Source organism: Protomyctophum bolini, assembly GCF_963924005.1.
Source record: "Protomyctophum bolini genome assembly, chromosome: 16".
Lineage (NCBI taxonomy): Eukaryota > Metazoa > Chordata > Actinopteri > Myctophiformes > Myctophidae > Protomyctophum > Protomyctophum bolini.
In genome coordinates this window covers 21,797,789-21,941,967 of record NC_137877.1, presented here as the reverse complement: position 1 = coordinate 21,941,967, position 144,179 = coordinate 21,797,789, and the positions used below count along the sequence as shown (strand labels likewise).

General features: G+C 42.7%; 1 protein-coding gene across 1 annotated transcript; it reads left to right on the top strand.

The window, feature by feature from the left end:
• Positions 1 to 57,932: 57,932 nt before the first annotated feature.
• Positions 57,933 to 111,967, top strand: LOC308330810 (glycophorin-C-like). Its single transcript, XM_080785868.1, has 6 exons — positions 57,933 to 58,151; positions 61,884 to 62,023; positions 91,875 to 91,907; positions 94,480 to 94,521; positions 96,690 to 96,906; positions 111,850 to 111,967. Exons 2-5 carry the CDS (start codon positions 61,930 to 61,932, stop codon positions 96,884 to 96,886), a joined length of 366 nt encoding a protein of 121 aa, XP_080641994.1. The 5' UTR covers positions 57,933 to 58,151; positions 61,884 to 61,929; the 3' UTR covers positions 96,887 to 96,906; positions 111,850 to 111,967.
• Positions 111,968 to 144,179: the final 32,212 nt, after the last annotated feature.

Below are 144,179 nucleotides of genomic sequence, written 5' to 3'. Positions count from 1 at the left end.
GGGATTTAAAAACCTGAAATTGAAAATTAGCCCATAGCATTCCTGGGCTTACGTTGGCTGAATGCAATCAGTCTATCTCTAAAGATTTATGGCCACTACTATTTGTCAAACCACTGTTCCATGTTCACCCCGGTCTATAATTTCATTCCATCTTTCATTAAGAATTATTGGGTTGTTTGCATATCTCCTATACTGTAGGTCCAGATATCTGCATGAGTCAACAACTTCTGCAGTGGATCATACTTTGGCAGTGGATCATAAAGGCAAATCCCTAACTTGTGGAACACATTGACTTTCGTCTCAACACTATATCATCCAAAGACATCAAAGTAGTTTGTTTGTTCTACTCACACAACTTCAAATAATGTTTTGCTTTTGAAAAACAGCTACGGTGTTAATAATCACACAAATTACGACATATCTACAGTCCACACACAGGCCTCCAAGGAAACTCCTAATGTGCATCTAAAGGCTGTGTAGAGAAGGCCCAGGGATTCAGTTCAGAACCAGTTCAGTTCAGAACCATGCAGTTTTTAGTCCATGAGTCAGATCTCCATGTTAATTATGAATTGAGTGGGCAAAACCATGCACATTGTTTATACGATTAATATATGATTGATAACCCTTCCACAGGAGTAGCTTTTTCATATTTATCACACATTTTGCAATTTTCACCTACAGGCCTGCACATGATAGGTGAATGGGCTAGGTAAAATGTAATTAATAGTTATCACCATGAAACTTCCCCAGTTGATTACTTACATGAAGACAATGATTTATTGTATTACACATTTTTTGAAATTGTACATTTAAATATGCAAATTATAGGCATTATGTAGGAAAATATGAAAAAGCTACTATACTGTGTAAGGGTTATTGACAATTTAATATAGATATGGTTATGCCCACTCAATTCATAATTGACATTCCAATTTTTGAGGTTCTGAACTGAACCGGTGCCCAACCGGTGGAAAAGGAGTCAAAGTGGAGTATGTGGACCCATGGGGGCCCTTGAGGGGCTTCCAGGGGGTCCTCAACCAAATGGGTTAATATAACATGAAAATCTGTTTAACCACTGATTGTGTAGCTTACATAGGCAATTTGAAAATAACATAATTGTAATAGCAGATTTACAAGCATTTGGGGGGACTTGATATGAACAGGTTTGAGAACCACTGGTGTAGGGGGCCGTTTTGCTCTTACTAGATCTTAACGTATGACGTAAGAGTGAAATGGATGCTGTGTGAATTATGGTCAAATGTACAGTAACAGCTCCATGATCCAGCACCACCAGAGAATATGCTAGAAGATGAAATTCAGATACAAAGTGGAACTTCTCAGACACATTTGTAATCCTGATGTAGGACCACTACCAGTTGACCTGTAGTAACTCTCATGGTCGGGGGGGTAGGACCAAGGGATTTGGGATTTGTTTATAAACATTTTGGTATTTGTTTATAAACATTTGTGATTTGTTTATAAACATTTGTGATTTGTTTATAAACATTTTGGGATTTGTTTATAAACATTTGGGATTTGTTTACAAACATTTGGGATTTGTTTATAAACATTTGGGATTTGTAAGTCTCATGGGGGGGGTAGGACCACTACCAGTTGGCCTGTAGTAAGTCTCATGGGGGGGGGGTAGGACCACTACCAGTTGGCCTGTAGTAAGTCTCATGGTCGGGGGGGTAGGACCAAGGGATTTGGGATTTGTTTATAAACATTTTGGTATTTGTTTATAAACATTTGTGATTTGTTTATAAACATTTGTGATTTGTTTATAAACATTTTGGGATTTGTTTATAAACATTTGGGATTTGTTTACAAACATTTGGGATTTGTTTATAAACATTTGGGATTTGTAAGTCTCATGGGGGGGGTAGGACCACTACTACTGGCCACATGAGGCCCCCACCTAGCTTCTTAATTTTGATCTCAAAGTGCACCAGATTGAAGCATTTTCATGGCAAATTTACAATTTTTATCCGGCGTGGCAAAGCAGGAGGGGGGGGGGGCTCTGTATAATATGTTGCCTAGGGCCTCAAAAGGCCTAGAACCGGCACTGTCCTGACTAACTGTAAAAGAAAAAGAAAATGTTTCTTCCACCCGCCAAAAAGTGTCTTTGATCTTCTTCACACAATTAAATACACTAACTACACTATAAAGAAATAAAGAGCATAGTGAAAATTGATGGAGAAAGAAAAAAAATCTCTCTTCAAGACAGTGTGACAACGCCTCCCTAAAAAAAGAGAATACATGTCATACTCTTGACATGGACCAACAAGGCAAAAGGCTTTTCTTTACATAATTATTATGCAATAATGAGAGAGATAGACTGCACAGTGTTCTTATTCAGTTGTTCAAACAATAGCAGCATCGCCCCTAAAGCTAGAAGCAAGATTGTCAATATGTCGGTGTGAGATTGTGTCAGAATTTAGACACAGCCACACCACACAGATGCTCGCCTATGACAATGAATGTTTGTTTTGTTTGTTTTGTTGCTTTCACACCCTAGTGGACTTTATGTTCTTTGTCCTCAAAAATGGACGTACTGTAATAGTGTGCTTTTTGAAACTGCAAAACATTGGGAGCTTGTACCAAACATGATTTCACTTGCTCTTTTACATGTATGATGTGTGACAATGAAGTCCTCAGACTTAATATTGCACACACGAGAATAGAGATGCTGTGGTTCATGTGGTTAAACTAACACTGAGGATTTTGCTGTTATTCTCTTATTCATTGGTAAAATTAAAATACTATACTCCACCAGTCTTTTGAAAACAGCAAAAGTGTATTAGTTGAGCGCTTTACTTTTTTCTTGGCCACAGCATTTTGTATAGCTATAGTAATAGTGTGATCTCATTTTTCAAATTTGCTAAATAGCTTCACAATTGTGAAAATGAAAAGAGTTATGTCAAGGACCCCGACAATTAATATGTACTTTGCTGTTTTGGCTTAACCTTTGAAGCTTCACTGATTGTAATGCATTTTATAAATTTCAAAGTGGGGCCTACAGACGCCACTTTGAGAAGCACTGTTTTAAAGCACTTAGCCCCATACCCTCAATTATGGCATTCAATTGGAAAATTGATTTTAGTCATAAAATAAATTATATTGAAATATTGTGTTGCATGAGTAGTTGGTTTATTTGTACTCTTACAGTTAACTTTACAACATTTACATTTACATTTCAATAGAGATCCAGTTGATGCAAGCATTTTTTTTATTATCATTTTAAGAAAATGCAGATTTTGTAATTAGCATTTATCACAAAGTTTTAAATGGGAGAGATAACTGAGGAGGGCCATGTGATGGTGCAGTGGTGGGAAGTGGATAAGTGCATGAACTCAAGTACAGTAGCCTAGTAGTACTACTGTAGTATAGGCTACTTGCTAAATGTTGAGGAGTATTTCCTTTTTTCTATACTTTTACTTCTACTCCACTACATCTCAGAGGCAATACAATTAAAACTTAATTAGTTATAGGCTACTTTGTGGATTTTGATTATTTACAAACCACTTCAGCCCTATTTAAACTTAGGCTATTTAAAAATAGAAGATCTACAACAGTTTTTTGTTTGTCTATGTCTATTTTATTATACTGTATGTGGAACATTTACATTGCCTGTTATTTTTTTCATTTTTATTTAACTGAATTACTTATTATCATTGTCTAATATGCTGAAATTGTAATACAAAAAATGCCTAATAAAAACAGTATTAAAAAATTTAAAAATAAATAGAAGATCTACAAGCTTGTATATCTGCTATTTTCAAAGATTACATTTTAAACATAATGATATTAAACTTGTGGAAAAACCAGGACATTCTGCATAATGAGTAGCCTACTTTTACTTTTTGTATTGAGTAGGCTACATTTTTATGTCAATATTTTTGTACTTTTACTCAAGTCAAAATGTATTTTATTACTAACAGAGTATTTTTTACATTGCAGTTATTAATACTTTTGCTTATAAGTAAATAATGTGAGTAGCCCACAGCTGGGAATGGAGATGGGTTGTTGCCCCAAGAATGGCACTACACACATGCAAAGTATTCCATTACACAGCTATAGATCACCATTACGTACGTAGGCTACAGCGCTGGTATGCTTGCCCACAATGCATGTGAATCGCCTCCTTTGTGTCACATGATATGGGTAAAAAAGAAATCGTCCTCAACAGCTGGCAAAAAAAGTCCATGATTGCAGCTACGTCATCTTCACGTCAACTTGTCAACAGTGAGTTCAGGCGTAGCATGAGGAGTCGAGGAGTAGGCCAAATAACTGGATAATATATACACGCAAAAGTGGAGCTAAAAGACAGGAAGAAGAACAGGAAAACAAGGGAACAATTGAGCATTATGCCCAAACCATACACATTTCTTTCGCCCTCATTCTTCTCGCTCACTACAACACCGGACTACGTTAGCAGCGATTGGGAGCCAGCCATTGCCACCACCATACCATGCAGTTGAATGAACAGGTACTACCATTTATTCTAAACAATATAATATTTTACAGTGCAATGTTCCATGCAGTGGCATAATAATGGACGATGTCCGTGGTGCTGAACTCTATCAATAGCATTTGCGTGATATGAAAGAAAAGCCCCGCACTTGCGGGCATGTGGTTTTGTTAGCATTACACTTTAGGCCAGGGGTCTTCAACGTTTTTCATGCCAATTATAACATTGTGTTGCAGATTTTTAAATGATATGGCTTTTTAGACTTGTTTGACAGCACTATGGTGTTTTATTCATGTCATAAATGTGTATTTTTGAACATAACTACTATTGATTGATTGAAATATTTATTAACATTTTGCAGAATTACAGTACATTTCAAGCACAACTCAATACAAAGACTGTTAACTGTGAGTGGACGACCCAATAAAGCATTACACTTGTTTACAAGGGGGTCCACCTTGTTCAATTCATCAAAACATTTAGAGACATACAAATAGACACTTCTATATAGCCAAAGAACAGAACAGAAATTCATCATAAAGGAGGTAAAAATCACACCCGTGTGAAGTGAGTGGTGCAACTCCGTGTGGGGGTTCCAGACCCACAGGAACGCACCCAGGGTGCCGGCCCGGTTTTTGCGAGCGGTAGAGAAATGACAATTACCATGTGGGTGTCCCCGGGGGTGGGGGGTTTCAGAGCCCCAGGAACGCGCCCAGGGGGCCGGGCCGGTTCCGGCGTGCCGCCCCGCGTCCGAAGCGGTTGAGAAATGACAGTTACCGTGTGCTGGTCCCTCTACTGTACCCTCTACTGTACTGTACTGTACTGTCACTGTACTGTTGTGAGCTTGTAGATATTTGCACACACGGACACAGATATTTATATTTGATATTTTGATATTTTAAAGTTCTCCTCAGAATAGATGGAAAAGTGGTTAATGAAAGACCCCACTTTAAGAACCATGGTAGGATGGGAGTGGATAGGGGCAATACTGTTCTGCCACACGGCCCGCTTTGACTTGTTCCTCTTATTACAATAATATGAATACAAATGAATAATCAAGTATTTTTTGCTAACTTGTGTAGTAAATGGGAGGCACAGTTATTTGTGTAATTCTCCCTACAACATGTGAAATACCTAATTATTTCATACATACACATGTACAATGTGCTACATATATTCATACTACTAGAATTTCGCCCCCCTTCGGGGGGCTCAATCCTAGTGTCGTTGCAGCGCAATATGGGAAGAAGGAAATTCCGGGAATTGACAGACTCCACTTCATGTTTCAGCTGTGGTTTTAAACTCAGTAGTGTGCCCTGCACACAGCGCACACTCGCAATTGCAGCTGGAGGGCGACGCGACACACACACACACACACACACACACACACACACACACACACACACACACACACACACACACACACACAGAGCGATGTGTGGATAAATCACTGAGATTTGGGAAATGTGTTCAGAAGTACAACGATTAAGCACGCACAGGCAAATGTCAGAAGCATCTGTTTCGGTTTCCAAACAGGAAGTTGTAAATGTGCTTATTAGACGGAGGCAGCGTGATGCTGGCATCTATTGTGATGCCAGCATCACCACATTTCACATAGAAATATAAGCACCCATTTACTCGCTTAGCGGAGACTGTGGGGTGGTAGAGGACATCTCCCCGGACGCGTGGGTATGTCCAGATAGTTGCCTCGCGGAGGCCTCTTTGTCCAGTGTCCATTCTGGGTCTGGAAACGGCACTTTTTTGAGTGTTGACCCCAATAGAAGGTCTGCTGGTCTGAATTTTACACCTCTCCCGCTTAGCGGAGACTGTGGGGTGGTAGAGGACATCTCCCCGGACGCGTGGGTATGTCCAGATAGTTGCCTCGCGGAGCCGTCTTTTGTCCAGTGTCCAGTCTGGGTCCGGAAACGGTAATTTATTTTGCATTGACCCCAGTAGAAGCTCTGCTGCTCTGAATTTTACACCTCTCTCGCTTAGCGGAGACTGTGGGGTGGTAGAGGACATCTCCCCGGACGCGTGGGTATGTCCAGATAGTTGCCTCGCGGAGGCCTCTTTGTCCAGTGTCCATTCTGGGTCTGGAAACGGCACTTTTTTGAGTGTTGACCCCAATAGAAGGTCTGCTGCTCTGAATTTTACACCTCTCCCGCTTAGCGGAGACTGTGGGGTGGTAGAGGACATCTCCCCGGACGCGTGGGTATGTCCAGATAGTTGCCTCGCGGAGGCCTCTTTGTCCAGTGTCCATTCTGGGTCCGGAAACGGTACATTTTTTTGCATTGACCCCAGTAGAAGCTCTGCTGCTGTGAATTTTACACCTCTCCCGCTTAGCGGAGACTGTGGGGTGGTAGAGGACATCTTCCCAAACGCGTGGGTATGTCCAGATAGTTGCCTGGCGGAGCCGTCTTTTGTCCAGTGTCCACTTTATAAAGTCCATGCACTCCAGTGAATAGCATTTATCCATTTAGATAACTTTTTTATGTTATTTAATTACTTATTTTTACACAGAAACATAATGTGTGTCTTTACAATAACTGTAATGTAATAATAATACTAATAATGTAATGTAAAAATTATTTAATTAACGAATTAAATAATCTTATTTTATTCTGAAAGCAACCGGATGTCTTAAATCTGCTAGCTGTCAGACCGGAAGTTCTAAATTTGCTCATAAGACGGAGCCTTAGACGGAGCCAACTCGCAGGCAGTGCGAGAGGCTGGTTACAGGATTCTATAGGTCAGCCGTTTTGGTGTGACACACACGGCTTCCACATTTAGCTTCATACTGGGTGAAAGTGTCCTTCCAAAAATTATTATTTCGCTCGAAATTCTTATTCACAATGACATCGAGTTGAGGTGTTTGTGTTTTAGGGTAATTGTTGCATAAGCGCTATTTCGCACTATTTCTCCCTCCCCTCCCCTGTGTCTGAAGCAGCTAGCATGGAAGCTATATGGATTATGGAAGCTTTCCCTCCGATTGCACACAACCATGCCGTTATCCACGCGTCCATCCGATTGCTTTTAATGTAAATGTCCCATCCACTGAGCAATAGCGATATAAGCGCCTTATTCATTCATTCGATTCATTTGGGTGTGGGGCTGTGCAGTGCTGTGGGCAGCCTTTCTGACGGAGGCTCGGAGCTGCTGCTGCTGACGCTGTTCGAGTCGCATGGAGCAGTATAGAGTAGGCGTGGCGCAGCATTAGAAGGGCGCAGCAAATGCACGACATTGAGGGGTAGAAACCATCCCGGTCGCGTGGTTCATCTAACGCGTGTGTCACTGTGAAGGACTGGCCCCAATAAGTGAACGTAGTTGGCGTAGTAGACGCCAACATGACGATTCTGACGTAGGCTGGTGATGTTGAGCAACAATGGCGTGGTTGACAAAAGTAATATTTATTCAGTAATTAAGACATTTCTTTCAATGAAATGTAGCCTATATGTATTCTGGGAGTGTGCCGAATTTATTTTGCATATAGAGATGTGTGGTGAAAGTGTGGTTGGGTCGGAGAAAGCTGTTGGATAAACGGCCATGTGCTTATGTACCCCTGTCTATTAGGGTAGCAGGATTATTATGATTATTATTATTAGTATTGTTATTGTGATTATTACATGGATTATTGTTGTGATGTGAGCTTGTGGCTGACTCACTATCTAGAAAATAAAAACATGGCACTTCATTTAAAATAGGTTACAGACCCCTGTTATATGCGCTTGTTTTGGGATTATTTTTAAAGACCTATTTACTTGTTTCTATGAGACATGGCAACGCCAACAGCGCAGCGAAAGGCATCCACGTCTTTCTCTTGTGAAATGCTGAGATTAGAAACGACCATAATTATTTCATTTCTCAACCTTAAAAAAAAAATAAAGACATCTCCATAATCCTTGGGAAGTGTGTGTAGCAAAAGTAGTCGGCTTTGTCATGGTTGAAAGTATTCATGCAACACTGACGCTGTAAGCTGTGTGATGCTAACGCGCTAACACCGTTAGCATGGTCTGTGTTGGTCAAAGGAAAAAGGATAGATATGAAACTACTGGCCAAAGTGTCATACAAAACACAACACCTAAAATCGGAATGTGATGGTGACCTATTGAGCACAAACAGACAATCATGATTTGCTTGCTGGACCTATAATTAATTTATGTGCATTACATTTCCACCTCGCACATATAAATCAAAAGCAAGATGGATGCTAACGCGCTAACACCGTTAGCATGTTCTGTGTTGGTCGGAAAAAGGATAGATATGAAACTACTGGCCCAAATAAATGTCATAGAAAACACAACACCTAAAATCGGAATGTGATGGTGACCTATTGAGCACAAACAGACAATCATGATTTGCTTGCTGGACCTATAATTAATTTATGTGCATTACATTTCAACCTCGCACATATAAATCAAGCCACAGTGCAGTCAGAGAGTAGTTCACAGGTCACACACAGGAGCAGTGAAAGGGGGAGGGGCCTTCGGATGGCAGTGTAGAGTAGGCACGACATTGAGGGGTAGAAACCATCCCGGTCGCGTGGTTGATCTAACGCGTGTGTCACTGTGAAGGACTGGCCTTATTAAGTGAACGTAGTTGGCGTAGTAGACGCCAACATGACGATTCTGACGTAGGCTGTTGAGGTTGAGCAAGAATAGCGTGTTTCAGAAAAGTAATATTTAAACAGTAAAGAAGACATTTTTGGCGAATGCAATGTAGTCTATGTCTTTTGTGGGAGTGTGCAGGTTTTATTTTGCATAGAGAGATGTGTGGTGGAAGTGTGGCTTGGTCGGAGATAGAGCACGAATGAACGGCCAGGTGCTCATGTACCCCTGTCTATTAGGGTAGCAGGATAAGCAGTGCCAGAGAAATGCCACTTGACTTCACCCCACTGGTAAAGAGGAACCGAGCACAGCTGTAATTACTAACTGAATTAGACTGAATTAATTATCCAATTAAAAACAATTACATGGTTGATTAACAAACCAGAGCCAGAGTCAAAGCCCTGTGGCTTAGTCAAAATGTTTCACTTTGTCAGAAGGTGGAGAAATAAAGTAATCTACAGAATGCAGCAGGACTGTCTCTGACCTAAACATTGACCTGCGCTGAACCCCTGAGATGTTTGAATGACCTTTATAAGTCTCCATGCATTCAATGCCATGGCGACCTATGACAACCTTACCCTGCTGAGAACAAAAAACAACATGCTTCACATGCTTTCATTGGTTAACTTGTAAGTACTACAAGCATTGGTGGAAAGAGACTAAGTACATTTACTCAAGTACTGTACTAAAACTACGATTTTTAGGTGCTTTATTCTTTACTTGAGTATTTGCTATACTTTTGGAGCTTTGTAATAATAATAATAATAATAATGGATTTTATTTATAATGCACTTTACATTCTTCGGAATCTGAAAGTGCTACAGTAGGCATTAGGCAAAAATATGAAACACTAGGTAAAATACAGAAAAAAATAACATTACACGATTATTAAAAGCACATAGTTTTGTACTTCTACTCCACTTTGTTCCACGGAATAATATTGTACTGTTTTACAGCTGATTCATACAAAAATACACATGAACAAACCACTCCGATAATTTATACTTTTGAGACTAACCAATCCACAACATCACAACGCTGTGAGTTTGTACTGTATCTTGTTTAATTTTTTTAGTTCATTGTATTCATTGCAAACAGACCACTAGGGGGCGAGCCCAACTTGTTTGCGATTGTTTTTGATAACGTTATAACCATACATAATACCATGCCGACATTTAAAAAACTTGACCCAAGGAGCTTTGCAAAGAAAGAAGTTTTGCAAGTGAAACCCCATGTGCAATGGCTGGGGGGGGGGGGGGGGGGGGGGGGGGCGCTTTATACCTCATTTAATTGATTTGTTTTCCTTTGCCTTACACCTGGGTAAATAGGATTCAAAGACAGCAGTTAGTTCCCTCAGAATCCAGCTTGTTATTTTGCAGCTAATATTCACTCTGAAAGGCAAATCAAAGCTAAAGCGGCTTAATCATTTCTCCACGCAGTGACCCCACGAGATGAAGTGATCCCAGACCACTTTGTATCACTTTAGGTTAATACCTGAGGCATGCTGTTAGATGGTGTTTCATGTGAGTCATGGACCAAACCTTTGAGCTTGGTTCAGAATACAGAATATGTGGTTTGATACCCCGGCACACTCTATATTGTCACTGTTGAGCAGAACCCTCTTATCTCCACATTTTATTTATTTATTTTTTGTAAATTAGCGCCCTACTTGATCATACTACAGCGGCATACAAAAGTAAAACAAATGGCAGATACGCAAGTGGTGCAAAGTGGTGTGTTTTGATCTTGTAGATCTGCTATTTTTGCTGTTTTTGAATTTGAAGCGTGAAAAGTCACAGTTTTGGACATGAGGTTTCCACCCGACAGAGACGAGTCACCCCCACTGTGTTTCTATATACTTTAACTGCTCCTAGTATTGATGATTTATTGTAATAGTATTGCATGCCTGTATATTTATAAATTTATATTTATAAAGTATCAATCAATCAAATTGCACATTGGCATTGACACCTGGCTTACCCTATACAGGGAGTGAGGAACACACTTGCACTTTCCCCAAATGTAAGCTATATTTGATTAGATTAGATTCAATTTATTGTCACTGTACAGAGTATACAAATACTTTGACACAGACTATGGCTGGGTTTCCCAAACGTATATGGTGTGAGACTTGTAGTGCTGCACATGCTCAGATGCCCTCTAGGCAGCACACAGAAGCGTGTGAGCATAGACATTCCGTACATAGATGTGCCACGCAATGTTAGGGCTCAGGCCCGAGGCCTGGTATGGTAGGCCTCAGGTCTACCATTCTGAAATTTAATTTAATAATATTTGGACTGCTGGACAGCTGACAGTAGGCTCTCTTTACTCTTAAAAAAACAATGCCACAACGCAACACATGTGAGTATAACATAACCGATGTTGGTTTAATATTTCCCAGAAAGCAAAGCTCATAATTATTTTCCCTTCGGGCCTGCCTGCAGGTAAAATGGCATTGTCAAAGGCGATGACTGTTGCCTGAGAATTTATTGTTGAACACTATCTTCTCTCTGGCTGTGCATGTTATGAAGACTCTGAGACGCCTGTGTGTAGTGTACTGTAGTTGTTGTTGTTGAACACTCTTCTCTCTGGCTATATGAAGACTCTGAGCCAATGTGTAGTGTGATGTAGTGAGAACACATCCATCGCACATCCAAGGACAAGAAAGATGCTTTTCATGCTGGGGAGAGAAGCTATTTGCGTGCAACACGCACGCACGTACGCACACACACACATGTCCTTTGAAAGAAGTCTAGGATTTTATTTCTTATTTCCCCATCCCCTTTTGGAGGGGATATATATATATATATATGCTTTTGAATAGCTCTTCTTTCTTCTTTCTTTCTTTTCTTGTTTGCACTAGTCCAGGAGAGACAGTACTGGACAATGCTGGAGGACTGTGAATGTTCTTCTAACTGTTGGCCTTCTTTTAACCCATTTAAACTGGGAAAGCATCTGTGTCATTTTTTAGGATGGGTCATTTTTTTATTGGTCCCCACTAATAATCATGATAAAATAGCACAATTTGTTGTGTCTCATATAGGAAGGCTGTGGGGCAGTTCAGAAACCCATCCACCAGTGACATCATCGATGGGGAATTATTATTAATTTCACTTTCAAAAACACTTTTGGTCATTTTTATCATCTACTCAGGCTGATGTGAACACCCCGACAGTGTTTAAGTTGTTCGAGTCAGTATTTAGATATTTTATATTCATTTTTGCTGCCCTGTCCCCTCTCTATACAAACCCAATATAACTTCAAAACGATATATAACTTCGAAAATACCCGTCCTTTTTTTAGTGTGGGTCTAGAAATTCCGGGGACCACCACACGGAGTTGCACCACTCAGTTCCAATGGGTGAGATGTTGATAATTATTCTAGAAAGGCTTCACCTCTAGGAGGAGGCAGCAGGATACAAAATAATAATTATCAAAAATAAACGAAAACAGTAGGCCTAAATGAAAAATACATGGCTCCCTCACATTTTAGAAGGAATTGTCCTTCTAAAATGTGAGGGAGCCATGTATTTTTCAGTCACCAAGAAAAAGCACTGGTATTTTCAATCTTTTATGGTAGAGTTTGAAGTTACAATGGGAAGGGGGCAGGGCAGCTAAAATGAATATCAAATAGTATCTAAATACTGACTCGACCAACTTAAAAGCTATATGTAGACGATAAAATTACAAACTGTTTATTTTTATGAAATATCCCTTTAATCATTTTAGTCACTTTAATCATTATTTCATACTTTTGCTACAAAACAAAACATAAAGTCAAATCTTTGCCTGGGAGGTCCCTGGAACAAACTATTTGAGATGGGAGTCTGCGGACAAAATCATATAATTTTGGGGGTCCTTGACACGAAAACGTGTGAAAACCACTGATATACTATATCGGTCTCAGGCCTCAAGTTGTTTTCCATCTACCTTTGCACACTGCACACTCATGCTTCCTTCTATGCATGAGGAGTCCAAGCTGCTTCTTTTCACCTGACAGGGCCCAACGTAGCGCGTGGAAGGAACACGTTATTCCAACCAGTTCCTTTCCCCTCCATCAGGCGCCCCTCAATTATGCCTTTTTGCATAATGCATTATAATGCCATCCATCTCAACCATCGCCACTATTTCTATTGTGTTGTGTAAAAATGCACATGCTGTTTTTGGGGGGGGGGGGCTCCATATGGCTGCAGCAGATGAGCTCTCTGCTACTGATTGTTAATACTAATGCCAATCACGACCATCCCTATAGATGCATACCCCAATCCGAAAAGCCTGCGATGAAACGGGAAATGCAGACTTTGAGAGTATTCTGTAGAGCACCCTTTCTCAAGAAAGGCTTTAGAGAGAATTCCATGCTGAATTGATTTGGTTGAATTGACATGCCAAATGTTTTTCTTCCACCAAACCACTCTTTAGGCCTCTATTTATAAGCTCCAGCGTGGCAGACAAAGAAAAACACCACTCTTTCCAGGCCTTATTTTCTACCCGGACTTAATTGGATAGATGTACAAAATATCTTGTAGCAATCAATGGCTACTGTATCTATTCCTATCCCCTGTAGTGCTTTTATTTCAGGCATAGGCATGGATGCACTCGGAAAGTGGGTGATTGCAAGCATGGTAGAGCGGAGGAAAATGGGGGATATTGAGTTCTCTGGACTTGCTGTGCAGTTTGACCTCCGTTTCTCCTGACCTTATTGTTGATTTGTTGACCGCTGTCTTTGGTGAGACAACAATGCATGTCCTTGATACCGGCATAGAGTATTGCATGGCATAGATTACTGTGGCTGTACAGCTCTTCAGGACATATACAGTACAACCACTCCATAACCAAACAAATAATCACATAGTGATATAATGTCAGGTGAAAGAAGTGCTGTCTCCGTTGTGTTCTCCCCCCCCATATTATTGTTTTATTAGTAACGTGTATGTTTTTGTGTCACAACCTCGCGTCCTATTATTGTAGTATTACGTGTATGTTTGTGTGTCATTGTCACAACCTCACGCATCGCGGCCATTGCTTACATTCATTTCCGACATTCTGTGCGAGGTTCATTGACTGTGTTTTGTTGTGGCTTTGCATTGGCTGCGCTGTTTCAGCCTGGCCGAGACCACACGAGAGACTAGATCAAATATGAGTGACTATCTTAAACGATACAGAGACACCTCCCTGCCGAGACAGTTTATTTCCTGCCTGGCTGGCTGACAGGCTGCCTTTAAGCGCGAAGGCCGCGACTCCTTGTTCTTTTTCGGTCTGGTCTATAATCAAGTTCCCATTGCCCAGAGGTAGCTTTGCCTTTGCTTGCCGTCCCATTAGCTACGTAGAAGCAGCCAATCTCGTCACCACATCAACTGATGACGAGGTCGTCTACATTTCAAGGGCTATCAGTCAGGTTTTTAACCTGACAAAAAGCAATTCAGATTTACAATGATTCTACCCACCCTCTTCGCTCTGAATTTGACTTGTTGACATCTGGCAGAAGACTTAAGCCCTAACCACACCAAAGAGTCAAGACTGTTTTAGCGTTGACGACTGTTTTAGCGTTGACCCTAGTGATTCAACACATCGAATTCAATGGATTGAGACTGTTTTAGCATTAACTCCTTGCAACCTTGCAAGGAGTTGCATGGTGACCCTTTGGTGTGGTTAGGGCTTTAGGCAAAATTAGCTAAAAAGTGTACAAAATGTGCCAACTGCTGTGGACATTTTAAATAAGAAAATGTTAAAATAGTTCCACCACCTAATCCCCACTGCCCATGATCATTGTTGCTGCGTCATGTGAATGCATTTTATATAGTGTTTTAATGCATCTGTGTATTTTATGTAATGTTTTATTGTTTACAATTTTCTATTTTATGTAAATTAAATGGACAAAGTTTTCTTTATCTTTATCCTACGCCGTAATCAAAATGATTATTACCGGTAAGACCTGAGGCCCATTCTACACATGTCGTTTCTGAAACACTGGTTCTCACATTTTTTTATGTCAAGCTAAAAAAAGCTAAAAAAAATATTTTTGGCCGCGGACCGCCATCTAAAATATTTTGTTCCAGGGAGTCCCAGAAGCAAAGATTTGAGTTTAAAAAAAGTTTGCTTCAGTATTTATATATATTCAAAGATTTTTCAACAAATGGCAGATCTACAAGCATAGCTCTGCTATGAGCTCTGCTATTTTTGAATAGCCATCCAATGAGCAATATTGGCTATAGCTAAATCTACAATGACACAGATGCTTTCCCTGTATTTCTGGGTTATATGGATCACCATTGGATAGGAATTCAGAGTTTCTCTATTAACTCGCATTGTGTTTCTTTTACACACTAGCTAATATTCCAAATAAACAATAGATGTATACATCAGGTTCTGGTATGCTGGTTGAGGCAGCAAAGAACAAAGTTTTCCTGATGGCGAAATCCGTTCAGCAATAAGACAACAACTGCGTCGTGGTGGCTCTACCAAACTCAAGGTAGCTGTTGTACAGCCTGAGACAATTACATGAAAAAAGCATGTACATTCTGTAATTGAAAATGCGTTATTACACGAACATCGAACCATTCCAAATAGAAGCTGTAGCAACATGAACCAATCTAAAGGCTGAGGTATCAGATTAGAACCATGACTAGAGGAGGTTGCATGGTGAAACCACCATGAAATTAGATTTCAGTCGGGCTGCTCCCTTGAAATTGACTGGCTTTTGACACCTAGGCTTGAGTCAGCGTCTCCTAGCTCTGTCCCTCAATTTAGTTTAGGTTTTTTGGTTGTCGGCCATTCACCTTATGCTGTGGTCCATGTCTTTTCTTGAGCCACTTAGACCCTGTGGGCCATTAACTTGAAAAGGTAAACTGAGATATATATAATGTCAGGAGTCTACATTGGACTTTCTTACTGTCAACCTTGTGATGCGAGGCGCTGCAGAATGTGTCAGCCTATAGCACGGTCGGTCTCCCGCTGGCATATGGAACTTGAAACTTGCCACTCTGGCATTAGAGTAACAGGCGTGTAGCTATGCATAGCTTATACCCTTTAAAATGTCACCGCGTTCACTGCCCTAGATCCTAGAAGACACAAACATCCTTCTCGTAACAGGCACAACGGTTGTTAAAAATAAATGCGTCTGTATATTGTCATGTTTTAGCCATGTGAAAATTCAAAATGTCAAATGTCGCTTCTCATTAACCGTTTGGAAAACAAAGGCGAGAGCAACATGATGTGCTGTACGAATACAAAATTGATTGATGAATCCATACAGGGCATCATTAAATCTCACACTAATTCAGCGTGGGCGCCACTTCAGCCAAGGTGAATTGGTTTTCCAATAACAATGGCCCCATGTTGGGTAGATTACAATGCAATGCTCCGTGCAGCATTCATTACAGTAGGTATGATAGCATGGCTCAATAAGGTGCATGACCTGCACAGTAAGTAATGAGCATTCTGTGCTCTATAAAAGCACTGTCCCCAGTGTAAATATACCATTGCTGTAGGCTACAAACCTTGTATCTACCATATTTAAACTTGTTGTCGAGTTCTCAGCCGCCACGACTGCTTTTGGCCATTTGGATTCCACGAGAAACCAGCATTTCTTCTATGGAAGACATAATTATGCTGCAATTTTCCGTTATTATTTTAAGATTAGAGCATTTGAAGTGGTCAGTAGGAAGTTGCGCTGAAAGGACGGCCAACGCAACACTTATGGATAAAGGCGCTAAATAAATGCACCATTTACCATTTACCATTGTCAGTTATTATCATTGTTTATGTAAACTGTAAAAAGTGTCCTGCATGTCCATATGGGATGGGCTTCTTCAGAAGCATGACACTTAAATGAAGAATCAATCAATCATGTATTAATTAATTTATTAAGTAGCCATGTACTAAGCATGTAATAGGCTTTGCCTCAGTGTTTAATCATCCTGTCGGGCGTTATTTCTCAACAACTGCCGCTGCGGCATATACTATCCCTCGCATATCCGCTGGAACACATGTTCTTTTGTTTTTCCATTTCCTGATAAGTAACTGTTGTGGACATACAAGGTTTCCCCCCCGACAGCGACAGATATCATGGTGAGACCATCCCATATATAGTACCAAGACGCATGGATGCCATTAAATAAGCATTGACCTCAGGACCTCACAGGAAAGGCGGTGAGCGGACGACCCTGTTGAGGCTATTGGAACCGGGGCTTTAACGGCGTTTTGAGAAACATTATACTTGGAAATGTTCTACTAAGCGGCATTATAATGATACTACCTTATAGCTCCAGTGGTATGTGTTTCACAGTAATTTATAATATATACTGTATGTTAATGTTATCCTATAGAAACCGGATCGTTATAGCCGTGAATATGAATTATGAGTGGAAATTGTGTTTTTTTCCAAAACTCTACACCACAGAGATCCTGGTGAAAGAAAATCAAATTGTTATTGATTTAATATCAGATATAATAATTTTAGAGTTGCTTAAATACATGAATGTAATTATACATGCAGTGAGCTTTGTCTCTGTTATTCCATGGTAATCAGGGCTATCGACAACAAGCTTACATTAATTGGCCGTGCACACCGGCGCCAACATATATAAACTTAAATCGCATATAGGCTATGCTGCCAAAATGCAAATCGGAAGCAACAGTATAGAGTTCTGCTTATGATGTCGGGCCCATTCATTTGCTACTTAATATCAAGCATGCTATCTGAGACTTGGCAAGCTAATGTGGTGGTGGGGGGGGTATAAACAAAGAGTAAACAAAATCAACCAATTTCATGCACTTTGGAACATTTCACACTGACTGCTTGATGTGCTTTTAGTCTCAGCGAGGATATCTAAAATTAATTTCGTAGACCTTCTACCACTTGTGTCTTGCGAGAAGGAGGGGGGGGTGGAACTTAAATTTTGATCCATATCGCTTCCCATTAGTGGCCTGCGATGCGGAAAAGTAATCGCGCTCGTAACGCATTCTGTTTTGTTTTGATAAAAGGCTCATTGTCTGCATCAGCTCTCCATTTCCCCCTGTATACTAGTGTTTTCATGTTCCATTTGGCGTTCCCCCGTTAAAAAAAAAAAGAGGTTTCACCTGTGGGGGGTGGGGTGGGGGGGGGGGGAGGGAGGGGGGGAGAGAGAGAGAGAGAGAGAGAGAGAGAGAGAGAGAGAATGCAGCACACGTAAATGAGGATGTCCTTCGCGAAAACAGGTTTCCAAATACTGAAACAAAAAAAAAAGTGTTGGATAAATGAAACGGTTTGATGGTGTCTGCCTGATTGCATGCCAGTGGTGAAGTATTCCATTTTTGAGGGGTGCTAGCCCCTCCTATGACCAGCTTTGTGTGTTTGTGTGTACCCCATAGCGATGATTTGATTGGCTATGTACATATTGAGGATGAAAAGTGACGACGAAAATTGAGGATGATTACTAGTCATTAGCCGGATTGGACTTGAGGATAAAAAGTGAGGACAGGAAAGTGATGCCGGAATGTGATGATGTATGATGATAAGAACACCCCTCACTTGTGATTATTTTCTTACGTAAGTAAAGGTAGCAAATAGCAATACCACAATATTAAGATTCTCTGTCAAAAGTACTGGCATCATTATACCAAATTGAAAGTACTACATTTCTTACATTTCTCAAAACTTTTAGAAGGATAGCAGATCTACAAGCTCGCAATTCAATGTTCAATTAAATTTTCAAGTGTAACAAATTTATACTTTTTTTTTGTTCTCCTTCTCTTATGAGTGTTGTAGCGCAATATGGGAAGAAGGAAATTGCGGGAGTTGACAGAAACGCTTCATGTTTCAGCTGTGTTTTTAAACCCATGCTGTATAGAGCCTCGCAGTCCCTCCCCCTTTCAGAACAACGAGTGGCCCAGGAAATGAATCTCAATGCATTTTGCCCATAGGCTTTTCTTAAAGTATTTATTTAAAGACGGTTACGCCGCGGACAAAGCCAACTCGGATCGTGACAAATCATGACAATGAACACAATATTTTGGGCCGATCAAATCATTAGAAAGAAGAAAATAAAGGCAGGAGACAACACTATTTGTTTTGTTTTTCTTCTTATAAATTATTTGATCGGCCCCCGTAAAATCTGAATCCCCCCCCCCTTTTCCCCTCACTGTATATGTTTATTTTCCCTTTTTGCTTCCTTTATGATTAATTCCTGTTCTGTTCTTTAACTATATAGAAGTGTCTATTTGTACGTCTCTAAATGTTTTGATGAATTGAACATGGTGGATGGACCCTCTTGTAAACAAGTGTACATCAATCAATCAAAACACACACAGGCTGGTGGTCTTGCGCAAGAATGTGTTATTTCATAGAAATGGGTATTGTACTGTAAATATGACTGTTGCATGGATTCAAAGTAGTGCGTGGTGCCTGGACAGGCATGCTGTTGGTGTTGTGCATGGTGAGATGTGTGCAAACGGTGTGGTTTGGTAGGAGAAGGCGGACAAAGGATGGGGTGTTGCGCTGGCTATTGGTGTGGCAGGATACCCAATGATCATTAGTTGGAAATAAGCCAGTGGCAAACTGGCAACACAATAATGCAAAACTCCCAAAGGACACCGCCACCACAGGGCCATAATATGTTGTGACAACCTATCTGACTGTTTTATACTTCACTGATGGTGTTGCACCCACTGTACATTTACAAAGCCCATCTTTATCTCAAGCTCAAAGCTCAAAACGTGTCATGGATGCAGCGTGATCATTATTTTTGGTCCACAAAACCGTTGTATGCATAAACTGGGCTCAAAGGAACATTTCACCCATTTTCAACCCATCTTCGTATAACTGGCCTCACTAATGCTCATTATAAGATGGCACAATTTGTGTCTACTCGCTCTGAGGAGGGCTGTGGACAGTTCAGACACTATCATCTATCACTGATATTATCGCTAGGCATGTTTGATCATTTCATCAAGATTTCAAACTTTATATTTGTATTAATGCAAGAACAATGTCTTGTATCAGAATGCTAACTTTCCAGAAAGAGAAATGCTGTAATTTATAGGCTAATGGCTTGCAATCCTCATCAATGATGGGATGATCATTAATAACAGGTTTCTGCTGTTATGTCCAAAGCCCTCCTCTGAGACAGTAGACTGAAATGGCACCATCTTATACTGAGGTTTATTGAATACCAATAATATGAAGATCAGGATGAAAATTAGTGAAGTAAGAGTTGTATTAATTTGTAATTAAGAATAATACATGTCAATAATTTTCACAAAATGCCAGACATTAAGATGACATGGAGACAATCAGATTTTGCTCTCGCATGCGTTTCAGTGTTGCCATGTCTGCTTATTATAAGTGACTTTTGGCTTGTTTTTTCTGTAAAGTTACTTGTAAATATTGGTAGTTTGTGGGTTGCATTTTGGGGTCTTGTTTCTAATCGGTAGTAGTTGCTTATTTGGGCTTCTTTCCTAATGTTTTAAAAAAATAACCTCACAGCGCATTAGTTAACTTGTCGGCTATTTTCAAATTGCCATTAGTTGCTTCTTTTGGGCTCATTTTCATAGACCTGGCTGCTTATTTACCTCGCAAAAAACCTGTCAACACTGGCAAACACCCAGTGCAACACATGAGGTCATCAGGGGGTGTTACCCTGTATGATCAGTGCATGTTGTGTTTGCTAGGTGTATGATAATGTCATTGATCTGATCCCTCACGGGGAACACCAAGCTATAGCAAACAACCTCTTCTCTCAACGCACACAGTCAGAGAAGGGTTCGCCATCGATCTTTACCAGCCAATCGGGAGGAGGACACGGCGAGAAACATCTTCCTCCCTTCAATGATTTTGCAGACACGGGGTCGAAGGAACACTCTCTACAGTTGATTTTACGACAATACGTGTGGAAAGCGATAAGAAAAGAGTTTCACCCCCAAGCCCCCAGGGAGGCTCTCCAATCTTGAAGCGCTCGGCCCTACTGGTCAGATTTTGGACTGCAGGCGGACCCGTGGATTTATGATGAGGAAACGTCATAACGCTAGAGTTTAACATTGAGCGCTCGTTTGCACTTCCACATTTTGGTGCCCAAATCGAAAAAATGCGGAAGTAGACCGAAGAACTTCCACTGAAATGAATAGCGGGGGGGGGGGGGGGGGGGGTACAACCTTTGTCAAGTAATAGGCTACATGAATCACACATCACAGTAAAATCGTCATGAATTGAATACATTTTTAGGCTATATTAATTTAACCCATTCCTTAAAGCAGTCATGTAGGCGGTCCCCAATGACTGCTGTGAGTGACACCATATTAATGAAATGTAGCCTGGCAAGGCAGTCATAATCAACGTTTATGGAGTGATTGATGACTGAATGCATTATAAACATATGGATGAAGGCTGGTGTGGGCTGGGTGGATGGTTATATCTCCGATCTCCCGGTGGCCCAAATAAATGGACAGCGTGAAGAATTGAAGATATGACCTGCACTGGGCACTACACAGGTCAGGTTTGAATTGGAGCATGTGGTTTCTATTAATGCAGGCTGTACATAACTCCAGGGTCCAGACTGCATTTAAGTTTGGAGACCTCACTGTCCATGAAAAGATTTAAACAGCGGTGGTGCTGCCCACCAGTCCCGACTGCATAAGCGCTCAGCCTAGGAGATCTGCAATGTATATATGTAAATGGGTGAATGATTAAGAACCTGGGGGGGTGTGTACACGGAAAATGTGTGGGTTCTCAAAATGCATTTTGTGCTCAAACATAAAGATTTAGTATAACACATTTGTGCAAGGTAATGAGCAGGATTATGTCTATACATGTATATGCTACCTTAGAATTGATGTAGACATAGTTGACATGAACATAATTACCTTGACATTAATTAACGTCAACGAGTAACAGCAAGACGCATGCACACGCACACACACCCGCCCTCTAGTCACATTTCTCTCCAAAAGCCCTTGAATATGATGGAATACGATTAAGGATTACTGTCATTATGGTAATCTCACACTTCATATCGCATGCATACCTGTAACTTTCATTAGCCCCCCAATGTTTATTTTATTTTATTGTTCCAGGTGCAACTAGGGGGCGAAATATAATAGGAGTGCATTTCCATTCATGACAAAATCTAAATACGATTATCCCTGGAATGATTGATTGCATAAATCTGATTGCATAAATCTGATCTCCCGCTGTGGTCCTGTGGTCATTCATCTCACATATATGCGCGCGCATTTGTTTTAACAGAGCCAGTAAAGCACTGTTTAAATGGCTGAATGATTAAGCATCTTACTTGTAAAATTGTAAATGGTTATTCAGTAGCTATTGTCTTTAATTGCACGATTTTAATTGCTTGCAATCCTACCAATTTCGTAGGACACATCGTTGATGTATGCCTTCAAATATATATATGTATTATGTATTAGTTTCATAGCTATAGATTTTTGGAGAGGAGTACATATGTTTAGATGCCTGTCAAATGGTCAGACAATGCTGTCTCGCTTGTCTACGACGAAAATGGGTGTAGACAAAGCCAACGACAGAAACCGACCAGACATGAGTTTTGGCTTGAGCGGCCAAATACATATCGTTTTGGGGCTCCTTGACATGGAAAATGGTATTGCTCCGGGTAGAATAGCCCTCCTCCGTCACCACTAGCGATTTCTAAATCCAGCTCCGTTGAGCCTCCATTATAACCCGATTTTCAAAGCGCCGTATCTCTAAAGGTTAGAGAGCTGTCCATGGTGAGCTGGCATGCACCCGACGATCGTAAATCATTTGTGATTTTTGTATCGCATCGCTGAGAAAATGTAGCTGGTTGTTCTGCTAGCTAAAGGCTGTGTAGCCCCCCACCTTCCTGTTTAACCCGGAAGGAGAACAAGCTCCATAGAGTGGGCCGGGCGGGCGGACGGGCGGCCCCTGGGGTAATGCTAACACTAGGGGCAGCAAAAGAGGGCGAGACAAGGCAGGTGAAATCCACATTTTTCAATTTTTCTATTTTGTGCCATTTTGCTTCCTAAACATGTTTTCTTTCAAACTAATGTAAAATAAACATTCAGAATACACATTTAGATGTTCATTTTAGTAGTTTATTTTGGCCAATGACAGCTCGTTTTTCAAACCACAGTCAGCTCGAGGTCCAGACCTTTCCAATTGTATATGGCATGATACGTTGTTGGCAAGTATATTGGATGAGATATTTTGTCTCAAAATAGTGGCTTAATTTTTTGGGGGGGGGGACATTTTCTCAACATGAGTTTTCCTCATACCTGGGACAAAGAATCTCCACTTCAGTTGCACTCACATACACCAAACGTTCCAGTCTTATTCATATCTATTTTCTGCAGGGATTTACAAAAGGGTTTGTTGATATATCATTCATAGCCTGATTTACATCACATTTTATCCCTAAAAACATGGCAAAAATAGTTTTTTTTTTAATGCCTGTTGTCAATACTTTCTTATTTATGGAGTGATAATTAGAGATATCTAAAATCCGTCTCTAATATGTCAACAAAATGAAACAATAATGTTGATCCTGGCTTTATCGGATCTTCAGATTCATCGCCCCGAAATGCATGCAAATTAGCGCCTAATGCCTAATTTGCATATTTAAACATATAATTTCAGAAAACATGTAATACAAAATGTCTTAGTCTTAATGTAAGTAATCAACTGGAGAAGTTTCATTGTGATAGCTATTACCGGTAGTTAACCTTTTTACCCTATTCAGCTATATTGTCTCACCTTAATGGGTTAATATTTACACTCTGACATCCTACCTATCATCCCCCCTGCATGGCCACCTGCTGTTTATACGTCACTTTCTGTTGCTCTGCCCTTTGCTCATCATCGACGCAACAGTTAACTTGAGGCCAGTTGGTGATGGTGTTGTTGTTGGCGAAGGATTGAATTGGATTAATACCTTAAGCAAGTTATGTAAGGCAGCATCTGTGGTGCTGCATGGATTGACACCAGCATTGGAGAATCACCCCAGGAGTGATTAAAGCGCTTTACATGTTGATTACATGGAAAACATGTTCATGTCAAGGATCCTCAAATTGATTATTTATTTGGCTGCAGATCCCCATCTGAGAAAACATTTGTGCCAGCGACCTTCATTGTGTGTGTGTGTGTGTGTGTGTGTGTGTGTGTGTGTGTGTGTATTGCATCACAATCATCTTCACCACTTCACCACCATCATGTATACGTTGGCTATTCAAAAATAGCACATATACAAGCTCATTGTTATTAAATATATTTTTTATCCCACGATTTTGTAACCCATTTTTTTTCACCCCTGTGTCAATCATCTAATGTGATCCTGGGCTCTACACATCCTCCGCCAACCTGGGGAGAGCAACGGACTTAACTCATGCTTCCTTCATGCTTTAGTGTCCAAGTTGCTCCTTTACACCTGACAGGGGGGAGTTTCCCTGGTTGGACATAGCGCGTGGAAGGAACACGTTATTCCAACCAGTTCCTTTCCCCTCCATCAGGCGCCCCGGCTGGCCAGGGTGAGGCAGTTTAGAGACCAGGATCACTGCATGTTTTTGTGAGGGTACCTACCCTAGCTCATATACAAGCTCATTGTGTCACTTCGTGCTGCGCTGCGAGCTTGTACATCTGCTATTCTTTTCATTTATTTTTGTCCCTGGCACAATAATTGTTTTTTAGATGGGGGCTATGTGGCCAAAAGAATACATAATCTATTTGGGGATTTGAGAAGCACTGAGATAATAGGGTTCATGATGCAGGGGGAAATGCACACAAACCACTGTGGTGGTACTCTGAGAGAGACTGAGGTTGCAGTGAATGTGGTGGTTGCTCTCTTGGCCATCAGGACACCTATACATCACAAATGACATGAAAATTCCGTGCTCTGCTGAGAGAGCAAAGCAATATTAATGCGGGCTCTTATGGTCATTGTACTGTGCAAAAACAATCAGACGCAGGCCATGGAGAAAGCTTAAGAACCGCTGAGATGAACTGAATGAAGGAATTTACTTGCCTGTTATTGTCTTCCATCTCTCTCTCTCTCTCTCTCTCCCTCCCCCCCCCCCCCCCCTCTCTCACAATGCTCATGTGTCCTACTACAGTACAGTACTTACTTTTTTCTGGACTTGTTTTCATTGATATACTGTAGTAGTTGCTTATTTTCTCTCGAAAAATCTGGCAACACTGACTGCGGACCAGCCAGCACAGGCAAAAACATAATTTCCATTTAGGCGATTAGCGCAGCACCTTGTTTTTTGCTGAAAAGGCCCCCTCCCCTCACAGAGGGTGTCTTCTACAAGGTCAGAGACGCGCAACAACAAAAAAGCACACTGGGAGAAGAGCAAACAACGCGGTGGTAATTGATTTAACCGCGGTTGTGTGAGATTCAGACATGGCTTACTGAGCTGCAGATTTATTACCTTATCTTTTTTTTGCGCTTCTCTGCTTATTAAAGTCAGCGGCCAACGAAAGGGGAGGAGGACGGATAAAAGAACCATCATAAAGGATGTTATGTTAATGGTCGTGGCATGGCAGCATGCTCATACAACCTTTGATTCTGTGAAAAAATACAAAAAGCTAAACAAGGGGTATGTAATGTATATATATATTTATTTATTTATGTATCATTTATTCACAGAATCAAAGGTTTTATGATCATGATTCATGGCTTGATTCTAGGCTTAAACTATTAATTTATATAAATATTTGTGTAAATCTATATGGGAAAAATGTATGGACGATTTTTCAGAGGATCCAAGGTATATGAAATCGAGGTAAGGTCACCGACGTCAATTTCGCTATCACGCAATTCCCCACGGCAGATTCGTCGCACCATGGGAGCCAAACTACACCCGGAAGTTTAGCAAAATGCACTGGAGTCAGTGAGAGCTCAGCCCAGTGACCAGCTCATGAACACTTTCTGAATGACTGAGATCTTTTGTAAAGTAATCGCTTCTGGAAAATAACAGAGCACATAACACATTATTGTCTGCTGTGTTGCTTTTCAATGTGTACACTGTAATTTTATAGAGGTGTGTGTGTGTATATAAAGAGCAAAAAGTATGTTTCTGAACGTGCCAAGTATCACGAGACTGTCCACCGTTTCCTGTCTAGCAGCCAAATCTCGCGATATTCCCGGAACAGAAACGATACCTGCTGCTGTTTAAATGATCAAATAAATGATGTACGGTGCACATCGAAAAACAAGTGATTAGAAAACAAACTGTGACATGTCTTCTTTAATATTCCTGAACCGATTATATGACACAGGTATCAATGGTTCATAAATACTGTTTGTTATGAGCTGGTCCAGCTTGCTCCATTCACTGCTTTGTATTTGTAACTTCCAGGGCAAGATTTGGCTCCCATGAAAGTGTCATGGCGCAGCACAGTCACATGACCATGACCTTTCCTTCTCTAAACTTCCTTGAGTGGAACCAGGAAACCACGCCCACTGCTATGCCCTGAAATCCTGATGTTCTTTCAACTGTTTTTCATTGACTATTTACGTGTGTGTGCACTCTCACGAGTTGGAGCCAACTTTACCCTGTGTTTATGTAACAAAACAAATGCTGTACCCTTTGTTTTGGTAGGCGGGGTGCCGCTTTGATGGTCCATGACAAACGGTGAAAACAACGAACTACAGCGAGAGAGGCCAACATGTTTCTGCAGGTAATCATCTCTATCGGGTGGAAACCCATTATGTCCAAAACTGTTAGTTTTCAGGATTCAAAGTCCAAAGCATCAAAAGTAGTAAAGCCACAAGCTTGAAATGAGTCGCTTTGCACCGCTTGTGACGCTGTAGTATGATCAGTGTTGGGGAAGTTACTTTTAAAAAGTACGGCATTATAGTTATCGTTACTTATCTAAAAAAGTAATTTGTTACTTTACTTTACATGAAATTATGAAAGTAACTACTTTACTTTACTTTACTTTAGAAAATAATAATATAAAAAACGGCCGAAACCGAATACCGAATATAGGATGATTCTGAGTACTTAAAGACACTTTTCAAGGAGAACATGAGAAAACAAATAAAAACAACTTTATTAGAGTAAGACTATGGAATAAAATAAATTAAAGTGGAATGAGATAGCAATATTCCAGATGTGGGTTTGAATTTATAGGTGGTGGCATGTCTCTGACTTTTGGGAAGTGCATCGTTTTGACAGGTCTGCCTGCTGTGGACAGTGAAACCCTGCCCATTAAACACGGGCAGACGCAACGATACAGTCTATCATTCATTGTTAAAGCTCCAAATGATATTCCCATTCGTCTTTGTGTCTGCCCGTGTAAACGCAGCAGCGAGTGTGAGGGGTTGGGGAACGGATGGAAATTACATAGTGAAACTAACGTTAGCTCCCATGCTAGCTAGTAGCTTCCCTCGTCAACAGAACACCACCACAGATCGGGTGGAAGCTGCTGATATCACGTTGCTTGTGCCCGTGGATGGGAAATAAGATTTAAAAGGCTATGGAAGCGTGGATGAAAGGCAAAGCACAGATGTTTGCAAAGTTTTGTCGGATCTGCCTGTGCATTCCGTCTGCTGCAGTGAGTGTGTGTTCTGTCAACTTCTGTGTTGTGACTTGTGAGTCTGTCACTGGCTGGCTGAATGCATAGTTAAAGAGCGTCATAAGCATGCGCCCTTCCTGCGCTGGAAGTAGCAGATCTACAAGTTATCTACCCGTCGCAATGCACAGCACGTTGGGCTTGTACATCTGTGTTTCTCCCGCAGTTTAGTTGAATTATATCGATTCACAACTTTATTTGCCCCCTTCACTTCAGCAGCACAGAGACGCCTGTATGATAGACTCACGGAGCTGCATGGCCAGACTTTTTTCACTGATCACATAAGTTGACATAACGCCATAACGCGGGTAACGCTCGCACAATAACTATAGCGCCGTTATGGAATGGGGAAATGTAAAGCGTTAGGTTACAAGTTACTGCAAATAGTAGTTACGTTATGTAACGTAACGCATGTAAAGGCGTTAGTCACAACACTGAGTATGATCACACAGGGCGTTGATTTATATATATATTTAAAAAAAAGTTAAAATATGGAGATAAGAGGTTTCTGCCCGACAACAATATAACATTAACATTCATGCTTTACTGTGTAGGTGTGAGCAAAATGGCACAGCGCAGTCAGCAGCATAGTGTGCTCGTACACACTTAACATGTAAACAAATTGCACATGTGCATTGTGTGTTCTGTACATAGACGTGCACATAGGAACACACAAGTGTGGACACACACACACACACACACACACACACACACACACACACACACAGATATGGTATGTAATGTACCACATATAGGACAGAAACAACTCCCCACACATACCTTCTGTTTGATTCACCCCACGGCAGAACAAACACGCACGCACAGCACCACACAAAGCATCACACAGCACACACTGGGATCTTTGCTTTGCTTCCCCATGTTTTCTCCTCCCACCAGTCTGTGTAGTAGACATGGCTGTGTGCATTGGCATTTGCCCCCCACACACGCACACACACGCACTCACCCAGGACCAAACCAAGCGTCATAGATTTCCAGTCGTCTGGTATTAGCCTCTGACTCCCGCCCGCGTCTTAGAGAGAGAGCCCCCCCACCCCCCACCGTGACACCCAACCTCATCGCCCACCTCCCCGCCCATTTTGCTCGCTATACTCGTTCACGCTTATCTGAGCCGAGTGAGCGCACGAGAGAGAGGGAGAGAAGAAGAGGAAGGGTGGCTGGGTGGGGGGTTGGAAGGAGGGGATGGATGAAGGGAATCCGGGGGCAGCAGACAGAATGAACGATAAGAACAGTGGGAGGAGTGTCTGAGATTGAGGACAGAAGACGGGGAGAGAGGGTGGGTGGAGTGGCGAGGCCGAGCGATGAGTCGAAGGAGAGGTGAGCCAGAAGAGGAGTAGCAGCAGCTGGAAGAAGTACTCTGATTTATTCCTTTTGTTTTTTTTACAATAGCAATACCTACTGTATATATATACCGCTGTCGGGCAAAAACCTCGTATTTCCATATTTTAACTTTTTGTGTTTTATCTTAAATTAACGCCCTTACTTGATCATACAGCATCGCAGAAAAGGATCAAAAGTAGCAGTCAGATCCACAAGCTTGAAACGCGGCACGAAGTGATGCATTTTGAGCTTGTAGATCTAAACTTCTGCAATTTGGAATTCGAATGCTGAAACCTAACCTCTCTTATATTTAAAAAAAAACTGTTACAAGAAAAGGACTGTATTCAACGACTTGAGTATAAACAATACAAAAGTATTGGCCTCAAAGTTCAACAATGCACCGTGAGTTTATCGAAAAGTAGCCTCAGAAACCCAGACCCCCAGTCTGGGGCTGAGTCCACTTCAATTCGGCATAGAGTAGCGCAAATGTCGATCACTCTCTGCTGATTTCTGATCGTCTGCACCTTTGTTAAATTGACGCACACACGTACACACACACACACACACACACACACACACACACACACACACACACACACACACACACACACACACACACACACACACACACACACTCCTCTCTCTCTCTGTCGCTCGAATTAATTAGTCTTATGTCACGCAGCTGCAGATCCTGCCGGGAGCTGCCTATGCCATAGAAAGCATAGGTGGACCCCAGGCTTATTGAAAAGCCGAAGTATAAAATTGGGGTGATAAAAGTAAATAAACGTATCAAGTAACAAAAGCAGTCAAATGATTGCAGTAGGGTAAAGAAGTACAATATTTTGTGGCCTGGGCCATGGCTCAGCGGTCCAGGCACCTTGGCTGGTAATCTGGCAAAGATCATGTGCACACTATACTTAAGGGCAGTATTTGAGTAAACCACTGGAAGCAGACACTTGGAGCAGGAGGGAGAGAGAGAGGGGGAGAGAGGGAGGGATGTTATGGGAAACAATAATGGAAGAATCAGTGCCGAGACATTGTCAGCAGTGATAATGTGGCATGCATTAAAATGTGAATGGAATCACTCAGCTTGATGAAGGAGACATTGTGTGATGAGCAAAGGATTCGGGGCTGAATTACAGACCTTGCACTGGCTCTTTCCAAAAGGAAAGGAGGAGAAACAGGATTAAACCTACACACACTAATCATCAGCTATTGTTTCAGTGATGGTCAGGGCCACATGTTGGATTTGAGCTCAGGAGCCACAGCGCCTCTTGTTGGTGTATTCCGGTACTACAAACAAAAAACAGCTGGGAACCTGGCCAGTTGCCTGGCATATGAGTGGCCTCCTGTTGTGTCTGCGTGCACATGAGTGTGAAAGCGACACTCTCTACAACAGTCTGCACAATGCCAGCATGTTTACTAATCCTTCAAGACCCACAGAATATTTTGTTCTATGACAATGTACACCAAATATCTCAAAAGAAAGACGAGAGTCTCTACTTTCATCTGGGAACAAAGGTGTTACCGTGATGTTCCATTCTTTAGTTATTGGCAGTTGAATATATAGCTTGTCTGTGTGTATATATATATATATATATATATACCTACCTACCACCAACACTAGGGGGTTCTGCTAATAGTTGTTTCCCATGGGTGGTTGTTATTTTATCTCCCTGCGCTTAAAGCTGCTATAAGCAATAATTTGTCAAAATGTTAATGACCTTTTTCTTTTATTATTTTTTGGTATTCAGAATCAGATGCTCCCAAAAACATGTAGTCTCTGGCACAAATCTGCATTCAAAGATTTCCCTATAAGCTTTGTCATTGGTCGATTTATTTTGAAGCCCATGTATTCTCACACTGCACGCAATCTGCACGTCAACTGTGCACGTGAATTGCGTGTGATTGAGAACCTGTCTTCCTTCTTCCCCCCCCCCCCCCCCCCCCTCATATGTGAAAATGTCTGCTTTTTGGATTTATTGGTGACAACCGCGTCGGTGAATGCAAATAGCCATGAAGCCCAGCTAAGCATGCAGCTCCACAACACGGTATGGCAGGCGCATGATCACCAAACTTACTCGCAGGAGGACAAGTTAAATCCCATTATGCTTTATTGCTTTATTTAACCCGCTCTAACCCGCCTCACCAATAAAGTTAACTTAAAATATGTGTTGCTACATCGTAAGGCGGTGTTGCGCCCCGAATGTGGCATGCTTCTGAAGTTCAGAACGGTTGGGCGATGCGCCGTGAGCTTGTGGATCGTCTGTTTTCGGCACACGAGTCGACACCGTTGTACCACAAAGTCAATCTGGCAGAACGTGCAGACATCAATGCCTGCCAGGGTGCCAAGTCTCAACAATATCATCACTGGTTGGCTTGTTATTGTGTTTTCAGAACGTTGTTGTTTAATGGTTGTGAGTGACTCAACAGTGCTCATCTCACGCTGATAGTAAGCAGTGCGCCATGTGGGTTGTGAAAGTGGCAACATCAGGGTCCTCCATGGAAGAACAACTATTAAAAAAGCTACCTCTAATGTTCTCATTGTTAAAATAAAATGCTAGTATTTACATGACTTGTAACTTAAACAAAAACATAGTTTTTAACTGGGAAAGGAAACGTCTCAAGCATGCAAGTACAAAGTAAAACAAATTACACCCATGTGAAATGAGGGGCGCTCTTATTGTACATCATCATAAATGGCTTTTTATATAGAAATAAAATTGATATTATGCATAATTAAGTTCAGCCTTTTGGCCCGGCCCTCCAAAATATTGGAGGGCTAATGCGTATGGGCTCAGATCCACGCCAATATTATCTGTGTGTTCGCAAAAGAAAATGCGTAAAAAAACAATCTGTAAAAGAAAAATGCGTAAAAAAACAATCTGTAAAAGAAAAATGCGTAAAAAAACAATCTGTAAAAGAAAAATGCGTAAAAAAACAATCTGTAAAAGAAAAATGCGTAAAAGTTACAGATGCTTTTTTTGGTTCCCCAGTGATATCACTGCCAAAAATCACATGACGGCTGAGAGCCAATCACTTACGAACAGAAAAAAAAACAAGCTAAGTTACAGATGGTTTTTTTGGTTCCCCAGTGATATCACTGCCAAAAATCACATGACGGCTGAGAGCCAATCACGTGAGGCCTTTTCCTCTACCCAATCAAAAAGCTCCATAAGTCTGCCTGGCAACTGAGGTTGCCATGTTTGTCTAGGGCTACGTTATAAGTATAAGTATAAGTTTATGAGTTACAAGTTTAGCTATATTATATCCATATCTTGTCTTTAAACAACCACTTAATGGCATTATTGACTAATTCATTATTTTATAATGATATATATATATATATATATATATATATATATATATATATATATAAGTTTATGATTTACAAGTTTAGCTATATATCCATTTCTTGTCATAAAACAACCACTCAATGGCCAATTGACTAATTCATTATTTTAGTAGCCAATATTAAATAGGGGGGGTCTCAAGATTCGGGGACCCCCAGGGACCCCCCGGGACCCCCCAGGGACCCCAAATGGTAACTAATTTTTCAACCGTTTTTTGACGGGGGTTGGCTTGTTGTGATTGTGTCGCCCCCCTGGGGGCGTCTTTGGGGGTCTCAAGGTTCAGGGACCCCCAGGGACCCCCCAGGGACCCCCAAATGGTAACTGTCATTTCTCAACCGTTTTTGACGGGGGTGGGCTCGTTGTGATTGTGTCGCCCCCCTGGGGGCGTCTTTGGGGGTCTCAAGGTTCGGGGACCCCTGGGGACCCCCCAGGGACCCCCAAATGGTAACTCTGTCATTTCTCAACTGTTTTGGACGGGGGTGGGCTCGTTGGAATCGTGTCTTTGGGGTCTCAAGGTTCAGGGACCCCCAGGGACCACCCAGGGACCCCCAAATGGTAACTGTCATTTCTCAACTGTTTTGGACGGGGATGGGCTCGTTGGAATCGTGTCGCCCCCCTGGGGGCGTCTTTGGGGGTCTCAAGGTTCAGGGACCCCCAGGGACCCCCAAATGGTAACTCTGTCATTTCTCAACTGTTTTGGACGGGGGTGGGCTCGTTGGAATCGTGTCGCCCCGCTGGGGGGGGGGGTCTTTGGGGGTCTCAAGGTTCGGGGACCCCTGGGGACCCCCCAGGGACCACCAAATGGTAACTGTCATTTCTCAACTGTTTTGGACGGGGGTGGGCTCGTTGGAATCGTGTCGCCCCCCTGGGGGCGTCTTTGGGGGTCTCAAGGTTCAGGGACCCAAATGGTAACTCTGTCATTTCTCAACCGTTTTGGACGGGGGTGGGCTCGTTGGAATCGTTCTCAGGGTTTTGGAGGTTCAGGGAACCCCCGGGACCCCCCAGGGACCCCCAAATGGTAACTCTGTCATTTCTCAACCGTTTTAGACGGGGGTGGGCTCGTTGGAATTGTGTCGCCTCTCTGGGCGCATTATCAGGGTTTTGGAGGTTCGGGGACCCCTGGGGGCTCCCACATGGTAACTCATTTTATGATAGATCTTTATTGATGGGAGGGAGAGACAGAGAGAACCATTTATATTCATCTGCATATTCTTCTTACTATAGCTCTCTCTCTCACACACTTTTCAGATATCACTTGATATGGACATTTTACCAAGCGATTCGCCCTAGAGAACTTTGGTTCCTACCTAAATAAATAACTGAAAAATACTGCACTGACTGACACAGAGGCAGTTACATTAGTGTTAGAGCTTTGTAACATGATGGGTAATTTGTATATGCAGGTGTGATTTATTGGCGTGGGTGTACATAGGCTATAGCTGTTGGGATTTATATTTAAGTGTAGGAAGGAGTAATATGCATTCAACTGGGTACTGTAGATGTGCCCAGAGAGGCAACACGATTCCAACACGGGCTCGGTGCTGGCACCGATGTTATTCAACATCTACATCCACGACCTACCCCTAACAACATCAAGGAAGTACGGCTACGCAGATGACCTGGCAATTTTGCTCAGCAAACCAACCTGGGAAGCAATAGAGGAAGGCTTCTCTAAGGACATGAACATCCTGTCTTCATACCTGAAGGACTGGCGCCTGAAGCTCAGTGTTGAGAAGACTGTGGCAACAATGTTCCACCTCTACAACAGGGAAGCAACCCGTTGACAATGGTTGACAACGCCCGGTTAGAGCACCAGTCCTCCCCGACATACCTTGGAGTGAAGCTCGACAGAACTCTGTCCTTTAAGCAACACCTGGACGGCGTCAAGGGAAAGACCACTGCCCGTGCAGCACTGATAAGGCGTCTAGCTGGCACGACATGGGGAGCGTCCACGAAGACGCTGCGCATCTCCACCGAGGCCCTGGTGTTCCCCACCGCTGACTACTGTGCCCCAGTCTGGAGCCGTAGCCCTCATGTCCAAAAACTGGACTGTCTCTGGATGCCTACGAGCCACTCCAACCAACCAACTGCCAGTCCTTGCTGGAATCGCCCCCGCAGAGGTCAGGCGAGAAGCAGCCACACTGGCCCTTGCTCGCAGGGCTCAGCTGAGCGAGGCCCACCTCCTCCACGGGGTCGTCACAGAGACACCACAGCGCATGCGTCTCAAGTCCCGGCGGCCCTTTGCCACACAGGCCCAGGAACTGCTCCATACAACACCAGCCGACACCTCCAAGGCTTCCTGGGTGAAGGCAAGATGGAGGGACCAGTGGAAGGCAGCAGAACCATCCAGGCTTCACCACTACATTGAGGATCCCACAGATGTTCCTGGCCAGCACCTCCCCCGCAAGGAGTGGACAACCATAAACCGCCTGAGGACGGGTGTCGGACGCTTTGGTGCATCTATGCAGAAGTGGGGTCTCACAGACAGTGCCCACTGCGAATGTGGGGACCCATCACAGACTGTTGAACATGTGCTGACCAGCTGCCCTATATACCGGCCACCGAATGGTGACCGTGGGCTAATTGACCTAGACAATGACACACTGGACTGGCTTGCTGCAACGGAGCTAAAGGTCTAAGGACATACGACAGAAGACCCCCGTCCAAAACGGTTGAGAAATGACAGAGTTACCATTTGGGGGTCCGCAGGGGTCCCCGAACCTTGAGACCCCCAAAGACGCCCCCAGGGGGGCGACACAATCACAACGAGCCCACCCCCGTCAAAAACGGTTGAGAAATGACAGTTACCATTTGGGGGTCCCTGCACCTTGAGACCCCCAAAGACGCCCCCAGGGGGGCGACACGATTCCAACGAGCCCACCCCCGTCCAAAACAGTTGAGAAATGACAGAGTTATCATTTGGGGGTCCCTGGGGGTCCCTGCACCTTGAGACCCCCAAAGACGCCCCCAGGGGGGCGACACGATTCCAACGAGCCCACCCCCGTCCAAAACAGTTGAGAAATGACAGAGTTATCATTTGGGGGTCCCTGGGGGTCCCTGCACCTTGAGACCCCCAAAGACGCCCCCAGGGGGGCGACACGATTCCAACGAGCCCACCCCCGTCCAAAACAGTTGAGAAATGACAGAGTTACCATTTGGGGGTCCCTGGGGGGTCCCCGAACCTTGAGACCCCCAAAGACGCCCCCAGGGGGGCGACACAATCACAACGAGCCCACCCCCGTCAAAAACGTTTGAGAAATGACAGTTACCATTTGGGGGTCCCTGGGGGGTCCCTGAACCTTGAGACCCCCAAAGACGCCCCCAGGGGGGCGACATTATTTTATAATGATATATATATGATATATATATATATATATATATATATATATATATATATATATATACACAAGCCAACCCCCGTCAAAAACGGTTGAAAAATGAGTTACCATTTGGGGGTCCCTGGGGGGTCCCGGGGGTCCCTGGGGGTCCCCGAACCTTGAGACCCCCCTATTTAATATAGGCTACTAAAATAATGAATTAGTCAATTGGCCATTGAGTGGTTGTTTTATGACAAGATATGGATATATAGCTAAACTTGTAAATCATAAACTTATATATATATATATATATATATATATATATATATATATATATATATATCATTATAAAATAATGAATTAGTCAATAATGCCATTAAGTGGTTGTTTTAAGACAAGATATGGATATAATATAGCTAAACTTGTAATTCATAAACTTATACTTATACTTATAACGTAGCCCCAGACAAACATGGCAACCTCAGTTGCCAGGCAGACTTATGGAGCTTTTTGATTGGGTAGAGGAAAAGGCCTCACGTGATTGGCTCTCAGCCGTCATGTGATTTTTGGCAGCGATATCACTGGGGAACCAAAAAAACCATCTGTAACTTAGCTTGTTTTTTTTTCTGTTCGTAAGTGATTAGCTCTCAGCCGTCATGTGATTTTTGGCAGTGATATCACTGGGGAACCAAAAAAAGCATCTGTAACTTTTACGCATTTTTCTTTTACAGATTGTTTTTTTACGCATTTTTCTTTTACAGATTGTTTTTTTACGCATTTTTCTTTTACAGATTGTTTTTTTACGCATTTTTCTTTTACAGATTGTTTTTTTACGCATTTTCTTTTACGAACACACAGATAATATTGGCGTGGATCTGAGCCCATAAATGCGGCCCCTTGGGGGAAAATAATTGCTCACCCCTACTCTAAGGACACAAGTAAATGTGCATTTAACTCATGAATAGATCAAACCAATACTTTATTACAGAATAAGTGTGGATATTGTTTTTTATCCTGGCGTTCAGGCTCTGCTAAATTTTTTCTCCCTGATCAGCACAATTAGACAACCATCATTAACCATTAAAGTAGCTATACTCAATTGGCAAACATTTCAGCACTTGCACCGGAAACCGAGTTCAAAAACCGGGTAGAAGAGGAAAGTTGCATAGTGTACAGAGTATCTGCAATTTGCTTGAGTATTTTTGAATACTTTTGACTTTCACTCCACCACATTTCAAAGACAAATAGTGTACTTTTGAATAATGTTGAATTTTGTAATGCAAATATTCTCTTCTGGCGATCCCTGGCACAAAAAACATCAGATGAGGCTCCACGGCCAAATTATATATAATAATTTTGGGGTCCTTGAAAACGTTTGAGAAGCACTGAGTTAGAAGGCATTTTGTAGGACGGGCCTCAGGTCTTTAATGGGTTAACTCAAGTATTGAGGCTGAGCAGTACTTTGTCCATTGAAGTGCACAATCCTAAAGTTTGCAGAGATGTGTTTGATACGCCAACCGGGGGGACTCTCTCTGACATTGGCCGAAGCATCATGGTCCTAGGACATTAGCTTTAGGTTCTATAGTGGAGTGGGGGTTGGGGGGGTCTGTGATGGGTACACCACTAGATTGGATCTATATCTACAGACATTCCCTGTGGGCCCTTGTCCGAAAGAAAATGTGCAGTTGCCTTTTTTTCCTTCCCTTCTTTTTTCTCTGAAGGAGAGTTCGCTTGGTATTGCTTATCTCATCCGGGTGGGGTGGAGGGGGGTTGGGGGGGTATAATACGGCAAAATTGCAACGTCTAAAGAAAGTGGTGCAATCAATCCCATCCTCTCTACAAACTGTTTCAGAGAGAAGCCACCACCACCTCCACTGTCCAGTCTGCAGTGTCCTTTATGCCTTCTCATGGGCTGGATAACTAGTTTTCGCCAGCTGCCAGGCGCAGCTGCGCTAATGACTTTGGGATGGGCACGTCTAGAGTTTGAATGGACAGGTATCAGTCAAAAGGGAGACATTGAAGAGGACAGGTCGGCTCCATATATGGAGATATAAGGGTTTGATGAGGTCAGATCAACATGGTGTCCGTGAGGTCAGATGTAGATTTGCTGGCTGGCTCATATGCAGATCTAGCTGATGATCCAGTCTTCTCCATGTATGGCTATCCAGGGTTTGATGAGGTCAGTGTCGGAATCTTCATATATGGAGATGGACATATATGGAGACGGCCATGGAGCGTATCACGAGTGTGACGGACTGACATGAAATGAAGTGTGACTGACTGACATGAAATTCAGGTTTTCATAGTAAACTGCGACCTACAGTCGCAATAACTCTGTAATGCTGTCTTCTGTGACCAAATGATGCAACATTGTGCTACTGTTTCAGATTTAATAGAGATGCACAATACAATTGGCCATAACGGCCATGGAAATGCCATGTCAGTATCAAACCGATCTCAAAATAATCCCAATTATTTTCACTGATATTGATGACGCATGGAAATCAACAATGAGTTGAATATAATATAAATTATATATATTAGTATTGGTTGATATGACCCTGCAAATAATCGGTGCATCTCTAGATTCATGGCCAGAAGCAATGGCATTGCATGTTCATGTGATATCATATCATCCCCCCCCACCACCGGCTCTGGGGTGAGCTGGGGACATAAAAGATGCCACCACAATGTCTCCTTGCTGACGCCTGAGCTGAAAGCAACAGGCATCCCTTTCAAAATGTAAATAAAATACACAGACAGCTTTTTGCAGATTATTTCTCAGACCAATCAGTGAAATGCGATTTTTGCCACATCAATAACCCAATTAATCTGGTTCAAGGTGGTTAATTGGTGTTTAATCGGATTCATCAGACATGAACTGAGCCGTTTCTGTTCAAATACTGATGGGTTTGTGGGTTTTGTTATCGGCCCTCGACGGGCAGAAACCTCATATCTACATGTTTCAACTTTTCTTTTGGTAAATGAATGCCCCCAAGCGTCATAATAAGAATCTACTAGCTCACAGTGACCTTGTAGATTGGCTATTTTAATATCTTATTTTAGATTTTCATAAAAGGCGCAGGTGGTTTGGTGTGTCTGTTGGTTTTTTCTTTTTCAACAATGTATTTATTGATTTTCCTTTTTCCACACAAATGGCAATACAAATATACAAAAAACAAATTAACATTACAAGACAATTACTCATATAAAGAAAGCAAAACAACAATAACCAAAAAAGAAAAACAACAACAGCACAACTCTTCAGCTTCATCCAAATTACTCATACTTGTCTGTTGGTTTTATATAACTAGAGCGGTGCCTGTTGGGCACTGGCCTACATGGAACGATGCAAGTTGGAAATGAATGCCCCACCCAGTCCCTTTTATTCCGGTGGTTCTTGAGTAATGTGGATTACAGACGTACACACACAGAGAGAGACGAGGTGCATTTATAGATAGATATTGAACCTAGCATTAACACGAATGGATCCATTGGAACACAGGTTCTTTCCCCCTCTAATTTCCTAACAGTTATGGACAAACAACCCCACAGCAACGTTAACGGTAGATGACCATCGGTTTTATCAGCAGTCTGTCTAACCCCCCCACCCTTTCTGGTGTTGCATCTTCCTCTATCTGGCATGTGCTGAGATGCAGCCATCTCTGGCAGGCCCCAAATGACAGTGCTGAGAAACCCCACTGCGCTGTTTGTGTTTGCATCGTGTCACAAAATCCCATTCTGACGTTCAACTTCCAGCCGGTGAAATAATCATGGAGAGAGATGGGAGAGATGAGAGAGAGAGAGGGGGGGTGTTGATGGAGAGAAATGGGAGCTGTGATTGTGATGAATGTGCTTCCCACTGTTCTATCTGTCCAATGTTATCTCTCTTCACTCTACAATCCAATGTATTATCGTTGCAGTCGGCCTGAAACCTCTCATCTCCATATTCTAACTTTTTGTGTTTTTTCGAATGAAAGCCTACTTGATCATACTATGTCACACAAGAGCATAAAACGTAGCAGTTCCGCCTGCTCAAAACCTGGTGCAAATTATCGCGTTTTGTGCTCGTAGATCTGCTACTTTTTATGCTTTTGAATTTTGATCCTGAAAAGTTAAATGTTGTGGACATATGAGGTTTCGAACCGAAAGAGACAATATCATCCAGTCATTCAATCTGGATCGTTAAATATTATGCATATTTCGGATTTTTACTTTCCTTCTGCCTAAACCAGTTAATGGTTATCAAATATTGTCATATTAATTTCATTTGAGGGGGCCTCGGCTCCCTCACATGTTATTTGACCGAGGAACAGCATTTGATAAGTCATTCTAAGTTTCTCAAAAAATAGCATAACATTTCAACTAAAGCTCACAATGCGTTGGGAGCTTGGGATGTTGCGACACATTGTGAGCTTGTAGATCTGCAATTTGTCTATAATTGTAAGTGGTTAAACTGATTGTTGATCCAGCAAAACTCTCTCTCTCACTGTCATGTGCATAACTTTGAGAGCATCCTACCAAACCGAGCATGTGTCTCTCAAATGACGGACCAACGGTTCCCTGAGATTCGAAAAACCACTCTGTGTTCTCTCAGGGGCGATTCACACTATGGTCCAGGGTGTGCACTCGGGACCACTTGGCAGATGTTGTGGTAGTGTGAATGATGCGTACCGTTCCCGGGAGTGGATCGCCCAACCGTCCCCGGGACTGCATGGGGGGCGGGTCTCTGGACCGTTGAAGTGTATTCAGATACGGATCGTTCCAATGTGAATGCATGCGTACCTAAAGAAGGAAGTGGACTGTTTTTTTTTATGAACGTGACATAATCTCGGCGAGCCAAACGTCAACAAAAAAAACCACACGCTGCACGATGCGTAACACCAGCACATTTCTCAACGCCGCTCGTCTCCTGTTGAATCTGTGTATACGCGCAGCACCGCAGTACGCGCTGATCTTATTCTGCGGACTACATGTGGCTCTTGGGCTTTGCTTGGCATAGTTTCCAAAGTAAAACTAAATAACAATAATGCTAAAGTAGAATCCATAGCAAACTAATATCAAACACGATACTGGAGCACAGAACTGACTGACACAGTGAATAGCAGGCAGGCTGACAGTGAAGTAGTATAACGGCAAAGAGCCAAAGAGGCAATGCAATGCGTGTCTGGATTTATTTAAGACAATGTCGCACAGTTGATTGTCAGTGTCCGTGCGCGCCAGCCATCAAGCACACCGCCATCTGGAGGATTAAAGTGTGTTATGCAAGTGTATACCCTGGTGCGCTGTTGAATCTCGGGCAATGTGAATCATGGCCATCGGGGACCAGGCAACCGTATTCGGAAACGGTTCCAATGAAACGGATGTGCTGCACAACCACTGTAATTGACAGCTAAAGAAATGGAACAGAATGTAGACGAAGGCCAAAAATAAATCTAGAATTTGATTAAAGAATGGCAGAGATGAAGGAGTAGAAGGAAGGCATCTTTATCAAGTTCAAAGACAAGTGGCTCAGATCTACAAAGCTCAAAACACATCGTTAGGCTTGTGGATATTCTACTTTTTATGCTTTTGTGTGACAACATAGTGAAAACAAAAAAACACAAGAACTTGGAATATGGAGATAAGAGGTTTCTGCCCGACAGCGACAACATGCATGATGACAATCAGACAATGTATTAGCTACTTGCATCATGCATACATGCATGGTGATGGACCATAGTACTAACACCGTAAGACGCCCTGAGGGTGAGCCGAGCCCAGAAGCGATGCATGCACACTTCTGCCTGGCATGGGGGGGGGGTGGTCAGATCAACATTTGGAATGAATTCTGTACTGGCCATATATGGAGCATGTCTTGAGTGTACAGGGTTTGATGAGGTCAGATCAACATGGGGCCTGGGCCGGCGGAGTGGTCCAGGCACCTAGGCTGGTAATCCCAATCCCGACTACCTTTGCTGCGTGTGATTCCCCCCCCCCCCCCCCCACCCCCATCTCTCTCCCCTTTTCCTGTCAAACTACTGTCTAGTATTAATAAAGGCAAAAAGAATAAAGAGATCAACATATGGAATGTCAGAACAGGTTAGCTCCATATATGGAGATCTATAGGGGTTTGAGGTCAGATGTAGAGTTGCTGACCGGCTCCATTTGCATATCTAGGTGATGATCTAGTAATGCTTCATAATGAGTAAAATCGCCCAGGTGATTTGTTCATTTCTGGAATAGCCTACAGTTCTTATATCACGCGATCTAAGATTTTCAAGAGAAAAAATAACGCTGTGACCCAGGGGCTTATCAGAGCTGTGTCTTGATGCACAAATAATCTGAGATATCAAATGTGATATATCAGATGATATGATATCACATGAGCAGAGCCGCACCGCCATAGTACTAATATAAATGCTATAGCTTGCTATAAGTGTTTCAATGAAACGTTTGTTACCTCTTAAACCATTAAGATCTGAGGATCTTCTACAAATGTCTTCTACAGTTTTCTGAACATGTCTGTCAGTGGTTCTCAAACGTTATATGTCAAGGAACCCGGGAAAAAAATATATAAATATATAATCAAGATTTTCCAAAAATCTATATGATCTATGTAATCTGCTTTTTTTTAAATAGCCAAATCTACAATAATGGTATGTGTTTATCTCAAGTGACATGCATATGGTTTCCCGGTTTTTATGGGTTAAGGAGATCTTCTTCGGCAGAACATTTTCATTTTTTACATATTTTAATAAGCATACCTTGGCTATATGACTCATGAAGCTGCTCTCATTAGCTGCCTCAGGGCTGTGTTCTGCTCTGCTCTCCTCTCGCCACTGCTTTGTTTTATTATTATTGGGAACGGCAAGCAGCCACGACTACATGCAACTCCAATGAAGTTTCCAGGTTGAATAATATGTCAGTGGTTCTCAACCTGTGGGTCGAGACATCCCCACCTAACAAATACTATGAAAAATGGTCAAACATTGGCCAAATTGTAAAATAATCCAAGAGAAAGAGAGGCACTGTCGTCTCACAGTTAGAAGGTCCTGGGTTCGATTCCCACTGGGGGCGCTGCATGGGGCGTGTTCTCTCCTCCGCGTCATCAGTGCCCATACCCAAGGTGTGGTTGGTGAAAGGGCCTTTCTGTGTGGAGTTTGCATGTTCTCCCCGTGTCCCCTAGGTTAGGTACCCTCACAAAAAACATGCAGTAATCCTGCTCTCTAAACTGCCTCCCCCCGGCCAGCCGGGGTGCCTGATGGAGGGGAAAGGAACTGGTTGGAATAACGTGTCCTTTCGCTACGTCCAACCGGGGAAACTCCCCCCTGTCAGGTGAAAAGACGTGGCTTGGACTCCTCATGCATTGAAGGAAGCATGAGGTCAGTCTGTTGCTCTCCCCAGGTTGGCAGAGGGAGTGTAGAGCCCAGGATTACATTAGCTAATTGCCACTGGGTGAAAAAAAATATTCCAAAATTGTGGGATAAATGGAACCGAGTCGTGTGTGTGTGTGTGTGTGTGTGTGTGTGTGTGTGTGTGTGTGTGTGTGTGTGTGTGTGTGTGTGTGTGTGTGTGTGTGTGTGTGTGTGTGTGTGTGTGTGTGTGTGTGTGTGTGTGTGTGTGTGTGTGTGTGTGTGTGTGTGTGTGTGTGTGTGTGTGTGTGTGTGTGTGTGTGCAATCTACAACCTCACAACACATCACATCGTGACACAAAGCCTAGCGGTCCTGACAGAGTGTTGCGGGTTCGACTCCCGATCCCGACAGCCTTTGTTGCGGCCACTCCCCATATCTCTCTCCCCCATTTCCTGTCAACTTACTGTAAACTATCAAATAAAGGCCGAAAAAGCCCCAAAAACATGTATGAACATGCGCAATATCAGTATCGCAAAGATATATCGGCACTTCTAAAGCCAGCAATATCCCTCTGTTTTAGCCTGTGCCCTTAAAAATAAACCACCACTCCGTTTCTTCCTCTTTCATGCTCCTGTTGGTGTGTGTGGGTGGGGGACTTCTGCTAGCGACGTTGTTGTTAGACCTGGTCCAGTGGTTTAGCTTTTTGTTTAATAATGTTTAGTTTTCAATTTTGCAACACTTAAAATATAGAATATGAAATGTATGTTAAAGGTAATATTGTATATCGTATCGATATCACAATATTTGGTATAAATACAGTTATTACATTTTGTCCATATCGTGCATCCCTAGTTCACATGCACTGGAACCTTCAAATACTACTACATACTACAGCGTTAGTTTCAAGCTTTTAAATCTGCTCCTTTTGAATTTGAATCCTGAAAAGTAACCGTTTTGGAAATAATGAGGATGAGACAGTGTTATGGCTTTTGTCTACTTTCTGTGCCATTTGCCTTCGCTGTCACTTACATATTGGGCTGTGCAGCACAAAAGTTGATGCGTTGCTGTTGAAGTTTCGATAAAAACGGTTGGTTGGTGTCGAGCATGCTTCAGACGAGTGAGAAAAATATAAAGGAATATATTAAAAGCCTGGGGTTTTAAAAAGAACACAGAACTGGCTGACGTAAATAATTTGTTTCCCCCCAATGCAAGAATCGTGTGAAGCAGAGAGAACGTGAAGCTCAACTCGGATGGTAGCTTTGTAGAGCTGTTTAGCTTCTTGTAACAGCTCCAAATGTATCTTTGTATCTTCATGTCGCTGCGCTTACATTGAAAATGAATTGTAGCCTGTATCTTTGTAGCTGCCATTGGGAACGACGCCGATTTGCTATTTTCACCTAAACGGTTTCCCCAGAATAGAGATGCCAGGGTTCCAAGTGGTTAAAATAGAGGAAACAAACACAACAACAAACAAACACAAGCCAGAGAAACGTTTTGATTGTACCCTTGATCCATCCCTTGCATAAGCTACACATCTCCTTTTACAGTGCAAGTGTGGATGTACAACAAGTGCAGTCAAATAAACACCTACAAGCTTCACTTGGAAACGATCATACTTGACGAGTAATTGTCATATGGTACAATACATGAACATATCTCTGCTGTCGGGCAGAAACCAGCTTGGTCCAAAATATGAACTTGTCAGTGTGATGTGTGATACTTGTGGAAAATGTGGAGTCCGGGGACCCCCGGGGTCCTTGGGTGGCCAGGGGGTCCCCAGCGAAGTAGTTAACATCATTTTAACCACTTTAACCATATTTTATATTTTTTTGAGTGGTGTAAGGAACAGCAATGTCCGTCCCTCCCTATGTCTGTATATGTCCCTATGTTTAGGGTACCAACAGGTGCCAAAGTGGCGCTGTTGACCTAGAAACAGAGTGGTGCACTGTTGCCTGCTGATTACAATGTGGAGTGTGCATGCATGTGAGAGACAGAGAGAGAGGGGGGGAGGAGAGAGAGTGAGAGAGAGAGAGGGGGTGGGGGATACCACACTCTTATTTGTGAGAGAGAGAGAGAGAGAGAGAGAGAGAGAGAGAGTGTTGTCTGCTAATTCTCCCACATGGTAACTCCGTCATTTCTCGACAGTTTCGGACGCGGCAGCTCGCCGGAACCGGGCCAGCACCCTGGCCGCGTTCCTGTCGGTCTGGAAGTTTCTGGGGGCCACCCGGGGACCCCCATAAGGAGTTGCACCACTCAGTTCACACGGGTGTGATTTTATGTATATGTTTGGATATTCAAAAATAGTAGATATACAAGCTCATAGCATTCAAACATAGCAGATATATAAGCTCATAGCATTCAAACTTAGAAGATATACAAGCTCATAGCACGTCACTTTGAGCCACGCTATGAGCTTGTAGATCTGCTATTTCTATGCAAATTTGTGCAAACCTTTGAATATATATTTTTAAAGTGAGAAATGTTTACTCAAATCTTTGTTTCTGGAGGAGGTCCCTATCTGGGACAATATTTTTGAGATGCCCAAATACATATCATTTTGGGGGTCCGTGACATGGAAAAGTTTGAGAATCTGTAGTGCGTGTGTGCTTCAACTAATGCCTCTGGCTCGAGGCTTCCATCTATTTTTATACTTTTCTTTCGCTTTGCTGCGTGGATTTTTTTCCCCTTTTTTGCAGTGTGATCTTTTGGTGCCAGAATGCAGTGTGTTTAGAAGTGTGTGTGATTCACACACAGATACATGCCTTATCTTCCAAATCCCAATGGTACACAAACAACTAAATGGACACACATTTGGACATGGACCCCAATCTGAAAATGTTTTGTGCCAGCCGGTACTGATTTCGTTGCTATAATATTAGTACTGTAACATTGCTGGGGACCCCCAGGAAGTAGGAATCATGTCAAATACATAAGTAGCTAATAGCGTTGTCTAATATAAGTTGTTAACATTAATGATACTTGATGAGCACATCTCTCTTTCATTTGCTTTACAACGATACAACTGATATACAACACGCAAGCGAAATGTGAAAATGTACACAGTAGTTAACAAGAGTCTGACTAAATAATAACTACAATATGGACAGGTTCTTTCCTGAAAAGCAACAGTTTTGGACATAAAAGGTTTATTTCCTCCACCACCAGACCATAAATGTAACACAATGTCAAATGAATTGCTTCTTCTTGCCTTTCATTTTTGTTATTGATTTGTGATTTTATACAGAAAAATCCTCAATGTTCATTTAACATTTCTGTCTGACATGGTTTCATTTGCACACTTTTAAATTACAGAATTAAATTACGCCTGAGGAAAACTGTACCTTTTCAGGATACATCTAAGTCCTTGACTTGAACAGCGTTGAAGACACCTGGTCTATTCAGCTCCAGGTAATTCCCTCTGTTTTCTCAGTCACCATAGCCTGTCTGGGATCTAGTTAACACTGTCTGGGGTCTACTCGTGTCTGAGAGACAGTTAAAGGCAGTATCAGTGATGTTTGACATAAACAGAGCCCTGGTATGCTGTGAATATTCATCCTGACGGGTGGCTCAGAAAGCCTCTCGTCATCATCATCGTCTGACCATTTATCTAAGATGACACAACTCGGAGCACTCATAATAGCTGGCTGGCTCTACCCGCCCACTCACAGTACAGTACAGCACATTGCACTTTATTGAAATTATGACCCGAAGAAATGCTCATTATTTGCAGCTCAAATCTTTCTTGAGAAGAAAATGTGCGACGTTAAGGCCTTCAGTGTCTGTGCCTGCAAGGATAAGTCTGTTATACAAGTCTATGATAAGTGATCATTCTCTGAGATTTATGGCTAAGATACAGCCACTGCGAATTGCTTTACCTATAAGTGAAAATTGTAAGAGTATACATTGCAAGATATGATCATTTAAATGTCTTCTCACTTGCTATATTGTGAGGGGAAAATGGTGAAATATATGGCATATTGGCCCACTGCAAACGGCATCACATAGACAACCCTTCATGCATATAATTCTACCCACTTTGCAACATACGTCCTCTCACAAGCCAAGCCGGTCTAAACAACACGCAGAAAGCAACATGTAATCAAGAATTGTTTCTCTGATGAATAATGAGGCACGGCTCATCTGCAACTGTGATAGTTGCAGATAGTAAACAAAGCTAACCGCAAGTACGGGATTCACACCCAGCATCCCACTTGGAGCCGTCCTCGATGCCGCGAGGTTCCTTGACACTTTGATGTACCGCTAAGCAAACAAGGCTTGGCTATCTGGAACAGAATAGCTTTTTAATTGCCACCCATTCTCCCTTAAAAATTAGACTGACTGGTTGGTTGTCATAGTGGTACAGATGCCAGGCAAACTGTTTTCGTACCCCTTTTGCTGGCGCCAGATGTTCCCCTGTCATTTCAGCTATTACATTAATTACCTAGAAAACTCATCGTCTCTCATCTCATACATTGTGCCCCAGTGTTACTGAAGAGACGCCACATGGCCATACAGCTCATTACAGCGCCGCTCATTCTGATCGCAAACTCTCATGAATTTATGCATTCACCGAGGCATGGCGAGCTAACGACGACACATCAGTCACATGGCGAACGAACGGCACGCTGCGTTCTCTCCTGTACCGTTCGCAATGTACAGTAACTGAAGTGGGCTCCTTCCCCATTGATAATTATGCCACGTTGCGTGAACGCTGGGTGGGTTTTGATAGTAGCCTTTTGGTGCTTTAGATTGCTCATGATCGCTGTTCAATATACATTATCCCGTGGGTGTCTTACGAAGGCAGGCTCATGTTTCCGGGGAGGTTTGTCATGTGCTGCTGCCTACGGGACCCTGTGTTGTCGTCCATTAGAGAGATGCACTGTTTGTTGTAATTACTGAAAACAGCCAGGCAGGCAGGCAGACCCAGGCACACGGCACTGATGATTGGTTTTTCAGGGGCAAACGGAGAGCAATCACACTCATGCACATTGCACGCATGCATGAACGCACGCACACACAGCCTGCTTGACTGTCACAGTTTTACTTGGCTTGTGTGCTCCAGTGACCCGTAAAACTATGAACCTTCACGGTTCCATTTGGTTCCATCAGAGTTACATCCACACTTTACAATGTACTCGGCTGAAGGGGAAGGAGGAGGCAGCCACAATTCTGAAGTCAAATTAATGGGATCAAATATTTAATAATATAATATAAATAATAATATTGAATTACTGAATATAATATAAAACATAATAATAGACTTTCTCCTGGAGGGAGTTGACTTGTGTTAATTGTCAACATTTTTGGTTAATGCCCGATTGCCCGGCCTACAGTATACAGTAGGCCTACTGGCCTAAACGGTAAATCTAACGGTAAAGCATCTTTACTGCGCCTTTATCACATTTTTAAAACACATTATGCGTAATGAGAGTGAGGACAGGGGTTAGGGGAGGTTGTAGGCATGTGGGAGAAGTCAGGTAGCGTAGCGTAAACTTTTAGCAATTGGCTCAGGTCACTTCTTTTGGTAGGTAAATGTACTTAATTACTTTCCACCACGGGACCTGATCTGATTTATTTTCTCATTTTCTGCGCTTTCTTCCAACAGACCGTCAGGCAGGCATGGAAGCTTCAGTTCAGTTCAGTTGAGCCACACAGTGTGTCTGTTTTTATTAAGCTGTCACTACTATGCTAGGGAGAAATGTACTGTATCTGCTTTTGTTGGCATGGTAACACTTCCAGCAGTGTGAACTGAGTTGTTATCTTCACACTGGTCACACTGCGAGGACTAATCATTGTGAACCCATGGAGGAACTTTCACCTGATGATGATGATGATGATGATGCTATCAGACTGCTCTAAAAACAAACACGTCTATTTGGAGAATGATAGTCTAACATTTTAAACATACACAGACAAATCAGATAACAATAGTTTAGGCATTGCTTCGCGACACATTGTGAGCTTTGTGTAGAACAGCTCTTTTTGCTCTTTTTTTTTTCATGGGATTCCTTTTAAGGCGGGGTGAGGTCGGGATCCGGAACCGGAGTAATCTAGAGGAACCAGATCCAACATTGCTGAACCAAAGTAGATACCGTTGTATCTCCATATTGCAATGTTTTTATGGTTCTTCATAAATGAATGCCCTACTTCATCATACAAGAGCGTCGCACAAAGTTATTTATAGTTATTTATAGTTACAAAATACCAAAAAAGGAACGGTTTTGGACATACAAGGTTTCCACCCGACAGCAATGCTATACTGTAGTGTAGGTGTAGGGGCTTAACACAGGGTAACAGCAGTTTTACCCCCTCAATAGTCTACAGAGTCACAATAGCCCTCCAAAGAATATTATGACCTTTTCTCTCGTACCACTGGACTTAATACATGTGTGTGCTACATTCCTACCTAAAGGTCAAATGTGCAAGTGTCTCCTGGACTGAAAATCAATACGTGTTCAGAGGTGGTGACAAGAAGAATGCCCCCAAACGCTACAGCAAGTAAGACATGAGTTTGAGAGATACAAGAGATACAAAGGTACAAGAGTTTGGCAGAAACAAGGTATGAAATACAAGCGTATAAGGGAATGTGACAACCTCATGGACACCACAGGGCAGGGAATGCATAGGTCAAAACATTTAGAAAATCAATTTCAGAGCTTATGTACTCCTCGAAGACGGTAGGCTACAAAGAAAATAAGAAACGGTCAATTCCCAAGATGTTGTTACCGGCACACGGGGACACATGCTATGCTGTCAGCGAGGCATAGAAAACCCAACGGACGAATCTATAGAAAACATTCTATGAGGCATTTTATTTACTCTTTTAACAGTCACAATGTTAGAAAGGAGATCCAGCACACTGTCTTCACTTATACAGTATAACAGTATTTATCTGATAAAGGTCGTGAAGACAATGTGCATGATCTTCTTTCTCTCATTATTCGTACTGGTTGCCTGCTCCGACACAGCTGTCCCTGGCCTGCTGTAGGTGTGCAAAATGACAATGACAATGTCAAACAGACAATGTTGAAACATTTATTTTATAACTGCACTTATTTGTGCATTCTGGAAGTGATTACTTAAAGGAGAATTCCATACTAAAAGGCATTCTTACCTTTCTTTGTAGTTGTTACGTCCCCACCAAAGAGGTCCAGGTGTTATTTTGTGCAAAAACTCCTTATTGGCTATTTCCCCTACCATAAGCCCTAAATTAATTGCATTGAATTGAATGGGAATTGAATGGGGCTATGGGGTGTTGTGCTAATTCGCTTATTTCCATCGCTCATAATTATACTTTTTTTCTATGTATCCTCTCTTCATAATGTAAATAATATCCCAAGCGGCACACTTTACTACTTATTTCGATGGAAATAAGCGAATTAGCACAACACCCCATAGCCCCATTCAATTCCCATTCCATTCAATGCAATTCATTGAGGGCTTATGGTAGGGGAAATGGCCAATAAGGGGTTTTTGCACAAAAAAACACGAAATAATAAAATAAAATAAAAATCCAAGATATTTCCAAGAACTAGATCTTTAGGTGGCTCTAGACAGATTATTTTAATGCATAATGCATGAAAGTGCAAAGTGCACCTTATGCACAACAACAACAATATAAAAGATCTAATGCAACCTGGGGTAGATCGCCCTGAGTTCAAGCTCACCTGATGAGCTTGAATGGTCGAAATATTGACTTTGAGCGCTAGAAACATTGATGGGTAGTAACCATAGACTGTAAAAAATATGGACAAAGCGTTCCGCGGGTCTAACGTGAACGTAAAATGAAGCCTGTCAGTCCTTGCAATGGAAGTCGCCATCTTTCTAGATGCGTTTTGGCCCAGCTCAGGCCAGCTGGCCCATTGGCTGGCCCAGACAACGAGGCGGGACTTCCCCCCTTCTTCTTCGTTGGTTTTTATTTTGACTCGAGTGGGTGGGGGATCCCGTTCATAGACTGTAACGGTAGCCACGCCCCTCAGAACGTGCGCGACTTTATGGTCATTTTTTTAATAAATGGGACCATAATTTTCCAAAAAGAATATCATGACATTAGAAATTAGACTTTAAACTAGTGACTGGAAGCAGAAAGTATTCATGACCATGTTTATTAAGGTAATACAGTCTAGGTGAAGTTGGGCCCAAATACATGGACTTCTATGGGGCTATGGGTTTTTCTGGGTCCAGTGATAGCGTCATTATATGAACATTCATTTCCTTAGTGGCTTCACAAAATATCTGTCGGACTGCCCCCCTGGTAGTAACCTTGAAAGGTCCAAACATTGCATAGTTACATTGAGTGGTCAAAACATTGTTTGTTTCATTGGTGTTTTTGTTTGGTCTTTTCTTGCAACATGCTGCTGTTGTACGGGTCTGTCCGTCAACTGTGAGGTCAAAGTACCTGGTTAGTTTGGATCACCTTCCGAAGCGCAGCCATTCTCAACTAGGGCTGCAACTATCCATTATTTTCTTAGCAATTATTCTATTGATAACTTTTTTGATCAATCAAATTGCACAACAATTTCATGCAAAACATAGTGAAACTAGAAAAAGTTGGTCTCCACCAGGAGGATAGAGGTGTGTGTGATGTTTGGCAAAATGTTTAGGAGTAATATAAACATGTTTCTTTGTTTGTTTTTTGCAACAATTTTCTTCATTTTTTTGAGGAAATGCAGAGCCAGATCACTCTCTGAGGATATAATTCTGGATGAGCAGGACATGTGCAGCATTTTGTACCAAACGGGCCACTTTGGAAGGCAATCTTAGCCAATCAGTGTAGAATCTGAAAAATCCAACAGACTCGTCTTTATCACATGACTACAGAGATCATGTGTACCGATTTGCGTGAGATTTGGATGAAATCTGTGCGACTTGATGTGTTTCGCAGAAATCGGCCTCATGGTGCCGCTATAACCGGCAGATGTGGAGGGATGCAGGGAAAATGTTTTTCCATGGGCTATAGGGAGTGCGCTTACAAGTTGTATACAGATTGATGCATTTATAGGTAAAATCAGGAATTGCCCTGTTATAGCGCCACCGTGACGGACGGACGGACGGAGTGCAAAACATACTCTCTCCCCATGCCTTCGGCCTGGTGGAGACAAATAGCAACTATTTCTTAACCTGACTCCACCAGATGGTGGCGGTATTGATTCACAAGTTCACAACACAGCCTTCATCTGGGATCACTTGCAGTAGTGAGTAGTAGCCGCGGCTCGGACCAATCAGCGGCAGCTACGGGCGGGATCTGCCAATCACCTGCCAAGTAGCTTGAACAAAAGGCCCGCCTTCTTCAGTGACTGGGCTACAGTGATTACAGATGGAAATCGGTTGTGAAACATGGCGTCTTCCATCTGGCAGAGTCAGGTTAACTATTTCCATTCCATTTTTTTTTTTTTTTTTACTTTTCGTCAATCCCAAAATAGTGATACATTATGATTATTCAATTATTTATTATGAATTTGTTTTTTATAATCAAATACTCTTAGTTTGATTCTAGCCCCTAGACTCTAGAGACTGTATCATGAAAAATGCAATAGGATACCATGAGATAAACCCCCCCCCCCCCCCAGGTTCGGGGGTGGAATTCAGGTGTCATAGCAGTGGAATGTCATCTGTGGGACAGTGGAGTGACTGAAATTCCCCACAGACTGCACAGACTCACACAAAAACAAAAAACCCAGGAAAAGAAAATAAATAATTCACTCTCCTCCTCCGTCAACAACTCTTCCATTGAGGTGCCTTTGAATGAGAACACTTAACCTTCAGGAGGAGTGCGGTGTGTGGAATACGGGGGCAAATAAACCTTATTTATACTTATATCATGTGCCCCACATGTCGCACACCGAAAATAGCAGATCTATAAGCTCACAAGCTTGTGAGCTTATAGATCTATTTTCAATGTGACAACACGGCACGCAACTAAGTATAAATAAGGTGTTTGTATCTCTCTCTAGTTCTCTCTGCCCTGTTTTGGGGAATTATTAGGTGGAGCAGTGCAAGGCACGGTAAGAGTCATGGTGGAAGACTTGCGGTGTCTTCCACCATGCTCTCGAAATGAACAGTTTCCCTGGAAATACATGGGGTCTGATGGAGACAACAACTTCTCAGTGAGATAGCTCTGGGCTAGCCAACTTAACCACTTAATATAACTATAACTAGACCTGTACGTGCCCGTCGGCCATCGGCCTACTTTAGAACGATGCAACTTTTAACTATCCGTCTGTGTCCCACATGGAGATCTCTGTATCTGTTGGTCTGCCTGTGTCTGAAGAGTGCAAACTGACTGAAAAGTGGACTGGTTAAGTAATCAATTTGCAGGTGTGGGGTTGCCATGGCAATCAATTGGCTGAGGCAGAGGCTGGAAATTGCACACGTGAGGGGACTTTGGCTCATTAGGCCCACTGGCAGAGCCTGACCAGAGCCTTTTGTGGTGGTTCTGAAGAACCGGGTGGTCCGACCGACTCGATACCAGGCACTGCACTCCCTGCGGGGGGGTGGAACGTGTGTGTCGAATTTGAAGTCGGTGGGGCAAACGGTTCTCGAGTTACGTGCATTACAACCGTACACACACGCGGACATGACACACACACACGTGGCACATTTTGTATTGTAGGATACTTCATTGACCTTGTTTCCCTGTTAAAGTAGTTAAAGGACAACTAAAGACTAAATTACATACCTGTAGGCTCAATTTCGTACTTATATTGATCCCAAATGACATAGGTCTATTTAGCAGAATTGCCCCTGTCGTCCAGTTTCCCCAGCTGCCCTCATACCATAGAGCGGAGACCATAAGCACTATTTTTGTTTTGTTCTTTCTTTCCATTAATCTGTTAGTAGTAGTCTGATAAACAGATGCTGTTACTGTATGTGTAACAGCAGATCTACAAGCTTGTGCCGTGCTGCCTATAGGATATTGTGATGTAAGCAACACAGCTGTAACTAATCAACTTAAATACTGTGTGTGAGATTGGTGTGCGCATTGACCATACTGTTCACTACTGTGGTTCTGGACACATTATGTCCACACCCATTATTCATTTGATTAGCTGCAGCTGTGTTGCTTTATAATAGCCTGTCATGTTTTTTAATAAGACCTGCAAATGACAATCATATATTGCAATTTCCTTAACAGGTGTCATGTTACCAATGGTATTAATTGTTCCAGTTAGGGTAGCCGTGTCTTTCCAGTTAGCCAACATGCGGCAGCAGCTTTTGACTCTGACTCTGTTTGACCAGAGAATTTCATCAATGCTATTCAAGATCCAGGTGTTTAAGTGTGTCCGAGGCTAGGTGTTTATTTACAAAGGCCCGGAAAGGTCTGGACCAGTGGTTCTCAAACGTTTATTTAACTTGAAACCAAAGCATTTGGTGTCTCCCTCGACTCCCTGGACCCATATTTGGAAAAGGTACATTGTTAAATAATGTTTAATTAAGCTCTTAACATCGTTACCTCAGAGTCCTGAAGCTGCAAAGAATCGCCTGTGCATGTGCACAGAGTTTTTGGATTTCTGTGACGTCACACCATGGAAGCAAATGGTGACTAGCGACCATAGTATTAGTTCTGGATTAATACAATTTTTATTGTGTTCTCGTATTTGGCAAAGGAGGGTTTAATAGCTAAATAGTAAAGATACCGGTATCTCGTGGTTGGTATAGATTTGGTTATTCTTTTTGCATAATCGTCATGCTCATTTCCATCTTCCATGTTCATAAATTATATTTCAAGCATTTCATACAAAATACTGGAAATAGCGATCTACAAGCAAAATGTGTCACGGTGTGACGTTTTGAGCTTGTAGATCTGCTATTTCCACTATTCGTGGTCATTCAATTTTAATGTTATTAAATTATGTAATTTTTGTTACATTTTTGTTCACGAAGCCTAAGACCCAAACAGAAATGTATTTTAGTTGTATTCATAATGTTCCAATGTTCAACGACAGAAACGCAATCGTTAATCACAATTATTTGTATTACTCATGTGAAATGGCATAATTGTGACAACCCTTCACGTACGTATGCATGGCTGTCAGCAGGTATGGATTATGGGTCCTATTCCTCATATGGAGATAATAACAATGAATGATGATCGCATGCTGAAAATATGCAGCCAAATGTCACCACTCACTTCTGTGCAAAATTGATCTCCATTCCTCTCTGAGATACAAGTCTCAAGCATATAAAGACATAATGAGTCTGTAAGGATAATGAAGTCTGCCATGGTAATTTTCAACGCAAAGCAACTATCACTGAGGCTTTTCATTTTGTGATCTATTCATATCTGACCATATAGCGTACAGTAATATAATTATTCTGCAGCGATGACTACATGCTTGCGTGACATCGTTACCACTGTAACATCGAGAGAGATATTGAACTCTGCCACATAACTATTACTGTGATGCTTTGCCATTTCGCTTTGCCATTTCTTCACGGCTACTCTCTTAGTCTGTAATATATAATTATGTCTGTATTATGTCTAATATTTGACTGACTATAGAGCTCTGTATCAAAGCTACATTTCGTCTATATACTTTTAAGGATTCAAATTTAAAAAAGCATCAAAAGTAGCAGATCCACAAACTCAAAGCGTGCCGTTTCGCCCCACGTTACAGCTATTTTTGATGCTTTTTGTGTGATACTGTATTATGATCAAGTAGAGCATTAATTTACGAAAAGAAAAAAAACATTTGTACAGCTTTAACAGTGACCGTTCCACTGCGCCTGTGTCTCTGTGTCGAGGCCCTAGCTAACTCTGATAATTGAATTATTCTCTGCTTCCCCACCCTTCTCCCTGCACTGCCAAACAGCTGTGGTCTCTCTGAACAAACTCAATTCTGTCCTGAGGGCTTGTATTACCCCCACGCCCACTCTCTGCTCCTCAGTGGAAGAACAAGTACTCTGATTTATTTCTTATTCTTTTTGTACATAAAGTAAAAGAAGCGATGCCCAGTGCAACTAAGCTCATGTACTGTACTTACTGTAAGTACAAATTTGAGGAATTATTGGCTATTTGAAAGTAGCCAATCTACAAGCTCACAAACTTGTAGAGCTGCTATTTTCAAGATATTTTAATACATTTTGAGCACTTGTGAAATTGGGCATTTAATTATAATAATAATTAGTACTTTTACTCTTAATTGGTACATTTTGATGCCAATACTTTTTTTGCATACAGGACTTTTTTTAATTGTAATACATTATTTCTACATTGTGGTTGATGTGGATCAGCTATTATCCAAGAGCCGAAGTAGGCCAATACATTTACGGCTTAATTGGTTAATGCTTGTGTCTTAATTATAAATTAAAGCTGCTGCTAAAGTCATTTGTCACTGAAGTTGTAAAATAATGTACTGTAGTGGAGTAAGGCAGTAATACACAATATTTGCCTCTGTGATGTAGCGCAGTACAAGTAAAAAAATGGAAACACTCAAGTAAAGTAAAAGTACCTGTACAGTACTTGGGTAATTAGTTCCGTCCCCTGCTTCCTGTCCGCTCCAGTGTTGCCATGTATACTTATTGTAAGCAACATTGGGGCTTGATTTACTGTAAAGTAACTTGTACATATTGGTAGTTTGCGGGTTGCAGTTTTTTGGGCTTATTTCTAACCAAAGTGTAGTTGCTTATTTGGACTTCTTTCATAATGTTGTTTAAACCAGTGGTTCTCAAACCTGTTCATGCCAAGGACCCCCAAATTAATATGTATTTGTCCACACCGCGTTAATGCGCTGTGAGCTTGTAGATCGGCTATTTTCAAATATCTGATGCTCACGTGGCCTAGTCCAAGGGTTCCCATGGGGGGCGGGTCTCTGGACCGTTGAAGTGTATTCAGATACGGATCGTTCCAATGTGAATGCATGCGTACCTAAAGAAGGAAGTGGACTGTTTTTTTTTAAGAACGTGACATAATCTCTAGTTGACGAGCTAAGCGTCAACAAAAAAAAACACACATACGCTGCACGATGCGTAACACCAGCTGATTTCTCAACGCCGCCCGTCTCCTGTTGAATCTGCGTATACGCGCAGCACCGCAGTACGCGCTGATCTTATTCTGCGGACTACACGTGGCTCTTGGGCTTTGCTTGGCATAGTTTCCAAAGTAAAACTAAATAATAATAATGCTAAAGTAGAATCCATAGCAAACTAATATCAAACACGACACTGGAGCACAGAACTGACTGACACAGTGAATAGCAGGCAGGCTGACAGTGAAGTAGTATAACGGCAAAGAGCCAAAGAGGCAATGCAATGCAGTGTGTCTGAATTTATTTGAGACAATGTCGCACAGTTGATTGTCAGTGTCCGTGCGCGCCAGCCATCAAGCACACCGTCATCTGGAGGATTAAAGTGTGTTATGCAAGTGTACCCGGGTGCGCTGTTGAATCTCGGGCAATGTGAATCATGGCCATCGGGGACCAGGCAACCGTATTCGGAAACGGTTCCAATGAAACGGATTCAGTCCGTCTCAGTGTGAATTCCCTATTAGTCATTGCTAGCTTGTAGATCGGCTATTTTCACAATGTTTGCCTCTTTCTTCTTTCTCTTGTCGTTTTGGCCAAATTTAAAAGGGTCTTAAATGGTCTTTAGGAATGTGCAGATACCCTGTAATAAAAGTAAAGGCCTACTGTATGTTGGTTTGTTTACTGGTCGCTTCTTTTTTGCTTGTTTTCATAGACCTGGCAACACTGGCCCAGTCCTCTCTAGGGTGGAATGGAAGCCCAGCCCACACACACAACAGCTGTGGAGTGTTTGCACGGTGCTGATGGGTTGGGTGGGACCTAGATCTCCATTGGTGGTATGGAGAGGAGATGAAGAATGACTGAATGAAAGATGATGAGGGAGGGAGGGGGGGGGGGGGGGGGGGCGGAGATAATAACTCACATGTGGACTCGCCTTATAATGACAGCATGTTTACAAAAAAAAGACACACACACACACACACACACACACACACACACACACACACACACACACACACACACACGCGCGCATGAATAACAAACTGGACTGTGAATGCGAGTTGAGCGACTGACTCCATTTGACCGGAGATCAGCTTGCAACGAGCAAGGCAAGCCCCCGCCAGAGTCAAGTATCTGCCTTCAGCTTTGCAGAGTTGCAGAGAGAGAGAGAGAGGGAGGGAGAGAAAAAAGAGGGAAACTTGTTGCTGTCTGTGCAGCTTTTTGGAACCCTTAGTTGGTGAGTTTTGCTCTTTTTTTTCCTAGGCTCATGTGTGGAGAAGTGTTATCTGTGTGTGTGCAGCAGTGTGTTAGTGGCAGTTAAAAGCGAGAGTGATTTTTGACTGGTAGTAATAATAACCGGCGTGGTGAGGAATGAACCGCTTGTCAATGCCTCCACTGTAAGGGGCTGATGTGATGCATGCCGCCCCCCTCACGCCCCCATACGAGAGGCTTTTTATAAACCTCTACACTGCGGTGGTATTGTTTATTGGCTGGCCGTGGCCGGGCAGGAAATATTTCAGCAGCATGGGTTCATTTTCTCAGACAGGGCTTAACAAAATGTGTTTTCAGCGCCCCAAATCTACAGTACATGTAGGTTTCTTACCATATCATGATACCCTGTCTGTGTGGAGTTTGCATGTTCCCCGTGTGTCCCCTAGGCCTAGGGTACAGTAGGTACCCTCACCAAAAAGAAACATGCCGTAATCCTGGTCTCTATACTGCCTCCCCCTGGTCAGCCGGGGCGCTTGATGGAGGGAAAAGAACTGATTGGAATAACGTGTTCCGCTACGTCCTTCCGGGGAAACCCCCCCCCTGTCAGGTGATAAGTAGCGGCCTGCTCACTCCTCATGCAGTGAGGGAAGCATGAGCTCATTTCGGGGCTCACTCCAAGTTGGCAGAGGGAGAGTAGCGCCCAGGATTACATTTTAGGAAATTGCCACCGGCCAAAAAAAATAACCACCCATAACTCGGAGAACCACTGACATACAGAGAACAAAGCAATACGTGTCTCTGACATAACATATCCAGTGGTGGTGAGTAACAAAATACATTTACTTGAGTATACTGCTCTTTAAGTACATTCTTTCAGTGTCTGTACTTGAGATATTTGTATTTTTGGATACTGTCACATTGAAAGACAATGTTGTGCTTTTGACTAAGAATGGAAAATGCACTTTATGAATTACCCACATAAGCCCAATTTCTAATGTATACTGCATTTCAATACAGCAATGCGTTGATATTAAAAAGAAAATGTACATTGTCATTTGTAGTTAATAATTCAGCTGAGCAACTGCCACCTGTAGCCTGTAACATTTGACCAGAAGTATATACTGAAGTGAAGTACTGTGTTGAGGGTTGAGTACTTTGTCCCCTACTGCACAGAGCGATCAGGAGAATCCACTGCTCTTGACAGATGACCACATATCACATGCCTTTAACTGTGATATGAGTAGAGTACACAGCAAGCTTTGTTAACCATATGGAGCAGTATGCTGCCTCACATTATTAGCCACTTAAACTTAAAGCCACTAGTGCAACATGGAGGAGATCGTATGTGTACTCTGCAGGCCAAAGAGTACACCGATGTTATGTCACTGATCCTCAAGCTTGTAGATCTGCTACTTTTGCATTAAAAAAAGAATCCTGAAAAGTAACATGGACATAATTATGCCACCCGACAGAGGCGATAATGACAAATATTGTTGTGATGTATGTGACCGATTGTAAGCCACTAAAGTTCCAGCTAGCAGCTTGGCTGGCATGCGTGAGCAGAGTTTAGTGAGAGTGCGTTGTTCAGCACCCCCATGTACACTCCATATCTAACGGTTTGACCCTGATAAGACAGCCCCCTGCCTTTCCTCAAAGCTGTTTGTGGGAAAGCAGTTGGGTCAGCCTGCTACAGATCGTCGCTGTCGGGCAGCTTATCTCCACAATCCATATTCTTCTAACTGGCTGTGCTTTTCCGTAAATGAATGCCCCTACTACTTCATCACACTACAGCGTCACACAAAAGCAGCAAAAGCAGCAGATTCCCCCTGTCAGGTGTAAAGGAGCAACTTGGACACTCAGGCATGAAGGAAGCATGAGTTCAAGTCCGTTGCTCTCCCCTTGTCCCCCATATATGGGGACTAGGTTGGTGGAGGGTGTGTAGAGCCCAGGATCACATTAGATGATTGACACAGGGGTGAAAAATGGGTTACAAAATCGTGTGATAAAAAAATATATATATATTAAAAAAAAGCAGCACATTTGCAAGCTTGAAACACGAAGCAAAGAAAAGCATTTTGAGCTTGTAGATAGTGGAGTTAGTTGCTTTAGCAGACAGTTTGAGGGTCCAATGGAGTTAAGTGGTTTTGTCCAAAGGACTTTTTACTACTTTCCATTGGTTCAATATTTTCAAAACAACACAGACGTAAAGGATGTTCAATAGCACTGATTTATGCAAAGAAATAATAATAATCAAAAACCTCACGCCTGTCCTCCCGACAGCAACGATATTCATTATACAAGTAAGACGCGCAAACACGGGAAGCGAACGCAGCTCGTACATATTTGGGTTTTTTTAAGATTTTTTTTTAAAGTTAAGTTTTTGACCTGGCCCCTTTTGTGCCCATATATGGAGCTGAGTGATTTGTTTGTGTGATGCAACACACTCCATATTTGGGTAACAGCGGGACAGACAGACAGACAGACATGATCTGCTAGGTCTCATAGTTAGTGCTCATTGCGTTCGCAATCACTGCGTTCGCAATAACAGTATTATATGGGGAATATACCCTGGACCAAAATATTTTCAGTTATAATTTGCTTGAACTGTAATTTAACTTTTCTTGCAGCATGAAAAGTAATTGAAAATTAGACCGTCAAATTAGTCCTACTCCTTCACATAATCCAAGAGGCTTCATTTAACTTTTGACACTTCCAGAGTTAAAGCTGCACTAACGTATTCCTCTTCTACCCCGGACTTGAACCTGAATTCAGCGGTGTGTTATTTCTTAATGACCATTCCGCTAACGGACCACTGTCTAATCAAAGCCTCAGAGCACCTGGCTGCACTGCTTGGATTTTATCATACTGTATCCAACATGACAGCCATGTAAACAAACACACCATGTCATTTACAACCAAATATTGCTCCCAAGAATATTTTTCATCAACTCACTTCTTTGTTTTCTGAGGGGACTGTGCTGCAGCTGGGCAGACAGCCAGCGCAACACTTATGGTATACTTTCATTACCATCCGTAAGCAAGTAAATACCTTGCTTTGTTGTTACTTTTGGGTCAATTTATAAATGTATTAATAAAGTAGCTGTGTAATAAGCGGGATAATAAGATGATGATTAAACACGACTAAAAACTAAACGCCTAAACTAAATTAAACACCTCAACTTCGTCTCGGTGTTTAAACATCCTTTCTGTAATTATTTTTCAACAACTACCGCTGCATGCCCGCATCAAACCTTGCTTAACATACTCTACCATACAGATTGGACACAATTAGGTTATGCATTAAAAAAGTCACATAGTGCCGCTTTAAATTAACAGTCCGCATTCTGCTGTGTGTAAGTATACAGTATGTGTGCACTTACATGTAGTTCCATGTAAGTCTATTGTGTCCAGTAAAGTAAGTGAAGGGGGAATTGAGCGATGTTTAAATGGCCCTGCTTTCCTTTCACTTCCTTTCCCACCCAAACGCGTAACCAGATCGAGAGCTTTCCAACACCCCTCTAGGAAATCCTTTAACCCTTTTAATTTTTTCCAAAACAGCAGGTACAAGTTCATAGCGCGTCACTTTGAGTTACACTATACATACTGTACAGTATAGGCAACTTTTGACCACGACCTATTGTTTTTGTTTTTTTTGTTTTTTTTTTAATGTTAGGATTTAGAACAAATTTTGTAGAATCAAGGTTAACTCTGTTAACTCCCCCCCCCCCCCCCCCCTCTCTCTCTCTCTCTCATTCAGCTGCTGTCCTCAATCTCCCTGGACATTCTGCTAGGCTGGGATTGGCATGGAGGTCTCTCCGGTGACATCTCTCCTAACCGCCCAGGCTGTAACGGGAGCGGGAACGGAAGCCCCCGAACATCCAGCGCCGACGGTGACCAGTGAGTACTGCCCAACACGCTCCCAACCCACTTCAACCCCACACATTATAGTGGTGGTTCTCACACTTGTTTGTGCCAACAAGGACCCCCAAATACATACTTGTAAATGTCAGCTTGTAGACTAGGCTATTTCTCACATACTGTAGGCCTATTTTGAAAATCCCCAGTAATGTCTGTTTTCGTCTGGAAATCCGAAACTGTTACTTTTCAGGATTCAAAACGACAATATACAACATGCCCCAAGGTATTGAGCAACAGATACAAATATAGAGTTGTATTTGTAATGCTAGTTATATAGTAGAGGTCCAAACTTGATAGAGAATATGGTTCCAGCTGTTTATTGTTTGATAATTAGCACCATTTAATCTAGCTGTAGAACTGTTTCCAGTGATTAAAGGGCAGAGAATGTGGAGCTTGCCATCGAAGTGCCAACATTGTTTTTGCAGCTGTACTTCCTGCCAGCAAGAAACGTCTCTGAACTGTACTTAAAGTTAAAGAATCATCTGTTGATGATTTGGATTTCGGGATGCCATAATAATATTTCCCCACACTCTGATCCAATTAATACATTGATGCTAATGTTGTAATCTCAAGTCTGTGTTCCAAGATTGGATAACAGGTTTTAACGAAGTACATCTTTGTGATAGATCTTTATAAATTATGGATACTTGACCTTTGCATAGACCCGCAGTTTATTTTAATGAAAGTAACTAATGGGTGAGTAGGTGGTTCAGTCCATGGAACTCCATAGGCCTGGCCCGCATAGCCGAACGGAGCTACAAATACAAATAGAAGGGAGGTACCTGGCATATTATATAACTCCTTCAGATCTGAGAATGATCTTAAACCATTATCCATGACATTGCCAAGTACATGCCACTGTTGGACCACTACAAAACAGATTTAGCTACAAAACTCCTCTACACAATAAGGGGTTATGGAATAAGGGAGTCTGTTCATGCCACTTTTTATGTTAAAAATAGTTTTTTTTGTGTCCCTGGCACAACACATTTTCAGATGAGGGTCCTTTGGGACTGCGGCCAAATGCATATCATTTTTGGGGTCCATTGGGGTCCATGGCACGAAAAAAAGAAGCAGCTTGGACTCGTCATGCATAGAAGGAAGCTCCCCCCCTCCCCCCAGGTTGGCAGAGGAAGTGTAGCGCCCAGGATTACTTTAGATAATTGACACTAAGTGAGAAAATGGGTTGCAAAATCGTGGGATAAAAATGTAAAGTAAAAAAAGTTTAACAAAAGTATGAAGTGTGAAGTGAGCGGCGCTCTTTTCATCATACATCACATTCTGTGCTCAGCCAATCAGCTGAGCACATTCCGTGCTCATACAGACACACACTAAGTTGTGCATAGGAGCGGCTAGCACCGCTTAAAAAGAAGAAGAAAAAAAAGGTCTTCGGAGCCTGCATGGAGCTTGGACTTGATAGCAGGGGAAGTTCTGTCAGTGACAGAAACGCTTGGATTTGTGCCTGATTTACCAGCATGTGAAACTCGCATGTGAAAAGTTCATGGAATACATCATCGGCTTCAACCATTGTGCTCATAATTGGCTCATCATGAGGCACACCCTAATGTAAAACAGCATGTCTTACTTTTCAGGAAGTGGACAAAGAAAATCTGTGGTCAATGTAGTAATTCTGAGAAACCGTGGATGTGTTTGATTTCAGATAAGGTTCTCAGAACCTAATTTGGGCCCATCTCTTTTATTTAGCTTATTATATATTTTATTTAGATTGTTTTATTACTTTTTTTTATGACATACCTCCCCCTTTAGGGGAGATTGTGGTTATATTGGAAAAAGAAACGGAAAACCCATCACAGAACTTTACAGGGTGTGAAAAGTTTATGGATCTGGGTTAGCCCCTTATCAGACGACATCACACTGATAAGAACCAGTATGTGTGCGCAGGCCGGCACCATATGAACCCCACTGCTCATAAGATGCAATGGAACACTGTCACTGCACCAGGGGGGCAGTCAGACAGATTTTTTGTGAAGCCACTAAGGAAATGAAAGTTCATATAATGGCCTGTTGTGGCGCTCTCATTGGGCTCAAAAAAACCCATAGCCCCATAGAAGTCCATGTATTTTGGCCCAACTTCACCTAGACTGTATTACCTTAATAAACATGGTCATGAATACTTTTTGCTTCCAGTCACTAGTTTAAAGTCTCATTTCTAATGTCATAATATTCTTTTTGGAAAATTATGGTCCCATTTATAAAAAAAATTACCATAAAGTCGTGCATGTTCTGAGGGGCGTGGCTACCGTTACAGTCTATGAACGGGATCCCCCACCCACTCGAGTCAAAATAAAAACCAACGAAGAAGAAGGGGGGAAGTCCCGCCTCGTTGTCTGGGCCAGCCAATGGGCCAGCTGGGCCCAAACGGATCTAGAAAGATGGCGACTTCCATTGCAAGGACTGACAGGCTTCATTTTACGTTCATGTTAGACCCGGGGAACGCTTTGTCCATATTTTTTACAGTCTATGCACTGCACTCACTTGTAAAAAATAATAATAATCACACCCGTGTGAACTGAGCGGTGCAGGCTGGTCAAAAGCATCTATTGTAGCTGTCCGTATACAGATGTGGCCAGGAGGAAGAATGCTTAAGATTTTATTGTGATCACTCGCTTTTGAAATATGTAATCCTTGGTTTCTGTTGTGTGTTAACAATAATAGCAATTCAAAGCAGTTGTGCCTCAAACCCCACCTGCAGTTGCTGTCATTAGACTAGAGGGAGCACTCTATGCTCACAGCACTATAGCCTGCTCGTGCAGCTGCAGCACATCCATCCATCTTCAACCGCTTATCCGTAGTCGGGTCGCAGGGGCAAGAGGTCCACCAGAGAGCTCCAGACTTCCCTCTCCAGAGCAACATTAGTAACTTAATTCTGGGAGATCCTGAGGCGTTCCCAGACCATTTTGGAGATATGAGATCCCGCCATCTGATCCTTGGTCTGCCCGGGGGTCTCCTTCCACTGGGATGTGCATCAAGGACCTCCATAGGGATATGCTCGAGAGGCATCCTTACGAGATGCCCGAACCAACTAAGGTAGCTCCTTTCCAAGCAAAGAAGCAGTGGTTCTACTCCGAGTCTCTCTCGTGTGACTTAACTTAGATGCCAGCCACTCGTCTGAGAAAACTTATTTCGGCGATTGTATCCGCAACCTTATTCTTTCGGTCACGACCCACACTTCATGAAAATGGGTGAGAGTAGGAGCGAAGATGTCTCTGTAGACGGAGAGCTTTGCCTTCTGGCTCAGCTCTCTTTTCATCACAACAGTGTGGTACAGCAACTGCAATATTGCCCCTGCTGCTCTGATACTCCGGATGATCTCCTTCTCCATCCTCCCCTCACTCACCCAATACCCTGAGATACTTAAACACTCTACTTCGGACCGAGTGCTGCCCTCGGTTCGCAGCCGAACTGCAGCCCATCAAGCCTAATTTATGGTGTCGCACGCACAGAGAACGACCTAGAATAGCAGACGTCTAAGCTCACAAGGGACACATCAGAGTGCTTGTATATCAGCTGTTTTCGCAGTGCAATACCTTTGCGGGGTGAAGTATGTATTGCTAGAGTGAGTGTGTCTCACTAGCCAACACACAAGAAGAGCTACAGTAGGATGAATGAACTGAAACCAACACTTCCCAAAACAACAGGGTTGGGGATCATATATCCTATATGTAAACAAATAATGTATCTATACTTGCTTCCTCGTGATGTTTTGATAAACGGAGGTGAATTCATTTTGATGGCTAGTCTCAGAACTTTTTTCCTCAAAACCCACACCACCAGATGACTTTTTGAACTTGTTCAGAAAGTCTGTCCGAGACAGCATTTTAGTTTTTTTGGATGAGTCATATTCTTAGTACGTGATCCTGTAAGAATGTTTGGGCTGGTTGAAATCCATCGGGTTAGACAGGATGTAAGCTGTCTGAAAGAACCGAAACGCAAGTTGATCTAATCCACACGCCGTCGCCAATCCCCACTAGCAGACTGCATTTCCTTGACGTACCTTTTTCTCCGCTGCCGTGCCTTTGAAGATAATAGCATAACGACAGGACCTTTATCAATCCATTCATCTGCACAGGGCCATGCGCAATGTATACACTCTTTCCCCTTGATTTATTTTTAACCTATATTTTCCAAGAGACAAGAAAAGGACCATAATTGCATTTTTTTCTTTTCTTCCGCTGAGCGGAAAATGATGTCTTGTAAAGCGCTTGAAAAAAGATTAGCGGCGCTTTGGTTCCTCACTCTTCTCTCTCTCTCTCATTATGGGTCAAAGCCCACGTTTCATTTAACATACTACAACACGTGGAAGAAAGGGGCTGTCAAAAATGCATAACATCCATTCAATTATATGCAGCCGCTTTGAAATGTACTTGAATTGAAGGGTTTATTTTAAACCTAAATAGAATTGCTGTGCTCAATAGTCTGTCTGACTTCAGGTTGCGTATATTGTCACTGTCGTGTGGAAACCTTGTATGTCCAAAACCGGTACGTTTCAGGAAATGTCAAAAAGAACCTGTGTTCCAATGGATCCAATGTAGTCATTATTTATTCACAAGCTCTTGTTAATACTTTTCATTGGTTCAACATGAATAAACCCCACAGACAAACCTATCCTAAAAATATTTTGTACTTTTTTTTGTTTTGCAAAGTAACTTTTGTGGGACAGTGAAGGATGATATAAAAAGACCGGGGTATGACTCAGGCTGTACGTCGCACTCATACGGAGGAGAAGTCCACTCCAAAGACATACATTGTGCAGAGAGTAATGATTAAGTGCAGCTTCAGGTTTGCCATTTACTTGGACTGAGCGGTATTCCTGAAGGCTAATGGAGGGAATTTGATTTGGACTCTAATTAACAATTACCTGCCAGTGGTCCTGTGAGTGCTGCTGATCGCTGCGCCCAACAATAGCGCTCGTCCAGGAATAGTAGGAAAGGGTCATCAGCAGTGGTGTAAAGTAACTAAATACATTTACTTAAGTACTGTATTTCAGTAAAATTTTGAGGTGTTTGTACTTTACTTGAGTATTTCCAATTTCCAATACTTACTATTCCTCTACACATCTCAGAGGCAAATATTGCTACTCCACTCCAATTATTTAAAAACTTTTGTTACTAGTTACTTTGATTATTATTATTATTACAAAACATACATCAAAGAGGTTTGAGTTGTTTTCTTACCTTATTATGGGTAAACTAATCCATTCCATGAGTTATTTCGCTCCATTGTGTTGTTTATTAGCAATTTAAGAAATAAAAATTGACTTCCATTGTAACGGGGAAACAGCTCTCAAAGTCACTCTTTTAGCACATGAACCAACACAACAAAAGCTGCTTCTGACAGTTTATGACATCAGGGAAATTAATTAACAGCCAAAGTACACATACATTTCAATGAATTAGAATATTGTGTAAAAGTTCTTTTTTGTCCCTAATATAATTCAAAAAGTGAAACTTTCATACATGTATATTCTCAATTCATTGTGCATAAAGTGAAGTATTTAATACCTTTTTTTGTTTTAATCTTGATTATGGTGTACAGCTCATGAAAATAAAAAAGTCCTATCTCAACAAATTAGAATATTTTCCGAGACCACTAAAACAACTTTCTTTTAAAGAGAAATGTCGACCATCTGATAACAGCCGTAAATGCATTTGTATTGTTGAGTCTCATGTCTCACACCTTCCTCTTGACAATACAACCTAGATTCCTCTGTACATTGACAAGCTTTTTGTTGATGCTGATCTTCCTTTTCAGGCAGCACTTGGCACCTGCACACAGAGCCAAAACTACTAGTACCGTAACTGGTGTACTGACCATGGTATTACTGTGCTTAACTGACCAGCCAACTGGCCTGAACTGAACCCCACAGAGAATCTAGGTTGTATTGTCAAGAGGAAGGTGTGAGACATGAGACTCAAAATACAAATTATTTTACGGGTGTTATCAAACAAACCTGGGCTTCACAGTGTCACAGGCTGTCCACCTCCATGCCACATCCCATTGATGCAATCATTTGTTAAAAGGTAGCCCAGACCAAGTCTTGACTGCATACATTAATATACTTTTCAGATGGTCCACATTTCTCGTTTAAAAAAACAAACATTTTTTCTCTCGTAAAATATTCTAATTTGTTGAGATAGGATTTTTTGATTTTCATGAGCTGTATGCCATAATCATCAAGATTAAGACAAAAAAACGTTTAAAATACTTACTTGAATTATATTACGGAAGAAAATGAACTTACAAAATATTCTAATTCATTGAGATGGGTGTGTGTGTGTGTGTGTGTGTGTGTGTGTGTGTGTGTGTGTGTGTGTGTGTGTGTGTGTGTGTGTGTGTGTGTGTGTGTGTGTGTGTGTGTGTGTGTGTGTGTGTGTGACTAAACAAAATCTAGTAACAAAACCTCAAATTTGTACTGGTGATTAAAAACACCTACCTTCATAATAACCTAAATGCAGCACATTGCTTATGCAAGCACAGCAAACTATGTTATTTTAATTCTAATTAGAACAAGAACAGTGTCCCAAAAATAGCTTCAGCAGTTGGCCAGGTACTGTAAGCACACTGGTGTTTATATATAGGCTATATAAATATATATATATAAAATTTGTTTTATGATTTCAGCATACTTATTTTAAAGTTTCTGAAGATTACATTTCCAGAAGGGCAATTCACACAAGCGCATGTCAGTTTTATAATGACTTTTAAAGTTTTTGAAGATTACATTTCCAGAAGGGCAATTCACACAGGCGCATGTCAGTTTTATAATGAGTTAAGTTATTTTAGTAGCTGTGTGTGCGTGTGTGTGTGGGGGGGGGGGGCATATTTGCTTAACCTGGTGGTTTATTCGTAGAATGAATAGTGTAATTTTGAATATCCTACATCTATCACGATGAATGGATCCGTACTATATCGTTCCAGCCATTTTTGAGACATGGTGAATGTAAACATTCAGTGATTGCATTGTTTGTAAAGTTTTCAGATTTGTAACGTTTTCAGAAATTGCAGATGTAGACCTATTAGTACTAAGCGCCTTTTGTGATGAGTGACACCGTTTGTATGCTGAGATATGTATGCAAATAGGGATTAATTAAGTTGTTCGTTGTCTGGATTTGCAGCTGAAGGTATAGCTAAGTTTTCATCTGAAAGTGTATAGGTTTTCATGTCATACTGTAGGCCTCAAGTCTCAGGTTCATATTCCCATGTGAAATGTAATGTGTAAATCGGCCAACAAATATTTACTTTACAGAAAAACAAGTCGCTTATAATAAGCAGACATGGCAACACTGGCTGGCACGCGTTGCAGCGCTCCTTTGTTTTGGGCTTGTTTGTAGGCTAATGGCAGCGCTGTCACCTGTCAGTCTACAGCTTTTCATCATATACGTGGACACAGTTCCACTGACAGGCCACTTGTCATTAAGGCCTACCAGCCGCCATGTTTCAATTTTCTCTAGCGTCAATATCCGTTGGCTTGCTCCGTCTGTCTGCCATGCTTCTTTCTGTCTTTACAAAACACCCACACTCTCTCTTCTCCCCCCTCTCTGGCATGAAAGTATGTGTCAGAAGAGAGAGAGAGAGGGATGAGATGAGATGACAGAGTAGCTGACCTTGGCTTGTCTGGGCGGCTGCCGGAGCCGAGGCTGATGGGTGATGCCTGGCTGTGTTGCCAGATTCTGTGACAGAAGAAATTATCCACTATGAAAACACAGGCGCCCCAAAAGAAGCTATGACTATAGGCCTGAGCCTCTACTACAGCATCGGATTTACAAGCTCTGTGCTTTGTGAGTTTGTAGACAGGCTATTCAAAAATAAAAAATCTTGATAAAAGTTATGCATTTTGAATAGTTTATTTACTTTAACCGAGAATGCACGAAAAAAGGCAGCGAAGAAGACCCCGTGAACCGGTCCCCTGAACCGGAAGTAATAAGTCATTTCCGGGGCGGGTGCTAGTTATTATTCTTTCTTCAGAAGTGCTAATATCGTAACTGCGAGGTCACGCTAATTTTTTATTGAGCTCCTAACATCGTCCCTCACCTCATATCTAAGCCTCAATTCCCAGACGGCGCTAAAGATCGCGCGTGTAATGTATGTCGGTGGAGTTTGGGGATTTCAATGACGTCACACCGCGGAAGCAAGTGTTGCCTTGGGACGGGGAAGGGACCACCCGAGATTCAATTCTGGATTAATAGAAATCAATAAAAGACAAGAATTCTCGCAGGCGCTATATACGAGAAATCTGCATATTAATTTGGGGGTCCTGAACATGTTTGAGAACCACTGGGATAAACAACATGGAAGCAGGCCCAAGTAAACAACAACCAGCAATTACCAGTATTTACAAGCAACTTTACAGAAAAACAAGGCCAAAGTCGCTTATAATAAGCGGACATGGCAACACTGGCTTCTTGCTATAGAGAGAGAGAGAGGAGAGATATTCACATCTGTGACTCTCTCTCTCAAGAGAGAGAGAGATATATTCACATCTGTGACTCTCTCTCTCATACACATGCCTGACACGCACACACGCACACAGCCACACACACACACACACACGCACAAACACACTTTCACCCATTCTCGCCACCTTTCTCTCCCTCTCGCGTTCACCCTTGCTCTGTACATGGTAATGGTATAACGTAACTAAGTATATTTACTCAAGTACTGTTTATACTTAAGCACAACCTTGAGGTAATGTTTTTACTTTACTTTTATACTTCTGCTCCACTTATATCTCAGAGGAAAATATTGTAGCCCTGCTACAGTATTGTGTGGCTATTCAAAAAGAGCAGAACTACAAACTCACAACGCGTCACATCGCAAAGTGTTGTGAGCTTGTAGATCTTATCCTTCTGAAAACGTTTTCCAAATTTGCAACGGATCATTAAAAATGCACACTTTCACTTTGGTAGGCTTTTGTAGTTTAATGGAAATCATTTTGTACTTTTATTCAAGTAACATTTTGAATACAGGCCTTCTACTCTGTAAAGAGACTCTGTCTCAATGTATTTTTTTTTACATTTGTGGTATTGCTACTTTTACTTTACTAAACACAAAACAAATGTGAGTAGTTCCTCCACCACTGGGGGGGGGGGGGTGCGTACGTGTGCGTGCATGCGTGCGCGCGTGCGTGTGTGCGTGTGTGTGTGTGTGTGTGTGTGCTCTTCGACCGTTTTCTCGTGTATTTTAAGTGTGTGAAGAAGCACTGCGGCTGGGGGAGAGACGAGAAGAGAGAGAGGGGGAGTGAGACCAGGACACATGATGGGGAGGAGAAAACGGAAAGATGAGGTGCAAGGGAGGGAGGGAGAGAGAGACAGAGAGAGAGAGAGAGAGGGGGGGGGGGGGGGACTTGCACTACAGAGGGAGTGATAGAGTTGGAGGGCCATGAAATGCCAGAGAGATGTGTCTGTATTGTAGTTCAGTCAGATAACTCACGAATGCATTGATACGTATGATGGCGGAAACCTCATTATGTCCAAAGCTATTACTTTGCAGGATTCTAATAAAAACTAAATAGCGAAAGTAGCAGATCTACAAGCTCGAAACGCACGTTTCAAGCTTGTAGATCTGCTACTTTTTATGCTTTTGTGTGATGCTCCAAGCATATAAGAAATTAAGTTAGAACTTTAATTAAACTTTCTGAGTGATGCATTTACTATATCTGGGTTAGCTTACATCTTGTACTTGAATGTTGACATTCTAATCCCTTGGTGTTTCATTAGCGCGAGGTGACAGAAATAGGCTACGATAAGGATGCAAGGATTTGGCCGTGATGTTTTAAAAGGTTTGACTTTAGAAATTTGATGCCAATACTTTTTCACTTTTCACTTCAAGGTAGTCTTTGAAAACAGGCCTTTACTTTTAGTTTTAACATTGCGGCATATATTGCTACTAAACGACAAACCCCACTATCCATATTCTGGAAAAAGCTTTTGCAGAAAATAGAAAGATTGGCTATTTTCAGCAATACGATGTTTACTGTAGAGTGAAAATGGAAAAGTCATATGGAGCCCTGAGGGACTCCGCTTACCAGGAACATGGTGGAGTAGGGGAGAGAGGAAACCCACCTTTTCCCCCCTGTTTTCTTTGAACAGGATGTGTCAACTTTTGGACAGGAGGAGAGAGAGAGCTGTGGGTGCGGAATGTTGAATATATTGTTAGTAAATCTAGAGAGAGAGGGGGGGGGGGGGAGTGAGAGGGAGGGGGAGAGAGAGAGGGGGGGAGAGAGAGGTCCGAGCCAAGAAGATGGTGTCTGGTGTCTGTTTATCTTTCAACCCGCAGCAGAGCCGCCTTTCCTATATTCCATCTACCCAGTCCCTGCTGTCTAGATAAGAGCTTCACATGCACACACACACACACGCACACACACACACACACACACACACACACACACACACACACACACACACACACACACACACACTACCACCACCGCATCTCTCTCTCTCTCTCTCTCTCTCTCTCTCTCTCTCTCTCTCTCTCTCTCTCTCTGTCCTCACACCACAGAACACCCCCATGCTGTCCTCTGTCCCTGGCACCACAGCCAGCAACAACACAACCACATCGTGGGCCCATGAGTGCTGAAAGAAGTACTCTGATTATTTTGTTGTTTTTACTTGAAGGAGTAGTTCACCAAAAAATAGAGTAATACTTGTGTTTTCAAATATTTTCAAAGAGAGTATGTTTTGCACTCCATCTGTGTGTTCGTATACAGCTAATCTCTAGCACTGGTTGGCCTGGTCGATGCCAAACTGTGCGCACACACTCCCTGGATGCCAACAACAAACTTCTGCCCCTAATTTTCCAGAACGACCTGTTATAGCGCCACAAAAAGCCTCATATCATGAACGCAGTGTGCAATTTGTCACGTGCTTTCCTACTAGGCTGAGGGAAAAATCCCACCCTTTTTTCATTAGCCTGTTATAACACCAACAGGTGGATTTTGCAAAGCACATTTTTGGAACAAGAAAATGCCTCAAAGCATGAATCTGAACGTCCATTTGCCATCAAAGAAGAAATGGCAGCCTTTTCACATTGGCCTATTCTAGCGCCTGCATGGTGGAGACCTGTGCGCCGAGGAGAACTTTTTCTAGTTGGGCTTGTTGTCATAGACCTAGTTGTTTATTTCCCTCACAAAATCTGGAGCTCCCCTGGGCTGGGCGGCTCGCTGACAATGGGAGCAGGTGATGAATTGATTTGTTGGGTGGGTGAGATAAGGTGGCAGTGTGTTGATAACAGTGCCGGGGGAAAAAGAAACTACAGTGCAGTAATGATATTTTCCATGATGGCCACCACGTTGCACTCCAAACTGGTGCTTTAAAAACACTGGTTCTTAACGTCTGGAACCAGAGTCGTAACGGACACCTGGTGGCCCCCGAACCAAACACCAAACATGTCATTCCTCAAAAAGCAACATTTTTCATTAAATAAAAACAAATGTAAAGATTTTTTCAGTAATTTCATAAATAAATTAAAGAAAAATCGGAGAAATTCCATAAATTTACGAAAATAGCCGATCTACAAGTTCACAATGTGGTGGGAAGTGACACGTTGTGAGCTTGTACATCTGCTATTTTCACTAGTTCGGGTCCCGGGAAGACAAAAAGTTTCTCTTTTGGGTCACAGGTTGCAAAGTTTGGGAACCACTGCCTTACAAAACCCAATGGATCTGTAGCTCATGTGAACTATCTGAGGATTTTACAGTGGATTGAGGTTCCAATGTAATTTGGTTCAGTGATAGTCAACCTTCTTTTTATCTTCAGTGTCAATTCAATGACACCGCCCCCCCCCCCCCTTCCCACACCCATCCAAAACATTCTGAGGGGCCTCAAAGTCAAAATAAATTTCCCTCCAGTGAATCTGCCATGGTTTGTAAAAGGGCTGCGCTTGCTTGTGTGCATCTTTTAGCCTCTAATCCGGTGCATCTCTCTACACTCATGTCCGCTGTAGTCAGTGCAGGACGGGAACAAGGCCTCCCTTTTCCCCTTCTGCTCTCAGGCCCTATAGGCAACGAGCGGAGCGGGGAGCACGAGACACCGCAACCATCTGTCCCCAATCAGCCTCAGCCACGATGCCTGTAGCCAGTCATCTGATCCTGTCACACCATTTCATAGCCATTAACAAGCTGGCTCCGCAGTCCGCCTATGCTCTTTTCCGGCCCTGTGTTTCCTCCGCTGCTGCTGTGGGGGCGGCCCCGGTCAGCCTTGCTGCCCGGCTCCTGCATGCACGCTGCACTTGTGCAATAAAAATAAACCATGGCAATAAGAATAATGTCGGAGGAGATGTGAGGAAAGCAGTGATGCAAGAAGAAGTACTGTTTTACTCAACCCATTAAGACCTGAGGCCGATTCTAGTAGTACACACACACACACGCACACACACACACACACACACACACACGCACAAACACGCAGTACATATAAGGACACTTATCGAACCTGCGAACCTTCGGATTCCAAGACAGCCGCTCTACCTCCTGAGCCCCTGCCGCCCCTAAAGTAAAGCACCTAAAATATTTGTAACCATCAAGTACATTACTTGAGTAAATGCACTTGGTTACTCTCCATTGCCGGCGGTCAGCCCACGCACGGCCCATGATGCACTTGTGCCGAAGAAACAAAGCCAAAGGCAGGCGTTTTGGGAGATGTTCAGAAAGTCATGTCCTCCAGTGATTCTCACAGAGACATGTGGCTAGTAGAGATATGGAGGCCAGTACTTCTGTTGCACTGCTCCCAGCCACATGCATCTGGACACTGTATGCAAGCATGTTTCCATGTCTGCTTATTACAAGCGACTTTGGGCTTGTTTTTCTGTAAACTCTCGTACTGTGTAATGTTCGTACTGTAGTTGTGGGTTGCATTATTTACTTTTTCTCTCGCTGATCTGCAAGCTCTTGTGTTTGTTGATCAGCTATTTTCACTACTTCTTAAACATTTGTTTTCTAATCTTTGCTTACTGTAGATTTGTATTTTATTTATTCATGAAATTAATTTTATTATATATTTTTTTAATGTTTTGAAATAAATAATAATTAAAAACAAAATGTAGGAAACAAAGGGACCTATTCAAAATGTGTCTGCGACCCCACATATGGGTCCCGGCCCACTGTTTGGGAAACACTGATGTACAGTAAGCATGTGTGTCTGTAACTGTATTGGTGTACGCAGCAGGCATCTGTACTGTGTGTGCAGGGCCGTCCACATACAGCACAGCGCCAGCTGGTTGTGAACTGCAAGGACTGTGTCTGACTGAGTCTTACCCAGTCTGACAACACTCCCCTTGAGGATATCCTGCCCTGAGAGGAAGTCTAATGCAGCGACTGATACAATTGTTCAGCTTTCATTAGCTAACAACCCCGTGGAGCACGCACACACACACACACACACACACACACACACACACACACACACACACACACACACACACACACACACACACACACACACAGCACCCTGAGATAACAACCAACAAAACCCGAGCGGGTTGAGATAAAGTTGAGGATGATGTCAGGATTACATAGTGCCGCTGTCCGCGTGCCTCCTTATATAATGGCCCCAACTTTTCTCCCTATCATCTTGTTTTGCTTAGATTCATCGCGGCGATGCCTCGAGCGTTTTCTCTCCTCCAAACACGGGCAGGGGGTTGAAAGGCTCATTATTGCTGTGAAAGACCCCCTGACTCGCTCTGTTATTCACCTATAATGCTTCCATCGTCGCGGATATAGAAAAAGATTCAACCATGACCTCTTTGCTCTCAAATTATTTCTCCTCTTGTCTGATTTCATAATGTGATTAATGAGACCCTTGGCTTTTTCCCTTTCAAACGCGCTGCTCGATGGTTTCGTGCATACAGTATATGCGGTAATTGAACGGAGCTCAAATAAATCTCCTGAGATTTGCCCCCTCTACACTGTCATTTTCACTATATCTTATTTGTTTCTAACGTGTGTGTGTGTGTGTGTGTGTGTGTGTGTGTGTGTGGGGGGGGGGGGGGGTGAATAATGGCTTTTACATTAGATAAATTATGAGTAGAGCCGCCCCTGCAAACAGTCTTCAGTGTTTTGGTTATATATCCTTCTAGTTATTTCTCTATATCATGCTTTGTTTACATTCAGTGGCATGTCTTGGAAGTTGGCAGTGGCACCCATTCATATTTTAAAGGTAGGATTGATGTATTATTAGAAATAACAGTGGAATGGGAGGCCATAACAACATGATGTGTAGAAAACTATCTATAGGCTCGAGCACACTGGCATTCTTGTATCTTCTCTTTAGATGTGCAGGACCAAGACGTAAAGGTGATAGATAATGGGTGTAGCCCTCGATCCTCTCCAATAAGTTAATTGCCATCAACATCCACATCAATTACCATTGAAGAACATTCATCCTGGCCCATAGTAACAATGACAATAAAGGTACACTACACTTTTGTAATTTGTAGTGTATACTGTAAAGGTAGTGCACCGGGTTGCACCGAATTCAGTTTGCCTTGTTGGATTATGAGATTATATGATGTTTAAAAAGTGGAAATGTTGGACTACTGGTGCGCTAGAGGCAAGGCCATGTGGTCCCCCAAAAATATCAAAACTACTACTGCAATGTCTATTTCTGTTCATTTTCACTGTGTAATCTAATCAAACTAGGCACAGACACGCTCGCTTCATTCAAAGTGTGAGTGCTATTTCTTTCATTAAAACGTTCATATTACAACTAAACAATTAGACTAAACAAAGTCTCCTTTTTTAATTTTCCCGGTCCCCATGTAAAAACATACACCAGGGACCCCCCATATTAAAGAGAATATTTTCACCACCATAGCACTCAAACATTTTAATTTCAATGACCCCCAGTTTGATCTGCATTATACCAGGGACCCCATTCAATGCCGTTTTCTTTATCTCTGGGACCCCACACTGTAGTATCATCAGTGCTAGTCTACAAATGGAACCCAAATGGACTCGTTAGGCCTACAGTTACAGATCCATAAGGGTCCAATTCAGGGGGTCCTATATGAATCATTTGGCTGGTGACCCGGACCCCACTTTGAGAACCACTGATATAAGTTATATGGTGACCTATATACCATCCAGCCTACACTATACTGCTTCCTCGAATAGATATTATTTTCCCCCAAAGTTCACCATATTGTTTTATTTGGTTTTAACCTCCCTGTATTATCATTGTCTGTACTATACTTACTGTATGTTTACAGTAGAGTACTGTATGTGCCTGTGTCGTCATGCAAGGTCATAAGTGTTGCATATTAAAAACAAACACGCAGGTTTACAGGAAACAGATTTACCCTCCAATTCCTCTCCTTTCAAGCCAAACAAAGCATCACTGATGTATTGATTACAGTAGGGCTGAACTAATTATAAATGTTCTTAAATGTGATTATTCCAGCAATTACTATTTTTTTTTCAATCAAATGAGCACGTTTTATAAACGTGTGTATTTATTTTATCATGCCAATGCACTATGGTCACACAATGGTGTTGTGCAAAAATAGTGAAAATAGCTTAAGTTGTTTCAAATAAATCCTTTATCTCGGATTCCTTTCTCAGATTGCGCCCCTGGTCAAAATAAGCTTTATTCAATGACCAATAACCAAAGAACCACTGAAAGAAAAGAGAAACGTCTGTCACAACACATCCTACATCCTACATCCGGTTTTGGGTTCCGGTGGAACCTTCAAAATAAGAGTTTCACTGAAATATGCTGGCGGTTTTGGAAGAATGAATGAATTGAATACCTGGCAGGGGATGTGGTTAATAATAATTGTCCAGGTGTTTTCCTGTGTATCACAACGGAGGTCATTTGGTTCGGCTGCATGGAGCTGGATCGCGGGTGTGGGGGGACTTGGGGACCACCTCGTTCTGACAGCTGACATTTGTGGAAGCGTTAATAAGTGAAAGCTACAAGCCAGGAAGAAAGAGAATTTGTTTTTCTTAATCAGAGCTGGGACACTGCTGAGCTAATGTTTTATTAAGTCATCCATGTGGCGGTGGTGCGTCTTAAATTATTAGATTCATCATATGCCAATCTCTGTGTTTTTTTTTGTTGTAATTATCCCCGTCAGAATTCTGCAGCGGTCTGATGATAATGGCATGTCATACGGGAAGTGTTTTGATTTTGTACCAGAGTGAGCCGAGGGAGGGAAGTTCGGCGAGGAGGTTGTGCAAAGCATTTTGAGAGAGGGAGAGGGAGAGAGAATGATAGTTAACAGCTGAGCACATTCAGATACTAGGGGAACAAAGCCTTGGAAGAATGCATGGAGGGAGAAGTAGATGAAGTGAAAAAGGCGAGGACTGCCAAATATTTGAGAGGCAGTGTAATGGTGCCGTGGAGTATTCATGGCCCATTTGCGGTTAAACAAAAGGGGTCTGCCGAGGTATGGGACACTTACAGTCTCGTCACACACACTCCTCATTCCTTTCATCTCTGCCCTCCACTTTACCTGCAGGGCACAGTGGTGGACCGTTACAAAGTACATGTACTTGAGTACTGTACTTTTTGAGTACATTCTAGTACAGTATATACCGTTGCTGAAACCTCTCGTCTCCATATTCTAACTTGTTGTGTTGTTTTGTAAATGAACGCCCTACTTGATCATACTACAGTGACACACAAAAAGTAGCAGATCTACAAGTGTTGAGCTTGTGGATTTGATACTTTTGCTGTTTTTGACAGTTTTAGACATACGTACAATCTAAAATTGTCAAAACAGTGAAAATCTCATATTATGAGGTTTCCACCCGACTGCGACAATAAATATGCACTTGACTTCAATTTATATATTTTTATCCTTGACATTTTATTTCTGCGAGAAACATGTATACGTGTAAACGTGTTTTTCTTTCAAATATTATGTCTGATGAATCAAATACTAGACCTACTATATGTGGAACTCCGGGCAACTCCGGGCAAAGTATATAGTGGTTAAGCCCTATTTTATACTTTCACCCTCAATCTACAAGCTTACAACTGTGCAGTTGTGAACTTGTTGATCGGCTCTTTTCGTCAGAAATATTGTGATATTTGTCCATATCACCCAGCCCCTATGCCAAGGTCCGTCAGTCCAATTCTGTCCAACACTTTGGTCCCAAACAAGATATGATGAAAACTGCTGACTGGATTGTTTTCGGTGACCCCGTGAACTTTCCTCTGGTGCCACCCTTCCCTTATTACAGGTCCAAATTTCCACACAAGATATTGTCTCCGGTGGAAAACTTGTATGTCAAAAACTGTTACTTTTCAGGATTCAAATTCCAAATTATCAATAGCAGAACGACAAGCACAAAATACGTAGCTTCGCGACACATTTCGAGCTTGCAGATCTGTTACTTTTCATGCTTTTGTGTGACACTCTAATATGATGAAGTAAGGGTGTTAATTTACGAATAAACACAAAAAGTGAAATTATAGAGATAAGAGGTTGCTGCCTGACAGCAACGATTATGTTGAAACTAGCAGTGCATGTTCATGTTCCCTGGAGGATGAAATCCGACCATTTGACTGATCCTATGACCTTTCCTCTAGTCTAGCACCACCCTTCGATCAAAAACACACATACTGTCTCTTATAAACTAATACAGTGGTTCTCAAACTGGGGTCTGGGGACCCACAGAAGTCCTGGTTCTAGGGGTCCCACAGAATGTTTTGAGGGGTGCTAGCCCCTCCAATACATGGTTTTCTGAAATTACATCATAATAGACCATAATTTCCCCTTAGTACCTCACGCTATCTCGTCTTATGTCTCTCTAGAAGCGTCATTAGCATAATTTGTGTTTTATAACACGCACACACAATGCCAAAAACAACATTATCGCATACGTACACACACACACACACACACACACACACACACACACAGACAGACAGACAGACAATATCCATATCGGCAATATCACAATTCTAATACAGCAAAGTGAATTTAAATTTAAGACTCACATATTCAGTCTAAATCAGGCTGCAATCTGTCTATTAGATCAGTACCTCCAAAATCTGAAAATGTTTTGTGCCAAGGGCACAAATCATTTTCAGGGAATTCGGATTGTGAAATTGTGAGGGGCGCAGCGAACAAACATTCTAGTAGGCTACATACTAGAGTACTAGACAAAAATACATGAGAACTGCCCTAAACAAATACTAACAGGCATGCAGGCACAGTACAATGGGTTGAAGGGCTATATGATAAAGGATGCAATCATAATTGACACAAGGCATTGACGCCTTGTTTCAATTATGTTGGTATACGAGAGCAGACTGGGAACAACGCAGGGCAGGAATGTAAATGACAGCGACCACCATACCATGTCTGTCCAGATTGACATGAAATGTAATCATGCATGTTGTTGGAGCAGGCAGCCGGAGCATGGTGACCAGAAGATCAGTCCGTCTGCTTTGTGTGCGTTAACTTGCAAACCGTCAGTATAGGACACTGTTTAACATTTGTGCTTTTGTGGTGCTGCCACCATGTGGTCAGAAGGGAAAGAGCTTAAATTATGATCTTAAAGGGATAGTTCACCATGAAAAAAACCAGTTACTCACCCCATGGAGACTTGAATTCATGGAAATTGTTTTAGTTTTTGTCGCATTCCTAAGCTAATAATTTGATGACCGGCAGAGACTCTCTAAGTTCCTAATTCATCGGTCAATAGGGAGACTCAATGGAGACGCTGTGTCTCCAGTATGATACTCTTTGAAGCTGGCTTGAGGAGACTCTTTGATTCTCCTACTGGAGACTCCACCAGTGATCAAATTATTGGCTTAGTATTGTGACAAAAACATAAAAATAATGCACGCACACATGAGCGAGCGCGCGCGCACGCACACACACACACACACACACACACACACACACACACACACACACACAGTGACACACACACACACACACACACACACACACACACACACACACACACACACACACACACACTCAGCCTCATGAGTGGTTTATACTGTAACTCAAAAAAGTAATTAAGGGCCAGGCCATCAGTAAAATGAGTGACAGACAGGCAGCCAGTGTAGCAAAGTTACAACAGGAGTAATAATTAATTAATAGTAATAGTTTGTTTTTCTTCGTTTTTTTTCCTCGTTTTTTAAGGAACAGTGGACATGCAAGGTTTCCACCTGACTGCAACAATATCATCTTCATATTGATGCAGACACAACGACACAGTAAAATCCTGAATATCAATTACAGTAAACACTTCTGAGTGGAAGACGAGTTAGAGGAGGTTCCGAGAGGATTGAATTGTAGAGCAGCTGGTAGCACAGATTGGATCATTAACCAGTAGACTGTCCTATCTCTGGCTGGCTGTTTGTTGTCATTGTTTCTGTGGCATTGCCCAGACTACGAGGACAACACTGAAGAGTACTTTATTAAAACATTTTCAACCGGTGTCCCCATTTTTGGCCATGTCATCATAGTCAACAGTGAACAGTTAAACAGAATAAATGAAGAATTATGCATGCGTCATTTCCAATATATGAAGCCTTTGGCTCAGCTTATTTGAGCAGCCGGGGAGCTTACAAATAGCATGCTGCTCCACTGCAAAAAAAGAAAAGAAAAAGACAACCTTAGATTAGTATGGCGCCGCTCCGTTGTGATTGGATTTTAATGCTCGTTCCACACAGAGATTCCAAACTAATATCTGCACAGTGGACTTAGTCTGGCCATGCCAGGCTAAACAAACACAGCAATGTTTTGAGCACTCAATATTTCAACCATATTAATTTCCTTCACTTTCAAGTTTCAACCAAGCTCATCATGTGAGCTTGAACACAGGGTGACATACTGTACAGAGATAGGATCCAAAAGGAAGCACGTACACGTACATCTCCAGAAATTCCACAGGTGCTGGTCAAAAATATACGTACAATGAAAAGGAAGCGATGTCCGCACACTGTTTATCTGCTCCCAGGATTTTTTTATTTGACATACTGTACTAGCCTGGACAGAGAAATCTGCCACAGTAAAAGAAAATGCAATGGGCAGATTGGGTCTGGCACACCTCAGCTTGAATTACATTTAGCTCACCCCAGAGTTAACTTGTGGGTGACCAATCAGAGCCCACTATTCAAAGTGAGACTTGTTTGCTGTGACGTTGGAATCTGTTTGTAACCACTAACCGCCCCTTGGAAATAAATCTTCCACACCGAAGTTCCAGACTAATATGCAGTGATATTAGTCTGGCCATGCCAGACTAATATCACTGTGTAAGTGTGTATATATTAGTATATATACATATAGTATATTAGTTACATTTATTTCTAACATCTAACTTTATGCACATACTGTACTTGCTGGTCTATGCTATGTATACTGTATATAGATATCTTATTTATTTCTTTGACTTTGTAGTTTAGTTTAGTTTTGTTTACTGTTATTCTCCTTACTCTCTGTGTGCCTTCTTGTATAGATTGGCTATTTTCACATTTTCTGATTAGATTCTTGGAAGTATAAAATAGGGTTTATGTTGCTTCAAAATACCTCTACAACTGAGATGTTTGCACCAACCTCAGGAAGATAGGTTAGGATGTAGCAAGGAGAGCAGAAAATAACACTGGAAACGGAAAGGCAATCAGGGACAAGTGTGGCACTTAGGTGTGCAGGAGCCAGTGTTCCACCTGGTTAGCTCATTTCTACACATACAACACAGAGCACCCTGGGACCCAGGCATTTATCTAAGTTTCCACATGAGAAGGGGAACACATATTTTTTTTCCAAACAAACCCAAGAATTTCATCAAGGACCAATTTTTTGATAGCATCTTTCACACAATCATGCCACTAGCAAGAAATAAATACAATCCACTTTTCACATGGATGATAGGAGGCCATGATAATACACTGTTTGACACCAGTACTGGTAAAACCCGTGGAGGTTTACTGTAGCAAAGAACAGAAATACCATATTTTAAATTCTGCAATGGGCTGAAATGTAGTATAGCCTTAGGCTTCATATTTGAGTACGGCGGGTGAGTATGTCGAAGTGTCCTTGAGCAAGATTCCCAATTTGAATCCAGTGGTGGGGTCCAGGGTTCCATGAGGGTTCCCATTCAAATTAGTTAATTAATATATCATCATATAGCTGTTCACTTTGGCCCTGTAGAATACTGTACATTGCGGCTATACATTTGAAAATATTTGTAGTGTAAAAAAAGAAATCTCGAAAAATGTGAAATATTTTATCAACGCAAATCGTGTATGGTGAAAATGTTTGATGACCACAATTTGATTTGACAGTACAGTGACAGTACATCTTCCTGTGACACATACTGGTCAGCTGATGCACCCATTCCATCTTTCCATCAGCATCATCTGGTAAAAATTCTGACATGTAGTTTATTTATTAAATACATTTCATCAGCGTGCATTTTTAATGACATGTTTTAACTGACACACCATGGCTTCATCTATAGCTTCAGCAGATGTGTGGATGCTCGGCTCCAAACGGTTGAGAATGATTGTACTGGCAAATCTCTTAGTGGCAAAGCTCCACTGCTGCCTTCACAACAAGATGAGCCAAAATGTGTCATTGGTACAGTATGACGCTGTGGCAACAGCCTGCTCGCCGCAATCCTCAAGACCCCCTTAATAACAATGTTATTACTATTACTAACTGCAATGTTATCATACTGCCAAATTGCCCTGGCAAGCATTATGATTTTGACGGAGGAATCGCTTGCATTTCATCAAAGCATATATTGCTATTGAAGAGATTGCAATATTGAGCACCCCCCTCCCTCCCCCTCCCCCTCCCCTTCCCGATCATCAGTGTCTGAAATAGCTCATTAAAATGGGTTGATTAGTTATGCCTGGCAGGCCATTTTCAGATATAGTGTGTGCCGATACAGTATAGTGTGTGTACAAGTGTGTGAGGGGAGAGAGAGCGAGGGAACTTTATTAAAATCTGAGGCCATTCGGCATCCCTCAGGCGATCATTTAGTTTAACCTTTCAGTAGATGATGATCAACCTGTATCAGTGCTGATGTAACATATCAGCATCACTGCGTTGGCGCCTGGCCCATTGGCACCCTCATGAAACATGCATGCATGACCGCTATGCTCACCCCCCAAAAGACCAGTTTAGTTTGCTTTGCTCGTTTCCTGCTGCTCTAGCTCTCCCCGAGCAACAGCCCTGCATGCGTAGATTGCACAAACCACTAACAGGGACGGAGGAGGCATGTAATGAAGTCATTACGAAGTGGTATTTAAGCTAATGAACTTGGTCAGAGCTGCCTATACACTGCACACTGGCTGTGTAGTGTAAATGCATTTGTTGTGGTTAACTTCTGCAGCCCTACTGGACCGTACTTCACAGTCCATATATGCTATTAGTTTGTGTATTATATATGCTATATTTTACTGGATTTAAAAACTGGGAAAGAAACCGGAAAGAAGATCTTTGGTCCTGCATGTGTATGAGTACCAGTATGATGGACACAGGTCAAAGGTCATGTGTATGAGTACCAGTATGATGGACACAGGTCAAAGGTCATGTGTATGAGTACCAGTATGATGGACACAGGTCAAAGGTCATGTGTATGAGTACCAGTATGATGGACACAGGTCAAAGGTCATGTGTATGAGTACCAGTATGATGGACACAGGTCAAAGGTCATGTGTATGAGTACCAGTATGATGGACACAGGTCAAAGGTCATGTGTATGAGTACCAGTATGATGGACACAGGTCAAAGGTCATGTGTATGAGTACCAGTATGATGGACACAGGTCAAAGGTCATGTGTATGAGTACCAGTATGATGGACACAGGTCAAAGGTCATGTGTATGAGTACCAGTATGATGGACACAGGTCAAAGGTCATGTGTATGAGTACCAGTATGATGGACACAGGTCAAAGGGCATTTCAATTTTAAAACACTTCTGGGATCATGATCATGTCTGCTTTGACTGTGTTGCTCGATTGAATATAAATAAATTAGTATAAAATGTATAATTCTTATACATACATTTTGATATCAATTAATTTTGATCATACATCCTATATAATCCCAACTTCAAACATCATGCATTTGTCAAGGAGCAGGTAGACCAACAGTTGTGTTAGTTGTATTAACAATATACAGTAACTGACTTAACAAACTTGGGTTGCAGGTAGCACTGGGATTGTAATTGTGTAGTTTGGAGTAGGAGGAAAGGATGCCACAGTCAGCACAAACAGACATTCATGTTGGGGGGAAAAAAGTAGTAATTTGTGCTCTTTGATAGCACAGCAGGGAGAGAGGGTGGTGTGGGGGAGTGGCATGTGGCACGAACCCAATGACAATTACATGGTCTGTTGGATATAGCCAGGGAACTCAAACTATCAGTTTGTTTCATTACATGGAAAGGATCCAATGTTTATTTTTTTCTATTATTATTATTTTTCAAAACAGAACAATTTTGGAAACTACTTTGTTTGTCTGTTGTTGTCAGTCTCATGCTGTCGGGCCGAAACCTCATATCTCCATATTGCAACATTTCATGTGTTTTTCCCATCACTTAATGCCCTTATTTTTCTATGTCAAGCAAAAGTAGTGAAAATATCGGATCTACATGCTCCACAATGCGTCGTGATGCTATACGTTGTGAGCTTGTAGATCTTGATCTAGATTTTGTGGAAAAAATATTTTATGGGGGTCCCTGGCACCAAAAACAATTTGGGTGGTCCTTGACATGATAATGTTTGAGGATTACCACTGGTTTAAACATCATTTAGGAAACGAGCCCACAAATAAGCAACTACACTTTAGAAACAAGACCGAAAAAATACAAACCCCGAAACCAAATGCAAACCCTAACAATCTTTACAAGTAACTTTAAAGAAAAACCCAGAGTCGCTTATAATACAGTATACAGACATGGCAACACTACTTAAGGGCCACACTGCGAAGAGGTTCAATGTATTTTGTAGCCACTTATTGAGCGGCTCATTTAAAGATGACTTTGATGACTCCGATGAATCGTCTGTCTCTCAAAGCGGTGCCTTTGTTGCTCAGTATCCGTAAGAACAATAAGAAATTATATTTTGACGTAAAAATTACAAGTAAGATGGATGATGGAGTCAAAGGGATTTATTTAGTAGGCCTACCTGTGGTGTGACGAGAGACGAATGCCTATGAATTATAGATCAATGTTTTAAAAGAAGAAGAAAAAAACACAGTCAAGTATCGTTGCTGTCGAGCAGAAACCTCTTATCTCCATATTCTAACTTTTTAGTTTTTTCGTAGATTAACACCCTACTTAGTCATACTAACAGCGTCACACAAAAGTATGAAAAAGTAGCAGATCTGCAAGTTTGAAACGCAGAGCGAAGCGGCGAGTTTTGAGCTTGTCGAGCTGCTACTTTGGCCATTTTTGGATTTGAATCCTGAAAAGTAACAGTTTTGGACATATGAGGTTTCCACCCGACAGAGACTATGCTTGGAGAGGAAGCGGAGATATTGAGGGGGACAGAGTAAGAAAACTGACAAGAGTAACTCTCCAAAGCATCATTGCTTTTGTAGTGTAAATAAAGTGAATTGTTTATTCATGAAGATCAGGCATTAGGACTTTTGAATGATTTAGTACTGAGCTCATCAATAGTAAACTATTAATGAACTTGATAGCTATTAATTAGTAAACCTGCCATATAAAAAAAACATTGAACAAAATTCAGAAGTTCAGAATTCACCGCTGATTTGTGGCTGACCTCTTTGACGCACGCCTTTAACAACATGAACCCGAGCATGCCTCTGGGCACTTCTGGGCATGACATGTCATAATAGGTTAATGTTTGTGGAACATAATAAGCGCACAATAATAGCAGATCTACAAGCACACTGCAGTGCTATGCAACTCAGTGTGATCTGCTATTTTCGACAAAGCTATTGGTGTATGGTGTAGAGGCGGGGAGGAGGTTGTGTATCGATACATTTCAATCTAAAAGCTTTCCTTTTATTTCATAGGAATGTCTGTATGAGTGTTTTTTACGTGTTTTTAATAATAAAAGACCAGCATCCATGTCTGAGAAGGGTATCAATAATGGACATTGGACAGTAATGTGATGGATAAATAATGGATGTAGAGTTAAAGGGGTTGTTTTTGCTGGCCAGTGGCCAGCGTCTGCCAAGTTTGCTCATGGGGTAATTGTTGGGTTTATGCTAATTAACCACTACACTGTCTCTCTCCATTCCATGTGTTTACCTTGTCACTCTGGATAAGAGCGTCTGCTAAATGCATACATACGTACGATGCTATTGATTGATTGAATACTTTATAGTCAGAAATGTAAACAGCACGAGGTACAGTACAGTCAACAATTATGCTAAAAGGATAAACATCTAAAGCGCGCGTGCGTGCGTGCGTGCGTGCGTGTGTGTGTGTGCGTGCGTGCGTGTGGTACCAACAGGGGTACCACTCACTTCAGACAGGTCTGATTTTTATAAAAGTATAGCACAAAAATAGTGCAGGGGACAGTTTCCATTGTAGCTGTGGTCTCATGTATTCAATTCATCAACATGGCATAACAAATGGCGTACACAACAATACTTGTCATCAACAAATACAAACACTATGGGCCAGTATTGAAAGAAACCAGTGTTACACAATCATACTTTAATGGATGGTGTCTGTCAGGGCATTCCACATTTTGGTGGCAGAGTAATATGTTTAACATGTTTGTTCTAAATGTGGGTGGTATGATACAGTAGGTACAGTATAGCACTGGGATGGTAGAGGTGGTGAGTTGATAGATACTTCCGTCATACGACGGCGTCGCCACGCCGAAATGATGCCACAAGCTCACAGCGCATTGCGTGTGTGCCGCGTTGTGAGCTTGTAGGTTGGCTAATTTTGGCACGTGACACTGCCGTGCAACGGAGCTTAACTGAGGCGTTAGCCATGCAGGCGGTCAGCGGGTATTTTCACTCAGTTTAGAGAGACACAGATGAGCTGCTGCTGGATGGAAATGGGAGAATTGTGTCTGGCATCATCGCCACACGATGACAGTGTCTGAAGTGTCTCTCACCCCCCACTCTCAGATGTTGAGTTTTTTTTTTCTTTAATATATTACATTATTCAACAGTCCACCTGTGGACTACTTGGAATTTTAATGCAGCATTGACTCTGTGCAGGCTTTTATAGTCACATTCACATAAATCTAAATGTCATGGCGACAGAGCTCTGTCCTGTGCTGGCTGTGAGTGCCGCTCAGAATCGCCCTGCCGGTGAGTACACTGGCTACGGCCTTAAATACCTAATCCCATTCAGCCATTTGCCATTGAATTGATTCAGTGCGGTGCCAGCACCACATTAAAACACTGCTAGCTCCTATACCATTAAAAGTCAACAGCAAACTTCTAACACCAAGCCTGAACTGATAAAAAAGACATGATGGCGATCGATTCTAGTTCTTTGTTCATCTTGAACACACACACACACACACACACACACACACACACCCCCCGCACAGCCGAGTCCAAGGGATGTTTTCGTCACGGTTGCTGATGCTGACTCCATTGAATGCACAACTCATCCCCCAGTTCACTCTGAGAGGGAAATTGACTAGTGGACAACTGTGGCAAACGTAGCGCTGCGAGGGAGAAAAAAGAAAGAAAAGATCTGTAAGAACTATAAGTCTATCTGCACCGTGTGATAACATTCTGGCAGCCCCAATCTCTACATGCAATGAGTGTTATTTATTTTCCCTCTTAGCTAAATCCATAGTGTTAATTTAACCCCAAGAGTGTAAAGACGGACCCATAAGAGTCACTCTCTCGGCTAAATGATCACCTCCATGTTTTAATGTGTAGGCTAGTCGGTGACAAAGTCACGAGTTGAATTACAGCCAGGCTTTAGCATATATTTATTCCTTGAGAATATCATATCAGCACAGTGTCAGCCACAGTGCTACAGGGTGGAATTAATTTGTCTTCCAGTTTCCACCGCCTCTCCTACCAAGAGACACTTACCAGTCCCTGCTTCAGAACCCCGGCTTTGGGCAAGATTAACGCCACTTCTGGGAACACGATGAAAGCGCCGCGCGTCGCTCCCAGGGCAAAGCCATTCTGCCGACTTGTCTGCAAAATGTGTGAGAGCCAAAGAAAAGAGTCGGGGAGTCCATTGTGGTGCCTCTAATTCTCTGTGGCGTCCAATAGTTCTCTCCTTTAACCTCCCCGGCCCTTTGAGCATGCCTGCGTGTCGGTCCCTCTGGGGGTTCTGGTGACAGGAAGAGGAATCTGCCCTTAGAAGTGGCTTTTACTGGTCCCTGGTCCCCAGCGGAGCTGAGCAGATGTCCCACTCTCCATGTCATGGAAAAAAAAGGCGAGATTTCGCTAACGAGGCTAACGAGGAGACACCTTCAGGCGAGACAGGCCCCTCGTGTTTGCTTGGCAAATTTATGTGGGATTTGGTACTCTCTCTCTTTCTACTCGCTTGATATACTCTCCACTGCCCAGATTGAGGTAGGACCATATGCAGCGGTGCAGCCCTGCCCGAAGCCCATGAGCAGCCCAACATCTGCTTCTTTGGCCAAGGTGTTTTGTTTTCCCGAATGCGGGAGGGAGCCTGGGGTTCACATGATCCAAGTGGTATAATGCATGCTACTAGACTAGAGTAGAAATTGTCTTTCCTCCTGTGAATTGTAGATATTCTTTTGATAAAAATAAATCTCAGAAATTTGCTGGCTTGGAATGAGAAGCTTAAACTATTGATCTGCATCATGTATGATAAATCTTTGCCCGGAGCAGATTTCTTTCCCCGGAAAGGTGACTGTGAACTTCTGTACTGGCTTATAAATTGCATTTATTGGATTACTGGGAGATATTTCTCTCTCTCTCTCTCTCTCTCTCTCTCTCTCTCTCTCTCTCTCTCTCTCTCTCTCTCTCTCTCTCTCTCGCCTCTCTCTCTCACACTCTCTCTCTGTCTCAATCCACCCGTTCAAGGCAGAAGCCTGACCACCCAGATAAAGGTTCTTGCTCAAGCCTCATGGGGTAAATGTTTGGTCTGGCCTGGTGGTATAACTGAATCTTGACCTCCTGCATAATACATATGTGCTGGGCCTTGAGACAGCTTGAGGATCTGAACATTCATTGAGTGGGTGGGCTGACCATGCAGTCGATTGGTGCACCAACCACATGCTCCTTGTGAGTCACAAGGGGCCCGCTTTGAATCCAATTCCCGAGGTGCACATATAGATGTCTTCTCTCTCTGACCTTGGCTTCCTACCTACTGCTCTAATCTACACTCTATTCAATGTCAATAAGAATTTGCCCTCAACAAATCAATACTGCACGCTGTGTGCAAAAACAATCGTCAAACATCGCCTTTTTGGATCATGATCTGAAGCACTGACAATGTTGTTGAATCTTGTCCTCACGTAACACAGGGCAGATAATATCGTCTCTGTCGGGTGGAAAACTGTACAAAACTGTTACTTTTCAGGATTCAAATTCAAATATAGAAAAATGTACAAGTCCTAAAAGGTCAAAACTATCTCACGGATCTGCTACTTTTGATGTGTGAAAGTATAGCGTTAATTTATGGGGTAAAAACACAATTAGTTAAAGCAGCACTATGTAACCTTTTTATGAATAAAATGTTATCCAATCTGTATGGCTAGGTGGACAGGGTAATTTATCAACAATGACCACCTATAGCCATACATTATCCCACTTATTACACAGCTACTTAATACACAAATTAATAAATTGACCCAAAAGTGACAACAAAACAAAGTATTTCCTAGCTTACGGTAGTGAAAGTATTCCAAGTTGGCCCCGCAGAGCACAACGAGTCGCCTCTGAAACAAGGAACTGAGTGTTGATCAAATGCAATCAATTTCTGGGTACTGCATCGTCTATTTCTCATTTCAAATGTTTTCAGAAACATTCTTGAGAGCAATGTTTCAAAAACATCCTAACAGAACAAGCAGGTGCTCTGAGCCTTTAGCAGTCTGTTATAGAGAGAGCAATGTTTCAAAAACATCCTAACAGAACAAGCAGGTGCTCTGAGCCTTTAGCAGTCTGTTATAGAGCGGAGCGGTCTGTTATCAAGAAATAACACACTGCTGAATTAAGCCATTGACCAATCGGAATTAAGCATTCAACCAAGCTGTGTAATAATACAATATAATTTATACAATCTGGTAGGTTATGTTAATACAATACAATATCATTTACAATACAATTGGGGTGGTTGAGTCTCCCTGCTCTTTGAGACATTTTCGTCAAAGGTCATGTCTCACCTAGACACAGGATATGACAAAAGAAGTTTGACCTCATGGTCAAGATTCAATGTCCCCTGAGCAAGGGGGCCGGCTCTATTAGCTCAATGATAAAAATGTCAGCGCTTGAAACAGGAAACCGGGCTCAAATTCAGGGTAGAAGAGGAAACGTAGCCTACATGACAGGCTGTATTGTTGTGCAGCTTTAAAATGTGGAGATTATGCATAATGACTCAGTACTTTTACTTTTCCTACTTTAAATCTATTTTGATGCCAAAATCTGCTATTAAAAAAATACAAATTTGAAAATGTTTGAAAATGTCATCTTTACTCAAATTATTTTTGACTTGTAAAAGTGTATTTCTACATTGCAGCATTGATACCCATTCAAGACGGGAACCCCTTTTGGTGTTTTAACCCTTCTGGACGGGAACCCCTCTTGGGGTTGTTGTTGCAAGCAACAGAAAACGTAGGTCAGGATTTAGGATTCTAGGTGTCCTAAATGGCTTAAGTAAAAAAAAATATATTTTTTCCACTACTGGAAAAGAATGATTTTTCTTCTCTGCCCATTTGACTAAGCCATGTGTTTTGTACATCCACAGGTCTCAGTGAAGCAGCCACAATAGCTCCTGTTGGTAAGTTGACACCTATGGATTAACATTCTCAGTCTTCACGGGAATCATGTTGTGAACCAAAAAGAGCCTATATGTACTGTACAAGCTCACTACGGGTTATAGACGCGCTTTCTTTTTATTTATTTTCATCACCTCAGAAGAGGCAGATATTTGTATTCTGCAAACATGTCATGCATTTATTCTAAGGTTCCTGTGTGAGCTGTTTCACCGGCAACAGGAAATTAGAGGTCTTTTTTTTACTATCTGAATAGGAAGCTGCACCAAAGAACTGTTATATTATTGCCAGCACATCACTTTAGCCCAAAAACAGATGTAGGGTCTAGAACATCAGACCATAGACATCGCCTAATGTCTTTTCTTTGATCATGTCTGTAAAAAAAAAAATTAAAAAGCAAAAGCGGAAATAATGAAGGGTCTGTGAATGAACGCGCTCCTACTGGAGAAACTAGCCTGTAGCAAATGCTAATGACGATTGAGCTGTGGAGCGACCTGAGTTACCTTAGCACCAGTGTTGTTGAAGTCTGCTTATTATAAGCGACTTTGGGCTTGTGTTTTCTGTAAAGTAGCTTATAAATATTCTTTAGTTGCGAGTTGTGGTTTCCTAATGTTGTTTAAGGTTCTCAAACATTTTCATGTCAAGGAAAAAGAAAGGATTTTGTGCCAGATGTGTGTTGTTAAAATATATTTTTACTGTGCTAAAGTCCCTGGCCACCATCATGTTGTGGGCTCAAATCCTTCGTGGTGCAGCCGGCTTTGTCAGGCATCTATGCTAACCTAACCTATCAGATAGATATATCATAATTATAAGTTTAAAGTGCTCATGCCATGTGGCCCATATAGTCGCTTTTTTCAGGAATTATTTTCATAGGCCTGGTTGCTTATTTATGTTGCTAAATCTGGCAACACTGCTTCGCACTAAGACATACAAAGCATTTCATCATTATGCACCAGTGGAAAATTAGACAATTTAGGCATTTAGTAGACGCTCTTAATCCAGAGCAGTTTACATTAAACAAGAACAAAAAGCATGGCAATAAATCACATACATAAAAAGTAGTTATCATGAAACATGCGTAAGCTAAGACTGTAACAGTGGAATATCTATATATTGAAACTATATAGATAATTATGATATTTTCCAAAAAATCTGATGTACAAATTTGTAAAACAGTATTTCGTGAAACATTTTAAATGCACAGATCTTGTACAGTATGATGTGGGTCCCTTGCACAAATCTGAGAGTTGAGAGTTCATGGACAAACAAGAAACCAGACTCGACAGAAAAACAAGCCCAAAGTCGCTTACAATAAGCGGACATACTATAGCAACACCGGATGCAACCAATTTTGCAAGCTTTGTAGGTTGGCTATTTTCAACATGTGATGGAGCATAAATTAGGCCTATACCGTTCACTTTACTCAACCGTTACCACAACTCGTCTGCGTTCATATAGCTGTCCTCCCCCCCCCCGCCCCACCCCACCCCCCGAACTCCCTCATCCCAAATGAACGAGTCATGTAATTCTCCTTTAATTGCACAGAATGTGTTGCACATCGTAAACAATGCGGTTTTAATGAGTGGGCGAGCACCTTAGATGTTTCGGGTGATTAGGCATTAATGAGCCTGCCTTTTAATTGCACACACCGGAGTCTACATTAACAATGCCTTTTTTCTCTCTTTGCTTTATTCTTTTTGTCCGTCCCCCCGTCCCCCCCCACCTTATCCCTCCTCCTCTTAAAGCTTTTGTCCATGGCAACGAGATCAATCCCTGTTAGCCCTTCATTAGTGGTTAATGTACGTTTTGTATAATAATCCAAGTCTACAAAGTAACTAGCAACTAAAGTTTTCAAATAAATGCAGTGGAGTAAAAGTACAATATTTGAAGTAAAGTACAAATACCTCAAACTTTTACTCAAAGTACTTTTCGACCACTGCCTGAACGTTGTGATCTTGTAGATCGGCTGTTTTAGCCTAACTGTAAAATAAGGCTTAAGTGGTTAATGCATGTTTTGTAATAATATTATCAGAAAAGTAACTTGCAACTCGAAGTAAAAAAAGTACAATATTTACCTCTGAGATGTAATGGAGTACAAAGTATATAGTAATCGGAAAAACAACAACAGAAATGCTTAAATGTACTTGGTTAGCTTCCAACCTCTGCCGTCCTTCAGAGAAAGTCAAGTCGAGGCGGACAGCTGTTGCCTGCGCAATAATTCATGATTACCTTTAATCACTTTTGTGTAATGAGCATTTTGTCCCCTGACGCCATAGAGAATGTGTCCTCACACGCGGACGGCTGTCTTTAAACACAAACCCTGTAGAAAAATGTCAACATTTTTAAAGAAAATAACACAAGCGACAAAATGTATGTGAATACATTGCCCAAGTGTTTATATATACTGTATATATAAAATAATCATCATTATAATGATATGTCTTTAACTCAAATCGTTTGCTTCTGCACGTACCTGGCACAAAATATCTTTGAGATGGGGGGGGGGGGTTGGCAGCCAAATAAATATGATCATGTCTAAAGTACACCCTCTTATGCCCGCTTGTCTTGTCCCAACAGATTATGACATGGACGATGGATACTTTGATGCCATTCTGGGAGGTGAGTTCAAAACCATGCTGTAACATTCAAACACCCCCCGTCCCCCATCCCCTCTCCTTCTGCAAACCTCATTTATGTCAATATGGAGAAGGAATGTATCCACCAACCAGCAGCAGTTATCAGCCGCACTTCAGTAAAAAAAAAAGAGGAGGAAATCAAAGACGCGTTTCTTTTGCAGAAAGGCAACAGTGCCTGTCTGTTAAATGTGTCGGAACAAAGCTTTTTTTGAAGCCATTCTGAAATAAGCCAGTCCTCCCGGAGAGGAAGAACACACAGAAGGCCTATACAGATGTTTCTGTACACCCCAGCCAATGCTATTTGTTTTACTATTTTATATTCATAAATATTGGCCTTCGTGTGTCTGCTGATGGTCTTACAAACTCCCATTGACACAGTCACAAACACTGCTAGCTTGTGGCGTCTTTGTTCACATTATTTGGCATGAAATGGAATGTAATATAGCCTATATATTTTTTTTCCCTTCAGTGATGAGCTCAGAATTGTTGATGGCTTGAAATGAGTTATTTTATGATCTGGAACGAAGTCATCTCGAAGCTTTGCGCGTCATATAAGCTAGAGAAATGAACAAGAGGTCAAGCACTGTGCAGTATTTTTAACTGACAGGAACATTTCCCATGTTTACACCACATGCCATCGTGCGTATAAACCAGCTCAGTGGCCTTGTGGTTAGAGTGTCCGCGCCTGGCCCTGTTTATTGTAATGACACAGTGTCCCCCCCGATTGAGTCTGGTCAATGCAAACGCCCACAAAAACGCGCCACTGATTCGCGCAGACCGTTGTATCGCTCGCTTTGTATTCAGACGCTCAGTGCTTAGACTGTAGGCACACTACACGCAGGTCCCCCCCTGGAGTGGGTCCCCTCGACAGACATCATTTTTTATCGGCACAGTCTAGTCGGGGTTCGATCCCCGGCCGGGTCATACCAAAGACCATAAAAATGGGACCCAATGCCCCCCCTGCTTGGCACTCAGCATCAAGTGTTGGATTGGGGGTAGACTCCTGCTAGTGTTGTGCGGGCCGGCTTTTTTGCATAACCCGCCGTCCCGTCCCGCCACAGGAGCCAACCTGCCCCGCAAAACAATATATTAATCAACAACCCGCCTGCCCCGCAGCCCGCAAAAACAAAGAAACACTATTAATACGTTTCGCATCGCATGCGCAATTGCTAGAGAGAGAGAGAGAGAGAGACACGGTCCCTCGGATGAGCATATAAAACGTATACACATACGTGACATGACATAGGCTGCCGCCTATCTGTTTCGGAACGGTTCACTTCACTCAGCATCAGCATGCAGTGTGCTCTCCACTCGAAATGAATGAATCTCTGCATGTTCTAATTTTTGTTTCGATTGTGCCTATACTTCGACTTCGTTGCATGGCGGCGGTACCACACCCAAAATAGCCGCTCTACAAGCTCAGGCGACGCGTTGAGCTTGTAGATCCTATAATTCTGTGTGTGCGCAACTGCGCTGAAAATCTTGGCCCGTCCGCCCACCCCACGGGACAACCCACGGGACCTCCGTGCACCACTAACTCCTGCCCTATGGGCATCATGGCTCGGCAACGCTTACTACATCGTGCATATACTGTTTATGCCTTCAGTAGTGCCTACAGAAAACAATATCGATCCTATAAATATATATTCAAAACTAGCTGAACTACAAGCTGGATTTTTAAAGTGAAAGTCAAAGTGTGTCAGTGGGTTTTATAAATATTTAACCAATGAAAAGTATTAACAAGAGCTTGTGAATAAATAACTACATTAGAGATCCATCGGAACAGGTTCATTTTGTCCATTTCGTGAAAAGTAACCATTTGGAACATACAAGGTTTCCATCTGAGAGCAGTCGGGCAGAAACCTCTTATCTCCATACTACAGCAGCACACAAAAGCATCTTGTAGATCTGCTGCTTTTGCTATTTTTGAATTTGAATCCTGAACAGTAACAGTTTTGGACACATGAGGTTTCTACCCAACAGGACATAAAGAACTGCTCTTCTTGGTATGTGACAAAAGTTTTTCCTCTAGTGAAGTGCAAACTACGTCCGTGCATCCATTTTGGCACGCAGACAGACAGTGTCACACAGCGCCAGTATGTGACCCGGGTCTTTGCAGCAGTAACGCCTTCATTTGTCTCCATTCCCCAGCTGTCATCGCCGCCGTGGTCCTGGTGCTTATCTGCCTGGCCGTGGTGCTGATTCGCTACATGTACCGGCACAAGGGCAGCTACCACACCAACGAGGCCAAGGGCACGGAGTTCGCCGAAACGGCCGACGCGGCACTCCGCGGCGACCCCGCCCTCCAGGACTCCATGGACGAGAGCAAGAAGGAGTACTTCATCTAGCGGCGTGTGCCTCTCCACCTGTAGGGGGGGGGGGGGGGGCTAGGGGGGTACAGGCGACCAAGCATGCCATTTTGAAAACGATGCTAACGAGGAAGTCGATTAAAACGCTGCAGTTCTCATTAATGGCCTAGAAGGGGTCGCTATTTCCCCACTGCTGCTGCGTGGCTGCAGAAGAATTACCACGCCATTAATATTACAATGGGGGACTTGACCCGGACCTTACACACTTGATTTTCATTACCGTAGTAAACATTATATACTTATAGGCCTACATATGTTTTCAACCACTAGTTTAAAGTATTCTTTCAATTACCATGATTTAATTATTATTCTTTTTAATTATGGCCCCCATTCATTTTTTTAATCGATGATAAAGTATGATTCTAGGAGCTTCTTCTACCTACTGAGTAAAGACCCAACCCTTCCAGCCAATAGCATTCATTTCCGGTTGCTTTTCGGGACTGGAAATTCCTAACCTGACTCTGCCAGATGGGGGCGGTAGGTTCATATCAGTGGCCGCTACAGGCAGGATCTGCCACTCACCTGCCAAGTAGCTTGGAAAAAAAGGGTCTGCCTTCTTCAGCGATTGGGTTGCAGTGATACCAGATGGAAGTAGTTTGTGAAACGACTGTGAAGCAAGCTACTTCAATCTGGCGGAGTCAGGTTAGGACATTCCAAAGGTGTTGGAATCAGAATTTGATGTTCCACTATGTCCTTTATTTTTTCCTTTACAGTCTCTGGGGGATGACCAGGAGTGCAAAAAATGGACCATCAGGTCTGTAAAGGCCTTTTCAGATGGGGAGTGACTGACACACCTGGTAATTCATTTTCAATGAGAGGCTTGCATTTATTTTGTACGCGCGGAGAAGTTGATGGGCGATTACGAAAGCGTATTGACACGTGTGTGCTCGTTTCGTGCACACGTCTGCGGGCGACTAGACCTGGATTGTGGTGAGCTTTTTTTCACGCTACGTGTCCCGCGGCCCTCATGAGCAGACCTGTTGCTGATCCAGCCGACAACGCAGGCTCTCCGTCTGAAAAAACCTTAACTGAGCCAATAATTTGATAGGAGACTCTTTGAGTCTTTGTTTTTTACCACCCACACCGACGACTCCTCCAGTTAACGTTTTTGTGTTTTATTGGACTTATTGGAAAACTGGAGGATGAAAGGCCTACAGAGGATGACGCTCCGGGCTGTACAGTAAGGATGAATGTCTCTCATGTTGTCATTCCCATTTGAAGTTACTGGAACTGATCTGACAGCAATTTGCCAAAGAAACATCAGAAACAGCTAGGAAAGCATGCAAATGACGGCTGCCACGCTCTGTCGTCCGCCCTGGTTCTTCTCACTGTGTGCTACAGATCAAAGCTATGGATGAGATGTATACATTAAACAGTAGCGTGCCACCATGGAGTGTATACCTTATTGCATACATACAAGCCCCGCCAGATCTGGAAGGGATGATGCTAATCAGACAATAATTACCGGATTGTATGGTTGCGATGGAAGAAGTCCACATACTTTTTTATTTGATTTTGTAGGCTTTAGTTAGGAAAATAATATCTGCCTAGGAATAATGGAAGCCATAAACCGTGCTCTTGTAACAAGAGTATATCAATCTAGACTCTAGAGGTTATATACATAACAAGACCAAATAACGTCTAAGAATATTATATGTTTTGCTATGAAATAATAATAATGGTCTTTACTGGCCCCTCAAGATAATCATCTTCACAGTCTGTTCCAACAGAAAAACACAAACATGGCACACAACAACAACTTAACACCTGCATATACCAGGTACCCAAAATACACTAAAACCATCCTATCAGCAAAGAAGTTTGTTTAGTGCACGAATGGCTGAAGGAACAAAACTCCTACTAAAATGATTTTTATTTAATTCTTTTTTATTTTTTATTTTTCAACGTTCTGTATCTTCGTCCAGATGGCATGAATCTGTGACGATGCAAGGGATGATCATTTTCTTTATTGTTCATATCAAAGTGTGGATGTGGAAAGTCTGAAGATCCAGCCAGTAGAGACAGAGACAATACGGGTAATATTGAAATGTTTGTTTTTGTTAGACATGGAGAATAATGAAAGGTTTTGTTTCTGGAACCAAAAAGTGCTCTTCTATGGCGCATCAATCCGAAAAACGAGTTTCGGTTCCATGTGGCACCTTTATTGTTATGCGTGTGTATACCTGATTAGAAAATGGCTCTTTTTGAATACAAGATCCATGTAACCTGTGCCGTACCTGTAACCTATTTCATGGGTCCTTGATTTGTTTCCAGACACTTACAGCTAGGTTTCAGATAAGGTTGGTTCTCAGAATATAACTTTTCTGCCTTGCTCAGGAGCTAGTTCAGAACACAACACAATTTATGACGTACCTCCCCCTTCAGGAGTCTTTCTGCTTATAACACAGACAAAAACAAAAAAAGAGTCACAAGTCAAATGAGGAGAGTTGTGCCATATCTGTGCTGTAACAGCAGCCTAGAGAAAGACTATGCCAAAGCATATTCATCTCAAACGGCTCGCTTCTTTACAGAACGTTGCTTCCCTTATTTAGTGGTTTGAGTTATTGTTCAGAAGGATGTCAAAAAACAACACAAACACAACCCGAAGGCCTTTGGAGGCAAACCAAAGCCATGACATGTTACGGTGTATGACAGTCACCAGTCATTTATTCCCCCCCCGACCGATGCGTATATTGTTGCTGTCGTTGCATCAAAAGTAGCAGATCCGCAAGATCGTAGATCTGCTACTTTTGATGCCTTTGACTTTTGAATCTTTGAATCGTAAAGTAACAGCTTTGTACATATGAGCTTTCCACTCGACAGAGACGATATGCACTGTATAATGATCCTCTCCGTTCCAATCGTTTACTGAATGTGAAAACCTTAGCAGCCCTTTAAAAACCGTATCCTGTCCTGTGTCCTAAAGCAATGGCTAGCGTACTTCATTGCTAATCAATAAAATACTTCAAACTCAGGCTCTGAGGAATTACACAAGGTTTGTGTTTGGTGATATGTATGTGGAATGACAATTAGACTCGACCTCTTTTTTTGACCTTGTTGGAATGTGTTGCTTCTATAATAATAGATCAGTGTTGAAACGATGGGATGTACTGCAACGGTTCTAAATGCCGGGTCCGAGGACCACCAGGGCTCCAAAGTAATCCCGTGAGCCAGACTATTGCCTCTCTCTAACAATGTTCAAATGCTTCCATCATAGAGTCTGCAGCAATGGAAGTAGAGTTGATCCGATCACATGATCAGAAATCGGGCCGATCATGTCATTTTTAAATGATCAGATCTGTTATATTTAGTAAGTGTGACCCAAGTGCACAGCAAGAGAGGAGGCGTTGTTCAGGTTTAGTTCAGGTTTATTCACAAAAGGTTTGTATGGAAGGGAGTGGGGTAGTAGTAGATCGGTGGCTCTCCAGGTTGGCCAAACTCAGCATGGGATTCCAAACACTGAGGAGGAGAAGGAGAGGAGGCGTCAGTCTTCAGATAAACAACAAGGCAGGAGTTGAAACCGTGTAAGGTTGCACGGCTGGGAAATAGCTAAGTGAGGCTAAAACAGTAACTAGCTCTAACTCAGTTTAACAATACATGAGCTGTACTTTACCATACATGTAGACATGTGAAGCTCTGGCGTGGAATGAAGGGCAGACTGGGCTTTTGTAGAGGCAGTGCTTGATTGCAGGATGGAAGACAGGTGCAGAGGATTGGTGCAGGAGAGCAGGTGTGCTGAGTAGAGCCATGGAGTAGTCAGTGAGGGGGGAGTGGCTAAGCAGTGCTTGCATGTGGAGGTGAGGAGGAGTGAGCCGTAACAGTACCCCCCCTCCGAGGGGCGCCTCCTGGCGACCTCCCGGGGGCGTCGGGGTTGGCCCTGTAGAAGTCCCGAAGGAGCGAGGGATCCATGATGAGCTTTCTGGAGATCCAACTGCGTTCCTCGGGGCCGTAACCCTCCCAGTCCGCCAGAAACTGGAAACCTCGACCTCTGCGCCGAACCTTCAGTAGCCGCCGAACTGTCCACTGGGGATGCCCGTCGACCATCTGAGGCGGCGGAGGGGCAGGGGCAGAGGGCATGAGAGGGCTCGAGGACACAGGCTTGATCTTGGACACGTGAAACACGGGATGTACACGCAGAGAGGCCGGGAGCTTGAGACGCACAGCCGCCGGACTCAGGACGTGGTCAATCTCGAAGGGACCGACAAACCGGGGAGCCAACTTCTTGGAAGGCACCTGGAGCGGTAGATCGGCAGAGGAGAGGTACACACGTTGCCCAGCCTGGTACACCGGAGCAGGAGTGCGGCGACGGTTGGCCCCACGGCAGGAACGCTCGTTGGAGCGAAGCAGGGCGGTGCGGACCTTCTTCCACACGCGCCGACACCGACGGAAGTGGGCCTGGACAGAGGGGACAGAGGCCTCCGACTCCTGGAGAGAGAACAACGGGGGTTGGTAACCCAGAGAGGCTTCGAAAGGGGACCTGCCAGTGGCGGCGCAGATAAGGGCATTGAGTGAGTATTCCACCCAGGGTAGATCCTTGCTCCAGGAGGTGGGGTGGAGAGCAGAGATACAGCGGAGGGCCGACTCCAAGCTCTGGTTGGTCCTCTCAGCCTGGCCGTTGGATTGTGGGTGGTATCCCGAGGAGAGGCTAACGGTGGCGCCGATCTCCTTACAGAAGGCCCGCCAGACCTGCGACGTGAACTGCGGGCCCCTGTCAGAGACAATGTCACTGGGAAGCCCATGAAGACGGTAGACATGCTGGGTGAGGAGTGCGGCCGTCTCCGCAGAGGATGGGAGCTTAGGGAGCGCCACTAGGTGCACCGCCTTGGAAAACCGGTCCACCACAGTGAGGATGACGGTGTTCCCATTAGAAGGGGGAAAACCGGTCACAAAGTCCAAGCCAATGTGAGACCAAGGGCGGGTGGGCACAGGGAGTGGGCGAAGAAGGCCAGCCGGTGGCCGGTGTGACGCCTTGGCACGGGAACAGGTGGCGCAGGCAGCGACAAACTCCCGGACGTCAGTCCTCATTGACGGCCACCAAAACCTCCGGCTCAGGAAGGAGAGGGTGCGCTGATACCCGGGGTGGCAAGCAAACTGGCTGGAATGGCCCCACTGCAGCACTCGGGAACGCACCGAATCAGGCACGAAGAGCCGGTGACGAGGACCATCGTCTGGGCCCGGCTCAGCTTGTTGGGCCTGTTTGACCTCAGCCTCAATGTTCATGGTGACCGCTCCTACGATACAAGCAGCCGGAACAATGGGTTCAGGCTCGGCTGAGGATTTCTCCGGGGCATGTTGTCGGGACAAGGAATCCGCCTTGGTGTTACTGGAGCCAGGCCTGTAGGTGATGGTGTATCTGAACCTATCCAGGAACTGTGCCCATCGTGCCTGGCGAGAGTTGAGACGCTTGGCCTCCCGGATGAAGGTCAGGTTCTTATGGTCGGACCAGACCACCGTGGGCTCTTCAGCACCCTCCAGCCAGTGGCGCCACTCCTCAAAGGCTGCCACCACAGCTAGCAGCTCCCTATTCCCAATATCGTAGTTCTCCTCGGCTGGGCCAAACCGGCGGGAGAGAAAGGCACAGGGGTGTAGCTTCTGGTCCTTTACAGACCGCTGGGATAAGACAGCCCCTAGACCGATGTCAGAAGCATCTACCTCCACTATGAATGGCCTGGAGGGGTCTGGATGGAGAAGGACAGGGGCTGTGGTGAAGTGCTCCTTGAGGGTAGCAAAAGCGGCACCGGCAGCAGGCGTCCAGACGTAAGGACGCAGAGTGGAGGTGAGTCGAGTAAGAGGGGCAGCTATGCGGCTGTAGTTCCGAATGAAACGGCGGTAGAAATTAGCAAACCCTAGGAAACCTTGGAGCTGTCTGCGGGTCGTGGGTTGCGGCCAGTCGACGACGGCTTGGACCTTGTGGGGGTCAGGACGGATACAGCCATCCTCCACAATGAGTCCAAGGAACTCCACAGAAGGCGAGTGAAAGACACATTTCTCAGCCTTAACGTACAGACGATTCTCCAAGAGACGCTGGATGACCATACGGACATGCTGGATATGTTCCTCAATGCCCCGGGAGAATATCAGGATGTCATCAAGGTAAAGGACCACGAATACCTCTAGCATGTCCCGGAGCATGTCGTTCATGAGGGCCTGAAAGACTGAGGGGGCATTTGTGAGACCGAAGGGCATGACCAGGTATTCGTAGTGTCCACGGGGTGTCTTGAAAGCGGTCTTCCATTCATCCCCCTTACGGATACGCACAAGGTGGTATGCGTTCCTGAGATCCAACTTGGTGAAGATGGTAGCACCGACGAGGGGTTCAAAGTTGGAGCTCATGAGGGGGAGAGGATATTTGTTCTTGATGGTGATGTTGTTGAGCTGCCTGTAGTCTATGCACGGCCTCAGATCCCCACCCTTCTTCTTGACGAAGAAAAAGCCCGCTGCCACCGGGGATGTGGATGGACGTATAAGACCCTCAGCCAGACAGCCATTAATGTAACTGTCCATAGCTGCCTTCTCAGGTAGTGAGAGGTTGTAAAGGCGACTGGCTGGAAGCGGAGCGTCAGGATGGAGCTCGATGGCACAGTCGTAGGGTCGGTGAGGAGGAAGAGTGCACGCTCGCTCCTTACTGAATGCCTCACCCAGGTCGTGGTACTCAGGAGGGACCTTGGAAAGATCAGGAGGGGCAAGACTGGGTCGTTCAGGCAGAGAAGGCTTCTGGGCAGACCGAAGGCAGCGGGCGTGGCAGGGAATGCTCCAGCTGAGAATGCGGCCCGAACTCCAACAGACGTGAGGGTTGTGGAGCTCCAGCCAAGGTCTGCCTAGGATGAAAGGTGTGTCAGGAGAGTCGATGACGTAGGGACGGATGCTCTCTACGTGATTTCCTGAGACAGTGAGGGTGAAAGCCCCGCATTGGTGTGTGACCGGACCCATGGGGTGGCCATCCAAAGCGAAAGCAGAGAGGGACTTCTCCAGAGGCACAATGGGGAGTCCTACCTCCTGGGCGTAACGTTGGTCCACGAAGCTCTCATCAGCACCAGAGTCTATCAGGGCAGGAACGGTGAGTGTGTGCCCCGACCAGGCAAGAGTGACAATGAACCTGGACTTGCTGGAGCGGGACAGGGGGTCGGACAAGCGGCTCACTCGGAACCCCCGAGCGGGTGAGCCCTGTCTTTTGGCAGTCGGCCTGAGGAGGCTCTGGAATGCAGGATGGGGCAAGAGTCCACAGAGTGTGCTGAACCTGCACAATACATGCAGAGCCCCCGTAATCTTCGGTGGTCACGTTCAGCAGAGGTTAAGCGGGCTCGGCCCAACTGCATAGGCTCCTCACCGGCGGAGGTAGCGAGATCAGGAAGGAGAGCAGGCCGGCTAAGGCTGGCTGATGGCGAGGAAGACGGCCCAGCAGCAGGACGAGACTGGTGAGCCTTCTCACGTTTGCGTTCCCGGTGACGCTCATCAAGGGAAATAGAGAGGGAGATGAGTTGGTTCAACGTGCAGGGCTTCTCTCTCCCAGACAAGGCATCCTTCACGGGCTCTGACAAGCCCCGCCGGAAAGCACTGAACAAAGCAGGCTCGTTCCACTGGCAACGAGCTGCAAGGATACGAAACTCTGTGGCATACTCCGCCACAGAGCTAGACCCCTGCTGGAGGGTGGAAAGAACTGAGTCTGCATCCTGCCCATGGACATCATGATCGAACACAGTCCTGAACTCCTCAGAAAATGCAGCATAGTCATGCATGTAATGTGCCGAGCCCTCACGACTAGCCATAACCCACCGGCGAGCCTGACCGGTGGTGAGATTTGCTATGTAGGCTATGCGGGCGGCGGCAGTAGAATACATGCTCGGTTGAAGTGCAAAAACATACTCACACTGCATGAGGAATTCACGGCAGTGGGCGAAAGACCCGTCATAGAGAGCCGGTGCCACCAGATGGGGCTCTCGAGTGGGTGGCATGAGGGCCGGGTCTGGAGCAGGCCCAGACTGGGAAGAAGCGGGCACGGGGGGAACCGTGGGTGGAAGGAGTCGAGCACTGAGTGCAGCAACCTGGTCAGCGAGATTCTGGACCACGGCAGAGAGCTGGTCCACCTGGGCTTGCTGTTGGTTGGCTTGGGACTGTTGAAGAGCTGTAACCCCTTGGAGATCCTCTTTAATACTTATGACAGCATTAGAAGCCTCCGTTAATAGGCGAGAGTGTTCATTCAAAACTTGTCCCTGGACCTGAAATGATTTCTCCATGCTGGCTGGGTCCCGATGGCCAGAGCTTACTGTTATATTTAGTAAGTGTGACCCAAGTGCACAGCAAGAGAGGAGGCGTTGTTCAGGTTTAGTTCAGGTTTATTCACAAAAGGTTTGTATGGAAGGGAGTGGGGTAGTAGTAGATCGGTGGCTCTCCAGGTTGGCCAAACTCAGCATGGGATTCCAAACACTGAGGAGGAGAAGGAGAGGAGGCGTCAGTCTTCAGATAAACAACAAGGCAGGAGTTGAAACCGTGTAAGGTTGCACGGCTGGGAAATAGCTAAGTGAGGCTAAAACAGTAACTAGCTCTAACTCAGTTTAACAATACATGAGCTGTACTTTACCATACATGTAGACATGTGAAGCTCTGGCGTGGAATGAAGGGCAGACTGGGCTTTTGTAGAGGCAGTGCTTGATTGCAGGATGGAAGACAGGTGCAGAGGATTGGTGCAGGAGAGCAGGTGTGCTGAGTAGAGCCATGGAGTAGTCAGTGAGGGGGGAGTGGCTAAGCAGTGCTTGCATGTGGAGGTGAGGAGGAGTGAGCCGTAACAAGATCGAGAGCACAAAAACAGGACATCCTTGTATCAGTATTATATCCATATCATGATATTAGACTGGATATTGTCTGTGATTTTGAATATTGTACAATTGTGAAATGGCTTAATAGAATCGGATCGGGACATCCCTAAATGGAATCTCTATTCTCTGCAATTTCGTGCAAATTTGTCCTAATATAAATCAAAACAATCAAAGCATGTACATAGCTTGCTGCTTAACAGAAATTAAAATTCTAATATAAATTGTAAAGATATTTTAAAATACGTTTGAACGGAAATTACGATTATTTTCTCGGTTATTGGGATGTGTCGTTTCAGACTATATAGCAGCCGTGCCCAAAAGGTAGATCATGCAGTAGATCACAAAGAATGTGCAGGTAGACTATGCATGCCCCTAATTTTTTTTCAAGTGAGTTGATTGACATCCTGCCAGCTCAAACCCTGAAACCATTCCAAACCATTCCAAAGTTATATACAAAAAACCCTTGTCTTGCCAGCGCCGCGATTCTAAAGACCCCTCAGGTACATTTTGAAACTATTTCCATTTTGAAAAGCTCTCAAGTCAAAAACATGTGGGCACCCCTGCTCTATAGCATTCAGAGATTGTGGAATATACAGTAGTTGTCTAGTAGTTGGCTACGCAAGACTAGATCCAAATGGAAACCGTAACTCCATTTGTTTCCATCCGATTTACATTCATGAGGATGGCTGTTCTCTTTGGCTATAAACAATTGAGTCTGGGACAGATATAATGAATTGTTGATGGTGTTAAAAAGACTAAAGCACATCGATCAAAAATGCCAGCAGCCTTGAGTCAGGCAAGGATATCATTTTGCATTTGTTGAAAATGAAGATAAACCCACGGTTTCCCAAACCTTTCTAGAGGATCAGGGCCCACTTTAAAATCTCAAAGGCAGTCATTGTCCACCCATCCAAACGCTTAACAGTTAACACGGCAGCTAATCAGATGTCAGATGGGTGGACCACATGCATTTTCAGAGCATGTTTATTTTAATGATAAACTGAATCGATTATTTTCAGGCTTGAGTCAATGGAACCAACATAGTAACATTTAAGTTCTAATTTATTGTACACACACACACACACACACACAGATCTACCAGCTGGAAATGTGGCGGGAATCGGCACGTTTGAGCTTGTAGATCTGATTTCTTTTTTGCTATTTTTGAATTTGAATCCTGAAAAGTAAAGTAAAGTTTTGGACATATGAGGTTTCCAACCGACAGAGACAATATGAACAATGCTGAGTTCTTGGTTCTTCATCTTTCATTAATTTTATTGCTGTTACAAGTGCAAGCTGAGTATAAGCCCCCAAGCGGGGGGGGAAAAATCTCATTTTATCACCCCCGTGCTTTCAATAGCCAGTGATAAATATGAAAGCGTGGTATAGAACACTGCTTTATGTTGCTGATGAGCCAGGTTTTGAAAGCAACCCTCTGAATGCACAGGAAGAGATGTTCTTTATTCAAATTGCAGCTTCTAAAAGGAGGGGAAATGGTAGATTTTCTCATCCTAGATAACCTGAGCTGCGGCAGCGGGCAGCCATGAATGACAACAATCGTGAGTCAAGATGCATGTATCATTACTGCTGCCTCCGTACTTCATGTATGCACACACACACACACACACACACACACACACACACTTCCCATGCCTTCATCTGCTGGAGACAAAATGGTCTATCCAGGTTACAGCAGTTTTAGAGGGTGGGGCGCAGACGTTAACCTGACGCTGCCAGATCCAAAAAGCTTGCTACACAAATTTGTTTCACAGCTTATTTGGATCTGGGATCTCTGAGGGGGTTGAGCTAACACAGATCCGACCCGTACCGAACCAATCAGCGTGAGCTAAGGGCGGGATATGTGCGAAACCGGATGTGAAGCTATATAGACACGTCAATATGATTGGTTGTGTTTGCACACCCACACGGTGATAGACAGACGCTCCCATCCAATCATCTGCATGTATCTTGAAAAAAAGGAACAGCCCCGTCATCAAATTTGCTTCCGCGATCCCAGATCCCAATAAGCTGTTAAACTAATTTGTGTAGCAAGCTTTTTGGATCTGGCAGCGTCAGGTTACGCAGACGTTGGTCCAACATGCAATGTAGGCCTACTGTTGCATGTCGGACTCTTAGGAACAAACACATGCACCCGGGGTAAGCAAAGTGCTGCTCTAGAGTATGTGGCTCTTTTACCCCTCTCCCGGTCTTCCAGTTGCTAGGACAAAGAAGTATGAAACAGTTAGGGTTAGAGTTTTTTATTTTTTAAATTGTAATCATATTTCTTATTGTATATAGGCATAACTAACATGCATTAACATAATCTTTTGGCTCTTTTGATAAAGTTGGCCTAGGGCCTTGGTTTAGGGCTTGGGGTTAAATTTAAAGCAGTATGCCTGATTTACCTGGATTGTAAACACTGGAGAGCTGCATGCTGGTGTTGCACATAACCAAAATAAGCTCACATCAGCTATTTGTCGGCTTTAGGCTTAAAGAAAATGGCATTCATAAAATCACCATCCTAAAATGTTGATGTCCTCAAAAATACTGTAGTACAAACTACAGTCAATAACTATTTTTAATTGACCTTTTAACCACCAGATGACAGAGTATTGCAAAATACACATACACACAAATTGTCGTCATGTCTTTCTGAAACGCTAATAAACGTGGGGACATTTGGCACTCACAAGTATAGTGATGCAAACACACACACACACACACACACACACACACACACAGTTAAAAGCCAGATTTGTACTCCGTTGCACGGCGGCGCATAAATTGAGCATTACTGTGCGACCGTTCCCATTCCATTAGGCATTGGACCAGACATCAGTACTACTTTTATCTCCAAACTATTATTCTGCAGCTCCATCTTGTTGGCAATTCTCTCTGTAATTCACCCTGAGTGAGTGGGCTTTTGTGCTAATGTCCCCCAGAACACCCCCAGCACAACAAGCCTTCTTCTTGGAAGTATTGAGCTCAATGTCCCAAACTTTCTTTTTTTCGCTGACAGACTGTGCAGATGGTGGATCAATTTCTGAGATTATGTTGTACTTAAGTAAAAGTAGCCATACCACATTGTAAAAAATACTTCTACAAGTAAAAGGCCTGTATTCAAAACTTTAATTGAGTAAAATCTTTGTTAAATGCACGGTATCCCCACAGATTTTTCAGGACCATGCTTACACACACACATCGATTAAGAACAACCCTTAAGTTCACACATCAACAAAGTTTACAAAGGCTGCCTTTTGTCGTCTTTTTTCCAATGTCGCTTGTTGCCAAGAACGTCTTTTGACATATTTTAATATATTGATCTAGTCCTGGTCAGTATGAGAGTGACGACACTAGCGATCTGAATCGTAACAGCGATGAGTCAGCTGAAGCAGAACTTCACCGCGTTCAGCACGGCCTCTCATGCCTCAAGTCCACTTCAGACGGAGCGCCTGTCGTTGAAACTGTTCCGCACCACTGTTGGGGGTGAGAGTTCCACTTGCTAGGGAGGGGGGGGGGGGAAACCATTCCGGTTAACGTAAAAAGCACAATGTTTGCCTCTGAGATTTAGTGGCGTATAAATCGAAAAACGGACATGCTCAAGTAAATTATAGGCCTAAAAGGATACCTCAGGACGGTATACCTCAAAATGTTACTTAAGCACAGTAAACATACTTAAGGACTTTCCACCGCTGTTTTCTTCTTTCTTTTCCATCTCTCTGTGGAGTATTATTGGTTTTCACAACAGCGTTTAGAAGGAAGGGAAAGTGTGATGGAAGGAACAGACCCCCCCACGGGACCAGAACTTTTGTTTCAACCAGCAGCCGACAGGCAGCTACCACCAAGACAAACAGAGCGGAACGAGGCTATGTGGTCGACTCCTCCGCACTACCAAACAAAACAATTTCTCTCTGTTCCCCTCCTTTAGCAGCGAGGGAGAAACCGCAATGAAATGGTAGAAATTCACTCTTAACGGATTCTTTTCCTGTGAATGTTTTCTTAACTAATGAAATATTCATGTCTGTGCATTATTTTGATGCTCCGATGTTTAATTCATCCCACCGTGAGGTGAAACCAGCTAAAAGCAAATAAAAAGGCATTTCCCCTGTCGAACAAGTAAGTACTATATCCAGGTTTTTAAAAAATGACATATACATTTATTAATAAGTGAAAAGTGCCACTCTAAGAAAATATTTATTTCCCACTGCTGTTGTTGACCATGGACTTATGGTGCTCTGTGTTTTCCCAGAGACTGAGGTGGACACACCTATTGATTTATCAATGCTTGCATGCAGCCCAAATCTCTGCAGACTGCCTCCCTGAGTCTGGAAACATTTCAAGCATGTCTGCAACTCTGCATTCACAAAGTATTTGAGTTGCGCAGTTTGTTGGGCTACTTCCAATTGTAAGTATGTCCACTTACAATCTCAAATTTAAGTCAGTTTGTGTTTCAGCCAGTATGAAAACACAGATGTGTAGCAAAATATAAAAACATACCGTACCAGAACATACAACGGCATGTACAGTAAGATGATTGAGTGTAATCCACCCCCAATCAAACTACAATATTGTGAAATTATGGAAATTGCGGAAATTGCAGAAATGATAATTGCGGAATTGTGGAAATTGCGGAAATGAAAATTGCAGAAATTGCGGAAATTGCGGAAATGGAAATTGCGGAAATTGCGGAAATTGAAATTGCGGAAATTGCGGAAATGGAAATTGTGAAATTGCGGAAATGGAAATTGCTCCCATCGTTTTTTTCATTTTTGTCAAATCATCAAAAATGATGAAAAACGGAGCGCTATATATGCCGTACGATATAGGCTATAGCCCAATTGGTGTAGACTATAGGAGAGTGGTGTCATTGAGGGGGCAGAAAACAGTGCTCGAGAGCTGTTCATGCAGCCCTGAAGTGTGACAAGCTAGAGTTTGAAATACATTGTTTTCAACGAGGGTGGCGCAAATATCAGGAATTTTAGGCGAAGCCCCACCCTACTACTAGTGGGAGGGGGGGCCAATCAGAGGCAAGCGGGGCGGGTCTTTGCCTAAGTTGCTGTGTGTAAACATGCATGGAGGGACTGTACACTTGCATCGCATCGCATTGCCTGGCCCTGGAAGACGACAGGTCAGGGGGAGGGGACTAACAAACTGCATGAGTCCAAAACTCCAGAAGCCAGAACTGGTGGAAGGTTGGGCTTGGGATACAGTAACAGTAGCAACCTGAACCGTAACATTGATGAAAATTAACCACTTAAGCCCTATTTCAAATAGTGAAAATAGCAAATATTCAAGCTAACGTGTTGTGATGGGCGTGTTTGGGGCTTGTAGATCTTCTATTTTTTGATCGTTTTGGAACATATAATCTTTATTTATTTATGTTTTACATTTCAATACAGCAATGCATTGATATTCAAAAGAAAAAAGTACTGCCGAAGCAGACAACCCGCAACACTCCAGGTTAGAGAAAGAAATTCTTATAGGTGCAAGGCTCGACGATACATGATAGAACGAAGAAAATGCCAGCACTCAATATATGTCCTTTTCACATGATTTTAAAAAGTAAACGTTAACAGCCGAACTGGGGGCCTTCCCCTGGGGGCAGAGACTGTGTTTATGCTGCACACATCTCAGCCTTCCTTCCATGCCGGCACATGTAAAGGCCAAGAAGACATTTAATTTCGATCAGAGACCAGCAGCTAGTACGGCTCCCATTGCATTCCTCCTTAAATTGGGATTAGCCAAAGACTCACTCTACAGATAGGTTGAGTCCCCCCAGAGTGTGTTCGTAAATTATGCATAGGCCTACTACAGCATCACACAAAATGATCTAACGTTTCTAAACTGACTTTTTCCCTTCCCAAAACTCAAATTTACATTTATCTTAAATTTCACATTTATTTTGTAATAACTAATAAATAAATGAAAAAACTCAAGTCATCATTTTAAGGAGTGAGTGAGATAAACAGGCAAAAAGTAAAAGTTGAACACGGCTCGGTTCTAGGAAAAAAATGTTCAGAGAGGGTTGGATTTAGCTTTTTGCAGGGTTGTCTGTGGTGACAACCTTGGTATGATGGGGGTTGTCAAAGTGAATGTTTCAGCGTTAATGTTTAGTTTTTTCTTCTTCAGGAGAATGAGTGAGAGAATGAGTTCAGCATTAAGGAGTCTTAGATCCCAGGCTGCTTGCCTGCTCGCTCAGAAGGAAACCTGGAGTATTTTTGAAGTGACAAGTGGATGGAATGGAGCCTCCAAGTATGGTTAGTATGTGATTCTGAAATGTCAAGGACCTCCAGTTAAGTATGCATGATTATAGACCAGACGGATTGATACATACAGTACAAACCAATCAACATTACATTCAGATATGGAGGTATACTCAGGTGGCACAGTGGTAATGTTTCTGCCCACCACCGCGGAGGCTGGGGATTTGATTGATGTAATTGATATTACAACTGATATGTGAGAAAAACATCCTCAAATATACTTCTACACAACATATTAGCTGAGAAACAAATTTTAAACCCATTACATGTTAAACAATATTATTTAAAATATATATTGTTTCTCGCTTGTTGCTGCCCCAGCATGGAGAAGAAAAAACTAAAAATAGGCATCTAATATAATGAAGCATTCCTTGAAAATTATGAATAATTGAAATTTAATGAAACATTGTAATGAAACACACTTGTGGAGCTCACATAATAATCAAAGGGAGACAGGACATCAAACATTAAGAGGGTCCTCTGGGAACGGAGACAAAATAGATTAAATGGCTGAACATCAATCAAGAGATTTCTGCCATTCCACTCAGCAGCATTCTGGAGGGAAAAAAGAGATACAGCAATCTCCATATATGGGCATAAAAGGGACACAGACAGATGGGTGGAATGGGTACTCTGACACGGGCACTATAAGCTCAGTGGTAAAAATGTCAGCTCTTACGCTGGAAACCGGGTTCAAATACCGGGTAGAAGAACTATTGTAGTTAAGCAAGGGATGACGGCGAGCCAGTCATTGTTGAGAAATAAACCCTGACAGGGTGAATAGTGTGCGGGGTCTTATCATCCTGAACTTAAAACATTAACATTTCTCGCTTCAAATGTTTTCAGAAACATTCTTGAGAGCAGCAGGTGCTCTGAGCCTTTGATTAGACAGCGGTCTGCTAGTATTGAGCCATTTGAGCCCAGCTGTCATCATTAAGAAGTAACACACCACTGAATTCAGTGATTGGCCAAGCATTTTAACCAAGCTATGATTTTGGACAAAATGTAAATGTATTTCCTTTAAAAATGTTACTGAGACTTTAACTGAAAATGTACTGTCTGTAGCCATATACAGATACAATACAGTTGGATTTTTTTACCCCATGACTCTGTGAAGTCCCCTGCATAACAATTATGTTATGGGGTCCTATCTACTTTCACGAGCCCCCAATTATGTTATGGACCTTCGTCTAGGGTGAAGGGACATGACACAATTTGAGGAGACAGGGTGAAAAATAACTTAAATTTATTGGTGGTCGTTCTTTTCTCCAATTTTAGCTTCAGAGTGCAGGTGCTATTCTAACAAAACGAATCTAACTAGAAATCAAAAGTTTACCCCTACCTAAAGGCCCTAACAGAATGTTAAACAAAATTACAATTCTAAATCCCTAACTAACCAAAATTACAATAAGTTAACAAAAGAAAAGACCTGGCACCCCTACATGGTGGAGGTAGGAACCGGGCTTCTTATTTAACAAGGATAAATAATAAGTTACAGACTTACAAGAACAAGATCTTGTTGTTTTGTTCTGTATTTAAACTGTAGGTTACTTGTGTTCAAACTTCGCTAAACCATACCCATTGCGACAGTTCACAAAATATTTTTTACTTGTAGTCAAATCCCTTTTCTTTTTTTTATGACAGTTTTTGAGCTTTTCTGCCTTTATTGGATAGTATAGTTTAGAATGACAGGAAACGGAGAGGGAAACAGGGAGTGACACGCAGCAAAGGCTGTCGGTCGGGAATCTAACCTATGACTCGCTGTCATGGTGCATTAGAGGCTGCAGTATATGTGGTATAACCGCTAGGCCATTAGCTGCAACACCGCCAAACTTGTATTCAAATGTTGACTCAGAATTCATTCTTGGCTATAAAGGTTGTCAAATTTAGAAGTGGCTTGTTAGAGAGAATCACACTTTGTGCGGGTCACAGACTCACATGTGCTGCAAAGCCCTCCCCCTGAAAATGTGACATCTGTCCTCGCAGGGGGGGTGCAGCACTTCTGTTGAGGTGCCTCGGGTATTTTTAGACATGGAGATAAGCTCTGCAGCGCCATGGTTCAAGCAGCTCCAGTGTGAATGGAAGGCACGCGGACATGGCAGCCGGAGACACATTTTCACACTTAAGTTATGGAGATGGATTGTTTCACATACACTCTAACTGTGCCAAACTAGCCGAAAAGGTCAAAAATAAGTTATTGCAACTACTTCACTGGAAATTTTGTTTACCTCTTTTTCTCTCTTTTAGATTTTAGATTTCGCACGCGGGGCAGATCGCCAGAACCAAGCCGGCACCCTGGCCGCGTTCCTGTGGGTCTGGAACTTCCGGGGACCCCCCGGGGATCCTCTCACGGAGTTGCACCACTCCCTTCACACAGGTGTGATTTTTTGGGTGGGAGGGCTTTCCAAAGTATATTAACTCTTCACAAACTTGAATAATGTGAAAAGGTTTACTCAGTTTTCCTTGAAAAGACTTTCACCAATAGTCACTATAATGAATAATTAGGGTGCCTGCCGGCAGCCAGTGTGAGCACATGCACTCACATTATCTTCACCTTTAATCATTCTTATTCTGCCCAAAACTTTGGACCAATTCAACTCCTCAACTCAAACATACTTTCACCTGAAACTCAAACTTTTATCTGCTTCTGGGAATTCATTTTGACATTTTTTTTTAAAATATATTTTAACTTTTTAGCACTTTTTTAAATAATGGAAGTCAATGGAAAGAATATTCGTATCAACTTATTTTTTCTTATTCCTTTTTGCAGGCCTCCTACTTCAATATGCTCTACCTTCCTTGAGAGTAGAGGACACTCTTCAATTCTGTTGCTGAAAAAAGCAATGTCATTTTCATATGGTCCCATCCCTGGCCCCAACACCTGACCTTCAACACAGGAGGGCCCCACTGGCCCCAGCACCCCAACACCTGGCCCCAACACCTGACCTTCAACACAGGAGGGCCCCACTGGCCCCAGCACCCCAACACCTGGCCCCAACACCTGACCTTCAACACAGGAGGGCCCCACTGGCCCCAGCACCCCAACACCTGGCCCAAACACCTGACCTTCAACACAGAAGGGCCCCACTGGCCCCAGCACCCCAACACCTGGCTCCAACACCTGACCCTCAACACAAGAGGGCCTCACTGGCCCCATGCAGCACTGCGTCCTTCTCTATACGCCCTGTAAGCATGGCCTTGCACAGCCCCAATTAATTAACCAACAAAAGTTTGCTGAAGACATGGCAGTGATAGGCCTGATCACTGACTTTTACACCATTGCAGCATCAAAAGTAATCAGCAAACTACAGTATATACTATAAAAATCACACCCGTGTGAAGTGAGTGTGCTCTTAACATCATATATCATAATACATCATTCTGGCCAATCACAATTTGTGTCCTCACCTTCATTCAATGTTTGTGCTTACACAATGTGTGTGTTTACACAAACACAAAAAACTGTCCATTCATTATCAATGGCATTCAGTGTTTCACTGTGTTTGTGTTAAAATGTTTGCTTCATTTTCCATCCACCAAAACCCGGAACTGACGCCTGCTGTAAGCTGTATATCTTGCATCTTTGTGACTGTGTGTGTGGGAGTAGGCAACACACAGCCAGTGTTGCCATGTCTGCTTAAGTTATTATTATCAACTTTTGTCTTGTTTTTCTGTAAAGTCACATGTAAATATTGGTAGTAGCTGGTTGTGTTTTTTTGGGCTTGTTTCTAAAGTGTAGTTGTTTATTTTTGCCTTGTTTCTAAAGGATAGTTGCTTATTTGGGCTTGCTTTCTAATGTTGTTTAAACCAGTGGTTCCCTGCAAATATTTAAATGTATTCTCTCTTTAAAAAAAGAAAACAGATCTACAACCGCACAGCGTGTCGCTGTGAGCTTGTAGATCTGCTATTGTCAAATAGCCGATGTAAAGTGGTAAAACAAGTTGCCTTTGTTGGCCTTATTTTCATAGACCTGGCCGCTTGTTTCTCTTGCAAAATCTGGCAACACTGGTCACAGCAGCAACAGGAAGAGGAAGTGATGCCCACCTTTCATTTCACACAAAGGCTCATGGGACAATACTCTATGCATGGGACACTGGATGTAAAAGTACCTCAACATTGTACTTAAGTACAGTAGGCTACTTGAGTTCATGTACTGTACTTAGTTACTTTCCACCACTGCTAATGGGGGACAGGTGAGGTTAGTTAGGGATCAGGATCTCTGGAATGAGGGCGTGGTCTTGGTCTTGACACAATTAAACCAACAGCACTGTTTGTGTTTGTTGATTTTCTGCACAAAGTGGATTTCAGCGTCATTAAAGGACATAGAGGATTCAACTTTTTTTAATATACTTGTAAAATCCTCAGTGTAGATGTACTGTAATTCTGACAGTGTACGCATGGAACCAAATGGACCCCTGAGTGATCCATGGACACAACTTTGAGACCCAGTGGATTAAGGATTGTATCAGCGCCATTAAGGATCTGTCTGAGACACAAGTAAAGAGAACGTGCTAAAGGTGGGAAAGTGTACCTGCATGTATTAGCATGCTGTTGTGTTGCTATTGTTTTGCTGCTGTTGTGTGTTGTTGTTTGCTGACGTGTATTGTTGTTTTGCTGCTGCTGTTGTGTGTTGTTGTTTGCTGATGTGTATTGCTGCTGTGGTGTATTGCTGCTGTATTGTTGTGTAACTTGTGTTGTTGCTGTTGAAAATGTGGCACGTTGAGCTTGTAGATCAGTTATTGTTCACTGTTAAGTGCAAGTATAAAATAATATTTAAAGGAGCATTCAGTGATTTGGAAAGCCCCCTGGTCCACCCTGGTAACAAGATGTGCACATGCACGCAATACAGTGGGGGGACATGCAACAGGCCAACAGCACACACACCAAGGCCCGCCCCCACTCGATCATATTACCGTCTCTATTCTGATTGGATGAAGGCTGGGCCACCTAGCCGAACTGAGGACAGGACAGAACTCCTTATATGGTCAGCACACTCTATAGTAGGGAAGATTATCACAACAAAACAAAAAAAGAAGTGATTTTGAATTAAGTGAAATCACTGAATATACCTTTTAAGTGTTTTGTTGGTTTGCTGATACATGTGTAAAACGTGACTGTAGATTATTGGATTAATCGAGAAAGGAATCAATAACCAATTACAAAATAATGGATAGTTAGTTGCAGCCCTACACTACAGTTTAATGGTTGTAAATACCATCTGTGCTTTCTCTTCTTTTCAAATGTTTCTCATTAATCACTTTTCTCTAAACCCTTCATAAACAATATGTTATGGTCTAATTGAATCATTCTCGGATGTGACCCCAACACTGGGTTATGTCTGAATGCAAAATTGTGATGAGATTTAGCTGGTAACCTAGGCCATCTTCAGAAGATGTCATATTTTAAATGTTCAAAAGGGTTTATCTGTAGCCTTGAAGTCCTGTGAGGATCACAAGTAGAGCTCCCTATACCTGCTTGCTTGTACTGTCACTCAATGACAATTGCAACGGAAGCTTTCAACTTTCACAAGAAAATGTTAGAATTCTAGTTTGTGTGTGTGTGTGTGTGTGTGTGTGTGTGTGTGTGTGTGTGTGTGTGTGTGTGTGTGTGTGTGTGTGTGTGTGTGTGTGTGTGTGTGTGCGCGCGTGTGTGTGAAGCATATAAATTAACCTAAATAATTAGTCTTATACTGTAGTCTATTGTTTCTCAAACTGGGGTGTCACGGTGCAGACGTTAAGAGGAACATATAGAGACATAAGAGGAACATTATGTTGCACATAGTCTACACAGTTGTCTTTTTTAAAATATTTGATTTATTATCCACTTGAGCCCTGTATCCAGTATCGTCATAGTTACATATAAAAGGAGCCAGGGTGAGCTGAGGTGGAGGCTGTGTTGGCAGGGCAATAGACAATGGCCAGGGGGGAATGCTGCAGGGCCTTCGTGGAAGGTGTTAAAGTGCCTCCTACGTTGGTTGGTTGCTGTTTTGTTTTTTTGTCTGCAAGTATTTATTCTTAGGATTTATGTTTAAGACCTACATGAGAGAGTAACATGCCATGAAGTGTAGCATGTATGTACAAAGTAATGCATCATCTTCCATAATTATGGCTTCAGACCCGAACTCATAAACAGCATCATGTGATGTTCTTTATGGTGCGGATGACCTTCTGAAAACATTTTGTGCCAGCGACCCTGCCCTATACAATATTAGTGTTTTCAGATTTTATTCCTACTTTTTCTTCCAAAATCTTTTTATTTATATATCTGATCTAGAAATGGCATCTGAGCCAGTCTTGCATCTTTTATTTTGGAGTGCTGCTTTTTCCCCACATAGTTGGTTTATGAGTTAAGTTATTTTCAAAGCTGAGCACCCACTGCCACTGCCTAACGTTGGGCAGTTTCCAGAGGAAGCACACCGTTTCTCTTTCTTTACCGGCTCATTGGGAGTAGTTAGGAGTTTGGTGCAAGCTCAGTGCTCAAGGGTACTTCGACACAAGGCTAGGTGGGTTGTACACATGCAGCTAAGAGTGTGCAAATGGAACGAAATGGTTAAATATGCAGATGTTTGACTTTTCCTTGATCTCCTTTCCCCCTTTTAAACCTGTGACGATAAAGCTGATTCTAATTCGAAGGTAAATTAACACTGAGGATTTACTGGGATCCCAGAAATAAAAAACATGCTTAAATATTTTTCCGTGGCCTAGCAATGCCTATCAAACTGCGGAACCAAAGTCTGACTTCATTGCCACCTAGAGGCCGATCTATCCCCCTGGGAGGAGTTGTTTGATTGAAAATACCATATAGGGCCATCTTAGATTGTGATATAGGAAATGTGTTCCCAAATTAAACAAATCAGCCCCACAATTGTATTTTAATTGATATGAAGCATCAACTGGCTGTGAAAAAGTAGCCTACTAATACATCCAACGTTTTTTTTTTCTCCAAACACAGACATTACCAAATCATGTAAGTCAATATCACCAGTAAAACGGGATCTCCATATATGGGCTTAATATTGACGACATCAGGGATCTCCATCCCTGATAATGTCATGTGCTCTCTCATCTGGGGTACATCCCTGATGATGTCATGTGCTCTCTCTCACCTAACCCACCACGACCAACCAACACACTGACGGGATTGGGAAATGCACGATTCCATAGTCATAGTTAACTGCAACCTAAACGATCATATGGAATTTTATGAAAAAAGAGACCCAGGGGTATAGCGTGAGTGACGTCAGAACTTCGGTACTCTATATCCCCACGTGCTTCCTTCAACCACCTCCATCGCTCTGACTCAAACACGGGAGAAAAAAAGGAGAAAAATAATAATAACCTGTGTTGCCAGCAGAATATCCACAGCAGATAAATGACGATAACGGAGCCCTTTCTTTCTGATAATAGTGTCGTTAGGGGATTTGCAGTCTCTGTATAATTGGCCCCTCAAGCAAACTGATTAGGAGCCTCCTGGATCACAGCTGATTCAGCACAAAATGTGTGTGTGTGTGTGTGTGTGTGTGTGTTGGGGGGGGGGGGATGCATTACACATTATGCAGTGTAATGCTCACTTTCCATAAGGCTTTCTTTCATTTTACATATCGCTTCTATCAGGTGGAAACCTTGTATGTCCAAAACTGTAGGCCTATAATACTTTTGCAGGAAATTAACCAAAAATGTACTGTACCTGTGTTCCTTTCTTTCAATCATTTTACTTTTCATTTTTGCACAAACTGATACATGACTCACACATACATCTGGGAGCAACAAAAAAAAGGTAGTTGGTCTGCAGACTCCATGAGTCATCAAACACATGCCCTCTGAGCACACAGGGCACATCACACAGCAGACATACTTCAAACAGACATCATTAACTATGCTATCATTAACATTCCTTAAAGGGCCTCGCCGGGCCTTAATTGGTGATGGGCTAGGAGGTAGAGAGGGAGAGAGAGAGAGAGAGTCGGGGAGAGACAGATGGCCTGCCAAAAGTACCTGATCTATAAGCTCACAACAGCGAGAGAGGGAGAGAGAGAGAGAGAGAGAAAGAGTCGGGGAGAGACAGATGGCCTGCCAAAAGTACCTGATCTATAAGCTCACAACAGATAGAGAGAGAGAGAGAGAGAGAGAGACATCTGAGTCTGAGAGATGCATCACAGGGGGATTTTGGCCAAAATGCTATGTTGTCATGGCAACGGGTGTTGCAGCTCATTAAAGACGTGAGGGAGCATGTTGCTGCTTACATGAGCATAAAGAGCTGCTCTTCAAAGACCATTATCACACATCATTACATTGTCCTTGCCACAGGCTGCACTCTGTGTACTGTATGTATGTATGTACGTACGTGTAGAGTATATAGGCTATATGTGTATGTATGTATATACCTACCGTGTGTACTATAGGGGTGTAACGATACATTATAACAGCGATACGATACGTATCATGATACATGGTTGACGATACGATACATGGACGATATATGGCAATACGATTCAATGATTTGATATCGATACAGTAACTATTTAGCAAATACATTAAATATGTGTTTTTTAAGGGAAAGATTTATTATTATGGATATAAATAAGTAAACACAGTAATTCTCTGGCAAATATTTGAACACATAGACAAACCTGTACCTTGACATGAACACAGAGAATAAACACATTTTTCGATAGACCAAGTGTAACTATAAGTGTAACTGATTTACATTAGTATACTTAGATCTTTTTTGTCTGTCTGTCACAGGGGCAGGTTAAAACTACCCCTTGGCTCCCGAAAAGTATGGCAGGTTAAAATGAACCTGTGGCTCCCTGTGAGGTTAGGTTTAGGGTTTTGGGTAGTTTGTCAGACCAAACACATGCACCCGGCTTGCACTTGCACAATTTTAGACTGCAAAGAAATGACACACACACACACACACACACACACACACACATACATTTGAATAATTTTATTTTTAATCTGCACAAGAGGCGTAATACAATAGACCCAAACACTGATCAGAATTAGGTTACATTATAATATGGTCCAACCAGATAAAACTGCTGCACATGCTTAACACACAGAGGGAAAAGAAAAGAAAAAAAGTATATATATATATATATATAGCACATTGATGACATACTACTTGACACTACTAGACAGGATGTTTGTTTTGGGTTTTTTAAGCCACGTAGGGATAAATGAAACAACGCCTTCTCCAGATAGACAGACTGCCCATAGTAGCTGAGACAGAACAGTATTTAGCCAGCTTTTTTGCATTTGTCTTTTGCAATCCACCCAATTGCAGACCCCTGAGCACAAGTTTATGGACATGGCCCAGACATCCAAATACAAGGACAATAAGTTGACAGTTATATCCCAAGGCCATAATACGTTCCACCAGAAACTGATGTTTCATAAGTTTGGATGTAAAACAAGTGTCCATATACACACACACACTAATATTTATTCTCTCACCTACTGTCTTCCGTCCTGGGGTGAAAATAATACGGAGGTTGTTGTGGGATGTTGTACATTTTGGGAAGGGAGTGAGGGAGCGCCACACCAAGGAAATAGGTTGGTTGTTGAGAGGTGTTGTGTGCGGGTGTGTGCGCTGAGGCAGGCGAGAGGGAGAATCACCATCTTTCACTCTGTATTTGTTATTGCACTGACACTCCCAGAAAGTGAGCAGATGTATCAGTCTGGCTGAGGTGTTGTGTTGTGGAGGGCCTTGTAAAACCATTTACACATGCTGTAAAGTGCAAGGCAAGCATGCCAACCAAAGCAAAGGGCTTCACATCTTGGCAGAATAACAATGAGCTACGCGGCAACAGTGCCGATGGCTGGTGGATACCAGTGTATATCGTCGATGTCGGGTAGAAACCTCTTGTCTCTCCACATGTTTTACTTTTGGTGTTTTTTTTTCTTCTCCTTTGCGTTTATTCAGTACCACCTGTCCCTCGTCCCTGTGAACTAACAAAGTCTATTTTTCACCCGTCAAATGCGGACTCGTACCCGTTGGGTATCCATGGGTATCCGAGCCGTAACAGGACTCTGCCATCCATCCATCTTCAACCCATTATCTGGTCACAGGGTAACAGTCCAAAGTGGTTAAGTGCATGGTAATTCTTAATAATGTGTCCCCAGAGACCCTTCTTAGAAGTGCAGTGGAGTCAAAAGTACAATGATAATAATAATAATAAACTTTATTTGTATAGCACCTTTCATACATAAATGCAGCTCAAAGTGCTTCACAGGGCAGGACACAAAAATAGAATACAATAAAACACAAGTAGTTAAAATGATAGAACAATGGCAAAGAACAAAATTGAATACAAGAACATAAAATAAATAAAAACTAATAAAAAGACCACATGCAGCAAATCAGTCAGGACAGGGTAGGAACGTGCATATTAAAACTCAACTAAAAGCAAGAGTGAAGAGGTGAGTCTTGAGTTGAGATTTAAAAATGTCTACAGAGGGTGCGTGTCTGAGCTCGAATAGAAGTTTATTCCAGGCTGTTGGGCCGTAGAAGCAAAAAGCTGCCTCACCATATTTTTTTTAGCACATTCTTTTAGGCACTTCAAGTAGGCCAGCATTGGAGGACCTGAGGGGGCGGTTAGGAACATATCTAGGTAGTCAGTCACGGAGGTACGGAGGTGCAAGACCATTTAGGGATTTAAAAACAAGTCAAATAATTTCAATGCAGTGATGATAGAACTGGGGTGATGTGTTCTCTCATTTTAGTTCTAGTTAGTACTCTAGCAGCCGCATTTTGAACAAGTTGGAGTTTGGCAATACGTACTGGAGTGAAAGTCATGCACTTGCAAATAGAACAATGCAGATACTCCTGAAATGTAGGCTACTTAAAGGGGCATACCACTCATTTGCGGTCGCATTTACTATGAACATCTGCATTTCCGTGTGTCACGTCACATCTCCATATATGGAGCTGACCTGTTCTGACATTCTAATCCTGTTCTAAAAATTCTAAAAAAGTTGATCCTTCCACACTCGTTACTTCCTCTTCGATGTCTCCCTTTTGAGTGATACCTGTCCATTCAAACGCTAGACGGTCCCGCCCCAAAGTTATTCAGTATTTAAGTCCGACATAATTTTGTAGTGCTACGTTACGTCCGGGTCCAAGTGGCACCAGCTCCCGTCCGCATCTCATTGTAAATAGAATATTCTAAACGCGTGAATCTTTTTACAATGACGTTATTTTTCAGAAAGTAAGCCATTGAGGGTTAAAATGGGTCTTAATGCTTCCAACTCGAGTAGAATTATTAATGTTTTGTACAAGTGTCCATAATATGATGTGGAGACAATAAAGACTATTATTATCATTATTATTGAAGGCGGTAACAGTCCATTTGCTCAGTAAAATATTTCGGGGGCATATTTAGAATGTGTGCATATTTAGAATGTTTGCATTAATGAGGATTTAGTTGACACAATGAAATAAAATGGCGTATTCAGTGTGGGGCAGACGGCCTGTCACAGCCAGATTTGGGAGAGCAGCGCATGCAGTTTTGTTGTTGCAAGGAAAGCGGTAAAATGAGACTTTCGTGGTTGTTTTCGTCTCAGATTTAGTCCCACGGAGCGTCACAGTATAACTATGGGGACACAAAAGCGACACAAAAGTAGGACCCTGAAGTATCTCAGGAGGGGGCGCTCACGTCACAGCTAAAATACTGAATTAGTGCAGCCGCTGGCAACTGTCGAAAACTAGAGGTCTCTCAACAGGCCTGTACACTCAAGACACTGCCCCCGCTGCCACCCTTAGATCTCCATATTACACTTCGTGATGTACTTTACACACACACACACACACACACACACACACACACACACACACACACACACACACACACACATTATAACACTCTTATAACCATGGCCATGATTCCCTCTTTCTTTCCACGGCACGAATCAGGTCCGTGGCAATGTTTTCCACCATGGACAAGTGACTGTTGACCTTTAGCTGGTTGGGTTGCTATATGAGGAGTTGTGTGAAAAGCAATAACATTGAAGAATCAGGGTGTGAGGTGAAACAGATAAGAGGTGTGTGGAGAGAAAAACACTTGAGATCCCGACACTCTGGGGACTAAAGTGTGAAATGGTGCCTGTCTGCCGGGGCTCAGCTATGGAGATGCTGGATTCCATTCTGACAGGGTAAACTAGCACGAGCTGTGGACCACAATGCATGCATGCAATACAGAGCATTTTGGCAGTGGTGCAAGAAAGACTTCATTGGGTGGTTTTCTGTGCTGTCTGCGCACGCGTGGCCGTGGGAACGCACATGTGGGCAGATAATTAAAAAAAGGTCCCCCCCCACAGAAACATCTCTGCTTTTGCATGTGACAGTGACAGACAAGACAAAAAGGTGCACTTTTCATTTCATTTTATTTCTCATACAAAGCCTGGCCCTGTATTGCAAATGGTCAAATAAATATTTGACTTAAATATTACTAAAATATAATTGTTGCATTCTTTTTGTATCAGCAAAGTGTAGGGGGAAATTAAGATTCTCATATATTTTTAAACGGCGCTTATCAACTAGCCGGTTAATCGAATGATAAGGTTATCAAAAAGTATCAATTATCAATTAATGACTTAGTCGATAATTCCCATCCCTAATACAGACGTATGACACACTCACCTCGCCTATAGTGCAGAACACAAAGAACAAAAGAGAGACCGAAGCAATGTAGGCTGATTGATTGATTGACAGTATGCAGAATAGGTATATTCAAATGAAAGCACAACTCGATACAAAAACTGTTACTGTGGACGACACCATGATAAAGCATTACACACAGCCACAACCATCGAACACCAACAAACACCATAATGAACCAGTAAACACAGGAGGATGTATAAAGGAAAACCTTGGCTTGGGTCCTTTGTGAGTGAAGATGGTAGCTCCACAAAAGGGATAAAAGTAAGAATTGACATGGCAGCCATGACAAAACTTGCCAGTGTTTGGAAAGTTAACGCATCAGCTTCACAGTGAAGGTCAGACTTGAGACTTGTAGGCTACTCTATGGGTGCTGAACACTGAGCGCAGCAGAATACAGTAATATTGCTTTATTATATCATACAAAGAACACCGGACAAATGATTAAAGGAGAATTCCGGATTAACCATTTGCTCACCTTAATCTGATGTTATTATATCCTCGATCTGCGACACGCACTGCTTCCTCTGCTGCTCATTGCAACACCAAGTTCATTCACAGTCCTGTCAGTCCTGTGTCCCTAAGAACATCTGGATCTGCACTCTGGATGGAGTTACGTAATTTTTCACTACTACTCACTATTGGATATAAGAACATCAGATTAAGGTACGAAAATGGTTAATCCCAGAATTCTCCTTTAGGTCAGACAGGTGGTAACCCATGGTTACCACCAGTCCGTTGCTCTCCCCAGGTTGGTGGAGGGTTTGTAGGGCCCAGGATCACTTTAGATAATTAACACTGGGTGAAAAATGGGTTGCAAAATCGTGGGATAATAATTAAGTTAAAAAAGAAAACTGGCCGGCCTGGTATGGTCATGTCACAAGGTTTACCTCCCTGTCAAAGACCATCCTACAGGGGGCAGTAGAGAGAAAGCGAAGAAGAGGCAAAGTCCTGGATGGACAAGTGAGTGAGACTTAAGTATTTTTATTTCGTTACTTAAATACTAATCAAGGAAGATTTATGGGCCAAGGACCGTCAGTGTTAATTTGTAGACTACCTCTTTTCACTGACAAACTAAATAAATACTAAGCTATGATGACTAAAACTAAGAGTCAATATTGACAATTTCATCAACAAATATAAGCTAGACTAAAATGTCAGGGAGGGACTAGTGGAGAAGAGATCCAGGAGAACTAAAAGAAAAGTAATTTTATGTTTGGTTGCGCTTGGGTGTCGCGTTTAGGTTGTGTTTGACGGCGAGCAGTGCAGCGTGCTACCTTTTCAATGGATCCTCCACTCAGGTGCTTCTCATTATCAGTAAAGACAAATAGGCCTTTATGCTGCCGCCGCTCATTTGTTTAAGACAAAGTCATGTAATTAAAATCTAATCAGAGCCGGGGCCAGAGTGCCAGAGAATACATGAATATTTAAATCTGTTTTGCCTGTGAATCTTAATGAAATGGTAATTTATGAAAGCCGTGGGCTTAATTTTGGCCATGGAGTAAATTAACTGGATTTCCAACAGATTCCCCTAAGTCATTTACCTTTTCCCCCCTCTTTTCTTCCTACAATATGCGCTCCATATGAAAATATGAATATGAATTCTATTCAAGGCTTATTCCAAAAAAGCTTATCCGACAAATGCAGATCGAGCCCCCTCTTTTTTTTCTTAATTTCAAAAATATTACTGTGTTATTCTTAGAAATAACATGCATGCTTTTTCCTCTAGGAGTTTAAATTCACCAGGCCAGGAGCTTTAAAAATAATGTTAGAGGCACAAGGCTTTAATCTGCATTGATTTAGCGTGGCTCTGGCTCTATAAGTGGAGGAGTTAAAAGTGTTAAGTTATGTAAGCGTCCACAGGCCATGTGTGAATCTGATGTGTAAATAATAGAAGATGTTGACACTGGCAGCACGCTCTGCCTTCTCACCATCAGCTTAAAGCAGTGCTTCTCATCCTATTCAGGCCGCTACCCCTAAAAAATATGGGTGGAGACCCCCCACCCTGACAAGCACTTTGAATTGTAAGCATTGGGTTGAGTCATTGGATTTTGTTTGACTTGGTTCCACAGATTTAAAAAAAATCAGACCAGTCTGAAGTGAGTGGTGCAACAGCGCCCCCTGTTGGTACTAAACATAAACAAAGGGACGGACATAGGGACATTGCTGTTCCTTGGAGTGGTTGCACCACTCAAAAATCATGCGGGGACACAACCTTGCATGGAGGCCCGACTTACAGGTTGAGAACCATTGGCTTAAGGTAGCTCTCCACCAAACTGATCACAAGTCAGGAATCAGTCTGTTGTGGAGAAAAAAAGTTGTTGAATGCAGAATGCACATGAGAGCCCACACCGACAGACGGATATGGTGCTCTTTTTCAACGACACGCCGGCTGCTATTCGACGGTCGAAAGGTCAGCTTTTGACGATTCCCTACAACTTGAGACCTGACAGCATCATTTTTGGCAACAGATGCTTTCCAACACAGATGCCTAATGCTTTTAAAACTTGGTTAAATCAAATGTTTCTGGAATATGTCAAGATTTTCTTTTTGGAAAATAGGATTAATGCCGGGTTGAGGTGGTTGAACAGGTTTTTGATTGATGTTATATTAACTCATTTTGCTGGGGACCCGCTGGAACCCTTTCAAGGACCCCACTTGAGAGAACCAATGATTTCGTAGACAGGTGGCGGTCTTTGCTTATGGCAAGTATTGCCAAGCTGCGACCAAATATATCAATTTGGGCGTCTGTGACTACTGACTACTGATTTAGAAGGCATTGTAGAATCAGCCTCAGGTCTTCATGGGTTAAAATAATGTTGGACGTGACCTCAGAGCCCCTGCAGTGGTATCTGCACGACCCTGCTTCTAACAACACAAACCATTGCAGCAGTCGATCAGGACACATCTTTGAATTTGGAAGGCGTTTGGAGCCGCTGAAAGCCTTGGAGAAAGACAGAAAGTCAATCCTATATTGTGTGATAGTCACGCCAAGTGTTATCAAATACGTATACCTCAGGATGAATACACAAGGCTCATTCAAGGAATGCTTTGTCATACTGTATGTATACAGTGGCCGTCACATTCCCTCCATTGGAGGGAATGTGACGGCCACTGTATACATACAGTATGACAAAGCAGTTCCAAACAGGAGCAAACACAAGAGAACATATTCAGACAGCAAACAAGCAGTCATGCTGTCAAGGCTCGCGTAATGTTTGAGGTTTTTGATTTTTTTTTCAGTGCTATTGAACACCCTTTACCTCTGTGTGTTGTTTCAAAAATATTGAACCAATGGAAAGTAGTAAAAAACGCTAGGGGGGCTTGAGCCCCTGCCCTTTTCCTCTAAGTGCCTTTCCCCTAAAAAAAGTGCCCTTATTCAGTCCACAATAAGGGATTGTGTGGGGGGCAAAAAAAATACGACCCCCAACAATCGACGCGTGCGTGCCCTTCTCTGGGGTTTGAGCCCCTTCCCCCTCAGTGCTCTCTGCACGGCCCTGTAAAGGTCACAGTTCACACTATGACTTTATTCCCAAGTTCTTTGTCTTTGTCCACGGTACATTTATGTCTGTGTTAACATAAGATATGTTACAATTGGTTTCTCATAATTTCGTCATATTTGTGAACACGGCCTCCTTTGGGGCGTATGGCAATTGTGAGACATCTAATATTTAATGGGGCTTGAAATTTTCATGTGCCCAAAGGCACCTCATTCAGTCACTGTAGGAAAAATACTAAACATTCTAATTATTTCATCTGGAGAAGAGATTGTTACGTGATGACAAATGTACTATACATATTTTTAATATTACATTTTATGACTCTCTTATTTTTAATTGGGAAGGGACAACTAGGGGAGAGTGTGTTTTATTCCGATTAGTCTAGAATGGTGGTTCACAAACCTTTTAATTTCAAGGACCCCCCATGTCTCTGAGAGTGTGCAAATGGAACCAAACACAGGGCTCACGGGCCATAACATTGTTGGAACAGAACAGGGTATGTAGCCCAAGAACAACAAAATTATGTCATTCAGAACTTCGGATGGGCGGACTCAGAAGCTTCTTTGGACGCTTAATGCGTAAGGAATCGCGTTGAGAACTGCTGCTCTACTAAGCTGATGGGAGCTAGAGCACAAAGAGCTAGGAGGAGTTACGGATGATTAGGGATTAAACCATTAATCAATTAAACAATGTACAGAAATATAATTGAATTAAATCGTACGTTGAATAACGGGTTATGTGATGTGTCGCTTAGACATTTCTACGTGCTATTTACAACTTCACCATGTGAATAATGCTCCTCTTTGTGCCATATGGAAAGTTATGCCTTTCACTGCCAGGCAAACATTCAAGAGGCATCATTTTGTAGTTTGTTATCCAGTTTGGGGTTAAAAACCAAGCTGTTTAAAAACATGGCAGGATGCTTAATGCTGACCTTATTTTGCGCTGTGATAATATGCACCGCAGCTGCAGCTAATCAAATTAATTATGGGTTTGTTAGGAAAGGGGGGGGGGGGGGGGGATTGCACACTCCGGCTCCATAATGCAGTAATTTAATTGACGTTTCGCCCTTAGACCTTCATCAGAATCAACATAACCCAAGCATCACCATGATGAGGTCGATTTGAACCTTCATGGGGTTAGAGGTCCTTCCTTGGCCCCCAGGGAGTGTGTGTGCAAAGTTTAGTTGTGACTCGTGTCCCTACAAAGGAGTTCATGTCAGGCCAGCTGTCGCTAGCACTGTGGAGGTCTTAACAGCTTGTCAGTCAACTGTCACCAGCCTCGTTCTGTAGCTTTCGATCAGCCACCAAAGTACAAACTAAATAATAAAAATCACATCCATGTGAAGTGAGGGGTGATCTTATCATACTGTACATCATCTCATTCTGGCCAATCACAATCAAGGCGAGTACACCCCATCATGGTCACTGACCTCGACTATGCAGACGACATCGCCCTCATCTCGGATACAGTCGAGAAAGGAAGGGAGCTACTACTGGCAGTAGAAAAGGATTGCAGGAAGATGGAGAGCCTTGCGTGGGATGAGGAGAGTGTGGAAATCAGATATGGGAGAAGACCTTAAGAGGCAGCTACTGTGGAGTCGGTACTGCTGTATGGGGCCGAGACATGGACCCTTACAATACAACAAGAAAAAGCCCTGGATGGAGTCTACACAAGAATGCTACGAATGGCACTACGTAGGTGTCACATGGACGGACCGCCTCAGAAATGTGGACCTCTATGGGGAGTCTGGGGACCTACCACGGACAAAGTCAGAGAGAGAAGAATGAGGCTGGCAGGGCACTGCGTCAGGCACCCAGAACTTGAGGCAAGTAAATTGACCCTATGGGAGCCAACCCAAGGCAAAGCCAGGAGGGGAAAGAAGTGTACCACCTATGTAGACGTGCTGCGACGCGACAGCTTGGCTGACAACACTGAACTGATACTAACTATGATATTGAACTTGATACTAACATGATACTGACCATGATACTGACATGATACTGACCATGATACTATGATACTGACCATGATACTGACCATGATATCTGACCATGATACTATGATACTGACCATGATACTGACGTTATATTGACCATGATATTGACCATGATACTGACATAATACTGACCATAATACTGACATGATATTCAACATGATATTGACGTGATACTGACCATGACATCTGACCATGATATACTGACAGGGCTATAGCCCCCATTAGACTTGCGTTCGACGGGGGGCCTTGCTGGGGGTCCCTATATTTATATAGGATGGTGAGAATAGTAGATCTACATAAGCTCACAACGCAAATGTCAGTTTTATGAGCCACTCTTAGAGCAAAATAAGACATTAATGTGTGAAGAAAAACTAAAGATTGACTGCTGTATTTTGCGTGTCTTATGTACCAGGTCTTATTCCCTAACTTGAGTAAACTAAAGACCTGGAGGCGGGATCAATGCTCTTTGCCCACTCAGAATAGCCAAATGGCATTGATCACACCTCCAGGTCTTTAGTTTACTCAAGTTAGGGAATAAGACCTGGTACTTAACCCATTCTGACCGGGCACCCATTTTGGTGTTAGCATCATGTCGTGCTTTAGCTATTGAAAAATAGCAGATCTACAAGCTCATAGCGCGCCACCGAGTGGCGCGATACGAGCTTGTAGGTCTGCTATTTTTTGAAAAATCAAAAGAACGACTGACATTTTTAGAATCTGATCTCAGGTCAGAATGGGTTCATCAGACCAGTGTGTGTCCCAGTGGAAACCCTCGTATGAATCTGATCTCAGGTCAGAATGGGTTAAGACACGCAAAATACAGCCCACAGAGTTTGATTTGATTTTCTGTCAGAAAGCATACATTTTTTAAGCATTTTGCCTTTGCCAAGAAGCTCAAAATACGAGGACACCAGGTTGAAAATGGTTTAAAGAGAGGAGAAACAAAAAACAATCTCACACACACAGCCTTTCAAGGTTATTTTGTTCATGGCTGCCTGCCCTGGACAATAAAGCTTCATGGTGGTTGGTTTCCAAACCTTGCATGGTGGAGAATGGGATTGGTTTAAAGACAAACAGTCAACATGAAAGGAAAAAGTGAACATGCTTGGTCCAAATTGCTATTGAAGAATGTTCTTACAGTCCAGATATTTTCACTTCTGTTCTGTTTTTGTGTGTGTGTGTGTGTGTGTGTGTGCGTGTGTGTGTGCGTACGTGCTGTATTTGTGTGTGGGGTAATAAATGGTGAAGTTCTGCATTCTCCTTTTAACTGTCAGACATGTTGATTGAAATGACAATGAAACCAATCGCCTGACCCTAGTTTGCATGTTATTATAGTGACATGCAGTTGTCTAAAATAGAAATTAATAATAACAATAATAACTAGAAAAAAATCGCTGCGAGCAGCGATAAGGCTGGACCAAGCAGGAAGGCAATAAGAAAAATATGCACAATAAGCCATAGAAACATGGAAGAGTAAACTTGAGAAAAAGAAGACCATGGAATTGTGACAGGGTCGTTTTTTTTATAGTAGGTGGCATGGTTCTTGAAGACTCATACATTGAGTTGGCAGTGCCCAGATTTGAACCCATGACCTTGTGTTGCAAAGGCAAGAGCTAATAGAATAGTCTATTCCTATGAGTCATGAACTATAAATAGAATACCTCAGAACGAAAATACATTGCATGGATGCAACTGGGACGTATCCTCAGTGATGTCATCTGGGTTTCGGGTCTCGCAAACATCATACCCCTCTTGGTACCCCACTCCGGGGTGACTTGATCACCCCAGAGTGGTGACCCAGCCGGTGCCATCAAGTCCCGACTTACGTCCCAGTAGCTACTCTCGATCAGACCCACTAGGGAAAGACCAGGGCCACACAATCCACTCCGGAACTACTATGCCGGGACTGAGAGGTACTATTCTGACATGGCTCTGTGGGTTGACTCCTGTCCAGGCCCCTTCTACGTCTCACCAGGTCCACTCCTGCTCTCACCAGGAGTACAGCTAGGACCTGTGCGTTGCACCAGACTCCCAGCACCAGACACTTCATTCAGGAGTGGTGGATTCTTGAGCCAATGGTTCTGCAGGCTCCACCACTGGGCAACGGTAGTACTGCAGGCTCCACTTGCGGCTCGAATGGCCCTCCTAAAGGCCTCACCAAAGGTTTTTGGGCTTCCTCCTCACGGAGGATGCAGGCTGGGGCGCTAACCCATACTGCTCCCGGGGTGCCGTCTACATTCTGGCTGTCACCCGTCTCTCCGGTGGTCACCAGACTATACCTGGTTGTCACATAGTCTATTCCTATGAGTCACTATTATACCTCAGAACGAAAATACATCCTCAGTGATGTATCCCTGAGGATAATAATAATAATAATACACTTGCACAGGAAACCAGATTAAAATACGGGGTAGAAGAGTAAAGTGACATAGTGCAGCTTGAATTACAGTACTCAAGTAGGCCTAAAATACACTGCCAGTGCCCACCATTGGTAAATATGCCTCAAGCTATAGCTGTTAACTGAGCTGAGCTACTTCCCCACAGCACTCTGATCAAATGAGTCCAAACTTTGTTTGTTGTCAAATCTATTTCCCACTTACGATGGTCTGGTCTGAAATAACAACATCCTGTCCATGTAGTTTTTTTTCCTACAATAGTACAAGACATGATTAATGGCTAATTGAAATATATACTGTACAAACTATGTTGTACGTCACTGAGATTGCAAAAACATCATGTTGTGTCCTTGTTGTTGGGATACAAATTGTATCCAATATAGGAGAGCAGTCACACAGGATGCAGGATAAACAAGTGTATTTGGAAGTGATGACACAAATAAATGAGCAGACAAAATTGGAAATGGAACACTATAAAAATGATGAATGGGTATGCTCTCCTGATTGGCAGAAGTTGGCAACCCACCTGAAAATGTATTTTCAGCTGGATTGTTACTTAACAAACACTCTCAATACTATAGCAGTGTTCAGTGGTGGAAAGTAACTTAACATTGGCTCAAGTATGATTTTGAGGTACATTTACTTTACTGAATATCTCCCATTTTCAATACTAGCCTACTCCACTACATCTCAGAGATAAATATTGTACTTTTTACTCCAGCACACTTTTTTGAAAACATTAGTTACTAGTTACTTTGTAGCCCTTTTATACATTTCGCCTATTTGAAAATAGCACATCTACAAGTTTACAATGCGTTGCGATGCGACACATTGGCCCCTTTTCCACTGGTTGGTTCCCAATGGGAACCGGTTCAGTTCTTTTTGGTTTTTAGTCCATGAGCCAGAGCTCCAAAATTGAAATTTTACATTTTTAAATATGCAAATGAGGCATTATGTAGGAAAATATGCAAAATAATCGGAAATAGGTTAAAGCTACTACTGTGGAAGGGTTATCATGTATTAATTTACTTGTATTGATCCTATAAACAATTAAATATAGGGTATAGTTTTTCCACCAATTTTGGAGCTCTGGCTCATGGACTAAAAACCAAAAAGAACTGAACCGGTTCCCATTGGGAACCAACCGGTGGAAAAGGGGTCATTGTGAGCTTGTCTATTTTGGGGGTTCAAAAGATTTTTATACCATGTTAGACATTTGAAAACGTTTGCACTTTTACTCAAGTAAATTTTTAATTCCGGACTTTTACTTATAACAGTAATGTCGTATGTACTTGTTACATTGCAGTATTGCCACTTTTACTTAGGTAAAATATGTGTACTCTTTCCACCACTGGCAATGATTATCTGCTTTTTAACCAGATACTTTTTGTTTTAACTTAAACATAATACTACACTACCTTTAACATGGTGCTTTCTGGTGGGATCCCAAAAAAGGATATTTACTTGCGACCCATAAAAACACTTCTATTATATTGTCACAATGAGATAGGATGATGGTCTGTCCTGTGTAATGTTCTCTCCAGATAGACATGTTGGCACCCGTGATATTTTCAAATGCTTCTGTCTAACGGTGAGTAGAAAATGAGTCGAAAATAAGGCTCATGTCAACACAAAACCACCCCCCCCCCCCCCCACACACACACACACACACACACACACACACACTTCCGTTTCGCCTGTGCAGTTGCGTAAATAACTCCTACTGGAAACCAAATTGGTCAACGCTTCATATTCATAAATAGCTGGCTGCTTAGCCAAAATGGTTATTCAAAAAAATATATAAAATGGTAAATGGTGCGTTTATATAGCCCAAAGCGGTTTACATAACATTTGTGCACTAATATTCAGTGTTCACACACCTACAGTATGGCAGAGGAAATCATGCAAAGCACCGACCTGCTCAGTGGCCTTGTGGTTAGAATGTGGAGACTGGGAGGTCGGGGTTCAATCCCCGGCCGGGTCATACCAAAGACTGTAAAAATGGGACCCAGTGCCTCCCTGCTTGACACTCGGCATCAAGGGTTGGATTGGGGGTAAGTCCCTGCGACATACTAGCGTCATGTCCAGGGGGTGTACTTGTACATCAAGCTGCCTCACGCTACAGAAACAGGAGATAGGCTCCTGCCCTATGGGCCTCATGGCTCGGCAAGGCTACTTACTTACCGACCTGCTCATCTGAAGCAGTTAGGGGTGCAGTGTCTTGCTCAAGGACTATAACCAAGTTAGGGATTGAATCGGGAACTTTCCGTTTCAGCAGCCACTCCTTGAGCCACTACCGCCTGAACATATTATACAGTTAGAGAGACTTTTGAACATACAAGGTTTCCACCCGACAGAGACGATATTATAAACCATTTAAACATATTTATCTAAAACTAAGCTTTTAAATCTGTTTAAGTGTTGTTGTTGTTGTTTATTTATTTATGCATAACTCCACGTCATGCATGATTGGTCAAATACCCTTTCGGTCTGAAAAGCAGTCGACAACTTCCTGTACTCAACTTTAACCGCGGGCAGAAGACTCTGTAGCATTCCATGATTGTGGAAGAGATAGTCTGTCTTTATGGACAACTTTCACAGCAACTGACACACAAAAGTCCTGTGTCAGTTTGTATGTGCGTGTGGCGCGAGAGCGTGCTTACGTATACTGCAATTCGGTGAACACGTGAACTAAACTCATTGGAGACTTCACCCTCCAGTCTGCAGATTGAGAGTAATGAGAAGTTGAAATCGAGGACGAGTGCCGAATACTGGAGCTGTCACCGAAGTGAGTGGGGAGGGGGATGGAGGGTTGCCTGTCACGTGAAATAATGTGAGCAGCAGTCCAGATTGAATTGTCACCAAGACCTAACTCCCCTCCCCTTCCCCTGCCTCCCTCCACCCCTGTCCCATTCCCCCCAACGCTGGTGGCAGCCAGCTGCTGATCTCATTCTTATTTAAACCATGCCACTCCTCCTCTGACACCATCTCGCACACGTGTCAGGACTTCTTTGATCGCTTCGTTATGTTCTTCAAGCGATTCGGGGCTCTGCGGTCTCATCCGGTCCTCCGCCCCTCCTCAACACGCCATCTGTCTCAGGCAACGTCCCATAGGTTGAGATATACTGTTTGCCACCACGGTTGCCGGATGGAAAACCTTGTATGTTCAAGACTCCAAACCAGTTACTTTTTCAGGAAATGGAATGGGTGGAAAGAACCTTGTGGTCCAGTGGATCCTAATGTGACACATTTTTGTATTTGTTCAGTATTCATAAAAACTCACAGACTTAACTCACTTACACTATCAAACTTTAGCCGATCCACAAGGCCACAATGGCCTTGTAGGTGGGCTATTTTCACTAGTTGGAGATAATATGGAGATACAGGGTTGTATTATAATCGGGGACTATTTGACATTCAATGTTCTTTTTCCACAAATGAGTCTTGAAAAATGGGGGTCGTCTTATAATCGGAGTAGTCTTATATTCTGCACAATACGTTATATATATATACCGGGTATATATATATATCACAGGGTGCTTTCGATCCAAGGGGGAAGTGAAGTGATAGGATGGGCTCTCAGGCAAACAAGTGAAGTACCACTTCCCACCTCGCCTCCAAACTGTCACTGGAGTTCCGGATGCACTTCTCTACAACTTTGTGAGTGTCTGCAGCTGTGAGCCAGAAAGTAAACTAAGTGTGCATGACACCTGCATGCAGTGGTGGAAGATGTACTCCCATTTTTATTTTTTTCACTTTAGTAAAACAATACCACAATGTATAAATACTGTTTTTAAAGGTTCTACCTTCAAAGTTGTACGTAAAAATACAAACATACTGGCATCAAAATACACTTTCAAGTACAGTAAAAGGATGTCGATTCACCAGCGCTTTATACCGTAATAGCGCTCTTGTGCCGACAGTTTTCTTTCTTTCTCTTTCTCCTCACCGTTTTACCCAGCCTACTCTAGCAATAGTTTTAATCTTTTCTTATTTCTCTCAACTCTTATTTTCTCTTTTTACTGTGTTTGAAATGTTTTTGTATGCTCTCACGTCTTATGTCAGTTTTGTTTAGTGTTCGTCCGGGGACTACGGATGGAAATTAGCATCTCTGCTGAATCTGGTGTAGCCTATTTATGCAAAAAATGTATGTAATGTTCATTAATATACTCTGTCCCGTCCAAATAAACCAATAAAGTAAAGTTTTGTGACCGCCAAGGTTGGTACCCTGTGCTATAGCACCTAAAACTCTTTAATATAAATCTTCACCTTCCGGGGTCCGTGGCCAAATACATATCAATTTGGGGATGAAAAGGCCTGAGAATTCCTGACTTATACTAGGTTGGTTCCATCAGTCCAAGCTAGAACACAATCCATTGATTGAGCAATTAGCATGCTCTGAAAATGCTTAAAGGACCACTTCACCACTTTTTAACCGATCTTCATATAATAGGTCCTCACTAATAATCATGATAAAATGGCACAGTTTCTTTTCTACTCAGTCTGTGTCTCATAGGAGGGGTCTGGGCAGTTCAGAAACCCGTCCACCAGTGACATCATCGACGAGTAATCCAAGCTAATAGAAACTGCAGGCTTTCTAGTCCTGAAAAGTTGCAATGGGAAAATGGAAGCCATCGTTCTCACGATAATACAAATCTAAACATTATTGTTGTTTTGTAAAAAATATATGCCTAGCGATGATCGGGTTTCTGACAGATTTCTGAACTGCCCACAGCCCTCCTATGAGACACAGACCGAGTAGAAAAAAATGGTGTCGTTATCATGATTATTAGTGAGGACCTATTATATGAAGATAGGTTGAAAAGTGGTGAAGTGGTCCTTTAAATGCACACAGCCCACCCATATGACCACTTAACCATCCACCTGTGGGACTGCCTTAGTATGTGCTCCCTCAATTGCGCCATTATCGTAATTATTTTCCAATGTTTTAGTTAAGTCGACTCTTAAAGGACCACTTCAGCACTTTTCAACCTATCTACATATGATGGTCCTCACTAGCCTGAGCTAACGTGTTAAGTTTCTGGTCTATAGGGGTGGGTCGTGGCTGAGATTTGCGCACGCCCTGATTGGATCTCACCGATCTGTCCGTCAGCCCTGGCCACTCCTCTCCCACCTAGTGAAGCGCTACGTCACATAATTTGGAGCGACACCCACCCGGAAGCTTTGACTCCCACTTCTAGACCAAGGCAGCCAATGCGTTCCTCCAGGCTTTCATTTTTCGCGCAGACGAAATGAAAGCCTGGGTATCGAGGCTAGGTCCTCACTAATAATCATGATAAAATGGCACGATTCTTTTCTCCTCAGTCTGTGTCTCATAGGAGGGCTGTGGGCAGTTTAGAAACCGTCTTCCAGTGACATCATAATTACGATGGGTTCCATTTTCGCATTGCAACTTTTCAGGACTAGAAAGCCTGCAGTTTTTATTAGCTTGTATTCCCCATCGATGATGTCACTGGAAGACGGTTTCCGAACTGCCCACAGACCTCTTATGAGACCCAGACAGAGTAGAATAAAATTGTGCCATGTTCTTCATGATTATGAGTGAGGACCTATTATATGAAGATAGGTTGAAATGTGGTGAAGTGGTCCTTTAAGATCTGGACTCAGTTTAAACGCCATTTTGATATTCAACTATTCCCATTAATAACCCCTCTGTGTGCGAATCCATTATTTCCTTCTTCCTTACAAGTTGGGCATTTAAAATTGGGTATGATCATGGCATTAAGTCAGTCAAAGATTTGTTTGACGGCGGCACGTTCGTTTCGTTTGAACAGATTGTTCAAAAGTATGAGCTACCCAGAACCCACTTTTTCCGTTACTTGCAAGTCTGTGATTTTGTTCGCCAAAAATGTACTAGCTTCCTGACTATTCCACCTAATTCACCTTCATTTACCCTCAACCACTGCCTATAAAAGTCTTTGGGCCCAGGACCTGGAGGAAGAAATCTCTGATGAAACCTGGGAGGCCATTATGGATCGTGTTCATTCTTCATCAATATGTGCTAAACATGGGGTGTTCTCCACCGGGTGTACTGGACCAAGGTTCGGTTAGCCAGGATTTATGATCATGTCGATCCAATGTGCGATAGATGCCACCAGGCTCCAGCTAATGTTCTTCATATGTTTTGGACCTGTCCAGCCTTACTGTCTTTTTGGTCAGCTATATTTGATACAATTTCAGATGTGTTACAGTTGCCCATAGAGCCATCCCCTATTATTTCCCTATTTGGTGTCCTTCTTGAAACTATCCCCCTGCCTAAATATCAATCTGACCATGTCGCTTTTGTGACGCTTCTGGCAAGACGTCTTAATCTTGTGCATTGGAAAAAAACATACCCCCCTTCACATTCCCGTTGGATATCTGACATACTATACTTTTTAAAATTGAAACAAAAAACATCCACCTGTGGTGAAACATGTTGTGAGCCAGTGCCTTAGATTTAGATGTATTGAACAAAACAGTGATAATGGAAGTGTGATTGTTGATTCCATCTGAATTGTGAGGAAGCTCGGGGGCACAGTGGCACACACGGTGGCGCAGTCGGTAGCGCAGTCGGTGGCACAGTTGGCAGCGCTGTCGCCTCACAGCAAAAGGTCCTGTTTGATTCCAGCTGGGGGCACTGGGAGTGTGTTCTCTCCTCCACATCATCAGTTCCCATGATATAACTAGGTGGAAAGGCAAAAGGGCCTTTCTGCGTGGAGTTTGCATGTTCTGCCTGTGTCTCCTATAGGCCTAGGGTAGGTATACCCTCACAAAAAGCATGCAGTAATCCTGGTCTCTCAACTGCCTCCCCCTGGTCAGCCGGGACGCCTAATGGAGGGGAAAGGAGCTGGTTGGAATAATGTGTTCCTTCCAAACATTAAGTCCAACCGGGGAAGCTCAGAAAAAAATAGGTGAGGAAGCTATAATGTAGGATCGAGTCTGCTGGTAGCTGCCGGGCACAACCAACAGCCTCAGGCCCTACTGATAGTAAAGAGTGGGAGACACTGGGAGAGTAGCAGGGTGGAAGGAAGGGGCACTGAATGTGAGAGTGAAAGGGAGTGAAGAGGGTTAGGAGATAATTTATATAGGAGAATGGAAGCGACTTGATAGAGGTGAGGTCCTGCTCCTGAAAGTCTGCTAAATAATGGAAAAATACATTTTCAGGTCTGGGTATCCAGTTGTATCTAATCAGGAGAGAGAACTCATATAGGATACAGCAGCGGTTCCCAAACCTTTTTGACCATGCACACCCCGTTACCTCCTGACCTAGCTGACCCACCCACATGGAAATATAAATTGCATAAGCTATATAGACACATACATTTCCTATTTATCCATTATGCACATACTGTATATAAACCTGAATATGGCTTATGCAGTGTAGGCTATATTCTGCATATAGAATATATGTATATGGTCACATTCTCACCTAATACTTCGGTAGACTCAATGCGAATGGGCGGAGAATTTGGGATTCTTGCATATTTAATTTGCTGCGGTTTGCCTTCACACTGTCATCCGCAGCAATTGGAAACGCAGCAAGGGAGACCTTTATCAATGTGTTCCATTCATAAACTAGTCTACACAGTGAAATATATGGTGATAAAATTATACTCATAAGTCATAACGTGCATGTGTCGTGCCGTCTGGGACTGGACCCCCGCCCCTCTCTCTCTCTCGCTCGCACTGTTCTTTTGGGCATGGAGGCACAGCGCTGAGCGCACTGATATAACAGACAGCAGCGCAAAATGTTTACAAGTTTATCGATATGAAAGTCCCTACTCCCCAGTCCCCACACAGTGACAGCAGCACTTCATGTTTACGGCACGCACCGACAGACAGAATATTCTGTAGGCTATAATACACTGCAGTGCTTTTATGTGTTTTCTTAAGCAATTGATTAATGTACTCGTCCTCATTTTGATCTATCCACGGTAACGGGACATCTTTGCGCTGCGTAAAATATGCCTTCTCCGTCTCCAACTGTGTTCAGCTCCTCACCTGCCACATTGTTTGCTTCATTTCCTTTATTTACTGCGGATTGCATTCACACCTGCACCGAATCGTAATCAAGTGCGATTGGAAGCGAAGCGAAACCCCCGTTTTTGCTCGGAGTATAATGCGGTTCTTTGATCCGCATTAGGATTCGAATGAGCCTTCACACCTGCCAAACGAAGTGCACTTTCTGAAAATGCGCAGCAGGATTCGTTTTAATCGCAGCAAAGCTCTCTGGTGTGAATGTGACCTATATGTATATGGCAACTTGCCATATATTGGCATAATATTTTAAATAAAACCATAACACCACCATTAGACTTTTCATGTCACACACCCCCCACAAGGGGTGCACGCACCACAGTTTTGGAACCACTAGGATACAGGATAGAGAATTGAAATTGGGTGTGATTCAATAAAAGCGTTAACAGGCAAAACAGGAATTGGAACAGTATACAAAAATGAAGGTTGAATGTTCTCTCTCCTGACTGGATGAAATTGGTATCCTGATCTGAAAATGTATTATCCGTTAACTAAAGAGCTGTAAAAACAAACAATCCATACTGTAGCAATGATTACGATCCGAATATGGAGCTTTAACCTTTTAACTCTATTTGTTATTTCTTTCTTTTTCACAAAAACATATCATTACAGTTCATCCCTTTTAACCAGTTTTATCTTAGTGTCCCTAATTTTGGGCATAAATGCTAGGCAGAAATATCCAACACAAAATGTTTCAAACTTTCACAATGCGATACGTGTACGTATATGTAGCCTACTATAATAGACTAATTGAATATGGCTTACATGATTTTCCAGAAAGTATGTGATATGATGTGCTGTCTATGAGTGACTTACCAGCGCAACGCTCTCATCTGCGTTTCCACTTTTCTTCCACTGCCTCCGACGTTTGGGCTTTTCTGGGCTCTCCTGAAAAGGACTCGTTCTGTAGGAAACATGGTGTATAATTATCCCCCCTTGTCACATTCCCCGTCGAAATGAGCTTCACCTGGTTGGCAGGGATGGGGCGTCGGACCACCTGTGATTCAGAACTTTTGGCATAAATCAGCACTTAACTGTATGCTAATGAAGGATTTCTCAATTAAATATCCCTTTCTCCCCAATTCTGCTGTGCCTCCTGATCAGTGACCTATACTGTAGCTCCAACCCGCCAACCTCCGCATCTGTCTATCCTTCCCACTCACTGCAGATGCAGTATGAAGCTCGATTTAGTCGTTGTCGGGCAGAAACCTCTTATCTCCATTAACTTTTTGTACGTGTTTAGTTTTTTCCGTAAATTAACGTCCTAAATGATCATACTATACTGTACATACAGCACCACACACAACCATCAAAAGTATCAGATCTGCACAGACTCTAAATGTGTTCCATTGTGAGCTACAGTATAGTTCTGCTGCACTTAGTGATATAACGTACAGATCAATGAGAACATAACATTATGTGCTTAAATTGACAGTTAAGACAGGCTAACAGATTGTTTTACACACTGGAAATAAAAAATATATGTGGAAAAAAATAAGAATTCTCCTAAACGATAAATAACAAATAAATTGTGATGTCAGGAGTGGTAGAAGATCCTGGTAAAACTCACCCAAGCTCTGTATAAACAATTACAATGATACTTAACAGTAGGCCATCAATAGGTATACATTCAATATCACAGTAGAGAGACTTTGCACATTGCACATAGCTGGTTTTGGAATTGAGATGTTTACTGTGTACATTTATATATAGGCCAATAAGCACAGTCAATACAAATTATACAATAGCCTATATGTACAACTATACTATGTCTGTGGGGGGAGAGGGGGGGGCTCAGCAGGAGCTCTTAATTGATCCCTTTGAACTTCAAAGGGGTTGTTCACCGAGTTGATTGATTGGGCCATACAAGTGTCTATGCTCGTTAGTGTTCTCTCTAATCATTGAACGCATCAAAATACAGCCAGCGGGGTGTCTTTCTGGGCCTACATGTATGTTCCCTCAGCCCTATGTTCCCTCAATCCCTAAGATTTGGTCCCTCTTTCTGCAGGAAAACACCCCAGCACAATTATATCGTGGCTGATAGAGGGGAAAAATGCAACATGTATAAATATACATATATTTAGAATTTAGGCTTAAATGTTGTCTATATTATTTTTAAGTAATTTCCATGAAGTCAATAAAAAATAAATCATTGTTGTCTAGATATGAACTAGTACGGTATGAACATATCTGAAGTTGTCCATTAGGGTGCCCGGTTACATTTAGCCACGTGAACCCATAGTGTCTCTATTCTAGGGGTAAATATTCAACAGAAATAGCATCTATACAAGTTCATGCTCACTGTGAGCACTGAGCTTGTAGATGGTGAACTTAGGTTATCCAGGCAATAATGCATTAGGCTATAGCCTATAGAGCGTCGCAGTCCCGAGTTGCCTTTGTCCGCGGCAAGTCTATGAGGAAAATGAACGTGGAATTATTTTCCGGGTCTCTCGAGGGGGCGGGACTGCGACGCTATAGGATGTATGTGGTTATGGATAGGCCTACTGAAGAGAAAGAGAGGAATCATGGTTGTATATCAGTTGAGTGAGCAAACATGATCAGCCCAAGTAGCTCTGTTGGAAAATGTCCATTGTTTAAGTTCCCATGGTTCTTCTGCCTAATATTGATAGACCTATAGACATTTAGAAACGGAAACATAAAACAAATCTTTCTTCTTCGTCAGCAGAATTTTAATTTTTTCAAGTTTAGTTTTCCGCATTAACGAATGAGACATGCCATGAATAATAATGATACTATAAGCATAAGCATAATGATTGATGGTCACGTTGAATCCAGTGCTGCGGACAGATGGTCTTCTGATAAACTTTGGGTCCATATTAGGTTTTGATTGATGGCATTGCGTTATGTGAATAAATATGGAACGGTAGCCACGACATCAGATCAGGAGCTCCTGTCATCATCCCTGTTGTAGAAGCAATTATCTACAAGCTCACGAGTCACAACACATCGCATGCCTACAGTGCGTGGCGGTAGATGGGCGTTTTACATCTCACCCTTAAATGCATAAATTAAACACCCGTCCTTGGTACTGACTGATATTGTCCTTCTAATACATGAGAGACTGCGTTTTTTCAATTACGTTTTATTTATAATAATTTCTCCAAATCTTTAACAGAAATATCCCTTTAAAGGATCACTTTTCAACCTATCTTCATTTAATTGGTCCTCACTAATGTTCATAATAAAACACCACCATTTTTTTCTACTCGGTCTGTGTCTCATGCAGGGAGGCTGTGGGCAGTTCAGAAGCCCGTCCACCATTGACATCATCGATGGGGAATCTAAGCTAACAGGCTTTCTATTCCTGAAAAGTTGCAATGTGAAAATGGAAGCCATCGTTCTCACGATAATAAAAATCTAAATATTTTTTCAAAATGGTGAGGGCCAATTATATGAAGATAGGTTGAAAATTAGTGGAGTGGTCCTTTAAGCATTTAAATGCTCTTCAAGCCAATAACAGGGGGGTTGTGTTAGAACCTCTCGTGGAGGCATTAAAAATGCACACTCCTAAAATGCTGATGTCAAAATAGAGGCTCACTACCAAGCACACCCCAGACAAAAAGCATCGACCAAACTCACA

Bases quoted from the DNA above. Each gene is read 5' to 3' on its own strand.
- LOC308330810 (XM_080785868.1), top strand. From the start codon at position 61,930: ATGGAGGTCTCTCCGGTGACATCTCTCCTAACCGCCCAGGCTGTAACG. The intron at 62,024-91,874 runs GTGAGTACTGCC...GTACATCCACAG, and splicing joins TCCAGCGCCGACGGTGACCA to GTCTCAGTGAAGCAGCCACA. The intron at 94,522-96,689 runs GTGAGTTCAAAA...TCCATTCCCCAG, and splicing joins CTTTGATGCCATTCTGGGAG to CTGTCATCGCCGCCGTGGTC.